The 144,179-nt window shown below is 41.2% G+C and overlaps 1 protein-coding gene across 2 annotated transcripts; it reads left to right on the top strand.

The window, feature by feature from the left end:
• Positions 1–7,090: 7,090 nt before the first annotated feature.
• On the top strand, positions 7,091–103,426 carry LOC128700115 (zinc finger protein 84-like). 2 transcript variants are annotated; one of them, XM_070100824.1, is made up of 3 exons: positions 7,101–7,225; positions 44,668–44,727; positions 97,688–103,426. In XM_070100824.1, exon 3 carries the CDS (start codon positions 99,151–99,153, stop codon positions 100,636–100,638), a length of 1,488 nt encoding a protein of 495 aa, XP_069956925.1. In that variant the 5' UTR covers positions 7,101–7,225; positions 44,668–44,727; positions 97,688–99,150; the 3' UTR covers positions 100,639–103,426. The 2 variants fall into 2 exon arrangements, with proteins under 2 accessions (XP_069956926.1, XP_069956925.1); XM_070100825.1 differs by lacking the exon at positions 44,668–44,727 and having other exon boundaries at positions 7,091–7,225.
• The last annotated feature ends 40,753 nt before the right edge of the window (positions 103,427–144,179 follow it).

A 144,179-nucleotide genomic window follows, 5' to 3' on the forward strand; every position in this document is an offset into this window, starting at 1 on the left:
CCACTTTTCTTGATCTAAAATCTGCATTTGATATTGCAAACAGAACCGTTATACTACATGAACTAGCCAAAATGAATATTGGTGGTAGCTTACTCTGCTGGATAATAGGATACCTGTCAAATAGAGTATCCTCTGTCCTTTACCAAGGCTTCAGAAGTGATTCTAAAGAAATGTCTTTAGGTACACCGCAGGGAGGAGTTCTTAGTCCCATGCTATTTAATATTCTGATTAATGCTCTCCTAAATGCTCTACCTGCCTCACCTAAACATATAGCTATAAGCTATGCTGATGATATCATGATCCATACAACAGGGCATAAGAAGATGAATACCATTCTTAATGAAGTTCAAGCAATTTGTAATCGACTAGGCCTCATAATATCTTCCTCTAAAACAAAGATATTAACAAGCAAACGACATCCCCCACCCATCTATTTGCAGGGTGAAATCATTAGCTACGTTAAAACTTACAGATATCTTGGTGTAGGTGTACCCTTTAACAAATCCACTATACCACAACTAAACAAGAAATGTAAGAGGCCATGCGCTTGCTTATTTCAAATCTTACATTACTAATAGGTATCAGTAAGTCACCATTAAAGACACAGCATCAGCAACACGGCCACTTGATACTGGAGTTCCGAAGGGAAGTGTCCTTGGTCCCCTGCTCTTCCTCATATACATCAATGACCTTCCAAACATATCCCAACACCTGAAACCCATTCTCTTTGCTGATGACACGACTTATGTCATCTCTCACCCTAATCTTGCCACCCTCAACACCATTATGAATGAGGAGCTGATTAAAATATCGACTTGGATGACAGCCAATAAACTTACGCTTAACACTGACAAAACCTACTATATTATGTTTGGTAGCAGAGCAGGAGATGCACAAATTAACATTAAGATTGACAACACTCTAATTACCAGAAATAATGGGGGAAAATTCCTAGGCTTATACCTTGACAACAACCTGAATTTCAGCACCCATATCCAGCATATAGCCAAAAAAGTATCCAAAACGGTTGGGATCCTCTCCAAGATACGATACTACGTGCCGCAAAATGCCCTTCTCACACTATACCACTCACTTATTTATCCATACCTCACCTATGCTATTTGTGCTTGGGGATCAACTGCAGCAACACACCTAAAGCCAATAATAACCCAACAAAAAGCTGCAGTAAGAATAATCACTAAATCCCATCCCTGGCAACACACCCCCCACTCTTCATAGATCTAAACTTACTCCCTGTTCAGTACATCCACACTTACTACTGTGCAATCTACATCTACAGGGCCTTAAACTCTAATATCAACCTTGACCTAAAACGCTTTCTTGATAGTTGTGACAGAACCCACAGGCATAACACCAGACACAAACATCTCTACGACATTCCCCGTGTCCGACTAAACCTTTACAAAAATTCAATGTATGTCAAAGGCCCTAAAATCTGGAATACCCTACCTGAGAACTCTAGAACTGCAGACACATTCATCACCTTCAAAACTACCATTAGAAAACATCTTATCTCCCTGATACACCCCGTCAACTAACTACACGAATACCACCTGGTGGTTCACACTTACACTCACTCACTCATTTGACCATAAACAGAAATATTAATCTCAGTCTTAAAATAATGAATCCTGTAATACTCCAATACTGAAACTATGTACTGTGCCAAAACAAAAGCATTCATATTGCTAAACTCACAAACTAGTATTTAGTCACTTAGCCATAATTTATTTATTTATTTATTTATTTATTTATTTCCAATTTGTGCACACATACAGAGGTACAAAAAAAATACAGATAAGAGCAGTATGCCAAAGCCACTTATACTATGCATAGCATTACGGGCTGGCTTAAAATTAACTTACCTCATAATTTGTAATATTTTACAATTAAGAATAAAACTAAGTATGCCCGAAATGCCTAGCCATGTTAAGCGTTCTAGTGGTACACTCTGTAATCACAATTTTACTACATGTAAACCAAACAATAACCGAATTTCTGTAAACTCAGCATTGTAATCCTTATAGAGAATAAACTTTGAATTGAATTGAATTGAATTGAAAAAAAAAAAGCTAGGCTAAATGCTCTCAAAGCTGTTGCTGGCTACAATCCCAACTATGGTGCTAATGTGAGAATCGTGAGAATGATGTACATAGCCTATGTTAGGTCCTTAATTGATTATGCTGCTCCCATGTTGATATTAGCTAGAGAAAGTTCCCTCCGACCCTTGGAGTTAATGCAAAATGAAGCTCTCAGGACTATTCTTGGCTGTCCCAGATCTACAAAAGTTCTTAACATGAGGAAGGAGCTTGGTATTTCTAGTATCAGTGATAGGATTGTTGAAATTAACACTGTACTCGGTATTAGAATGTTGAGAAACGAACCAGACACTGTCACAGTGAATCTTACCAAGTGTCTAGAGGTAAATACTCACAGATCTAAATGGATTGTGAAAACGTGCAATTGCATTAAGTTTTATAACCTGCATGAACTGTATCACTGTAGGCAACAAGAGCATTTCACTCCTCCATGGAAGATGTGTTCATTTAATATCACATACCTACAAGTCCCTCCCAAGAAGCTCATTGCTAGTAATCCCTTCCTCAAATCTCTTGTTAGAGCAACTGCTCAAGAAGAAAATTTTCGCCTAGCTGGTAGTAATAAGTTATCACAAGTTATATACACTGATGGATCTAAACAGGAGTCTTCTGGCAGGGCTGCATCTGCTCTTGTTGCCACCTCCCTAGTTAAGAAAGATAATAAATTTGTTGAGTTAGGCATAAGAATTAACAACTGGGCGTCAACACTGCAAACTGAATTGTTTGCAATCCTAATGCGCTAAAGCTAACCTATGACACTGAGCTTGACTCTATCATCATTACTGATTCTATGTCATCATTGAAGGCTCTTGGCTCATATAATGACTCCGACAACATGCTCATTGGGGAAGCCAGGTATAGTTACTCAAAAATTAGGGACAAAGGAATTAATGTACAATTGCTATGGATCCCATCACACATTGGATTACTCCTTCATGATAAAGTTGATATGTTAGCCGAGAAGAGTATCCAGAAGGAGAACGTAGAATATAACTTTGGTATAACTGTGTCTAGCATTAGGAATAATATTAGGAGAGAAGTAAATAATGAAGATGATTGTTATAGGAATGCAGTTAGAAGCCTGAGTAGATCTATAACCCACTATGATAACATGAACGTAGATAAGTATGTTTATGGAGCAACTTGCAATGTGAACACTGACTGATGTTGTAGTGGCCAGGCTTAGGCTTGGTTACAAGTACTTCTGGCAGTTTGGGAGACACACAGATGATGATCAAACTAAATGTAAATTATGTGATCAGACATATGGTCACTCTCTTGAACACTATGTGCTTAATTGTCCACTTATTGAGGAATACAGAGAGAGACAGTATAATAACCTATGTGACATGTCAAGATATCTTATTAATGAAAATAAGATACCAGATATACTAAGCAAATTTCCTAAATTTGCTTGTAACAGATAGGTGAACTATAGATATGTAGATATAAATCCATATGTATTCCTGTTAACCCTTTGGGGCCTAGTTCCTAGGCCGTTTGTGTATCCACATGCTCTCGCGCTACCGTCCACAGGATGGATATGGGGTGCACAATAAACTAGCCACTTCGGTGGCAAAATCTAATCTAATCTCTATAACCAACAATTTCAACCAGAACAACGGCTTCTATAACATAGCTGAACCACTCGCCAAGAAACTTCTTCATCGCTATCCCACATAAGAACATAGAACACTGCAGAAGGTCTACTCACAACATGTCCAATACCCCTGCCAAGATAAGCAGACTCTTGGATGTCACTACTGCCCGGCTCCGGCTGGGTTACAAGTATCTTTGGCAGGTTAAATCACCACCACCAGATGTAGACCAAACGAAATGTAAACTTTGCCAGATGGACTATTGTCACACATTGCGTCATTATGTACTGGAGTGTGATCAAATTAATGAATTTAGAAACAACTCACTCAGAAATGTTTAAGAAATGGCAAAGTATTTTATCCACAGTGGTATATTGCAGACCATTCTGGAGAAATACCCTGACTTTGCTAGCTGTAAATAAAGCATTACCACATGTGTGCATGTGTGTGTGTGTGTGTGTGTGTGTGTGTGTGTGTGTGTGTGTGTGTGTGTGTGTGTGTGTGTGTGTACTCACCTATTTGTACTCACCTATTTGTGGTTGCAGGGGTCGAGTCCTAGCTCCTGGCCCCGCCTCTTCACCGGTTGCTACTAGACCCTCTCTCTCCCCGCTCCATGAGCTTTATCAAACCTCGTCTTAAAACTGTGTATGGTTCCTGCTTTTTGTGTGTGTGTGTATGTGTGGGTGTGTGTGAGTGTGTGTGTGTGTGTGTGTGTACTCACCTATTTGTGGTTGCAGGGGTCGAGTCCTAGCTCCTGGCCCCGCCTGTGTACTCACCTATTTGTACTCACCTATTTGTGGTTGCAGGGGTCGAGTCCTAGCTCCTGGCCCCGCCTCTTCACCGGTTGCTACTGGGCCCTCTCTCTCCCCGCTCCATGAGCTTTATCAAACCTCGTCTTAAAACTGTGTATGGTTCCTGGCTCCACTACGTCATTTTCTAGGCTATTCCACTGCCTTACAACTCTATGACTGAAGAAATACTTCCTACTATCTCTCTGACTCATTTGTGTCTTCAACTTCCAATTGTGGCCTCTTGTTTCTGTGTCCCCTCCCTGGAACATCCTGTCTTTGTCCACCTTGTCTATTCCACGCAGTATTTTATATGTCGTTATCATGTCTCCCCTGACCCTCCTGTCCTCCAGTGTGGTCAGGCCGATTTCCCTTAATCTTTCCTCATAGGACATTCCCCTTAGCTCTGGAACTAACCTTGTCGCAAACCTTTGTACTTTCTCTAGTTTCTTGACGTGCTTTATCAAGTGCGGGTTCCAAACAGGTGCTGCATACTCCAGTATGGGCCTGACATACAAGGTGTACAGTGTCTTGAATGATTCCTTACTAAGGTATCGGAATGCTGTTCTCAGGTTTGCCAGGCGCCCATATGCTGCAGTAGTTATCTGATTGATGTGTGCTTCCGGAGACATGCTCGGTGTTATACTCACCCCAAGATCTTTCTCCTTGAGTGAGGTTTGCAGTCTTTGGCCACCTAGCCTATACTCTGTCTGTGGTCTTCTGTGCCCCTTCCCCATCTTCATGACTTTGCATTTGGCAGGATTAAATTCGAGAAGCCATTTGCTGGACCAGGTGTCCAGTCTGTCCAGGTCTCTTTGAAGTCCTGCCTGGTCCTCATCAGATTTAATTCTCCTCATTAACTTCACATCATCTGCAAACAGGGACACTTCTGAGTCTAACCCTTCCGTCATGTCGTTCACATATACCAAAAATAGCACTGGTCCTAGGACCGACCCCTGTGGGACCCCGCTCGTCACAGGTGCCCACTGTGATACATCATTACGTACCATGACTCGTTGTTGCCTCCCTGTCAGGTATTCTCTGATCCATTGCAGTGCCCTTCCTGTTATATGCGCCTGATGCTCTAGCTTCTGCACTAATCTCTTGTGAGGAACTGTGTCAAAGGCCTTCTTGCAGTCCAAGAAGATGCAATCAACCCACCCCTCTCTCTCTTGTCTTACTTCTGTTATTTTATCATAAAACTCCAGAAGGTTTGTGACACAGGATTTGCCTTCCGTGAATCCGTGCTGGTTGGCATTTATACTCCTGTTCCGTTCCAGGTGCTCCACCACTCTCCTCCTGATAATCTTCTCCATAATTTTGCATACTATACACGTCAATGACACAGGTCTATAGTTTAGTGCCTCTTTTCTGTCTCCTTTTTTAAAAATGGGAACTACATTTGCCGTCTTCCATACCTCAGGTAGTTGCCCAGTTTCCAGGGATGTGTTGAAGATTGTGGTAAGTGGCACGCACAACATATCTGCTCCCTCTCTAAGGACCCACGGGGAGATGTTGTCTGGTCCCATTGCCTTTGAGGTATCGATGTCCCTTAGCAGTTTCTTCACCTCCTCCTCATCTGTATGTATGTCGTCCAACACTTGTTGGTGTATTCCTTGCTGGTGTCCCCATCTGGTCTGTCCCCCCAGAGTCCTTCCTGTCTCTACTGTAAATACTTCCTTAAATCTCGTGTTCGTTCGTGTGTGTGGGTGCGTGTGAGGGTGTGTGTGCGGGTGTGTGTGAGGGTGTGTGTGTGTGTGTGTGTGTGTGTGTGTGTGTGTGTGTGTGTGTGTGTGTGTGTGTGTGTGTGTGTGTGTGTGTGTGTGTGTGGTGTGTGTGACTCAACAATCAATATTTGCACCAATAACTCATTCCAGTTGTGACCGGGTGTGGAAGTGTGAATTGCTCATTACTCTATAATTTGTTCATGATTGTAGCCATGTATAAACGTAAGTAACCATTCTACAGAATTCATTACCTTTGTAACTTGTGAGCTCATTACCCTTGTACCTAGTTCAGCTATCAAAACTTTGGGGGCCCAGTCCCTGGACCCATTACGTACCTCTGTAATCTGTAAATACCTTTGTAACTTGTCATGATTGTGACCAGACTTACCTGGAGTTCATTACCTTGTAAATTGTGAGTTCATTACCTTTGTAAATTGTGAGTTCATTACCTTTGTAAATTGTGAGTTCATTACCTCTGTAACTTGCTCAGCTATCAAAACTTTGGAGTTCAGTCCCTGGACCAATTATGTACCTCTGTAATCTTTTGACTACCTCCCACAGGATGGGTATGGGGTGCATAATAAACATATTAAACTAACTAACTACCCCTGCCAAGCTACCCAAGACTCTATAACCCCACCCAGTAGATCAGATGCAGCATTCTCCACCTGACCTCAACATTCTGAACATGACTATAAATACTCCCGTACCTTCCACCCAAGGTAGATCTGTGTGTGACTTGAAAAAGCCCACTGTGTGGGTGAAACGTTGTCAATAAAGGATCACATTATACTGCATATGTGTTTATATATCCACTGTGTCGGTATTTGATACCATTTATTTCCACAGGGTTCAATAAGGCGTAATCTGTGGTGGCCTCAATACCCTCAACAACAGCGGCGGCGTCACTGACGAATTATTACAAATTCTTGTAAATTCTCCTGAGTTAATATAGTGGAGGAATAATTTGGAGTTGAGGATTGATTTGCGAGGTAAGTAAGAAGACTAAGATGTTAATATATAGTGAGATAATGTAATAAAGAAGTGGGGAGGAAGGAAAGTAATTATGTCTCACCACCGCCTCTTAATTACTTTATATTTTAACCTCCATTTTAAAAGTTAACAAATAATTAAACGAGAAAATGTAACTAGTAAGTCTCTAATTAACCAAGAACATTATTATATGATAATTTATGTTTAAATTTTATTGATAGCACTGATATTATTATTATTATTATTATTATTATTATTATTATTTTTGTTACTATTATTATTATTATTGTCAGGCAGGTCACAAGCAGATAACAGTGTCAGGCAGGTCACAAGCAGATAACAGTGTCAGGCAGGTCACAAGCAGATAACAGTGTCAGGCAGGTCACAAGCAGATAACAGTGTCAGGCAGGTCACAAGCAGATAACAGTGTCAGGCAGGTCACAAGCAGATAACAGTGTCAGGCAGGTCACAAGCAGATAACAGTGTCAGGCAGGTCACAAGCAGATAACAGTGTCAGGCAGGTCACAAGCAGAAAACAGTGTCAGGCAGGTCACAAGCAGATAACAGTGTCAGGCAGGTCACAAGCAGAAAACAGTGTCAGGCAGGTCACAAGCAGATAACAGTGTCAGGCAGGTCACAAGCAGAAAACAGTGTCAGGCAGGTCACAAGCAGATAACAGTGTCAGGCAGGTCACAAGCAGATAACAGTGTCAGGCAGGTCACAAGCAGATAACAGTGTCAGGCAGGTCACAAGCAGATAACAGTGTCAGGCAGGTCACAAGCAGAAAACAGTGTCAGGCAGGTCACAAGCAGATAACAGTGTCAGGCAGGTCACAAGCAGATAACAGTGTCAGGCAGGTCACAAGCAGATAACAGTGTCAGGCAGGTCACAAGCAGATAACAGTGTCAGGCAGGTCACAAGCAGAAAACAGTGTCAGGCAGGTCACAAGCAGATAACAGTGTCAGGCAGGTCACAAGCAGATAACAGTGTCAGGCAGGTCACAAGCAGAAAACAGTGTCAGGCAGGTCACAAGCAGATAACAGTGTCAGGCAGGTCACAAGCAGAAAACAGTGTCAGGCAGGTCACAAGCAGAAAACAGTGTCAGGCAGGTCACAGGCAGATAACAGTGTCAAGAAGGTCACAAGCAGATAACAGTGTCAGGCTGGTCACAAGCAGATAAGTGTCAAGAAGGTCACAAGCAGATAACAGTGTCAGGCAGGTCACAAGCAGATAACAGTGTCATGCAGGTCACAAGCAGATAACAGTGTCAGGCAGGTCACAACCAGATAACAGTGTCAAGGTCACAAGCAGATAACAGTGTCAGGCAGGTCACAAGCAGATAACAGTGTCAGGCTGGTCACAAGCAGATAACAGTGTCAGGCAGGTCACAAGCAGAAAACAGTGTCAGGCAGGTCACAAGCAGATAACAGTGTCAGGCTGGTCACAAGCAGATAACAGTGTCAGGCAGGTCACAAGCAGAAAACAGTGTCAGGCAGGTCACAAGCAGAAAACAGTGTCAGGCAGGTCACAGGCAGATAACAGTGTCAAGAAGGTCACAAGCAGATAACAGTGTCAGGCAGGTCACAAGCAGATAACAGTGTCAAGAAGGTCACAAGCAGATAACAGTGTCAGGCAGGTCACAAGCAGATAACAGTGTCATGCAGGTCACAAGCAGATAACAGTGTCAGGCAGGTCACAACCAGATAACAGTGTCAAGGTCACAAGCAGATAACAGTGTCAGGCAGGTCACAAGCAGATAACAGTGTCAGGCTGGTCACAAGCAGATAACAGTGTCAGGCAGGTCACAAGCAGAAAACAGTGTCAGGCAGGTCACAAGCAGATAACAGTGTCAGGCTGGTCACAAGCAGATAACAGTGTCAGGCAGGTCACAAGCAGAAAACAGTGTCAGGCAGGTCACAAGCAGAAAACAGTGTCAGGCAGGTCACAGGCAGATAACAGTGTCAAGAAGGTCACAAGCAGATAACAGTGTCAGGCAGGTCACAATCAGATAACAGTGTCAAGAAGGTCACAAGCAGATAACAGTGTCAGGCAGGTCACAAGCAGATAACAGTGTCATGCAGGTCACAAGCAGATAACAGTGTCAGGCAGGTCACAAGCAGATAACAGTGTCAAGAAGGTCACAAGCAGATAACAATGTCAGGCAGGTCACAAGCAGATAACAGTGTCAAGAAGGTCACAAGCAGATAACAAGTGTCAGGCAGGTCACAAGCAGAAAACAGTGTCAGGCAGGTCACAAGCAGATAACAGTGTCATGCAGGTCACAAGCAGATAACAGTGTCAGGCAGGTCACAAGCAGATAACAGTGTCAAGAAGGTCACAAGCAGATAACAGTGTCAGGCAGGTCACAAGCAGATAACAGTGTCAGGCAGGTCACAAGCAGATAACAGTGTAAGGCTGGTCACAAGCAGATACATGTCAGGCAGGTCACAAGCAGATAACAGTGTCAGACTAGTCACAAGCAGATAACAGTGTCAGGCAGGTCACAAGCAGATAACAGTGTCAGGCTGGTCACAAGCAGATAACAGTGTGAGGCAGGTCACAAGCAGATAACAGTGTCAGGCTAGTCACAAGCAGATAACAGTGTCAGGTTGGTCGCAAGCAGATAACAGTGTCAGGCAGGTCACAAGCAGATAACAGTGTCAGGCTGGTCACAAGCAGATAACAGTGTGAGGCAGGTCACAAGCAGATAACAGTGTCAGGCTGGTCACAAGCAGATAACAGTGTCAGGCTGGTCACAAGCAGATAACAGTGTCAGGCAGGTCACAAGCAGATAACAGTGTGAAACAGTGTGAGGCAGGTCACAAGCAGATAACAGTGTCAGGCAGGCCACAAGCAGATAACAGTGTCAGGCTGGTCAGAAGCAGATAACAGTGTCAGGCAGGTTACAAGCAGAAAACAGTGTCAAGCAGATCACAAGCAGATAACAGTGTCAGGCAGGTCACAAGCAGATAACAGTGTCAGGCTGGTCACAAGCAGATAACAGTGTGAGGCAGGTCACAAGCAGATAACAGTGTCAGGCTGGTCACAAGCAGATAACAGTGTGAGGCAGGTCACAAGCAGATAACAGTGTGAGGCAGGTCACAAGCAGATAACAGTGTCAGGCAGGTCACAAGCAGATAACAGTGTCAGGCAGGCCACAAGCAGATAACAGTGTCAGGCTGGTCACAAGCAGATAACAGTGTCAGGCAGGTTACAAGCAGAAAACAGTGTCAAGCAGATAACAGTGTCAGGCAGGTCACAAGCAGATAACAGTGTCAGGCAGGTCACAAGCAGATAACAGTGTTAGGCAGGTCACAAGCAGATAACAGTGTCAGGCAGGTCACAAGCAGATAACAGTGTCAGGCTGGTCACAAGCAGATAACAGTGTCAGGCAGGTCACAAGCAGATAACAGTGTCAGGCTAGTCACAAGCAGATAACAGTGTTAGGTTGGTCACAAGCAGATAACAGTGTCAGGCAGGTCACAAGCAGATAAGTGTCAGGCAGGTCACAGGCAGATAACAGTGTCAGGCTGATCACAAGCAGATAACAGTGTCATGCAGGTGACAAGCAGATAAGTGTCAGGCAGGTCACAAGCAGATAACAGTGTCAGGCAGGTCACAAGCAGATAACAGTGTCATGCAGGTCACAAGCAGATAACAGTGTCAAGAAGGTCACAAGCAGATAACAGTGTCAGGCAGGTCACAAGCAGATAACAGTGTCATGCAGGTCACAAGCAGATAACAGTGTCAGGCAGGTCACAACCAGATAACAGTGTCAAGGTCACAAGCAGATAACAGTGTCAGGCAGGTCACAAGCAGATAACAGTGTCAGGCTGGTCACAAGCAGATAACAGTGTCAGGCAGGTCACAAGCAGAAAACAGTGTCAGGCAGGTCACAAGCAGATAACAGTGTCAGGCTGGTCACAAGCAGATAACAGTGTCAGGCAGGTCACAAGCAGAAAACAGTGTCAGGCAGGTCACAAGCAGAAAACAGTGTCAGGCAGGTCACAGGCAGATAACAGTGTCAAGAAGGTCACAAGCAGATAACAGTGTCAGGCAGGTCACAATCAGATAACAGTGTCAAGAAGGTCACAAGCAGATAACAGTGTCAGGCAGGTCACAAGCAGATAACAGTGTCATGCAGGTCACAAGCAGATAACAGTGTCAGGCAGGTCACAAGCAGATAACAGTGTCAAGAAGGTCACAAGCAGATAACAGTGTCAGGCAGGTCACAAGCAGATAACAGTGTCAAGAAGGTCACAAGCAGATAACAAGTGTCAGGCAGGTCACAAGCAGAAAACAGTGTCAGGCAGGTCACAAGCAGATAACAGTGTCATGCAGGTCACAAGCAGATAACAGTGTCAGGCAGGTCACAAGCAGATAACAGTGTCAAGAAGGTCACAAGCAGATAACAGTGTCAGGCAGGTCACAAGCAGATAACAGTGTCAGGCAGGTCACAAGCAGATAACAGTGTAAGGCTGGTCACAAGCAGATACATGTCAGGCAGGTCACAAGCAGATAACAGTGTCAGGCTAGTCACAAGCAGATAACAGTGTCAGGCAGGTCACAAGCAGATAACAGTGTCAGGCTGGTCACAAGCAGATAACAGTGTGAGGCAGGTCACAAGCAGATAACAGTGTCAGGCTAGTCACAAGCAGATAACAGTGTCAGGTTGGTCGCAAGCAGATAACAGTGTCAGGCAGGTCACAAGCAGATAACACTGTCAGGCTGGTCACAAGCAGATAACAGTGTGAGGCAGGTCACAAGCAGATAACAGTGTCAGGCTGGTCACAAGCAGATAACAGTGTCAGGCTGGTCACAAGCAGATAACAGTGTCAGGCAGGTCACAAGCAGATAACAGTGTGAAACAGTGTGAGGCAGGTCACAAGCAGATAACAGTGTCAGGCAGGCCACAAGCAGATAACAGTGTCAGGCTGGTCACAAGCAGATAACAGTGTCAGGCAGGTTACAAGCAGAAAACAGTGTCAAGCAGATCACAAGCAGATAACAGTGTCAGGCAGGTCACAAGCAGATAACAGTGTCAGGCTGGTCACAAGCAGATAACAGTGTGAGGCAGGTCACAAGCAGATAACAGTGTCAGGCTGGTCACAAGCAGATAACAGTGTGAGGCAGGTCACAAGCAGATAACAGTGTGAGGCAGGTCACAAGCAGATAACAGTGTCAGGCAGGTCACAAGCAGATAACAGTGTCAGGCAGGCCACAAGCAGATAACAGTGTCAGGCTGGTCACAAGCAGATAACAGTGTCAGGCAGGTTACAAGCAGAAAACAGTGTCAAGCAGATAACAGTGTCAGGCAGGTCACAAGCAGATAACAGTGTCAGGCAGGTCACAAGCAGATAACAGTGTTAGGCAGGTCACAAGCAGATAGTGTCAGGCAGGTCACAAGCAGATAACAGTGTCAGGCTGGTCACAAGCAGATAACAGTGTCAGGCAGGTCACAAGCAGATAACAGTGTCAGGTTAGTCACAAGCAGATAACAGTGTTAGGTTGGTCACAAGCAGATAACAGTGTCAGGCAGGTCACAAGCAGATAAGTGTCAGGCAGGTCACAGGCAGATAACAGTGTCAGGCTGATCACAAGCAGATAACAGTGTCATGCAGGTGACAAGCAGATAAGTGTCAGGCAGGTCACAAGCAGATAACAGTGTCAGGCAGGTCACAAGCAGATAACAGTGTCATGCAGGTCACAAGCAGATAACAGTATCAGGCTGGTCACAAGCAGGTAACAGTGTCAGGCTGGTCACAAGCAGGTAACAATGTCAGGCAGGTCACAAGCAGATAACAGTGTCAGGCAGGTCACAAGCAGATAAGTGTCAGGCAGGTCACAAGCAGATAACAGTGTCAGGCAGGTCACAAGCAGATAACAGTGTCATGCAGGTCACAAGCAGATAAGTGTCAGTCAGGTCACAAGCAGATAACAGTTTCAGGCTGGTCACAAGCAGATAAGGGTGTCAGGCTGGTCACAAGCAGATAACAGTGTCAGGCTGGCCACAAGCAGATAACAGTGTCAGGCAGGTCACAAGCAGATAATGTCAGGAAGGTCACAAGCAGATAAGTGTTAGGCAGGTCACAAGCAGATAACAGTGTCAGGTTGTCACAAGCAAATAACAGTGTCAGGCTGGTCACAAGCAGATAAGGGTGTCAGGCTGGCCACAAGCAGATAACAATGTCAGGCAGGTCACAAGCAGATAACAGTGTCAGGCAGGTCACAAGCAGATAACAGTGTCAGGCTGTCACTAGCAGATAACAGTGTCAGGCAGGTCACAAGCAGATAAGTGTCAGGCAGGTCACAAGGAGATAACAGTGTCAGGCAGGTCACAAGCAGATAGTGTCAGGCTGGTCACAAGCAGATAACAGTGTCAGGCAGGTCACAAGCAGGTAATAGTGTCAGGCAGGTCACAAGCAGATAACAATGTCAGGCAGGTCACAAGCAAATAACAGTTTCAGGCTGTCACTAGCAGATAACAATGTCAGGCTGGTCACAGGCAGATAATATCAGGCTGGTCACAAGCAGATAATGTCAGGCTGTTCACTATCAGTTAACAGTGTCAGGCTGGTCACAAGCAGATAACAGTGTCAGGCTGGTCACAAGCACATAACAGTGTCAGGCTGGTCACAAACACATAACAGTGTCAGACTGGTCATTAGCAGATAACAGTGTCAGGCTAGTCACAAGCAGATAACAATGTCAGGCTAGTCACTAGCACATAGCAGTGTCAGGCTAGTCACTAGCAGATAACAGTGTCAGGCTGGTCACAGGCAGATAACAGTGTCATGCTGGTCACAAGCAGATAACAGTGTCAGGCTTGTCACAAGCAGATAACAGTGTCAGGCTGGTCAGAAGCAGATAACAGTGTCAAGCTGTTTCCTAGCATATAACAGTGTCAGGCTGTTCACAAGCAGATAACAGTATTAGGCTGGTCACTAACAGATAACAGTGTCAGGCTGGTCACTAACAGATGACAGTGTCAGGCTGGTCACTAGCAGATAACAGTGCCAGGCTAGTCACTAGCAGATAACAGTGTCAATCTGGTCACAAGCAGATAACAGTGTCAGTCTGGTCACAAACAGATAACAGTGTCTGGCTGGTCACAAGTAGATAACACTGTTAAGCTGGTCACTTGCAGATTACAGTGTCAGGCTGGTCACTAGCAGATAACAGTGTCAGGATGGTTACAAGCAGATAACAGTATCAGGCTTTTCACTAGCAGAGAACAGTGTCATGCTGGTCACTAGCAGATGACAGTGTCAGGCAGGTCACAAGCAGATAACAGTGTCAGGCTGGTCACTAGCAGATAACAGTGTCAGGGTAGTCACTAGCAGATAACAGTGTCGTTCTGTTCACAAGCAGATAACAGTGTCAGGCTGGTCAGAAGCAGATAACAGTGTCAGGCTAGTCTTTAGCTGATAACACTGATTGTTAGGCTGGTCACAAGCAGATAGGAGTGTGAGGCTGGGCACTACCAGATAACAGTGTCAGGCTGGTCACTAGCAGATGACTGTCAGGCTCATCACTAGCAGATAACAGTGTCAGGCTGGTCACTGGCAGAGAACAGTGTCAGGCTGGTTACAAGCAGATAACAGTGTCAGGCTTGTCACTAGCAGAGAACAGTGTCATGCTGGTCACTAGCAGATGACAGTGTCAGGCTGGTCACTGGCAGAGAACAATGTCAGGCTGGTCACAAGTGGATAACAGTGTTATGCTGGTCACTAGCAGATAACAGTGTCAGGCTGGTTACAAGCAGATAACAGTGTCAGGCTTGTCACTAGCAGAGAACAGTGTCATGCTGGTCACTAGCAGATGACAGTGTCAGGCTGGTCACAAGGAGATAAGTGTCAGGCTGGTCACTAGCAGATAACAGTGTCAGGCTGGTCACTAGCAGATAGCAGTGTCAGGCTAATCACTAGCAGATAACAGTGTCATTCTGTTCACAAGCAGATAACAGTGTCAGGCTGGTCAGAAGCAGATAGCAATGTCAGGCTCGTCACTAGCAGATAACAGTGTCAGGCTAGTCACTAGCAGATAACAGTGTCAAGCTGGTCACTGGCAGAGAACAGTGTCAGGCTGGTCACAAGTGGATAACAGTGTCATGCTGGTCACTAGTTGAGAGCAGTGTCAGGGTGGTCACAAGCAGATAACAGGGCCAGGCTGGTCACTAGCAGATACCAGTGTCAGGCTGGTCACAAGCAGATAACAGGGCCAGGCTGGTCACTAGCAGATACCAGTGTCAGGCTGGTCACAAGCACTTAACAGTGTCAGGCTTTTCACAAGCATATAACAGTGTCATGCTGGTTACAAGCAGATAACTGGAGTTTACCTGGAGAGAGTTTCGGAGGTCAACGCCCCCAGCAGTCCGGTCTGTGACCAGGCGTCATGGTGGATCAGGGCCTGATCAACCAGGCTGTTACTGCTGGTTGCATGCAATCCAACATACGAACCACAGCCCGGCTGGTCAGGTACCGACCTTAGGTGCTTGTCCATTGCCTGCTTGAAGACAGCCAGGGGTCTATTGGTATTCCCCCTTATGTATGCTGGGAGGCAGTTGAACAGTCTTTGGCCCGACATTTATTGTGTTGTCTCTTAACGTGCTAGTGGCACCCCTGCTTTTCATTGGGTGTATGTTGCATCGTCTGCTGAGTCTTTTGCTTTCATAGGGAGTGATTTTCGTGTGCAAGTTTTTTACTAGTTCCTCTAGGATTTTCCAGGTGTATATAATCATGTATCTCTCACACCTGCATTTCAGGGAGTACAGGTTCAGGAACTTCAAGCACTCCCAGTAATTGAGGTGTTTTATCTCAGTTATGTGTGCCATGAACGTTCTCTGTGCATTTTCTAGGTCAGCAGTTTCACCTGCCTTGAAAGGTGCTGTTAGTGTGCAGCAATATTCCTGCCTAGATATACCAAGTGACCTGAAGAGTGTCATCATGGGCTTGGCATCCCTAGTTTTGAAGGTTCTCATTATCCATCCTGTCATTTTTCTAGCAGATGCGATTGGTACAATGTTATGGTCCTTGAAGGTGAGATCCTCCGACATGATCACTCCCAGGTCTTTGACGTTAGTTTTTCGCTTTATTGTGTGGTTGGAATTTGTTTTATACTCTGACGAAGTTTTAATTTCCTCATGTTTACCATATCTGAATACAGTGGACCCCCGCATAACGATTTTAATCCGTGCAAGAGGGGTAATTGTTATGCGAAATAATCGGTATGTGAATGAATTTTCCCCGTAAGAAATAATGGAAATAAAATTAATCCGTGCAAGACACCCAAAAGTATGAAAAAAAATTTTTTACCACATGAAATATACATTTTCCTACACACAAAGAGAAGGATACATGCACAATAGTAGAGTAGTACATGCACAGTATATATTGTGCATGTACTAGTCTACTAAATGAAGAATAAATGACACTTACCTTTATTGAAGATGCAGCAATGACTGATGAGACACTGTGTCCTGGGAGTGCCTTTTCCTCCCGAGTACTGTAGGTCCTGTTTGGTATTTTCTTCCAGAACAGGCCTTATCACACTGTGTATGCCACTACGATTCTTAAATCTCTCAAACCAACCTTTGCTGGCTTTAAATTCACCAATATGAGCACTAGTTCCAGGCATTTTTCCCTGTTCACCTGGGTGTTAGTCGACTTGTGTGGGTTGCATCCTGGGAGAGAAGATTAAGGACCCCAATGGAAATAAGTTAGACAGTCTTCGATGACACTGACTTTTTTGGGTTATCCTGGGTGGCAAATCCTCTGGGGTTAATTGTTTCTTGGTATTCTCAATAAGCCACACCAACAACGGTGCTACAGCAGCAGCAGCAGCTGACGGTGGTACAGCAGCAACAGACGATGCTACAGCAGCAGCAGACGATGCTACAGCAGCAGCAGACGATGCTACAGCAGCAGCAGACGATGCTACAGCAGCAGCAGCAGCTGACGGTGGTACAGCAGCAACAGACGATGCTACAGCAGCAGCAGACGATGCTACAGCAGCAACAGACGATGTTACAGCAGCAGCAGCTGACGGTGGTACAGCAGCAGCAGCTGACAGTGCAGCAGCAGCTGACAGTGCAGCAGCAGCTGACAGTGGTACAGCAGCAGCTGTACCACCAATAGTAGCGATGGTTGATTGGGGTTTATTATACAACCTGGCCAGCTCGGAGACACGCACTCCACTTTCATACTTATCAATGATCTTTTTCTTCATCTCTATTGTAATTCTCACCCTTATTGCTGTAGGGTTGGCACTAGAAGCTTTCTTGGGGCCCATGGTCACTTATTTTCCAGAAAAAGCACCGAAAACACTGTAATAATACGAAATATTCCGATTGTATGCTTGGATGTTACCGCGGAGGCTGGCTGGTAAACAATGCCACCGGCGGAACATGTGAGCGTGGCTCAGGCCGCACATTGGACGCGTCTCGGACGAAAATCGGTGAGCGGGTTTTTAAGCGGTATGTGAGGCAAAATTTTTGCGATTAAAGCAAGCAGTATGCGGATTAATCGCTATGTGATGCCATCGTTATGCGGGGGTCCACTGTAATTGAAATTTCTCATCGTTGAATTTCATATTGTTTTCTGCAGCCCATTGAAAGATTTGGTTGATGTCCGCCTGGAGCCTTGCAGTGTCTTCAATGGAAGACACTGTCATGCAGATTCGGCTTTTGTGATTAATTCATTCCAGAAAGTCTGACAGAAACCGACTTGTATTAAAACTGAAGCAATATTTCCCATAAGAAATAATGTAAATCCAATTAATCTGTTCCAGTCACCCAAATATATTAACAAAAAATACATTTTATAGAGAATAACTATTGTTTTACATACAGAAAACAATGAGAAATAAATATAAATGACTAATAAAATGGATAAATGAATATTTAACATCACTTTTACCTTTATTGAAGACTCTTGTTAGAGTATGGAAGATGGCGAGGAGGGGAGAGGGAGGAGGAGAGGTTATTGTTTGGAAGGGAAATCCCCCTCCATAAGGACTTCAGGTATCAAGGCCCTATCTGGGCTTACTTCCCTTTTTTTGTCTGTTACTGGCACTTGGACCAGCTTGAGAATCACTGGACCCCTGTCGCACAAAAATCCATTCAGAGTGGTCTGTTTCTGGTGTCTCTTTAAGATTTGCCTAAAATGGGACAAGACATTGTCATTGAACATTGATGCGGACTTCCTGTACATCCTGGTGAGATCGGCAGCCACGTGTACACCATTTTCATACTTTGCTATGAGTTCTTTCTTGAATCCTATCGTGTTTCTCGCCTTCTTTATCAAAGGGCTGGCATTCAGAACTTTCTTTGGCCCCATGGTGGCTTATTTAGTAGTTGGACTCAATAAACAAGCACAAAAAACAATGGATTACAGTGGACCCCCGCATAGCGAACGCCTTGCATAGCGAACAATCCGCATAGCGGACGCTTTGTTCGCTAAAATTTTGCCCCGCATAGTGGACAAAAACCCGCTCAGCGGCCTTCGTCCGAGACGCGTCCAATGTGCGCCCTCAGCCAGCCTCACATGTGCCGCCCGTGCCATTGTTTACCAGCCAGCCTCCGCGGTAACATTCAAGCATACACTCGGAATATTTCGTATTATTACAGTGTTTTCGGTGCTGTTTCTGGAAAATAAGTGACCATGGGCCCCAAGAAAGCTTCTAGTGCCAACCCTACACCTCAAAGGGTAAGAATACCCATTGAAATGAAGAAAGAGATCATTGATAAGTATGAAAGTGGAGTACGTATCACCGACCTGGTCAGGTTGTACAAGAAACCAAAATCAACCATCTCTTCTATTGTGGGCAAGAAAACGGCAATCAAGGAAGCTGTTGTTGCCAAAGGTTTAACTGTGTTTTCGAAACAAAGATCGCAAGTGATGGAAGATGTTGAGAGACTCTTATTGGTGTGGATAAATGAAAAACAGCTAGCAGGAGATAGCGTCTCTCAAGCGATCATATGTGAAAAGGCTAGGAAGTTGCATGACGATTTAATTAAAAAAATGCCTGCAACTAGTGATGATGTGAGTGAATTTAAGGCCAGCAAAGGTTGGTTTGAGAGATTTAAGAAGCGTAGTGGCATCCATAGTGTGATACGGCATGGTGAGGCTGCCAGTTCGGACCACAAAGCGGCTGAAAAATATGTGCATGAATTCAAGGAGTACATAGAAACTGAAGGACTGGAACCTGAACAAGTGTTTAATTGTGATGAAACAGGCCTGTTCTGGAAGAAAATGCCAAGCAGGACCTACATTACTCAGGAGGAAAAGGCACTCCCAGGACATAAGCCTATGAAAGACAGGCTTACTTTGTTGATGTGTGCCAATGCTAGTGGTGATTGCAAAGTTAAGCCTTTATTAGTGTATCACTCTGAAACTCCCAGAGCGTTCAGGCAAAAGAATGTCCTCAAGGATAATTTGTGTGTGCTGTGGAGGGCAAACAGTAAGGCATGGGTCACTAGGGAATTTTTCTATAACTGGTTACACCATGCATTTGCCCCCAATGTGAAAGATTACCTAACTGAAAAGAAATTAGACCTTAAGTGCCTCCTGGTGTTAGACAATGCCCCTGGTCATCCTACAGACGTGGCAGAGCGACTTTATGGGGACATGAGCTTCATTAAGGTGAAGTTTTTGCCTCCTAATACCACTCCTCTCCTGCAGCCCATGGACCAGCAGGTCATTTCCAACTTCAAGAAACTGTACACAAAAGCTCTGTTTCAAAAGTGCTTTGAAGTGACCACAGACACTCGATTGACTCTAAAAGAGTTTTGGAAGGATCACTTTAATATCCTCAATTGTGTAAACCTTATAGGTAAGGCTTGGGAGGGAGTGACTAAGAGAACCTTGAACTCTGCTTGGAAGAAACTGTGGCCAGAATGTGTAGACAAAAGGGATTTTGAAGGGTTTGAGGCTAACCCTGAGAGGAGTAGTATACCAGTTGAGGAATCAATTGTGGAATTGGGGAAGTCCTTGGGGTTGGAGGTTAGTGGGGAGGATGTGGAAGAGTTGGTGGAGGAGGACAATGAAGAACTAACCACTGATGAGCTGATAGATCAACTTCAAGAGCAAGAGGCCAGACCTGGGGAAACTGGTTCAAAGGAGGGGAGAGAGAAATTGAAGGAATTGCCTACTTCAAAGATTAAGGAAATGTGTGCAAAATGGCTTGAAGTGCAAACCTTTTTTGATGAAAATCACCCTCACACAGCTATTGCAAGCCGTGCTGGTGACTGTTACAATGACACTGTTGTGAACCACTTTAGACAAATCATAAAGGAACGAGAGGTACAGGCCACTATGGACAGATATGTTGTGCGAAAGAAGTCCAGTGACTCTGAAGCTGGTCCTAGTGGCATTAAAAGAAGAAGGGAAGTAACCCCAGAAAAGGACTTGCTACCTCAAGTCCTAATGGAAGGGGATTCCCCTTCTAAACACTAACACTCTCTCTCCCCTCCTCCCATCCCATCAATCATCACCAGATCTTCAATAAAAGTAAGTGTCATGTAATTGTGCATGCCTTTTTCAGTTTGTGTGTACTAAAATTAACATTTTTTTGTGGTAAAAAAATTTTTTTTTCATACTTTTGGGTGTCTTGCACGGATTAATTTTATTTCCATTATTTCTTATGGGGAAAATTAATTCGCATAGCGAACATTTCGCATAACGGCCAGCCCTCTTGCACGGATTAAGTTCGCTATGCGGGGGTCCACTGTATTACGAAATGTTTTGGATGAACATTCAGGGTAATGCTCACTCAATGAGAAACAAAGCCAGACCGAGTCAGAACACGTGGGATGCTTTGTGTGGACGCAGGCAGGCAGACGCGTTTGGTACAGTGGGCCATTATCAACTCTACGAAAACTGATTGAATGTATGAAAACTGGGACAAAATTTTAATGGAAAAAGTCGTTGAAAACCGAATCCTATGAAAACCAGGGTATACAAAAACCAAGGTTCCACTGTAATGTACTTAACCCTTTGAGGGTCGGTCAGGTACATGCATGTCTTAGCAGCCAGTGTCGGTCACGTACATGTACACCAAAATTCTACCGCCTTTAAATCTGGTGGAAGAAACCTGGTAGGCCTACTTAGGAAAGAATGGGTCAGCATGGTCAGTGTATGCAGTATAAAAAATCCTGCAGCACGCAGTGCATAATGAGAAAAAAAACTCTGATCGTGTTTTTGGTTTAAAACAGTGACTGTGCAGTGTATTTTCATGTGGTATTTATGGCTGTATTCTCGTTTTCTTGGTCTCATTTGATAGAATGGAAAATACAGTGGACCCCTGGTTTACGATCAGCTCCCAATGCGACCAATTATGTAAGTGTATTTATGTAAGTGCGTTTCTATGTGTATGTTTGGGGGTCTGAAATGGACTAATCTAATTCACAATATTCCTTATGGGAACAAATTTGGTCAGTACTGGCACCTGAACATACTTATTTATTTATTTTATTTATTTATTTATTTATTTAGTAATTTAAGCATACATACAGAGGTACAAAAAATACAGGTAAGAGCAGCATTCCGAAGCCACTTATATGCACAGCATTACGGGCTGGCTTAAAATTAACTTAAGATTAACTAAGCAATGATGAAATCAGTGATAAAACATTATTGTAAACAGATAACTATAAAGCACAAATGAGTATTACAAAGACAGGTCATATGGTTGCTTGCATTGCTGTACATTCAGTCGAATGGAGTATTCTGTTAGGTAGTGTATTTAAAAAAATAATAAAGTTAGATTGGGTCCTAGGTTTAACATTTGTGTGATATAATTGTGAGTAACATATAGGATATACAATTTATAAGGTTCAGTTATTCAGTATTTATTTGGTTTTGAGTGAGTAAGTGGTCTTTGAGAAGAGACTTGAATTTATAAACAGGTAGTGTTTCTTTTATATTTACAGGTAATGAATTCCAGATTTTAGGGCCTTTTATGTGCATTGAGTTTTTGGCATAGCGTGAGATGGACACCAGGAACATCAAAGAGTGATCTGTGCCTTGTGTTATGGTCATGTGTTCTGTTGAGGTTGGCAAGGAGATGTTTGAGGGGAGGGTTAATATCAGAGTTAAGTGTTCTATGTATGTAATAGGTGCAATAATAAGTATGGATGTTTTGTATGGTGAGTAGGTTGAGTGTTTTGAATATTGGTGGAGTGTGTTGCCTGTAGTGAGAATTTGTTATTATTCTAACTGTAGCCTTTTGTTGGATAATTAGTGGTCTGAGATGGTTAATTGTTGTTGAGCCCCATGCACAAATTCCATAAGTGAGATAGGGGTAAATAAGAGAGTGATAAAGGGCCAGGAGGGCTGACTGTGGAACATAGTACCGTATCTTCGATAGTATGCCTACAGTCTTGGAAATTTTCTTAGAAATTTGTTGTATATGTGTATGAAATTTGAGTCTATTATCGAGGTGGATTCCTAAGAATTTTCCCTCTGTTAGCTTTGTGATAGGTGATCTGTTTATTGTTATGTTAAGAGGTACATTTGTAGCTCTGTTACCAAACTGAATGAAGTAGGTTTTGTCAATGTTTAGTGTAAGTTTGTTAGTCCTCATCCAGGTAGATATTTTCTGTAATTCGGTGTTTACAGTATTGGCTAGCGTGACTGGGCTCGGGTGAAAGAAGACGTATGTAGTGTCATCTGCAAAAAGTGTGGGTTTGAGTAATTGCGAAGCATTTGGTAGGTCATTTATGTATAGGAGAAAGAGAAGAGGGCCAAGGACACTTCCCTGTGGGACACCAACTGTAATTGGTTGTGCGGAAGAGAGTACATTTGCGTACACATATTGGCTTCTGTTGCTGAGGTAAGACTTGAGGTAGTTGAGGGAGTGCCCTCTAATACCATAGTGTGACAATTTTACGTGGAGCAAGTCATGGTCAACTGTATCAAAAGCTTTACGTAAGTCAATGAAGATCCCCAGTGGGACTTCTTTTTTCTCTATTGCAGTGTATATATGTTCTAGCATGTGTATAATAGCATCATTAGTATTTTTATTAGGCCTGAATCCAAATTGGCAGGGGTTGAGAATGTTTTGGGAGATGAGGTAGGAGTAGATTCGTTTATGAATTAATTTTTCTAAGATTTTTGAGAGAGGGTGTAAATTGGATATTGGCCTGTAGTTATTCAACTCTGTTTGGTCTCCTCCTTTATGGATCGGGGTGACCCTTGCTATTTTGAGAACTGTAGGGAAGGTGGAGGTTTCAATGGATTTGTTAGTGTTGCAATGATTGGTGATAGTACTTGTGACGCTTTTTTGTATAAAGGGTGGTAAGGTATTTAAACTCCTGCCTTGTTTTTCAGTGTGTTGATAATAAGGGAGACTTCGTATGGGTTAGTCGGAGCTAGGAACAGTGTGTTCGGGTAGTTGCCAGTGAGGTAGTCATTTGGTGGGGTATCTGAGCTTGGGATTTTATTGGCAAGGTTTTGACCTATAGTGGAGAAGAAATCATTGAGTCTGTTTGCTGTTTCTGTTGGTGGGAGTTGGGGTTCATCTGATTTTGCTAATTTTATTTCGCTATGTCATGATATCTTTTTTGTTCCCAGAATTTCTGATAGGGTCTTCCAGGTCTTTTTTATATCACCTCGTAAGTTGGATAATCTGTTCTCATAATACAACTTTTTTGCCCTTCTTATCAGGCTGGTTAGGATTGACGAGTAACGTTTTGTTTGGTCTCTGGTTATGTGACCCATTCTGTACTGTTTTTCATATCGGTGTTTTGTATTTATGGATTTGAGAATGCTGGGTGTTAGCCAGGGACTGTTCAGTCTCTTAGCTGTCATCTGTTTAGTTTTTTTAGGGCAGTGCTTGTTATAAAGGTATTGGGTCTTTTTTAGAAAATTATTAAAACATTCGTCAATATCTGTATAGATTTCTAGCTCAGTGTGCCAGTCAATGTTTGTTACTGCTGTTGTGAAGTTATTAATGGCTGCCTCATTGTGAAGTCTGAAGGTGACTTTAGTAGTGTCTTGGGGTATTTTACCAAGAGTTGTTATGAGGAAAGTAGGGTAGTGGTCTGTGGTATTATCTGTAATTATGCCTGATTTTAAAGGGGATATGGTGTTGGTCCAGATGTGGTCAAGTAGGGAGACACTAGTCTCCGTAACTCTTTGTAGGTTTTGTTACTGTTGGTAGCAACATGCAGTTACTCATTGTGTTTGTGAATTCAGTAACGTGTGGGTCCTGGTCTTGCAGGAGATTTATATTGAAGTCACCTGAGAGTAGTAAGTGATCTTTGTTCATGCGTGCATCAGTTATCATACTTCCTAGGTTTTGACTAAATTGGCTAATGTTTGATTGTGGAACTCTGTAGATGTTTATCACTGTGAGAGGTTTTTGTAGGTATTTGGATTTGAATTTAGCTATTATATATTCCCCATGTTCATCCCTTGTGCAAGTATTAGTGATACATTCTAGTTGGTCTGAGTAGTATATAGCAGTGCCACCCCCTTGTTAGTCTGGCCTACAGTTGTGTATGGCTGTGTAACCAGGAATGGCATAGACATCTGTAGTATCAGGCTTTAGCCAGGTTTCAGTTAGTGTAATGATGGACATACTGGCATGCAAGGAGTTTAGTAATGCTAGGAGGTCATCATAATGCTTGCTTAAAGATCTGATATTGTAGTTAAAGATAGTTATGTTGTTGTTGGCTCTGAGAAGTGCCTTTGATTGTTCTGCTGTGTAGTAATTACAGTAACTGTTTGAATCATTTAAGTCATTAAATAAGAGGTTGGTATCAGGCTCAAAGCTTGTAATCATAAGATTTGTAGTGAATCTATAGTTAGAATTAAGTAAAAAATAAAGTAAATATTCTAAAGCTAAAAAAAATAGCACCTGAATTATTTAACAAATGTAAAAATAATGAGCTAAGGTAGTTTTTTAAAGCTAAAATAAAGGAGACAATATAAAAGGGACTAAAATAATTTGTGGTGAACAAATAAAGTGATGATCAAATAATGGAGCTTGGGAATATGATAGTAGGTAGTACTTTAAAGGTAATTCTTTAAAGTTAGAATTATAATATAAAATTATAATATAAAAGGGACTAATATAAGTTGTGGTGAACAATAAAGTGGTAATCAAATAATTGCACTAAGGTCTAATATAATGACTTTTGTGGAGTCTATGTTTTGAGCTAGAATGAGCTATAGTACAACTAGATTTAATCTAATAATATAACAATACAAATTAAAAATAGCACCAGTCTCTCACTAGTAATTGCAATATGGTCTAATATAATGAATTTGGTATTGACTATAGTACAACTGAGTTTAATCTAATAATATAGAAAAGGCACAAGACTCTCAATTGTAATTGCACTAAGGTGTTATATAAGTTGTTTACAAGAATTAGAGTATAACTAGATTTAAATTGACAAGATAAAATATGCAAGTTAAGGTAGCAAAAGAATAAATGAAATAATATCGTAAACCGGGGGTCCACTGTATACAGTAGGGCCCCACTTTATGGCGTTTTGCCTTATGGCATTCCACCAATACGGCGATTTCAAATTATGATTAAAATTTGCTCTACGGCAAGCAGTCTTTCAAATATGGCACGCCCCACCTGGTTTGTTTACATTCTCCGTGAGAACAACTCTATTATGTCTGGAAATTTTCAAAAATTTCAAGTGTTTTAAAGTTATTGCATATTTTATTTGTACTCTGATAATTATACTTACGTGTACCTGTACCTAAATATACTAACACACTGTGCTGGCGTGCAGGGACACCTTAAAATCACTAAGAGTCTCTCCACTCTATGCCATATAATCTCTTCGGCTCATTAAATGTTGTATATTATGTTAATATAGACATTTCCATTAATCCGGTTAGGCAGCGGCAGCGGCAGCAGCGACTTCCAAGCTCCGTACTTTTCTCCAACTACCAGAGCTACCAATGCTCCTATGATGACCTAGTTACAAGCAAAACTGCACTACCCAACGTAGCACCCAGAATGACCAAAGATTACCAACAGTGAAACCTACAAATCGAAAAAATAGAGATCAAAGGAAGACTGCAAACTAACCGTAAGCAACACCCCGCTGCCAGCCGAACAACGTAACCCTAAGCTTTGTATACTACAACTTCTTCTTAACTACAACAATTCCTGTAGTATTATGAGGCGCAATCTAAGAGGAAACAGCACCAAGGCCAGCAAGAAAATACCGAAAAATCAACTATTCAACAAGTGTAGTCAGGAGGACGCCGGCCCAGCAACCACCCCACTCACCACCACTCGAGGCCACACCACAACAATAACAACAAACATGGCTGCCACCAGCCCATCCTCCCCTCTCTTCCCCGGATTCAACCTACCAAGTAGTCTCTCAGGTATGACCAACGATCCAGATACCCTAAAGTCATGCATCTCCAACTTAGTTATTGAAAATATGAATCTTCGAGAGACGCTAGCAAAACAAGACACCAGGATGACACAACTCGAAAACAAAATCCTCAGTCTTGAACAAAAGTTTTCAACACCAGGAACGACTAACTGTGACAAGACCATCCAGACAGTCATAGATAGCCATACCCAACAAATAATATCTCTTAATACAAAGGTTGAAGAAGCAGTAAAAGAATGGAAGAGCAACTTAGATAACCAGTTCAGTGACTACTTTGCTCTCCAAGAAGATAAAACTGAACAAGATAAACTATCGGACGCAGTAATAGTTAACAGTCCACTTTTTCCTAGTGATATGAACCAAACAAACAGTAAAGAAATTACTCTGCAGATCATAAAGGACCAAACAAGTGTTATTGTACCAGAGTCAGAAATAAAAGAAGCCAGGTTACTAGGATCCCATGGTAGAAAAAGTGTTATGCTTAGATTCCACTCACATGACAGAAAAAAAGACTTAATTATTGCATCTATTAAAGTAAAGAAAGAGGTATATATAAACGAGTGTCTTACCAAAAAACGTCAAAACCTCCTGTATAGAGTCAGAAAACTTAAGCGAGAGAATAATGACACAATACACCAATGCTTCACACGGGATGGGAAAATTCTAGTTAGGAAAACAAATGTAGGTCAACTGTACACAATCACGAACGAGAATGATCTATCACGATTTCTCAGGGATACCAATCTTACAGAGAATAACTAAACAATGTCCAACTAAAAAGCCTACGTAGTGTAGTGTACGTTTTGCTCCATTATTGTTCAAATTTCATTGTACAATCTCTTAGTAATTAAGTAATCAACTACCTCATTTTGTGATTTTACTAGTAAGCATAGGTCACCTTATGTGATTTTGTTATTTACTATTGTTCGCTTAAACATTAGCTGAATTGATACTTTCTCTGTCCATATTACTACCTCATATTTTTTTTTTTTTAAATACTATCAATTGATATTACTTACTAAAATTAATAAATATAATTTTTACTAAAATTTCAATTTACTCTTAACAATTTTGACATTTAATAACCATTACTTGTCTAATTACCTTTATCTGTTTTAATACCACATTTACTATCCTAGATTACTCTTAATTACCTTGTACTGCCATATAACCTCAAGTATTTATTTATTTATTTATTTATTTATTTATAATTTGAGCACACTTACAGAGGTACAAAAAAAAATACAGATAAGAGCAGCATGCCAAAGCCACTTATACTATGCATAGCATTACGGGCTGGCTTAAAATTAACTTAAGATTAACTAAGCAATGATGAAATCAGTGAAAAATATTAATGTAAACTGATTACTATAAAGCACAAGTGAGTATTACAAAGACAGGTCATATGGTTGCATGCATTGTTGTAAATTCAGTAGAATGGAGTATTCTGTTAGGTAGTGAATTTAAAAAATAATAAAGTTAGATTGGGTTTTAGGTTTAACATTTATGTGATATAATTGTGAGAAACATTTAAGATATACAATTTATAAGGTTCAGTTATTCAGTATTTATTTGGTTTTGGGTGAGTAAGTGATCTTTGAGAAGAGACTTGAATTTATAAACAGGTAGTGTTTCTTTTATATTAACAGGTAATGAATTCCAGATTTTAGGGCCTTTTATGTGCATTGAGTTTTTGCATAGCGTGAGATGGACACGAGGAATATCAAAGAGTGATCTGTGCCTTGTGTTATGGTCATGTGTTCTGTTGAGGTTGGCAAGGAGATGTTTGAGGGGAGGGTTAATATCAGAGTTGAGTGTTCTATGTATGTAATAGGTGCAGTAATAAGTATGGATGTTTTGTATGGTGAGTAGGTTGAGTGTATTGAATATTGGTGGAGTGTGCTGCCTGTAGTGAGAATTTGTTATCATTCTAACTGCAGCCTTTTGTTGGGTAATTAGTGGTCTGAGATGGTTACTTGTTGTTGAGCCCCATGCACAAATTCCATAGGTGAGATAGGGGTAAATAAGAGAGTGATATAGGGCCAGGAGGGCTGACTGTGGAGCATAGTACCGTATCTTCGATAGTATGCCTACAGTCTTGGAAATTTTCTTAGAAATTTGTTGTATATGTGTATGAAATTTGAGTCTATTATCAAGGTGGATTCCTAAGAATTTTCCCTCTGTTAGCTTTGTGATAGGTGATCCGTTTATCATTATGTTAAGAGGGACATCTGTAGCTCTGTTACCAAACTGAATGAAGTAGGTTTTGTCAATGTTTAGTGTAAGTTTGTTAGTACTCATCCAGGTAGATATTTTCTGTAATTCGGTATTTACAGTATTGGCTAGCGTGACTGGGCTCGGGTGGGAGAAGACGTATGTTGTGTCATCAGCAAATAGTGTGGGTTTGAGTAATTGAGAAGCATTTGGTAGGTCATTTATGTATAGGAGAAAGAGAAGAGGGCCAAGGACACTTCCCTGTGGGACACCAACTGTAATTGGTTGTGCAGAAGAGTTTGCCCCATTTGCGTACACATATTGGCTTCTGTTGCTGAGGTATGACTTGAGGTAGTTGAGGGAGTGCCCTCTTATACCATAGTGTGATAATTTTACGTGGAGCAAGTCATGGTCAACTGTATCAAAAGCTTTACGTAAGTCAATGAAGATCCCCAGTGGGACTTCTTTTTTCTCTATTGCAGTGTATATATGTTCTAGCATGTGTATAATAGCATCATTAGTATTTTTATTAGGCCTGAATCCAAATTGGCAGGGGTTGAGTATGTTTTGGGAGATAAGGTAGGAGTAGATTCGTTTATGAATTAATTTTTCGAAGATTTTTGAGAGAGGGTGTAAGTTGGATATTGGCCTATAGTTATTCAACTCTGTTTGGTCTCCTCCTTTGTGGATCGGGGTGACCCTTGCTATTTTGAGTACTGTAGGGAAGGTGGAGGATTCAATGGATTTGTTAAAGAGTGTTGCAATGATTGGTGATAGCACTTGTGACACTTTTTTGTATATAAAGGGTGGTAAGGTATTTAAATCTCCTGCCTTGTTTTTTAGTGCGTTGATAATAAGGGAGACTTCGTATGGGTTAGTCGGAGCTAGGAACAGTGTGTTCGGGTAGTTGCCGGTGAGGTAGTCATTTGGTGGAGTATAACTACCAGTGCAATATTGAATGAAATAAACATTACTTTTTCACTTTTTTGTATTCATTATTACTTACTAAAATTTTATTAAACACCATATTTACTACCAGTCAATTTTAATTTTGTACATTAAACATTATTTTATACTTCTCATAACATTTTGTAGCCAAATTTTCAAGTTTTTATATTCAACCCCAACCTTTATATTATCCCTTGTACCTGTGTACCTGTCTACCCTCTTACTATCATATTATAATCAAGACATTACCATTGTTATTTTTTTACTATTATTCTTTTGGTACTTTAATTGTGAATTTTATTTTGTCAATTTAAATCTAGGTATAATCTTGATCTTGTCAACAACCTATACCAGACTCTAGTGCAATTGCAAGTACCATTTCAAATTGTATTTTTATATTATAAGTTTATATTATAATTCCTACCATCTGCCCATTTAACTTTGCTTACCATTACTTAATTTTAGTCCCTTATATGTTTTCTCCTTTATTTTAGCTTTATATAACTATCCTAGTTTATATATTCACAATTGTTAAAATAATCAAGGTGCTATTCTTAGGTGCTAAAGTAGAATAAGTTCACAATTTTGCCATTATATTCCAAAGCTCATTTTTTTGATTACCACTTTATTGGTCACCACAACCTATATTAGTCCCTTTTATATTATAATTTTATACTATAATTCTAACTTTAAAAAATTACCTTTATAGTACTACCTACTATCATATTCCCAAGCTCCACTATTTGATCATCACTTTATTTGTATTAGTCCCTTAGCTCATTATTTTACATTTGTTAAATAATCCAGGTGCTATTTTTTAGCTTAAGACTATTTACTTTGTTTTATACTTAATTCAAACTATAGATTCACTACAAATCTTATGATTACAAGCATTGATCCTGATACCAACCTCTTATTTAATGACTTAAATGAATCAAACAGTAACTGTAATTACTACACTGCAGAACAATCAAAGGCACTTCTCAGTGCCAACAACAACATAACTATATTTAACTACAATATCAGATCTTTAAGCAAGCATTACGATGACCTCATAGCATTACTAAATTCCTTACATGCCAATATGTCCATCATTACACTAACTGAAACCTGGCTAAAGCCTGATAGTACAGATGTCTATGCCATTCCTGGTTACACAGCCATACACAACTGTAGGCCAGATCAACAAGGGGGTGGCACAGCCATATACTACTCAGACCAACTAGAATGTATCACTAATACTTGCACAAGGGATGAACATGGGGAATATATAATAGCTAAATTCAAATCAAAGTACCTACAAAAACCTCTCACATTGATAAACATCTACAGAGTTCCACAGTCAAACATTAGCCAATTTAGTCAAAATCTAGGAAGTATGATAACTGATGCACGCATGAACAAAGATCACTTACTACTCTCAGGTGACTTCAATATAAATCTCCTGCAAGACCAGGACCCACACGTTACTGAATTCACAAACACAATGAGTAACTGTATGTTACTACCAACAGTAACAAAACCTACAAGAGTTACAGAGACTAGTGTTTCCCTACTTGACCACATCTGGACCAACACCATATCCCCTTTAAAATCAGGCATAATTACAGATAATACCACAGACCACTACCCTACTTTCCTCATAACAACTCTTGGTAAACTACCCCAAGACACTACTAAAGTCACCTTCAGACTTCACAATGAGGCAGCCATTAATAACTTCACAACAGCAATAGCAAACATTGATTGGCACACTGAGCTAGAAACCTATACAGATATTGACGAATGTATTAATAATTTTCTAAAAAAAACCCAATACCTCTATAACAAGCACTGCCCTAAAAAAACTAAACAGATGACAGCAAAGAGACTGAACAGTCCCTGGCTAACACCCAGCATTCTCAAATCCATAAATACAAAACACCAATATGAAAAACAGTACAGAATGGGTCACATAACCAGAGACCAAACAAAACGTTACTCGTCAATCCTAACCAGCCTGATAAGAAGGGCAAAAAAATTGTATTATGAGAACAGATTATCCAACTTACGAGGTGATATAAAAAAGACCTGGAAAACCCTATCAGAAATTCTGGGAACAAAAAAGATATCACGAAATAGCGAAATAAAATTAGCAAAAACAGATGAACCCCAACTCCCACCAACAGAAACAGCAAACAGACTCAATGATTTCTTCTCCACTATAGGACAAAACCTTGCCAATAAAATCCCAAGCTCAGATACCCCACCAAATGACTACCTCACCGGCAACTACCCGAACACACTGTTCCTAGCTCCGACTAACCCATACGAAGTCTCCCTTATTATCAACGCACTAAAAAACAAGGCAGGAGATTTAAATACCTTACCACCCCTTATATACAAAAAAGTGTCACAAGTGCTATCACCAATCATTGCAACACTCTTTAACAAATCCATTGAATCCTCCACCTTCCCTACAGTACTCAAAATAGCAAGGGTCACCCCGATCCACAAAGGAGGAGACCAAACAGAGTTGAATAACTATAGGCCAATATCCAACTTACACCCTCTCTCAAAAATCTTCGAAAAATTAATTCATAAACGAATCTACTCCTACCTTATCTCCCAAAACATACTCAACCCCTGCCAATTTGGATTCAGGCCTAATAAAAATACTAATGATGCTATTATACACATGCTAGAACATATATACACTGCAATAGAGAAAAAAGAAGTCCCACTGGGGATCTTCATTGACTTACGTAAAGCTTTTGATACAGTTGACCATGACTTGCTCCACGTAAAATTGTCACACTATGGTATAAGAGGGCACTCCCTCAACTACCTCAAGTCTTACCTCAGCAACAGAAGCCAATATGTGTACGCAAATGGGGCAAACTCTTCTGCACAACCAATTACAGTTGGTGTCCCACAGGGAAGTGTCCTTGGCCCTCTTCTCTTTCTCCTATACATAAATGACCTTCCAAATGCTTCGCAATTACTCAAACCCACACTATTTGCAGATGACACTACATACGTCTTCTCTCACCCGAGCCCAGTCACGCTAGCCAATACTGTAAATACCGAATTACAGAAAATATCTACCTGGATGAGGACTAACAAACTTACACTAAACATTGACAAAACCTACTTCATTCAGTTTGGTAACAGAGCTACAGATGTCCCTCTTAACATAATGATAAATGGATCACCTATCACAAAACTAACAGAGGGAAAATTCTTAGGAATCCACCTTGATAATAGACTCAAATTTCATACACATATACATCAAATTTCTAAGAAAATTTCCAAGACTGTAGGCATACTATCGAAGATACGGTACTATGTTCCACAGTCAGCCCTCCTGGCCCTATATCACTCTCTTATTTACCCCTATCTCACCTATGGAATTTGTGCATGGGGCTCAACAACAATTAACCATCTCAGACCACTAATTACCCAACAAAAGGCTGCAGTTAGAATGATAACAAATTCTCACTACAGGCAGCACACTCCACCAATATTCAATACACTAAACCTACTCACCATACAAAACATCCATACTTATTACTGCACCTATTACATACATAGAACACTTAACTCTGATATTAACCCTCCCCTCAAACATCTCCTTGCCAACCTCAACAGAACACATGACCATAACACAAGGCACAGATCACTCTTTGATGTTCCTCGTGTCCATCTCACACTATGCAAAAACTCAATGCACATAAAAGGCCCTAAAATCTGGAATTCATTACCTGTAAATATAAAAGAAACACAACCTGTTTATAAATTCAAGTCTCTTCTCAAAGATTACTTACTCACCCAAAACCAAATAAATACTGAATAACTGAACATTATAAATTGTATATCTTAAATGTTTCTCACAATTATATCACATAAATGTTAAACCTAAAACCCAATCTAACTTTATTATTTTTTAAATACACTACCTAACAGAATCACTACCTAACTGAATGCAACCATATGACCTGTCTTTGTAATACTCACTTGTGCTTTATAGTTATCTGTTTACATTAATGTTTTATCACTGATTTCATCATTGCTTAGTAGCAGCGCTGTATAGTCCTTGTGGCTTAGCGCTTCTTTTTGATTATAATAATAATAATAATCATTGCTTAGTTAATCTTAAGTTAATTTTAAGCCAGCCCGTAATGCTATGCATAGTATAAGTGGCTTTGGCATACTGCTCTTATCTGTATTTTTTTTGTACCTCTGTATGTGTGCACAAATTGGAAATAAATAAAATAAATAAATAAATAAAAATATTTTTTCAGAATTGCATATGACTCTTGAACACAGCAAACAATCAAACATTTCTGCCAATAATAACAATAGTAGTAATGGTTCGCCTGGTTTGTTTACATTACGTGAGGGTGGGGTGGGGCAGGGAGCACTGCCTTGGCTGGCTACCATACTTCCCAAACCTGCTGACTTTTATTTATTTATTTATTTATTTATTTAATGTCTTTGCAAACAGTACATTGAGATTATGTATATACAATAGTGGGTTGCAATGCAAAGAGAGTCTCTATTATGCCTTGGCATTATGGGCCAACTTAACATTATTGGCTTACGTTCTGTACATAGTTGTACAGTAGGAAAGTAATTATTTCATAGTTGTACAGTAGAATATTAATTATAAATGAATCAAAATTTGTATAATACAAAAATATACACATTTTTATTTATTTTTTATTTATTATCACACTGGCCGATTCCCACCAAGGCAGGGTGGCCCGAAAAAGAAAAACTTTCACCATCATTCACTCCATCACTGTCTTGCCAGAAGGGTGCTTTACACTACAGTTTTTAAACTGCAACATTAACACCCCTCCTTCAGACTGCAGGCACTGTACTTCCCATCTCCAGGACTCAAGTCCGGCCTGCCGGTTTCCCTGAATCCCTTCATGAATGTTACTTTGCTCACACTTCAACAGGACGTCAAGTATTAAAAACCATTTGTCTCCATTCACTCCTATCAAACACGCTCACGCATGCCTGCTGGAAGTCCAAGCCCCTCGCACACAAAACCTCCTTTACCCCCTCCCTCCAACCTTTCCTAGGCCGACCCCTACCCCGCCTTCCTTCCACTACAGACTGATACACTCTTGAAGTTATTCTGTTTCGCTCCCTTCTCTCCACATGTCCGAACCACCTCAACAACCCTTCCTCAGCCCTCTGGACAACAGTTTTGGTAATCCCGCACCTCCTCCTAACTTCCAAACTACGAATTCTCTGCATTACATTCACACCACACATTGCTCTCAGACATGACATCTCCACTGCCTCCAGCCTTCTCCTCGCTGCAACATTCATCACCCATGCTTCACACCCATATAAGAGTGTTGGTAAAACTATACTCTCATACATTCCCCTCTTTGCCTCCAAGGACAAAGTTCTTTGTCTCCACAGACTCCTAAGTGCACCACTCACCCTTTTCCCCTCATCAATTCTATGATTCACCTCATCTTTCATAGACCCATCCGCTGACACGTCCACTCCCAAATACCTGAATACATTCACCTCCTCCATACTCTCTCCCTCCAATCTGATATCCAATCTTTCATCACCTAATCTTTTTGTTATCCTCATAACCTTACTCTTTCCTGTATTCACTTTCAATTTTCTTCTTTTGCACACCCTACCAAATTCATCCACCAATCTCTGCAACTTCTCTTCAGAATCTCCCAAGAGCACAGTGTCATCAGCAAAGAGCAACTGTGACAACTCCCACTTTATGTGTGATTCTTTATCTTTTAACTCCACGCCTCTTGCCAAGACCCTCGCATTTACTTCTCTTACAACCCCATCTATAAATATATTAAACAACCACGGTGACATCACACATCCTTGTCTAAGGCCTACTTTTACTGGGAAATAATTTCCCTCTTTCCTACATACTCTAACTTGAGCCTCACTATCCTCGTAAAAACTCTTCACTGCTTTCAGTAACCTACCTCCTACACCATACACCTGCAACATCTGCCACATTGCCCCCCTATCCACCCTGTCATACGCCTTTTCCAAATCCATAAATGCCACAAAGACCTCTTTAGCCTTATCTAAATACTCTTCACTTATATGTTTCACTGTAAACACCTGGTCCACACATATACGTATTTATATTCTAAAATGCTTTTGTGAAAAACAATGATTCAATTATATTCCTGTCAACAATGGATAAAAGGTTCAATGTGATTGTTTCAGTTATGATGTGGGAGTACATAGATGAGTAAATGTGTACTGAGTATTTAGCATTTAGTCTAGGGTGATTAAGTGGCTTTTGAGAAGAGTCTTAAATTGATTTTCAGACTGGGTTACTTTAATATCTTCTGGTAATGAATTCCATATTTTGGGGCCCTTTATGTGCATAGAGTTTTTACACAGTGTGATATGGACACGAGGTATATCAAAAAGAGATCTGTGTTCTGTGTTGTGGTCATGTGTCCTGTTTAGGTTGGTGAGGAAAAGTTTGAGTGAAGGGTTTATATTTGTGTGTATTGTTCTGTGTATGTAGTAGGCACATGAATAAGTATGGATGTTCTTAATGGTAAGCAGATTCAGACTTTTGAAAATTGGTGGAGTATGCTGGCGGGAGTAGGAATATGTTAAAATTCTTACTGCTGCCTTTTGCTGGGTTATTAGGGGTTTTAGGTGATTGGATGGTGTTGATCCCCATGCACAAATTCCATATATAAGATAAGGGTATATGAGTGAATGGTACAGTGCCAGGAGAGCTGATTGTGGAACATAGTACCTTATCTTTGATAGTATGCCTACAGTCTTGGAGATTTTCTTGGTGATTTGTTGTGTGTGTGTCCGGAACTTAAGGCTACTGTCAAGGTGGATACCTAGGAATTTTCCCTCTGTGAGTCTTGTGACTGATGATCCATTTAGCATAATGTTAATTGGATCATTTGCAGCTTTGTTTTCAAACTGAATGAAATAGGTTTTATCAGTGTTCAGGGTATGTTTGTTAGTCATCATCCAGGCAGATATTTTCTGTAATTCAGCATTGACTATGTTTGCTAGTATGACTGCATTTGGGTGGGAAAATACATATGTACTGCCATCTGCAAATAATATGGGTTTGAGTAGCTGTGATGCATTCGGTAGATCATTGATGTAGATGAGAAAGAGGAGTGGTCCAAGGATGCTTCCTTGTGGGACTCCTACTGTGATTGGTTGGGTGGAGGAGTTTGCATCATTTGCATACACATATTGAGTTCTGTTACTAAGGTATGACTTTAGGTAGTTGAGGGAGTGGCCTCTGATACCATAGTGCATTAATTTGGAGTACAGTAGTTCATGGTCAACTGTATCGAAAGCTTTACGTAAATCAATGAAAATGCCCAGCAGGACTTCTTTCTTTTCAAGTGCGGTATACATTAGTTCTAGCATGTGTATGATAGCATCATTTGTGCTTTTATTATTTCTGAATCCAAACTGACAAGGGTTTAATATGTTGTGTGAAATGAAGTAGGAATAGATCCGTCTATGAATTAATTTTTCAAAGATTTTAGAGAGCAGTGGTAAGTTAGATATTTGTCTATAGTTATTCAAGTCAGCTTGGTCACCTCCTTTATGGATCGGAGTGACCCTCACTATTTTGAGGATTGTTGGGAATGTAGATGATTCAATGGATTTGTTAAAGAGCGTTGCAATAATTGGTTACAATACTTGAGAAGCTTTTTTGTACATAAAAGCAGGCAAGTTGTTTATGTCTCCTGCCTTGGTTTTAAGGGTGTTTATGATGAGCATAACTTCAGTGGGGTTGGTTGGAGCTAGGAATAGTGTATTTGGGTAGGTTCCTATGAGGTAGTCTGATGGACGGACGTTTGTGCTTTGTATTTTGTTTGCTAGAATTTTTCCTATGGTGGAGAAGAAAACATTAAGTCTGTTTGCTCTTTTGGTTGGAGTGAGTAGGGGTTCATCTGATTTTGTTAGTTTGATTGCTTTGTTTTTGGATAACTTTTTCGTTCCAAGAATTTCAGGCTTTTTCATATCACCTTTGATGTTATGTAATCTATTTTCATAATACAATTTTTTTGACCTTCTTATCAGGCTGGTAAGTGCTGACGAGTAATTTCTGGACTGTTCTCTAGTTATTTGACCCATTCTATACTGTTTTTCATATTTGTGCTTTGTGTTAATGGATTTGAGGATGCTTGGTGTTAGCCAGGGATTATTCAGTCTCTTTGCTGTGATCTGTTTAGTTTTTCTGGGGCAATGTCTGTTGTAGAGGCATTGGGCTTTTTTTAGAAAATTATTTATACATTCATTCATATCTGTATATGTTTCAAGCTCATTTTGCCAATCGATGTTATTCATAGCTGCTATAAAGTTGTTAACTGCTGTCTCGTTATGTAGTCTGAAGGTTACTTTAGTAATGTCTTGTGGTAGTTTGCCCAGATTAGTTATGAGAAAGGTTGGGTAACGGTGTGTAGTGTTGTCCATGATTATACCTGATTTTAAAGGGGATATGGTGTTTGTCCAGATGTGGTCTATTAAGGAGATGTTTGTCTTGGAGATTCTTGTAGGTTTAGATGTTGCGGGTAGCAACAGGCAGTTACTCATTGTGTTTGTGATTTCGGTTACTTGTGGGTCCTGGGCGTGTAGTATGTTTATGTTGAAATCACCTGTTAGTAGTAGGTGGTCTTTATTCATGTGTGCATCAGTAATCATGTTTCCTAGTTTTTCACTAAAGTGATAAATGTTTGACTGTGGTACTCTGTAGATGTTTATAACTGTGAGTGGATTTTGCAAGTCTTTTGATTTAAATTTGGCTATGATATATTGTCCATGTTCATCCTTTGTGCAAGATTTATTGATACATTCAAGTTGATTTGAATAGTATATAGCTGTTCCTCCCCCTTGTTGGTCTGTTCTACAGTTGTGTATGGCCATACACAACTGTAGAATCTGTAATATCAGGCTTAAGCCAGGTTTCTGTGAGTGTGATGATTGATATATTGGAACGAAGGGAACTGAGTAATGCTGTGAGGTCATCATAATGTTTGCTCAAGGATCTGACATTGTAGTTAAAGATGGTTATGTTATTGTTTGCACTGAGTAATGTCTTTGTTTGGTCTGCTGTGTAGTAATTACAGTTACTGGTTGATTCATGTAATTCATTTTGTAAAAAGTTTACATCAGGATCTATGCCTGTAATCATAGGATGAGAGTAATTTTACAAACTAGATTTTCTGAGTAAAATGATATAAGATTTATATTGAATCTACAACTAGACTTATGACTAAGACACTGTGATTAATCTAAAACTTGTAAAAATTTGAAAGAAAAAGGGATTATTACAGAATTGATAATTTAGTTATACACTTAAGTATCTAATAGCACCTTAATTATTTTAACAAGTGAGTTTATGAACTACAGTAGATATTTACAGTTAAAATAAAGGAGCTAATGGATATAATAGTAAAAGAATGTATTAAAAGTAAAATCAGTAGCACCTGAGGTAGTCTATAGCACCTGGAGTATTTTAATGGCAAAATAGTGAACTTATTACACTTTAGCACCTGAGAATAGCACCTTGATTATTTTAAAAATTGTGAATATATGAACTGAGGTAGTTATTTAAAGCTTAAATAAGGGAGAAAATATATAGGGAACTAAATTAAGTAATGGTGAACAAAGTTCAGTGGACAGATAGTCACTATGATTTAATATTGATTTGGGAGTAAGATCTGATTTGTAATGTATAATAAGTTGAGCAATTAATTGCACTACAAAAGTAGAGAAATATGAGGTAGCTGGTACTAGCTAGCAAAAGATAGTTTTGGGACTCACACAATAATGTAATTGGAATATACACTAATTGCTCAGACAATATAAAGGGGATTAAATTAGTAGTGGTAAGCAGAATTAAATGGACAGGTAGCAACCATGAATAACATTAATTTGGAGTAAGATTTGACTTTCAACACAAAATTATGAGCAATAAAAGCAATTAAAAAGTAAAAAGTATTTGAGGTAGCTGGTATTAGCTAGCAAAAGAAAAAAATAATAATGCACAATAATGTAATATTAAATAATAATAATAATGCACAATAATATAATAGTAATATACACTATATGCACCACACATATATATGTGTTAAGGACACTTATCTTATCTGTTACAGAAATGTTAGCTTTTCTAAGGAAGGTAGAGAAATCATGTTCATTTGAGATGGTGTATTGTTGTCCTGTTGAAGTTTTTCTAATTAGTATTTTCCCATCTTGAGTGAAACACTGATGTATTTTGTTTTCCTGTTTAAGTTTTCTCAACCTGAACAGAAGGCTTTGACGTTTTCTCGTTAGACACTCGTTGATGAACACTCCATTTTTCATTGTGATTGCTGATTTAATTAAGTCCTTTCTTTTATCATATGAATGAAGTCTGCTCATAATACTGTGTTTACTACCTTGTTTTCCTAACAAACATGTTTCTTTGATTTCATTGTTTTGCACAATAACATGTAAATGGTCCTGTATTATCCTGATAGCAGTTTCTTTGCACTGTTCTTGGGTTATGTCACTTGGAATGTGCGGACTGTTTAATATAACTGCATCTGACAACTTATCTTGTTCAGTTTTGTCATCTTGGAAATCAAGGTATTCATTCAGTTGAGTGTGCATGTTCTGATTCCAGTCCTTGATTGCTTCTTCAACCTTCATATTTAGAGTTGTTATTTGCTCAGTGTGACTGGCTATAGCTGCTTTCAGAGTATTTTCTGTGTCAGCACTTTCCGAGGTAATCTTCTCTTCAAGGTTTTGGATCTTGTTCTCGAGGTTGGTTATCTTGGATTCTCATCGCGCAAGTGTTGCTTTAATATCTTTGATTTCGTTTTCTAGAGCAACGATGTAGTCCCTGATATTGTCAGGAATAATCATACCTGAGTTATCATCGGTGAATCCTTTGAAGGGAGTGGAGTTGGAGGGGGAGTCAGCCATGTTTGTTGTTGTTGTTCTCTGGGTGGCGGTGGTGAGGGGGGTTGATGATACACCGGCGTCCTGTTGGGTAGACAAGTCAAGTTTTAGGGTCCTTGGTGTTATTCTTTTCTTACTGCTATTGTTTCTTCTCCAATATCCTTTCATAGTATCACTAAAGTAGATACTGTGTAGCTATGGAGGAGAAGGCTTGATTTCCCTGAGCTTGGGTTAAGTGATTGTCTGGCAGCGGAGGCAGTGTTTTGGTTAGCAGGGCTGTCTTCCTTAGATCTTCTATTTTGTCAAGATTTGGGTTACATTCTTAGTATTCTTGGGTCTTTTTGTGGTCTATGTGGGTTCATGTAGTTGCACCTTCAATTAGGCCATCACAGGCTTTGATGAGCGATGGTTTCTTGAAGAATAAGAGTTGCTAGGATGCCGATGCTGCCGCAGAGAAAGCTGGTAGGCCTACTCACCTCTCACCCTACATTAAGGCTACAAATATTTTAAGGTAATTAAAGAATGTACTGTACGTGTATTTTATCGCTCTGGGGTGCTTTAATTAAATGTCATAGCATATTACATGTGGGTGGGGGGGGTCTGCTGACCTGGCTGGCTACCATACCTCCCAAACCTGACTTCATAAAACTCACCTCTCACCCTACATTAAGACAAAAAATATTTTAAGGTAAATAATGGGTACACTGTGCGTATTTTACTTTTTATTGTTTTTAACCCTTTCAGGGTTTCGGCCGTACTAGTACGGCTTATGCACCAGGGTTTTTGACGTACTAGTACACCTAAATTCTAGCGCCCTCAAATCTAGTGAGAGAAAGCTGGTAGGCCTACATATGAAAGAATGGGTCTATGTGATCAGTGTGCGTGGTATAAAAAAATCCTGCAGCACACAGTGCATAATGAGAGAAAAAAAACTTTGACCGTGTTTTTGGAATTAAACAGCGACTTTACACTGTATTTTCATATGGTATTTATTGTTGTATTCTAGATTTCCTGGTCTCATTTTATAGAATGGAAGACATACTACAGAAATTGGGATGATTTTGACTGGTTTTACAAAGAAAATTACCTTGAAATTGCACTCAAAGTAGCAGAAATGTTCGATTTTTACCAAAGTTCAAAAGTAAACAGATCATGCTATGCATCCAATACACGTCAACTGGTGAGTCTAATATTCTTTCACAAGTGCGCTGATAATATTTATACCGTTACCAATGCAGTAGTGTGCATAACAGTAATTCTTCTATTTTTTTGTGAGAATAAAAATTCAAAGTGGAAAGCAAAAGAATGTAAGAGGGGTGTTGGGACGTGACTAATGAACAGAGGAAATGCTATTTTAGTGCCAGGAATGTCTTTCTTGTTTATTCTGGACCCTATTCGGAAATTGGCTTCTTTTGAAATTTGTGTGAAATTGGCAAAATTGCTAAATTCTGACCACTGTATTGGATAGTTGAAATCGGTAAATGGGTGGTTTCTTGTACTCACTCGATAGAAAAAATGGAGTTCTAGCAAAATAGTTATGATTTTTGTCGACAAGTACACTGGAATTGGCCGAAAATAGGGCTCAAATTGGGCAAAAATCGCCGATGCATAAACATCGTCGAGACCGCTAACTTCATGAGAGCATAATTCCGTAAGTTTTCCATCAAATTTCATACTTTTGGTGTCATTATGATCGGGAAAAGATTTTCTATTTTTTCTTAAGAAAAAAATAATTTTTTTTTTTTAAATTTGGCTGACCCTGAGAACAAGTCTCTGAGAGGGCCTGTCAACCTTGAAAGGGTAAATGCCTAGTTCTATTACTAATTTAATATATGTTAGTGTAGACTTGTTATCTGGCATTTATATGCATTTATAAGAGGAAAAAATGGCGTTCTGCTTTCCAGCGATGTTTGCTTTCCAGCAGTAACCTGGAACCTAACCTGCTGTATAAGTGGGGCTCTACTGTATTACAAAAACAGAGACGATTTTGAATATTTTCATGATGAAAAGTACCTTGAAATTCAGGTCAAATTAGTGGAAATGTTCAATTTTTGCCAATGTTCAAGAGTAAACTAATTAGGCCACGCATCCAATACACGTCAACTGGGGAGTCTAATATTCTTTCACAAGTGCGCTGATATTATTTATACCATTTTTACAATAATGCAGCAGTCTGCTTAACAGTAAATTTCAAAATGGAAAGCAAGAATAATATAAGAGGGGCCTGGAGACGTGACTTAAGAACAGTGAAAATGTTATTTTAGTGCCAGGAATGTATGTCTTGTTTATTCTGGACCCTATTTTGAAATTGGCATCTTTTGAATTTTGTGTGAAATTGGGCAAATTGCCAATTTCTGACCACTTTATTGGGTAGTTGAAATCGGCAAATGGGTGGTTGCTTGTACTCAGTCGATAGAACAAGTGGAATTCTAGTGAAATAGCTATGATGTTAGTCGACGGGAACATAGGAATTGGCTGAAAATAAGGCTCAAAGTAGGCTTGTGTCCTGGCAGTGCCGTTTCCTCCTGCGTGATGTAGGTCCTCTGGCATTTTCTTCCAAAAGAGGCATGTTTCGTCACAATTGAACAGTAGTTGGGGACAAATTCTTCTGCCTCTACAGAGACCTTGAATTCTTGTATGAGCTTTCCAGCCGCACTTTTGTCAGAACTTGCAGCCTCGCCATGCCTTACCACACTGTATGCCACTACACTTCTTAAATCTCTCAAACCAGCCTTTGTTGGCCTTAAATTCACTAACATCAGCACTCGGTCCGGCATTTTCTTTACGAGATCGCCATGCAACTGCTTTGCCTTTTCACAAATTATCGACTGCATAACACTATCTCCTGCTAACTGTTTTTGGTTGATCCACACCAACAACAAATTCTCAATATCTTCAAGTATTTGTGATCTCTTTTTTTGTGAGCATATCTACCCCTTTTGCAACAACAGCTTCTTTGATGTCCTTTTTTTTTTTTGCCACGATGGAAGCAATGGTTGTATGGGGCTTCCCATACATCCTGGCAGGATGGGCCACACGCACACCACTTTCATATTTTGCAATGATTTGTTTCTTGAATTCTATTGTGTTTCTCACATTCTTTTCCAAAGGGCTGGCACTAGAAGCTTTCTTTGGGCCCAGGGTGGCTTATTTAGAAGTTTCAAGCACAAAAAAGAATGGAATAGTATTACGAAATGTATCGTATGAACTCGTGGGGCATGGGGTGATGGTCACTCACCAATAAACAATGCCACACAGACTGGAAATGGTGTGTGGGGCGCCTTTGTGTGGCACGGGCGCTGGGAGGCCACTCATATGCGTTCCGGACGAGCGACGAATGGCGAGGCTATATTTTGATGAAATAAGTTGTCGATAGTTGAAATTTATGAAGTGCAAGGCTAACGAAACTCGAGGGTTCACTGTAATAGAACATTATTAATATGCAATATTTTTGCATGTTTTTTGTTGTAAACAAGTTTTGTAAACACTATACACCCTTTCCTCAACAACGGAGTTATGTTCCTAAGACCACACCAGTAAATGAATTCGTTGGTAAATGAGGAGCATACTATAATGGTAGTGAGTTTGTGTCATCCATCTTTGATATTGTTTTAATGTCACCTTTGCACCATTCATAACATTCTTAGTAAATTTTTAAATGTTTATACAGTAGTGTACTGTATATTGGAATAAACAAATTAGAGGAAATTAGTTCCAATATACATTATTTAGGTTTGCATATTGGTCAGAGAGCCCATTGTAGGTCTGAGTCATTGGTAAACGAGTACATCGCTAAGTGAGGAGAGGCTGTAATGATAAAATTATTAGTGCGGTTATTGTGTTGAATTTGAGAGTACATATATACATTATGCATTATATTGGTCTCTTAGGCCACAAACATTACTGGAAAAAAATATTAGAAAAGAAAAAAACTAACAAAAAAGTAAAATAAAAAATGCGACTTTACAGAAGTCGTTGATGTTGCTGCCACCCGGTCACTGAGGGTCAACTTCATGCCTCTATATCTTGGTAAGTACTGATCAGAAATTTCTTGTTTTTGTTTTATTACCTGTAGAAGACATCTTTAATTCTATAAGAATTTTTTTTTTTTCGAAAATTCTTGGACCCTGGCTGTCTCTCTGAGGTTTGACCTCTGGACCCTCAAAAGGTTAAAACGCCGACTTTGTGGTGTATTTTCATATGGTATTTATGGATGTATTCTCGCTTTCTTGGTCTCATTTGATAGAATTGAAGATATATTACAGAAATAGAAATCATTTTGAATGGTTTATTGACTAAAAGTACAGTGGTCACTCAATAATCATCCGGCTTGATAGTCGTCCTTTTTGGAAATCGTCTCGTTATTTCGTCCAAACATTGGCTCGCAAATGGTCCGCTTACTCGCTAACCGTCCTTCGTCCGAGATGCGTACTCACGGCTCTGAGCCGCCTCGGCCTCCCTTCCCAGCCAGTGTACCATTGTTTACCAGTGAGCGATGGTCCCCTCACTTGTTCATATGAAATATTTCATAATATTCCATTCATTTTAGTGCTTGCAAGTGCTAAATAAGCTACCATGGCTCCAAAGAAAGCTCCTAGTGCCAAGCCTTTGGTAAAGAAAGTGAGAAATATGATTGAATTTAAGAAAAACATCTTTGAACAATATGAAAGTGGCGTACGTGTGGGCAAACTGGCCAGGATGTATAACAAATCCCGTACAACCATATCGTCCATCGTGGCCAAGAAAAAGGAAATCAAGGAAGCTGTTGTTGCAAAGGGAGTAAATATGCTGACAAAAATGAGATCACCAGTACTCGAAGATGTTGAGAAGTTATTATTGGTGTGGATAAACAAGGAACAATTAGCAGGAGATAGTTTTATGGCATCGATTATTTGTGAAAAGGCTAGGCAGTTGCATGACAATTTGGTAAAGAAATTGCCTGCAACTAGTGGTGATGTGAGTGAATTTAACCCTTTCAGGGTCCGTCCCGTAGATCTACGGCTTCACGTTGAGTGTCCAAACCGTAGATCTACACCAAAATTCTAGCACCGTCAGATTTAGCGCGAAAGCGCTCATAGGCCTACATGTGAGAGAATGGGTCTGCGTGGTGGGTGTGCGTCATAAACAAAAAATCTAGGTGCCCGCATAGCATTGTGGGAACGCTGGCTCAGTTACCCTTGTTCACCATGCCTCGTCGCAAGTCAGCTCTCACTCCTTGGAAAATTTGGACTCTCCTCTTCGTATCTGATAGTTCTGACACTGATGGAAGTGGAAATGAAGACGAATTCTACGGCTTTGATCAGTTAATGACCGAAAGGAATGACCAGGATATCGATAATAGTGCAGAAAACCCTGACGATCCTCAACCTTCTACCTCTGGTGTGGGCGCTCGTGACTCACGGTCGGTTGTGCCTCAATGCAAGAGAAAACTAATATTTTCGCGTGGCCAGGCCTCTGACTCAGTAATGATGATGATAGTGACGTGGATTGTGATTTTATTGCGCTCGACGATCATTCAAGTAGTGATAGGAATCATATTCACCAGTGAAGCGTCGGTATGTTCGCCGCCGCATGCACTCGGGTAGTGTACCCTATGCTGTGCCCAGGGGATGGAGTACATCCCGGAGTACATCCCGTGGCCCTACACCAGTTTTAGGTAGTGATAGTGAGGATGATGTGGCTACACTTGGCATGGATAAACCACAGCCATCAGTGGATGGTGGTAGTGGTGATGGTAGTGGCACCGCCATGCGTGACTCACCAGCCCACGCTGGGACCCACTCTGCTGACTCATCAGTTCAAGGACAAAGCGGAGCATCAGCCACCAGCCCAGCACAACCACAACCACCCGCACAACCAGCCTATGATGTCCAGTATCCACCAGCAAACCATATGTGGGATTGGCAGCAAAATCCTAATTTTGTTCCCAAGCCTCACTACTTTGATGACTCTCAAAGTGGAATTCTACCTACTTGTCCCCTTGGAACCATGGCCAGTGAACTGGAATTCTTTGAATTATTCTTTGACCAGCCATTGATGGAAATTATTGTCAGGGAAAGTAATAAGTATTTTCAGTACACCATGGCAAATACGATCATATCACCACAGTCAAGACTACACAGGTGGAAAGAGACGACTGTTGCAGAAATGTATTTGCTTTTTGCAACAATAATGCTTATGCCTCATGTCTACAAGCATAATATAAAAGCATACTGGTCCACAGATCGGCTAATTTCTACCCCAGTCTTCAGTGAAATCATCCCAGTGAACAGGTTTATCTTACTCTTATGTATGTTGCACTTCTCTGACAAAACCAGGCCTGACAGAAGTGACAGGTTATATAAGATTAGAAATGTTTTCATGTATCTCAAACAAAAGTTCAGCATATACTTTCATCCATTCAAGAATGTTGTAATTGACGAGTCTTTGATTTTGTTCAAAGGTAGACTGTCATTCAAGCAGTATATACCGAGCAAGAGGAAACGCTTTGGTATAAAACTGTTTGTACTCTGTGACTGTGACAGTGGCCTGATGTTGGATATTGTTGTATACACGGGAAGTAAAACATTGAAAGATACCAAGATGTTATTGGGTATCTCAGGTGACCTAGTGAGAAACATGATGGCACCTTATCTTGGTAAGGGGCATACATTATACAGTGGACCCTCGCATACTGTTGGCATCACATAACGTTAAACCCGCATACCGATACATTTTATCACTAAAATTTTGCCTCGCATACCGCTAAAAAACTCGCTCAATGCTATTCGTCCGAGAGGAGTCTAATGTGCGGCCTGAGCCAGCCTCACATGTTCCTCCAGTGGCATTGTTTACAAGCCAGCCTCCGCGGTAACATCCAAGCATACAATCGGAACATTTCGTATTATTACAGCTTTTTTGGTGATTTCATCTGCAAAATAAGTGACCATGGGCCCCAAGAAAGCTTCTAGTGCTAACCCTGTGGTAAAAAGGGTGAGAAATACTATCATACCACAGTCAGCTGCTGCTGCACCACGGTCAGCTGTTGCTGGACCAGTCAGCTGTTGCTGGATCAGTCAGCTGCTGTTGCACCACGATCAGCTGTTGCTGGACCAGTCAGCTGTTGCTGGATCAGTCAGCTGCTGCTGCACCACGATCAGCTGTTGCTGGACCAGTCAGCTGTTGCTGGATCAGTCAGCTGCTGCTGCACCATGATCAGCTGTTGCTGGGCTAGTCAGCTGTTGCTGGATCAGTTAGCTGCTGCTGCACCACAATCAGCTGTTGCTGCACCACAATCAGCTGTTGCTGGATCAGTCAGCTGCTGCTGCACCACGATCAGCTGTTGCTGGATCAGTCAGCTGCTGCTGCACCACGATCAGCTGTTGCTGGACCAGTCAGCTGTTGCTGGATCAGTCAGCTGCTGCTGCACCACGATCAGCTGTTGCTGGACCAGTCAGCTGCTGCTGCACCACGTTCAGCTGTTGCTGGACCAGTCAGCTGTTGCTGGACCAGTCAGCTGCTGCTACACCATGATCAGCTGTTGCTGGACCAGTCAGCTGTTGCTGGATCAGTCAGTTGCTGCTGCACCACGATCAGCTGTTGCTGGACCAGTCAGCTGTTGCTGGATCAGTCAGCTGCTGCTGCACCATGATCAGCTGTTGCTGAACCAGTCAGCTGTTGCTGGATCAGTCAGCTGCTGCTGCACCATGTTCAGCTGTTGCTGGACCAGTCAGCTGTTGCTGGACCAGTCAGCTGTTGCTGGACCAGTCAGCTGTTGCTGGACCAGTCAGCTGTTGCTGGACCAGTCGGCTGTTGCTGGACCAGTCAGCTGTTGCTGGACCAGTCAGCTGTTGCTGGACCAGTCAGCTGTTGCTGGACCAGTCGGCTGTTGCTGGACCAGTCAGCTGTTGCTGGATCAGTCAGCTGTTGCTGGACCAGTCAGCTGTTGCTGGACCAGTCAGTTGTTGCTGGATCACGGTCAGCTGCTGCTGGATCATGGTTAGCTGCTGCTGCACCACGGTCAGCTGCTGTTGCACAACTATCAGCTGTTTCTGAATATGACTCGTCCCGAATCTGTCCCGAACCTGTCCGTCCAGCCTGAACGCCTGCCTTGCTGTCATTGTTTACAAGCCAGGGTGGCCGGTTGCATGCATACATTCGATACATTTTTTTATTATTCTATTATTTATAGTGCTTGTAACTGCTAAATAAGCCACCATGGGCCCAAAGAAAGCTTCTAGTGCCAACCCTGTGGTAAAAAGGGGCAATAAATACTATCGTACCACAGTCAGCTGCTGCTGCACCACGGTCAGCTGTTATTCGACCAGTCAGCTGTTATTGGACCAGTCAGCTGTTGCTGCACCATGGTCAGCTGTTATTGGACCAGTCAGCTGTTGCTGCACCACAGCTGCTGCTGCTGCACCATGGTCAGCTGTTGCTGCACCACAGCTGCTGCTGCACCATGGTCAGCTGTTGCTGCACAGCTGCTGCTGCACCATGGTCAGCTGTTGCTGCTCCATAGCTGCTGCTGCACCATGGTCAGCTGTTGCTGCACCACAGCTGCTGCTGCACCATGGTCAGCTGTTGCTGCACCACAGTCAGCTGTTGTTGTTGCTGCACCACCATCAGCTGTATTACTCGAAGATGTGGAGAGAGTGTTGTTGGTGTGGCTTAACGTGAAACAATTACCGAGAAACGATTAACCCCGGAGGGTTTGCCCCCCAGGATATCCCAAGAAAGTCGGTGCATCATCGAGGACTGTCTAACTTATTTCCATTGTGGTCCTTAATCTTGTCCCCCAGGATGCGACCCACAACAGTCAACTAACACCCAGGTGAACAGGAAAAAATGCCTGGAACTATTGCTCATATTGGTGAGGTTAGTGGGGAGGATGTGGAAGAGTTGGTGGAGGAGGACAGTGAAGAACTAACCACTGATGAGCTGCTAGATAATTTTCAACAGCAAGAGGCCAGACCTGAGGAAACTGCTCCAGAGGAGGGGAGAGAGAAATTGAGGAAGTTGCCTACTTCAAAGATTAAGGAAATGTGTGCAGTGTGGCTTAAAGTGCAAACCTTTATGGATGAAAATCACCCTCACACAGCTATTGCAAGCCGTGCTGGCGACTATTACACTAACAATGTTGTGAAACACTTTAGGAAAGTCATAAAGGAACGAGAGGTACAGGCCTCTCTGGACAGATATGTTGTGCGACAGAGGTCCAGTGACTCTCAAGCTGGTCCTAGTGGCATTAAAAGAAGAAAGGAAGTAACCCCGGAAAAGGACTTGACACCTCAAGTCCTAATGGAAGGGGATTTCCCTTCTAAACACTAAGACCATCCACACTCTCCCCTCCTCCCATCCCATCAGTCATCACCAGATCTTCAATAAAGGTAAGTGTCATGTAACTGTGCATGTCTTCTTCAGTTTGTGTGTATTAAAATTAATATTTCATGTGGTAATTTTTTTTTTTCATACTTTTGGGTGTCATGCACGGATTAATTTGATTTCCATTATTTCTTATGGGGAAAATTAATTCGCATAACGATAATTTCGCATAACATTGAGCTCTCAGGAACGGATTAATAGCGCTATGCGAAGGTCCACTGTATACCGATAACTGGTACACAAGCCCATTACTCAGTGATTTCATGCGAGTGAACAAGACAGATGTGTGTGACACAGTGCGTTCTAATTATAAACATATGCCCAGGCTCAACGCAGGTGCTCGTGGTAATGACGTGCAGGTGTTTACTGCCAGTGACATCATGGCATTACGGTGGCATGACAAACGAGATGTCACATTGTTGACAACCATTCACCGTAATGAAATGCAAGACAGTGGCAAAGTTGATCGAGTGACTAATGAACGTATTCGAAAACCAGTGACAGTGATTGATTATACACAAAACATGCGCTTGGTTGACAAATGTGACATGCAGATTGGTTTTGTTGACTGTGTTCATAAGAGTTACAAGTGGTACATGAAACTTTTCTTCCATCTCATTGACATTTCAATGCTCAATGCATATAATATGTACCAAATAAAGACTGGCAACAGACCACCGTATGGTGAATTTTGTTTGTCTGTTGCCAGACAACTCATAATGAAGTACCAGGTAAGAACACCTGCTATACAACAAGGTCCTCGAATTACTCAGGATATACCCAAGCGTTTGAGGAGGGAAAGTGATCATTTCATAATACAGTTTCCTTCAACTCAGAAGAAATTTGCTCAGAAGAGATGCACCGTCTGTGCACAAACAAAACGATGGCAACAAAGACGCAAAGACACTCGGTTTATGTGTGAGGAATGTAAGGTGCCTCTGTGCATGGTGCCTTGTTTCAAGGAGTTCCACAAGCTCCAGCAGTTCTAAAACCATGTCCAGTGATTGTAAATATGTAAATATATGATAGAACATTAGTATTATACAAGATTTGTGCATGTTTATTGTAATAAACAACAGTGGTAAACAATAATATGATAATAACTTTAGTGCAGTTATTGTGTTCAATACAGTGAGTTTGTATATATACATTATATATAGTATTGGTCTCTCAGGCCCCAAATGTTAGTAGGAAAAGAAAAAATTGGAAAAGAAAAAAAACTATAAAAACCGCTAAATAATGTAATGCGCGTATGTGGAATTCGTCGATGTTGCCGCCACCACATCATTTTGGACAAACTTCTTGGCACTGTATCTCGGTAAGTACTGATCAGAATTTTTTTTTTTGTCTTATTACCTTCACAAAAATATGCTCTTTAATTCTGTAAGAAAAATTTTTTTTTTTTTTTTTCAAAATTTCTTGGACACTGGAGCACCACTTCAGATTTTGGAATTGGACAATGAAGGGGTTAAGGCCAGCAAAGGCTGGTTTGAGAGATTTAAGAAGCTTACTGGCATACACAGTGTGATAAGGCATGGTGAGGCTGCCGGTTCGTACCAAAAATTGTCTAAAAAATATGTGCATGAATTCACGGAGTACATAGAGGCCGAAGGACTGCAACCTGAACAAGTGTTCAGTTGTGACGAAACAGGCCTCTTTTGGAAGAAAATGCCAAAGAGGACCTACATTACTCAGGAGGAAAAGGCACTGCCAGGACACAAGATTATGAAAGACAGGCTGACGCTCATGTTCTGTGCTAATGCTAGTGGGGATTTCAAAGTGAAGCCATTACTAGTGTACCATTCTGAAAATTCCAGAGCGTTCAAGAGAAACAATGTTATGAAGAGTAAATTGTGTGTGTTTTGGAGATCTAATAATAATGCATTGGTCATGAGGGAAATTTTTGTCGAGTGGTTTAATGAAGTGTTTGGCCCTAGTGTGAAGAATTACCTCCTGGAAAAGAAATTGGATCTCAAGTGCCTCCTAGTAATGGACAGTGCACCTGCTCATCCTCCAAACATGGATGACCTAATTCTGAAGGAGTCTGGGTTCATCACAGTAAAGTTCTTGCCCCCAAATACCACTCCTCTCCTCCAGCCCATGGACCAGCAGGTCATTTCAAACTTTAAAAAACTCTACACCAAAGCAATGTTTGAAAGGTGCTTTAATGTGACCTCAGACACTCACTTGACCCTAAGAGATTTTTGGAAAGAACACTTCAGTATTCCCCATTGCTTATGCCTTTAAGGTAAGGCTTGGGAGGGAGTGACTACCAGGACTTTGAACTCTGCTTGGAGAAACTTGTGGCCAGATTGTGTCCGCAAGGGGGATTTTGAAGGGTTTGAGGTGGCCCCTGATGAGACTATGTCAGTTGTGAACTCCATTGTGGCATTGGGGAGTTCCATGGGGTTGGATGTGTGTTTGGAGGATGTGGAAAAGTTGGTGGAGGACCACAACTAAGAGCTAACCACTGAGGAGCTGCAAGAGCTTCAGCAGGAACAGCAACAGATCACAGCATAGAATCTTGCTGCAGAGGAGGAGGAAGAGAGATGGAAGAAGGTGCCTTCTTCAGAAATTAAGGAGTTTTTTGAAATGTGAGGTAGGATGGAAATATTTAACCCTTTGACTGTTTCAGGCCCCTTTCTGAAACTGTCATTCTATGTCGCCAAATTTTCGAAAAAAAAAATTATTTTTTCTTATGAAATGATAGAGAATCTTTTCCCGATGGTAATGACGCCAAAAGTTCGAAATTTGGTCGAAAACTCACGGAATTATGCTCCCACAAAGTTAGCGGAATTGGAGACGTATGTGTATCAGTGATTTCGCCGACTTTGAGCCCTGTTTTCAGCCAATTGCGTTGTTCCAGTTGACCAAATTCATAGCTATTTCTTTAGAACTCCATTTTATCTATCAGCTGAGTAAAAGAAACCGCCCATTTACCAATTTCAACTACCTAATATAATGGTCAGATATTGGCAATTTGGCCAATTTCACGCAAATTAAAAAAGATGCCAATTTCAAAATAGGGTCCAGAATAAACAAGGTAGACATTCTTGGCACTAAAATAGCATATCCTCTGTTCATTAGTCACATCTCTAGGCCCCTCTTATATTATTATTGCTTTCTATTTTGATTTTTTATTCATACAAAAAAATACAAAATTTACTGTTATGCAGACTACTGCATTATTGTAAAAATGGTATAAATAATATCAGTGCACTAGTGAAAGAATATTAGACTCCCCAGTTGACGTGTACGTATTGGAAGTGTGGTGTGATTTGTTTACTCCTGAACATTGGTAAAAATCGAACATTTCTGCTAATTTGAGCTCAGTTTCAAGGTCGTTTTCATCATCAAAGTAATGAAAATCATCTCTATTTCTGTAATATGTTTTCCATTTTATCACCTAAGACCATGAAAACGCGAATACAACGATACATACTATATGAAAATACACCTCAAAGTCGGCGTTTTATTCCAAAAAAACGATCAGAGTTTTTTTTTTCTTATTACGCAATGTGTGCTGCAGGATTTTTTTTATGTGGTGCACACTGGCCACACAGATCCATTCTCTCACATGTGGGCCTACAAGCTTTCTCCAGCTTGATTTGAAGCCGCTAGAATTGTTGAGTATATATACGTCAGAAACATTGGCTCGTAAGACGTATTTATACGGTGAAAACAGTCAAAGGGTTAAGGAGAAACATCACCCTGAGAAGGATGTTGCAAGCCTTATTGGCAACTTGTACATTGACAGAGTCTTGGCACATTTTAGGGAAGTTTTAAAGAGACTCCATAAACAGAGCTCTCCGGACGTTTTTTTTGCGAGACAGGATTCCAATGACTCAAGGTGGTTCTAGTGGCATTGTTACGCTGACATGCGATTTCTCTAAATATCTTAAAATTTTGTTCATCCTTCTAATATTACATTGCGATTATCATCGTTATTAGCTAAATCGATGAAAATCAGCTTTATAATATTAAATACAGTGGACCCCCGGTATTCGATAGCATCGGTATTCAATAAATCTGGTATTTGATGCATTATATCACAAAAATTTTGCCTTGGTATCTGATCAAAAACCCAGTATTCGATACGATTCGTACGAGACGTGTCCACGTGTGGCCTGAACTGCCCTGTGTGTGCCAGTGTTTACAAGCCAGCCAGTGTGTGCGCATCTAAGGATATATTCGGTACATTCCATATTATCCATATTATCACGGTTTTTGGTGCTTCCTTCTGCAAAATAAGTCACCATGGGCCCCAAGAAAGCTTCTAGTGCCAACCCTTCGAGAAAAAAGGCGCTAATGACTATTGAAATGAAGAAAGAGCTAATTGCAAAGTATGAAAGCGGAGTACGTGTGACGGAGCTGATCAGGTTGTATAATAAACCCCAGTCAACCATCTCTACTATAGTGACCAGGAAAACGGCAATCAAGGAAGCTGTTCTTGCAAAAGGTGCAATTGTGATTAGGAAACAGCGACCACAAGTGTTAGAAAATGTTGAGAGACTGTTATTGGTGTGGATAAATGAAAAACAGATAGCAGGAGATAGCATCTCTCAAGCGATCATTTGTGAAAAAGCTAGGCAGTTGCGTGACGATTTGGTAAAGAAATTGCCTGCAACTAGTGCTGATGTGAGTGAATTTAAGGCCAGCAAAGGTTGGTTTGAAAGATTTAAGAATCGTAGTGGCATACACAGTGTGGTAAGGCATTGTGAGGCTGCCAGTTCAGACCAAAAAGCAGCTGAAAAATATGTGAAGGAATTCAAGGATTACATAGACAGTGAACACTTGAAACCTGAACAAGTGTTTAATTGTGACGAAACAGGCCTGTTTTGGAAGAAAATGCCGAGCAGGACCTACATTACTCAGGAGGAAAAGGCACTCCCAGGACATAAGCCTATGAAAGACAGGCTTACTCTGTTAATGTGTGCCAATGCTAGTGGTGATTGCAAAGTGAAACCTTTATTAGTGTATCACTCTGAAACTCCCAGAGTGTTCAAGAAAAACAATGTCCTCAAGGCTAATTTGTGTGTGATGTGGAGGGCAAACAGTAAGGCATGGGTCACTAGGGACTTTTTCTATGACTGGTTACACCATGCATTTGCCCCCACTGTGAAAAATTACCTAGTTGAAAAGAAATTAGACCTTAAGTGCCTCCTGGTATTAGACAATGCCCCTGGTCATCCTACAGACTTGGCAGAGTGACTTTGTGGGGACATGAGCTTCATTAATGTGAAGTTTTTGCCTCCTAATATCACTCCTCTCCTGCAGCCCATGGACCAGCAGGTCATTGCAAACTTCAAGAAACTGTACACAAAAGCTATGTTTGAAAGGTGCTTTGTAGTGACCTCAGAAACTCAACTGACTCTAAAAGAGTTTTGGAAGGATCACTTTAATATCCTCAATTGTATAAACCTTATAGGTACGGCTTGGGAGGGAGTGACTAAGAGGACCTTGAACTCTGCTTGGAAAAAAAACTGTGGCCAGAATGTGTAGACAAAAGGGATTTTGAAGGATTTGAGGCTAACTCTGAGAATCCTATGCCAGTTGAGGAATCCATTGTTGCATTGGGGAAGTCCTTGGGGTTGGAGGTTAATGGGGAGGATGTGGAAGAGTTGGTGAAGGAGGACAATGAAGAACTAACCACTGATGAGCTGCTAGATCATCTTCAACAGTAAGAGGCCAGACCTGAGGAAACTGCTCCAGAGGAGGGGAGAGAGAAATTGAAGAAGTTGCCTACTTCAAAGATTAAGGAAATGTGTGCAATGTGGCTTAAAATGCAAACCTTTTTTGATGACAATCACCCTAACACAGCTATTGCAAGCCGTGCTGGCGACTATTACACTGACAATGTTGTGAAACACTTTAGGAATGTCATAAAGGAACGGCAGGTACAGGCCACTATGGACAAATATGTTGTGCGACAGAAATCCAGTGACTCTCAAGCTGGTCCTAGTGGCATTAAAAGAAGAAGGGAAGTAACCCCGGAAAAGGACTTGATACCTCAAGTCCTAATGGAAGGGGATTCCCCTTCTAAACACTAACACCTCTCCCCTCCTCCCATCCCATCATTCATCACCAGATCTTCATTAAAGGTAAGTGTCAATTATTTTATTGTTATTGTAATTATTCTATTGCATTAAACTTAATATTTCATGTAGTAAAATTTTTTTTTTCATACTTTTGGGTGTCTTGCACGGATTAATTTGATTTCCATTATTTCTTATGAGGAAAATTGATTCGCTTTTCGATATTTTCGGTATTCGATGAGCTCTCAGGAACGGATTAATATCGAATACCGGGGGTCCACTGTATTCATTTTGATCTTTCTCAGTTTTCATTTTATGTATACGGTGGTCCCTCAATTATCGTCCATAATCCGTTCCTGGAAGTGGGACTATTTATTTATTTATTTATTTATTTACAATTTGAGCACACATACAGAGGTACAAAAAATACAGATAAGAGCAGCATGCCAAAGCCACTTATACTATGCATAGCATTACGGGGTGGCTTAAAATTAACTTAAGATTAACTAAGCAATGATGAAATCAGTGATAAAACATTAATGTAAACAGATTACTATAAAGCACAAGTGAGTATTACAAAGACAGGTCATATGGTTGCATGCATTGTTGTATATTCAGTCCTATGGAGTATTCTGTTAGGTAGTGTATTTAAAAAATAATAAAGTTAGACTGGGTTTTAGGTTTAACATTTATGTGATATAATTGTGAGAAACATTTAAGATATACAATTTATAAGGTTCAGTTATTCAGTATTTATTTGGTTTTGGGTGAGTAGGTGATCTTTGAGAAGAGACTTGAATTTATAAACAGGTAGTGTTTCTTTTATATTTACAGGTAATGAATTCAAGATTTTAGGGCCTTTTATGTGCATTGAGTTTTTGCATAGTGTGAGATGGACACGAGGAACATCAAAGAGTGATTTATGCCTTGTGTTATGGTCATGTGTTCTGTTGAGGTTGGCAAGGAGATGTTTGAGGGGAGGGTTAATATCAGAGTTAAGTGTTCTATGTATGTAATAGGTGCAGTAATAAGTATGGATGTTTTGTATGGTGAGTAGGTTTAGTGTATTGAATATTGGTGGAGTGTGCTGCCTGTAGTGAGAATTTGTTATCATTCTAACTGCAGCCTTTTGTTGGGTAATTAGTGGTCTGAGATGGTTAATTGTTGTTGAGCCCCATGCACAAATTCCATAGGTGAGATAGGGGTAAATAAGAGAGTGATATAGGGCCAGGAGGGCTGACTGTGGAACATAGTACCGTATCTTCGATAGTATGCCTACAGTCTTGGAAATTTTCTTAGAAATTTGTTATATATGTGTATGAAATTTGAGTCTATTATCGAGGTGGATTCCTAAGAATTTTCCCTCTGTTAGCTTTGTGATAGGTGATCCGTTTATCATTATGTTAAGAGGGACATCTGTAGCTCTGTTACCAAACTGAATGAAGTAGGTTTTGTCAATGTTTAGTGTAAGTTTGTTAGTCCTCATCCAGGCAGATATTTTCTGTAATTCGGTATTTACAGTATTGGCTAGCGTGACTGGGCTCGGGTGGGAGAAGACGTATGTAGTGTCATCTGCAAAAAGTGTGGGTTTGAGCAATTGCGAAGCATTTGGTAGGTCATTTATGTATAGGAGAAAGAGAAGAGGGCCAAGGACACTTCCCTGTGGGACACCAACTGTAATTGGTTGTGCAGAAGAGTTTGCCCCAATTGCGTACACATATTGGCTTCTGTTGCTGAGGTATGACTTGAGGTAGTTGAGGGAGTGCCCTCTTATACCATAGTGCGACTATTTACGTGGAGCAAGTCATGGTCAACTGTATCAAAAGCTTTACGTAAGTCAATGAAGATCCCCAGTGGGACTTCTTTTTTCTCTATTGCAGTGTATATATGTTCTAGCATGTGTATAATAGCATCATTAGTATTTTTATTTGGCCTGAATCCAAATTGGCAGGGGTTGAGTATGTTTTGGGAGATAAGGTAGGAGTAGATTCGTTTATGAATTAATTTTTCGAAGATTTTTGAGAGAGGGTGTAAGTTGGATATTGGCCTCTAGTTATTCAACTCTGTTTGGTCTCCTCCTTTGTGGATCGGGGTGACCCTTGCTATTTTGAGTACTGTAGGGAAGGTGGAGGATTCAATGGATTTGTTAAAGAGTGTTGCAATGATTGGTGATAGCACTTGTGACACTTTTTTGTATATAAGGGGTGGTAAGGTATTTAAGTCTCCTGCCTTGTTTTTTAGTGCGTTGATAATAAGGGAGACTTCGTATGGGTTAGTCGGAGCTAGGAACAGTGTGTTCGGGTAGTTGCCGGTGAGGTAGTCATTTGGTGGGGTATCTGAGCTTGGGATTTTATTGGCAAGGTTTTGTCCTATAGTGGAGAAGAAATCATTGAGTCTGTTTGCTGTTTCTGTTGGTGGGAGTTGGGGTTCATCTGATTTTGCTAATTTTATTGCGCTATTTCGTGATATCTTTTTTGTTCCCAGAATTTCTGATAGGGTTTTCCAGGTCTTTTTTATATCACCTCGTAAGTTGGATAATCTGTTCTCATAATACAATTTTTTTGCCTTTCTTATCAGGCTGGTTAGGATTGACGAGTAACGTTTTGTTTGGTCTCTGGTTATGTGACCCATTCTGTACTGTTTTTCATATTGGTGTTTTGTATTTATGGATTTGAGAATGCTGGGTGTTAGCCAGGGACTGTTCAGTCTCTTAGCTGTCATCTGTTTAGTTTTTTTAGGGCAGTGCTTGTTATAGAGGTATTGGGTCTTTTTTAGAAAATTATTAATACATTCGTCAATATCTGTATAGATTTCTAGCTCAGTGTGCCAGTCAATGTTTGCTACTGCTGTTGTGAAGTTATTAATGGCTGCCTCATTGTGAAGTCTGAAGGTGACTTTAGTAGTGTCTTGGGGTAGTTTACCAAGAGTTGTTATGAGGAAAGTAGGGTAGTGGTCTGTGGTATTATCTGTAATTATGCCTGATTTTAAAGGGGTTATGGTGTTGGTCCAGATGTGGTCAAGTAGGGAAACACTAGTCTCTGTAACTCTTGTAGGTTTTGTTACTGTTGGTAGCAACATGCAGTTACTCATTGTGTTTGTGAATTCAGTAACGTGTGGGTCCTGGTCTTGCAGGAGATTTATATTGAAGTCACCTGAGAGTAGTAAGTGATCTTTGTTCATGCGTGCATCAGTTATCATACTTCCTAGGTTTTGACTAAATTGGCTAATGTTTGACTGTGGAACTCTGTAGATGTTTATCAATGTGAGAGTTTTTTTTAGGTATTTGGATTTGAATTTGGCTATTATATATTCCCCATGTTCATCCCTTGTGCAAGTATTAGTGATACATTCTAGTTGGTCTGAGTAGTATATGGCTGTGCCACCTCCTTGTTGGTCTGGCCTACAGTTGTGTATGGCTGTGTAACCAGGAATGGCACAGACATCTGTACTATCAGTCTTTAGCCAGGTTTCAGTTAGTGTAATGATGGACATATTGGCATGTATGGAATTTAGTAATGCTATGAGGTCATCGTAATGCTTGCTTAAAGATCTGATATTGTAGTTAAAGATAGTTATGTTGTTGGCACCGAGAAGTGCCTTTGATTGTTCTGCAGTGTAGTAATTACAGTAACTGTTTGATTCATTTAAGTCATTAAATAAGAGGTTGGTATCAGGATCAATGCTTGTAATCATAAGATTTGTAGTGAATCTATAGTTAGAATTAAGTATAAAACAAAGTAAATAGTCTTAAGCTAAAAAATAGCACCTGAATTATTTAACAAATGTAAAATAATGAGCTAAGGTAGTTTTTTTTTTTTTTTAGCTAAAATAAAGGAGACAATATAAAAGGGACTAATACAAATAAAGTGATGATAAAATAATGGAGCTTGGGAATATGATAGTAGGTGGTACTATAAAGGTACTATTATCGAAATGAATGATTTACGAATCAATTTTCCCCATAAGAAATAATGTAAATTCAATTAATCCATTCCTGACACCCAGAAGTATTAAAACAAAAAATTTTTTTACATGAAATATGCATGTAGTACATAAACAATACAGTGGCACATGATTAATTAAACTAACAGAATAACACTTACCTTTATTGGCGATTCTTCTTTGTGTATAGAAGACTGGAGAAGGAGACAGATTGGATGATTTACTGTTTGGAAGGGGAATCCCCTTCCATCAACACCTCGGGTACCAATTGCTTTTCTGGGGTTACTTCTCTTCTCTGTTTCTTAATGCCACTAGGACCACCTTGAGAGTCACTATCTCACAAAAAATCTGTCCAGAGAGCTCTGTTTCTGGTGTCTCTTTAAAACTTCCCTAAAATGGGCCGAGACTCTGTCACTGTACAAGTTGTCGATACGGCTTGCAACATCCTTCTCTGGGTGATGTTTCTCCATAAATCTTTCCATCCTACCCCACATTTCAAAAATCTCCTAAATTTCTGAAGAAGGCACCTTCCTCCATCTTTCTTCCTCCTCCTCTGCAGCAAGATTCTGAGCTGCGATCTGTTGCTGTTCCTGATGAAGCTCTTGCAGCTCCTCAGTGGTTAGCTCTTCGTTGTGGTCCTCCACCAACTCTTCCACATCTTCCAAACTCACATCCAACCCCATGGAACTCCCCAGTGCGACAATAGAGTTTACAACTGACATAGGCTCATCAGAGGCTGCCTCAAACCCTTCAAAATCCCTCTTGTGGACACAATCTGGCCACAATTTTGTCCAAGCAGAGTTCAAAGTCCTGGTAGTCACTCCCTCCCAAGCCTTACCTATAAACCATACGCAATGGAGAATACTGAAGTGTTCTTTCCAAAAATCTCGTATGGTCAAGTGAGTGTCTGTGGTCACATTCAAGCACCTTTCAAACGTTGCTTTGGTGTAGAGTTTTTTAAAGTTTGAAATGACTTGCTGGTCCATGGGCTGGAGGAGAGGAGTGGTATGCAGGGGCAAGAACTTTACTGTGATGAACCCAAACTCCTTCAGAATTAGGTCATCCATGTTTGGAGGATGAGCAGGTGCATCGTCCATTACTAGGAGGCACTTGAGATCCAATTTCTTTTCCAAGAGGTAGTTCTTCACACTAGGGCCAAACACTCATTGAACCACTCGACGAAAATGTCCCTTGTGGCCCATGCCTTACTATTAAATCTCCAAAACACACACAATTTACTCTTCATAACATTGTTTTTCTTTAACACTCTGGGATTTTCAGAATGGTACACTAGTAACGGCTTCACTTTGAAATCCCCACTAGCATTAGCACAGAACATTAGCGTCAGCCTGTCTTTCATAGGCTTGTGTCCTGGCAGCGCCTTTTCTTCCAGAGTAATGTAGGTCCTCTTTGGCATTTTCTTCCAAAAGAGGCCTGTTTCATCACAATTGAACACTTGTTCAGGTTTCAGTCCTTCACTGTTTATGTACTCCTTGAATTCATGCACATATTTTTCAGCCGCCTTGTGGTCCGAACTGGCAGCCTCACCATGCCTTACCACACTGTGTATGCCAGTACGCTTCTTAAATCTCTCAAACCAGGCTTTGCTGGCTTTAAATTCACTCACATCACCACTAGTTGCAGGCAATTTCTTTACCAAATCGTCATGCAACTGCCTAGCCTTTTCACAAATAAGCGACGTCATAAGACTATCTCCTGCTAATTGTTTCTCATTTATCCACACCAATAATAACTTCTCAACATCTTCGAGTACTGGTGATGTCATTTTTGTCAGCATATTTACCCCCTTTGCAACAACAGCGTCCTTGATTTCCTTTTTCTTGGCTATGATGGAAGATATGGTTGTACGGGGTTTGTTATACATCCTGGCCAGTTAGCCCACATGTATGCCACTATCATATTGTTCAATGATGTTTTTCTTAAATTCAATCGTATTTCTCACCTTCTTTACCAAAGGCTTGGCACTAGGAGCTTTCTTTGGAGCCATGGTAGCTTATTTAGCACTTAAATAACTTGCAAGCACTAAAATAAATGGAACATTATGAAATATTTCGTTGGAGCATGTGAGGGGACCGTTGCTTACTGGTAAACAATGGCACACTGGCTGGGAAGGATAGGCCCAGGCGGCTCAGAGCGTGAGTACATGTCCGGGACGAAGGACTATTAGCGAGTTACCGGACCATTTCCGAGCCAGTACAGTGGACCCCCGCATAACGATATTAATCCGTTCATGAGAGCTCATTGTTATGCGAAATTATCGTTATGCGAATGAATTTTCCCCATAAGAAATAATGGAAATCAAATTAATCCATGCAAGACACCCAAAAGTACGAAAAAAAAATTTTTACCACATGAAATATACATTTTCCTACACACAAAGAGAAGGATACATGCACAATAGTAGAGTAGTACATGCACAGTATATATTGTGCATGTACTACTCTCCTAAATGAAGAATAAATGACACTTACCTTTATTGAAGATGCAGCAATGACTGATGAGACAGTGTGTCCTGGGAGTGCCTTTTCCTCCTGAGTACTGTAGGTCCTGTTTGGCATTTTCTTCCAGAACAGGCCTTATCACACTGTGTATGCCACTACGATTCTTAAATCTCTCAAACCAACCTTTGCTGGCTTTAAATTCACCAATATGAGCACTAGTTCCAGGCGTTTTTCCCTGTTCACCTGGGTGTTAGTCGACTGGTGTGGGTTGCATCCTGGGAGACAAGATTATGGACCAGAATGGAAATAAGTTAGAGAGTCCTCGATGATGCACTGACTTTCTTGGGTTATCCTGGGTGGCTAACCCTCCGGGGTTAATTGTTTCTCGGTAATTGTTTCACGTTAAGCCACACCAACAACACTCTCTCCACATCTTCGAGTAATACAGCTGATGGTGGTGCAGCAACAACAACAGCTGTGGTGCAGCTGACCATGGTGCAGCAGCAGCTGTGGTGCAGCAACAGCTGACCAGGGTGCAGCTGTGGTGCAGCAACAGCTGACTGGTCCAATTTATCAGCTGACCGTGGTGCAGCAGCAGCTGACTGTGGTACGATAGTATTTATCACCCTTTTTACCACAGGGTTGGCACTAGAAGCTTTCTTTGGGCCCTTGGTGGCTTATTTAGCAGTTACAAGCACTATAAATAATGGAATAATACAAAATGTATCGAATGTATGCATGCAACCGGCCACCCTGGCTTGTAAACAATGACGGCAAGGCAGGCGCTCAGGCTGGACGGACAGGTTCGGGATGAGTCATGTTCAGAAACAGCTGATGGTGCAACAGCAGCTGACCGTGGTGCAGCAGCAGCTGACTGATCCAGCAATAGCTGACTGGTCCAGCAACAGCTGACTGATCCAGTAACAGCTGACTGATCCAGCAACAGCTGACTGATCCAGCAACAGCTGACTGATCCAGCAACAGCTGACTGGTCCAGCAACAGATGACTGATCCAGCAACAGCTGACTGATCCAGCAACAGCTGACTGATCCAGCAACAGCTGACTGGTCCAGCAACAGCTGACTGGTCCAGCAACAGCTGACTGATCCAGCAACAGCTGACTGATCCAGCAACAGCTGACTGATCCAACAACAGCTGACTGGTCCAGCAACAGCTGACTGATCCAACAACAGCTGACTGATCCAGCAACAGCTGACTGATCCAGCAACAGCTGACTGATCCAGCAACAGCTGACTGATCCAGCAACAGCTGACTGATCCAGCAACAGCTGACTGATCCAGCAACAGCTGACTGGTCCAGCAACAGTTGACTGATCCAGCAACAGCTGACTGATCCAGCAACAGCTGACTGGTCCAGCAACAGCTGACTGATCCAGCAACAGCTGATCGTGGTGCAGCAGCAGCTAACTGATCCAGCAACAGCTGACTGGTCCAGCAACAGCTGATCGTGGTGCAGCAGCAGCTGACTAATGCAGCAACAGCTGACTGGTCCAGCAACAGCTGATCATGGTGCAGCAGCAGCTGACTGATTCAGCAACAGCTGACTGGTCCAACAACAGCTGATCATGGTGCAGAAGCAGCTGACTGATCCAGCAACAGCTGACTGGTTCAGCAACAGCTGATCGAGGTGCAACAGCAGCTGACTGATCCAGCAACAGCTGACTGGTCAAGCAACAGCTGACCGTGGTGCAGCAGCAGCTGACTGTGGTATGATAGTATTTCTCACCCTTTTTACCACTGGGTTAGCACTAGAGGCTTTCTTGGGGCCCATGGTCACTTATTTTACAGATGAAATCACCAAAAACGCTGTAATAATACGAAATGTTCCGATTGTATGCTTGGATTTTACCACAGAGGCTGGCTTGTAAACAATGCCACCGGCGGAACATGTGAAGCTGGCTCAGGCCGCACATTAGAAGAGTCTCAGACAGATAGCGTTGAGCGAGTTTTTTAGCGGTATGCGAGGCAAAATTTTAGTGATAAAATGTATCGGTATGTGGATTTAACGTTATGTGATGCCAACAGTATGCGAGGGTCCACTGTATATAGACGAAAAAACAGGACTATTTCCGAAATGGACGACTTTCAGGCTGGACGATTATTGAGGGACCACTGTATAGTGGACCCTCGACTAACGCTATTAATCCATTCCTGAGAGCTCATCGTTAGTCAAAATAATCGTTAGTCAAGTTAATTTTCCTAATAAGAAATAATGGAAATCAAATTAATCCGTGCAAGACACCCAAAAGTATTGCAAAAAAAAAAATTTTAACACATGAAATAATAATTTTAATACAAACTGAAGAAGACATGCACAGTTACATGACACTTACCTTTATTGAAGATCTGGTGATGATTGATGGGATGGGAAGAGGGGAGTGTGTTGATGGTCTTAGTGTTTAGAAGGGGAATCCCCTTCCATTAGGACTTGAGGTGGCAAGTCCTTTATCGGGGTTACTTCCCTTCTTCTTTTAATGCCACTAGGACCAGCTTGAGAGTCACTGGACCTCTGTCGCACAACATATCTCCTCATAGAGGCCTGTACCTCCCGTTCCTTTATGACATTCCTAAAGTGTTTCACAACATTGTCAGTGTCACCATTAAACACTTGTTCAGGTTTCAGTCCTTCACTGTCTATGTACTCCTTGAATTCCTGCACATATTTTTCAGCTGCTTTTTGGTCCAAACTGGCAGCCTCACCATGCCTTATCACACTATGTATGCCACTACGATTCTTAAATCTCTCAAACCAACCTTTGCTGGCCTTAAATTCACTCACATCACCACTAGTTGCTGGCATTTTTCTAATTAAATAGTCATGCAACTTCCTAGCCTTTTCACATATGATCGCTTGAGAGATGCTATCTCCTGCTATCTGTTTTTCGTTTATCCATACCAATAACAGTCTCTCAACATCTTCTATCACTTGCGATCTCAGTTTCGAAAACATAGTTGCACCTTTGGCAAGAACAGCTTCCTTGATTGCCGTTTTCTTGGCCACAATAGTAGCGATGGTTGATTTGGGTTTTGTGTACAGCCTGGCCAGCTCAGAGACACGCACTCCACTTTCATACTTAGCAATGATCTCTTTCTTCATATCCATAGTAATTCTCACCCTTTTTGCTGTAGGGTTGGCACTAGAAGCTTTCTTGGGGCCCATGGTGACTTATTTTGCAGGTGCAATCACTAAAAAGACTGTGATAATATGAAATGTTCCGATTGTATGCTTGGAAGCGACCGCAGTGCAGTGGCTGGCTGGCTTGTAAACACTGGCCAGAAGTGGACGCGTCTCAGACGGAACGAATAGTGTTGGTCGAGTTTTTTAGCGCTAATAGAGGCAAAATTTTTGTGATAAAATGTATCGCTAGTCAGATTTATCGTTAATCGATGCCATCGCTGGTCGAGGGTCCACTGTATATGTATTTTGTGCTGGTGCATCATTTATCAATGATAACAACCATTTGGAAGTTAGGAGGAGGTGCGGGATTACCAAAACATTGTCATTGTAATAGTCACCAGCACGGCTTGCAATAGCTGTCTTAGGGTGATTTTCATCCATAAAGGTTTGCAGTTCAACCCACTTTGCACACATTTCCTTAATTTTTGAAGTAGGTGTTATGTTGGTTGTCCCTTATTACTTTGATAGTAAGGTTCTCACTACATGTTCTAGTGTGGGGTAGCTTTTACTTAATGGCCTTATCTGTCTAGGGGTAATACTTACATTATGGCTGATCATCCTGAGTGTCTCTGATATCCTTTCACCAGCCCTCTTCACAGGTTATTTAAACTACTACTATAAAAATATAACTGTATTCTCAATAGATATGTACAGAAGATACAATCACAGCCTCACATTTTCAAAACAAAGATCTACACACTCCTTAGCTGTTCTCCCACATGGTGTATCCCAACAACTTTTGTCCTTCTCTCTTCTTGACATAACTCTGGGCTAACCAGTGTTTTGACACACTTTAGTCACCCTGGGTATGGTGGCCACAACTTAAATTATAAAAACTCACCCCTGGAGCACCCATAATGCCCCAAAAGATAGAAAGAAGGACCCAGAGATCTTGCCACCTCCATGTCAACAAGGGAAGAGAGAGAGAAAGGGAGAGGGAGAGAGAGGAGCCTAGCTAAGCTCCTCCCACCAAAACAAAAGACTGTTGCCAAGCACAATTCTCCAGTTACCACAATTCTACCACACCTTAATTTTACTTTTACAAAAGGAAATACAACTTTATAAACTACTTATTTAAATTGTGTGTGTGTCTATAGTATAACTTATTATATTGAGAAAAAGGCTTGACCCAGCTGCCTCTCAGTCATAAGGTTGATCAGACCTTCTGACATTTAGAACTGAGTCCCCATCAATTCAATATAATTAGGTATTCCAGAGTAACTGTTACTTATAAATACATGTTGGGTCCTATAGCCCTATAACAGTAGGCACAATGGATTCCACAACTGGCATAGGCTTCTCAGGGTTAGCCCCAAACCCTTCAAAATCTTTCTTAATTTCCATACTAATTCTCACCCTTTTTACCACAGGGTTAGCACTAAAAGCTTTCTTGGGGCTCATGGTGACTTATTTTGCAGAAACAAGCACCAAAAACACTGTGATAATGTGGAATGTACTGAATGTATGCTTAGATGTGAGCACACTGGCTGGCTTGTAAACACTGGCACTCAAGTGGATGCGTCCCGGACGAATCGCGTGTGGCGGGTTTTTTAACGAGTGGCGAGGCAAAATTTTTGTGTTAAAATGTATCGAATACTGGATTTAACGTACAGTGGACCCCCGGTTAACGAACTTTTTTCATTCCAGTAGTATGTTCAGGTGCCAGTACTGACCGAATTTTTTCCCATAAGGAATATTGTGAAGTAGATTAGTCCATTTCAGACCCCGAAACATACATGTACAAATGCACTTACATAAATACACTTACATAATTGGTTGCATTTGGAGGTGATCATTAAGCGGGGGTCCACTGTATACCGATGCCATCGAATGCCGGGGTCCACTGTAATTTTAAATGAAGACTTCTTCAATTATTTGACTGATGACCTACATACTTACCTTATTGGACGTTCCACCACAACGCTAATAGAAACTGCTTCAATAGCCGACCATTATGATATAGCTCACCAGATGACGGATAAGAGTAAACGTCAAGAGACTTTTCGGAAAAATCCCAAGAAAGAACCTAGGTTTGAAAGAAGAGCATATACGGCGCGTTCTCCAAACTGGGATAGTAATTCCAGTTATGGAAAATATTCGAGTCTTAAAAAGGAAGATGTTCCCCAACGGTTTTTGTAATTACTGTCACAAATCGGGACATTTGGAAAACCAATGTAGAAAGAAAATTGAACGGAACTATGAAAACTACAGGAGATACCCTACTCAAGTGATCTCCTCCAGGTCCAAGCTAAAGCTCGGCCTGTAGGAATGAACTTGGAATCATCCCGTCCAGAGACCCAGCAGACGAGATGACTACATTCTGAAACTGAGGTACGCGAGGCCATGGAACCTTATCTTGCTACAGGAAAAGTCGGTCTCAATGAAAAAAGGTTAGGTAATGTCAATATGTTTTGAGGACAGACGTATTGCCCCTTGATCATCACTCTGACACCAAGATAGAAGTCTTGTTAGAGGCTTATGGTGGCACCTTAATTAAAGTACCATTGCATAAAGTGTTTTTGGAAATCCCCGACTATGTGGGTTGGATAACTGTTGGCATATCTAGTAAAGAATTCCCTATTCAGGGTGTTGGACTATTGATCGGAAATGATGTATACCACCAAGGGATTTGTAAAGAACCGATGGTGATAAATAACCTTTCTGAAACCCACTATGCTTTAGAAGCATCAAACGAAGGTCCAGAATTATTTCCCTTAAACATTATTACTCGTGCTGTCTCGCTCCGTAGATAGTGAAGGACCATCTGAAAATAAAGACCTGGGCTTGGATTTACTATTTAGTAATGCAATCCAAACCGGATCCTTTAAACCTAGCCAAGCTCTGATTAACCCCAAGTGTTCCGATGGAAAAGGTCTCAGAAGAAATGATCTGTTTCAGGCTCAAACTTTAGATCCAGACTTGAATCATTGTAGAAGTATAGCAGTTTCTGAGGAACAGGCCAAAGTACTAGAAAACTGTTATTGTTACAAGGATGGTATCCTTATGAAAAAGGAGACAAGTACAGTGGACCCCCGCTTAACGATCACCTCCCAATGCGACCAATTTTTAAGAAGAGACTGGACAAATATATGAGTGGGAGAGGCTGGGTTTGATTGGTGTCATTGGGTACGGGAGTAATTTCTTGGGTAGCTTTAGGTAGAGGTCATTTTGATAAGGACCTGCCTCGCATGGGCCAGTAGGCCTTCTGCAGTGTTCCTCTATTCTTATGTTCTTAGGTAATATCGCCGACACATAAAAATTCGCGAGAGCATAATTTTGTAAGTTTTCCATCAAATTTTGTACTTTTTTGTTTTATTACCTTCAGAAAAAGATTCTCTACCATTTCATGAGAAAAAATAACAAAATTATTTTTTTAAAATTCTTGGTCTCTGAACCCTGAAAGGGTTAAGGTAAGTAATGAGTGTACTGTATAAGCATTTTATTGCTCTAGGGTGCTTTAAATGTACAGTGGTCCCTCGTTTTTTGTAATTAATCCGTTCCTGGAGGTGCTACTATTATTGAAATCTACAATTTTCGAATCAATTTTCCCCATAAGAAATAATGTAAATACAATTAATCCGTTCCTGACACCCAGAAGTATCAACAACATTTTTTTTTACTTTAAAGATTGATTTACATGCACAAAAGAATGAACATTCAACATGACAGTTACCTTTATTGAAGGCTGTTGTTGATGAATGGAAGACAGGGAGGAGGAGAGAGGGAAGAGAGGTTATTGTTTGGAAGGGGAATCCCCCTCCATAGGTTGGATAAATGCATGAGTGAGAGGGGTTGGATTTGAGTGGGACTTGCATATCAGGGCTTATTACTTGGTTGTGCAAGAATGGTATATAATACTGACAATTTCTTGGGTAGCATTGAAAATTGGGTTGGGCAAATGTTTTGTTAGTGGGATGAATTGTAAAGGACTTGCCTAGTATGGGCCAACAGGCCTGCTGCAGTGTTCCTCCTTTCTTATGTTCTTATGACTCTAGGTCACTTCAGGGGCCACTTACCTAGCTTAAATATAGATTTACATGCAGAAAAGAATGCCAAATAAATGTAGAGCACTAATGAAATGTATAAATGAACATTGGTAATAGGGGTAGTTGATGAGTGGAACGGTCTGCCTAGTAGAGTGATCAAAGCTAAAACATTGGTTAGTTTCAAATTTAGGTTGGATAAATACATTAGTGAGAGGGGTTGGCTTTGACTTGGTCTTGCACATGAGTAAATAGGTTTATCAAACCATTCATCACAGGTTTATCAAAGCTTATTGCTTGGGTATAGCAGTTATGCTGTTAGTTGGTTGGATTTGTGAAGGACCGACCTAGTATGGGCCAACAGGCCTATTGCAGTGTTCCTTCTTTCTTATGTTCTAAAAGCTATGGCTTGGGTAGTTTCAAATTTAGGCTGGATAAATACGTACATGAGTGAGAGGGGCTGGATTTGAGTCGGACTTGCACCTGAGCTTATTGCTTGGGTAGCATTTGTTCTGTTAGTGGGTTGGTGACGTGTACTTAGCTCTGTGAAGACCTGTTTGTGCGCTCTCTACGGATTGAAGCAAGTTACCTTCCATCGAGCAACTTTATCAACAGCTTAAGGAAGAATTGAGGATGGCGAAGATGGAGATTCGGTGACTGACCGAGGAAAACAAGAAGATTCGTAGTAGTCCTCCTGTTTTGAGTCCTCAGGCCAAGAAGGGAAACTGGTCAGTGGCTGGACAGCAGGGAACGAAGTTGACGATCAAGAAGACGAATGGAAAGGTAGAAACGATGAAGAAGAAAGAGACTTCCGTGGAAACTGTTGTGGAAACATCTAATACATTCTCAGTGATACCCGACGAATGTGAGTCGACTACTGGGAATGTCACGACAAACGACACCAAGGAAGGTAAGAATATTGTTGTTGTTGGGGATAGCCAAGTTAGGTATATGGATAGGGCGTTCTGCTTGAAGGACAGGAGTAGGAGACAGAGGGTTTGCTTTCCTGGGGCTGGGATGGAGGATATTGTTAGCCGTCTGGATGACATGAGAGGTAATGGGAGCAATCCTATTATCTGTCTCAGTGCTGGAGGCAACGATGTTGGCAGATGTAGGAGTGAAGACCTGATTAGCAGGTATAGGTCAGCAATAGAAATAATTAGGAGGAAGGGTGGGAAACCTGTCATATGTGGTATTTTGCCAAAGAGAGGAGTTGGAAATGAATGGTTGTCCAGGGCAATTGGTGCCAATTGCTGGCTGGACAAATACTGTAAGGAAAATGTGGTAACATTCATTGACAACTGGGACCTCTTCTATGGCAGAAATGACATGTATGCCAGGGATGGGGTTCACTTATCTAGGTCTGGGGTGGAGGCACTGGCAACTGCAGTGGAAGGAGCTGTTAGGACTTTAAACTAGGAATAGTTAGTGGTATGGGTTTTGGCAGGAAAACAGTGAAGTCCCAGTGTAGTAATATTGTGAGTTCTAGGGGAACTAGTAATAAGCAGAATGGGGTAGATATTGAAAAACCAGTGACACTAGGTGATAAGGACAGTAATAGGTTTAGTAGAAAAACAGAAATTAGCAGGAAATGTAAAGAGAAAGGAGAGTCTTTCAATGTTTATTATGCTAATAGCCGTAGTGCTAGGAATAAGATGGACGAGTTGAGATTAGTTGCTAGTGCAGGTAACATTGATGTATTTGCCTTAAATGAGACGTGGTTTAATTCAAAAAGTCGGGACATGCCTGCGGAATGTCACATTCAGGGTTTTAAATTGTTCCAAGTAGATAGAAGTATCGGGAAGGGGGGTGGGAATTTTCAAAGGGGCATGAAAAACTGATTTTAGGAGTGATAAACAGTCCCAAAACTTAGATAGGGACCAAGGGAAACTACTATGGGAGGAAATTGTTAAGGCCACAAGGCACGATAATGTAGTAATTCTAGGAGACTTTAACTTTAGTCATATTGATTGGAATTTCTTGACTGGGAATTTAGAATCATACGACTTCTTAGAAGTAGTTCAGGATTGTTTTTTGAAGCAGTTTGTGACAGAACCTACAAGGGGAAATAACCTGCTTGACTTAGTTCTGGCAAACAATGAATCCCTTGTTAATAATTTAGAAATTTCAGAGGAACTGGGTGCTAGCGACCACAAATCAATTACATTTAGCATTGAATGGAAGTATGATAGTAGGGATAACTCAGTAACAGTCCCAGATTTTCGCTTAGCAGATTACGATGGGCTTAGAGAACACTTATCATCTGTTGACTGGGGTAACGAAAAGAGCTATCAATATGACAGTTTTCTGAACACTATACATGCTGCTCGAACGTTTATCCCGTATAAAGAAAGTAGATCAAATAGAAATGACCCAAAAGGGATGAATAATAGGCTGAAATATCTACTAGGGCATAAGAAAGGAATTTATAGGCATATCAAAAGAGGTGAGGGTCATCTTATGAATCAGTATAATGACATTAAGAGGGACATTAAAAAGGGGATAAGAAAAGCTGAAAGGGACTATGAAAATAAGGTTGCTAGGGATTCGAAAACTAACCCAAAAAGTTTTTTCCAGGTCTATAGAACACAAGTTAGAGATAAGATAGGTCCCCTTAAAAATAGCTATGGGCATCTTACTGAGTAACAAGGAGAATGAAATGTGCTCGATTTTAAATAATTATTTTCTCTCTGTTTTTACACAGGATGACACTAACAATATCCCAGTAATTAATTTTTATAATGGGCCTGAAAAAGATAAATTATGTAACATTACAGTCACTAGTGAAATGGTTATGAAACAAATAGACCGACTGAAGCAAAATAAATCGCTGGGTCCTGATGAGGTTTTTTCAAGGGTTCTTAAGGAATGCAAAATGGAACTCTGTGAACCATTAACTAATATTTTTAATTTATCTCTTCAGACATGTGTAGTGTCTGATATGTGGAAGATGGCTAATGTAATTCCTATTTTTAAAACAGGGGACAAGTCATTACCATCAAATTACTGCCCAATAGGCCTGACCTCAATTGTAGGCAAATTACTAGAGTCAATTATAGCTGAGATTATAAGAAGCCATCTCGATAAGCATAGCTTGATTAATGATACTCAGCATGGATTCACAAGAGGCCGGTCTTGTCTAACTAATTTATTAACTTTCTTCAGTAAAGCTTTTGAGGCTGTTGACCACGATAAAGAATTTGATATTATTTACTTAGTTTTTAGAAAGGCTTTTGATAGAGTTCCGCACCAAAGACTGTTAAAGAAAGTGGCAGCTCATGGCATTGGGGGAAAAGTGCTCTCGTGGATCGAGTCATTGCTCACTGACTGGAAGCAGAGAGTGTCCATAAATGGGGTTAAATCTGAGTGGGGATCTGTAACAAGTGGCGTTCCACAGGGATCAGTCTTGGGCCCGTTGTTGTTTATAATATATATCAATGATCTTGATGAGGGAATTACTAGTGATATGAGCAAATTCGCCGATGACACAAAGATAGGTAGGATAATTGATTCAAACGTAGATGTTAGGGAACTTCAGGAGGATTTAAATAAACTCTATTCTTGGTCAGAAAAGTGGCAGATGCAGTTCAATATAGGTAAATGCAAGGTTCTGAAGCTTGGGAGTGTCCATAACCCTAGCACTTATAAATTAAATGATGTAGAACTTAGCCATACAGATTGTGAAAAGGACTTGGGGGTTATGGTGAGCAGCAACCTTAAACCAAGACAGCAATGCCTAAGCGTACGTAATAAGGCAAATAGATTACTGGGATTTATATCAAGAAGTGTAAGCAACAGAAGTCCAGAGGTCATACTGCAGCTTTATACATCATTAGTAAGGTCTCACCTAGATTATGCAGCTCAATTCTGGTCTCCATATTACAGAATGGACATAAATTCGTTAGAAAACATTCAACGTAGGATGACTAAATTAATACCTAGGATTAGAAATCTTCCTTATGAAGAAAGATTGAAGACTCTTAAGTTACATTCACTTGTTAGACGAAGAATGACGGGAGACCTGATCGAAGTGTATAATTGGAAGATAGGTATTAAAGGGGATATTAATAAGGTCTTGAGGATATCTCTCTAAGAGAGAACCCCCAGTAATGGATTTAAATTAGATAAGTTTAGATTTAGAAATGACATAGGAAAGTATTGGTTTGGAAATAGGGTAGTTGATGAGTGGAACAGTCTACCTAGTTGGTTTATTGAGGCTAGGACCTTGGGTAGTTTCAAATTTAGGTTGGATAAGTACATGAGTGGGAGGGGTTGGATTTGAGTGGGACTTGCACATCAGAGCTTATTTCTTGGGTAGCATTGAAAATTGGGTTGGGCAAATGTTTTGTTAGTGGGATGAATTGTAAAGGACCTTCCTAGTATGGGCCAACAGGCCTGCTGCAGTGTTCCTCCTTTCTTATGTTCTTATGTATCCAAGTCACATAGAACCCAAATGTTTCGCCCACATCTTGCCATGCTGGACCTGCTACTCCTATCACCACTCAACACCTGACTGTCCTCTGAAAGGGAAGAAGTACTGCTCAAGCTGCGATAAAGACAGCCATGACTTCAAGGAATGTTTTACTACCACTACCTCCTACCTGCCTCAACTGCAAGGGTACTCACCACACCGCTGCAGCAAAATGCCCTCTACATAAAGAAGTCCTGTCTAAGAAAATCATTGAGGAAACCAAGAACAACAACCCTAAATCGCTAACATACACCGCCATGCAAAAATTCAATCAGATACCACCGAACTCCTTCAAGCTACACAAGAATCGTCTCCACCCAGCCAGTCCCTCTCTGCTCTTCCTGACGCTGCTCCATCCAAGGTGCTATACTGTATGATGTATACACACCTCACTAATGCTGCAAACCCTGGCTCATTCAACACCACAATCAATGAACTGTTTCGCCTTAACAACATGCCAAACCTCAACTTTCCAGACTCGCCACCATCACAAGACCTCCTCAAGCTAATTCCAGACATTGTTAACTTCACCTCATCCCCTGGTCCTACTCTTATCTCTGACCAAGACTCTACTCCAGAACCAACACCACCGTCTACTGCCACCTTTCACCACCCACCACCAGCCCAACAAACCACAACCGACCAACACTCCCTGCTTCCTCTCAACACAGTCACATATGATGAAATAGAACGAGAACATTATGAACAACCCTCGGACGACGACGAAGTAGTAGTTGAAGAAGTAACCGAAGGCAACCGTTACATAAGCCAATCCTTTAATGGGTCTCTAACCTTCTACACCACCCCCAACCTCCCAACCAAAATGAGCGCAGCTGATATGCTCCACTTAATGAAAGAAGGAGCTGTTAAGTACACCTGCACCAAACCTCACCAAATTCCTTTTGAAAACGCACTATCTTACCTCCTGACGAATCTGAACTGCTCCTATCTCAGAATGCAACTATTCCACATGTCCAAGAGAGACTTCAAAAGACTCAAGAGTGGCTCCATCACCAGCGAAGTGTAGCCAAACACACAACACACTTCCGCAACACATAACATGAGCCTCCCGACACCTGACGTCCAAACCAGCTCTTCACCTCAGCCTGAAGCATATCAGCCAGCGAGCTGACGTGTACTTAACTCTGTGAAGACCTGTTTGCACGCTCTCTACGAATTGAAGCAAGATGCCCTCCATCGAGCAACTTTACCAACAGCTTAAGGAAGAATTGAGGATGGCGAAGATGGAGATTTGGTGACTGACCGAGGAAAACAAGAAGATTCGTAGTAGTCCTCCTGTTTTGAGTCCTCAGGTCAAGAAGGGAAACTGGTCAGTGGCTGGACAGCAGGGGACGAAGTTGACGATCAAGAAGACGAATGGAAAGGTAGAAACGATGAAGAAGAAAGAGACTGCCGTGGAAACTGTTGTGGAAACATCTAATACATTCTCAGTGCTACCCGACGAATGTGAGTCGACTACTGGGAACATCATGACGAACGACACCAAGGAAGGTAAGAATATTGTTGTTGTTGGGGATAGCCAAGTTAGGTATATGGATAGGGCGTTCTACTTGAAGGACAGGAGTAGGAGACAGAGAGTTTGCCTTCCTGGGGCTGGGATTGAGGATATTGTTAGCCGTCTGGATGACATCATGAGAGGTAATGGGAGCAATCCTATTATCTGTCTCAGTGCTGGAGGCAACGATTTTGGCAGACATTGGAGTGAAGACCTGATTAGCAGGTATAGGTCAGCAATAGAAATAATTAGGAGTAAGGGTGGGAACCCTGTCATATGTGGTATTTTGCCAAGGAGAGGAGTTGGAAATGAATGGTTGTCCAGGGCAATTGGTGTCAATTGCTGGCTGGACAAATACTGTAAGGAAAATGCGGTAACATTCATTGACAACTGGGACCTCTTCTATGGCAGTAATGACATGTATGCCAGGGATGGGGTTCACTTATCTAGGTCTGGGGTGGTAGCACTGGCAACTGCAGTGGAGGGAGCAGTTAGGACTTTAAACTAGGAATAGTTAGTGGTATGGGTTTTGGCAGGAAAACAGTGAAGTCCCAGTGTAGTAATATTACAAGTTCTAGGGGAACTAGTAATAAGCAGAACGAGGTAGATGTTGAAAAGCCAGGGACTTTGGGTGATAAGGACAGTAATAGGTTTAGTAGAAAAACAGAAAATAGCAGGAAGGGTAAAGAGAAAGGAGAGTCTTTCAATGTTTATTATGCTAATTGCCGTAGTGCTAGGAATAAGATGGACGAGTTGAGATTAGTTGCTAGTGCAGGTAACATTGATGTATTTGCCTTAACTGAGATGTGGTTTAATTCAAAAGTCAGGACATGCCTGCGGAATGTCATATTCAGAGTTTTAAATTGTTCCAAATAGATAGAAGTATCGGGAAGGGGGGTGGGGTGGCTTTGCATGTCCGAGATCGCTTGAACTGTTGCATAAAAACGGGTATTAAGTCTGAAGTAACACATACAGAGTCTGTTTGGATAGAATTTTCAGAGGGGCATGAATAACTGATTTTAGGAGTGATATACCATCCCCCAAACTTAGATACGGACCAGGGGAGACTACTATGGGAGGAAATTGTTAGGGCCACAAGGCACGATAATGTAGTAATTCTAGGAGACTTTAACTTTAGTCATATTGATTGGAATTTCTTGACTAGGAATTTAGAATCATACAACTTCTTAGAAGTAGTTCAGGATTGTTTTTTGAAGCAGTTTGTGACAGAACCTACAAGGGGTAATAACCTGCTTGACTTAGTTCTGGCAAACAATGAATCCCTTGTTAATAATTTAGAAGTTTCAGAGGAACTGGGTGCTAGCGACCACAAATCAATTACATTTAGCATTGAATGGAAGTATGATAGTAGGGATAACTCAGTAACAGTCCCAGATTTTCGCTTAGCAGATTACGATGGGCTTAGAGAACACTTATCATCTGTTGACTGGGGTAACGAAGAGAGCTATCAATATGACAGTTTTCTGAACAATATACATGACGCTCAAAGAATTTTTATTCCGTTTGGTGGCCCGGTGGTCTGGTGGCTAAAGCTCCCGCTTCACACACGGAGGGCCCGGGTTCGATTCCCGGCGGGTGGAAATTCCGACACGTTTCCTTACACCTATTGTCCTGTTCACCTAGCAGCAAATAGGTACCTGGGTGTTAGTCGACTGGTGTGGGTCGCATCCTGGGGGACAAGATTAAGGACCCCAATGGAAATAAGTTAGACAGTCCTCGATGATGCACTGACTTTCTTGGGTTATCCTGGGTGGCTAACCCTCCGGGGTTAAAAATCCGAACGAAATCTTATTCTTATTCTTATGAAGAAATTAGATCAAATAGAAATGACCCAAAATGGATGAATAATAGGCTGAAATATCTACTAGGGCATAAGAAAGGAATTTATAGGCGTATCAAAAGAGGTGAGTGTCATCTTATGAATCAGTATATTGACATTAAGAGGGACATTAAAAAGGGGATAAGAAAAGCTAAAAGGGACTATGAAATTAAAGTTGCTAGGGATTCTAAAACTAACCCAGAAAGTTTTTTCCAGGTATATAGAACAAAAGTCAGAGATAAGATAGGTCCCCTGAAAAATAACTATGGGCATCTTATCTTAGTGACAAAGAGAATGAAATGTGCTCGATTTTAAATAATTATTTTCTCACGGTTTTTACGCAGGAAGACACTAATAACATTCCAGTAATTAATTTCTATAGTGGGCCAGAAGAAGATAAATTATGTAACATCACAGTCACTAGTGAAATGGTTGTGAAGCACATAGACCGACTGAAGCAAAATAAGTCGCCGGGTCCTGATGAGGTTTTTTCAAGGGTTCTTAAGGAATGCAAAATGGAAGTCTGTGAACCATTAACTAATATTTTTAATTTATCTCTTCAAACAGGTGTAGTGTCTGATATGTGGAAGATGGCTAATGTAATTCCTATTTTTAAAACGGGACAAGTCGTTACCGTCAAATTACTGCCCAATAAGCCTGACCTCAATTGTAGGCAAATTACTAGTCAATTATAGCTGAGATTATAAGAAACCATCTCGATAAGCATAGCTTGATTAATGATACTCATTCTTCGTCTAACAAGTGAATGTAACTTAAGAATCTTCAATCTTTCTTCAAAAGGAAGATTTCTAATGCTATGTATTAATTTAGTCATCCTATGCTGAATGTTTTCTAACGAATTTATGTCCATTCTGTAGTATGGAGACCAGAATTGAGCTGCATAATCTAGGTGAGGCCTTACTGATGATGTAAAAAGCTGCAGTATGACCTCTGGACTTCTGTTGCTTACACTTCTTGATATAAATCCCAGTAATCTATTTGCCTTATTACGTACGCTTAGGCATTGCTGTCTTGGTTTAAGGTTGCTGCTCACCATAACCCCCAAGTCCTTTTCGCAATCTGTATGGCTAAGTTCTACATCATTTAACTTATAAGTGCTAGGGTTATGGGCACTCCCAAGCTTTAGAACCTTGCATTTATCTACATTGAACTGCATCTGCCACTTTTCTGACCAAGAATAGAGTTTGTCTAAATCCTCCTGAAGTTCCATAACATCTATGTTTGAATCAATTATCCTACCTATCTTTGTGTCATTGGTGAGTTTGCTCATATCACTAGTAACACCCTCATCAAGATCATTGATATATATTATAAACAACAACGGGCCCAAGACTGATCTCTGTGGAACGCCACTTGTTACAGATCCCCACTCGGATTTAACCCCATTTATGGACACACTCTGCTTCCTGTCAGTGAGCCATGACTCGATCCACGAGAGCACTTTTTCCCCAATGTCATGAGCTGCCACTTTCTTTAACAGTCTTTGGTGCGGAACTCTATCAAAAGCCTTACTAAAATCTAAGTAAATAACATCAAATTCTTTATCGTGGTCAACAGCCTCAAGAGCTTTACTGAAGAAAGTTAATAAATTAGTTAGACAAGACCGGCCTCTTGTGAATCCATGCTGAGTATCATTAATCAAGCTATGCTTATCGAGATGGCTTCTTATAATCTCAGCTATAATTGACTCTAGTAATTTGCCTACGATTGAGGTCAGGCTTATTGGACAGTAATTTGATGGTAACGACTTGTCCCCTGTTTTAAAAATACGAATTACATTAGCCATCTTCCACATATCAGACACTACATCTGTTTGAAGAGATAAATTAAAAATATTAGTTAATGGTTCACAGAGTTCCATTTTGCATTCCTTAAGAACCCTTGAAAAAAGCTCATCAGGTCCTGGTGACTTATTTTACTTCAGTCTATCTGCTTCACAACCATTTCACTAGTGACTGTGATGTTACATAATTTATCTTCTTCAGGCCTACTATAAATATTAATTACTGGGATGTTGTTAGTGTCTTCCTGTGTAAAAACCGAGAGAAAATAATTATTTAAAATCGAGCAGATTTCATTCTCCTTGTTACTCAGTAAGATGCCCATAGTTATTTTTAAGGGGACCTATCTTATCTCTAACTTTTGCTCTATATACCTGGAAAAAACTTTTTGGGTTAGTTTTCGAATCCTTAGCAACTTTAATTTCATAGTCCCTTTTAGCTTTTCTTATCCTCTTTTTAACGTCCCTCTTAATGTCAATATACTGATTCATAAGATGACCCTCACCTCTTTAGATACACCTATAAATTCCCTTCTTATGCTCTAATAGATATTTCAGCCTATTATTCATCCATTTTGGGTCATTTCTATTTGATCTAATTTCTTTATACAGGATAAACGTTCTTTGAGCAGCATGTACAGTGGACCCCCGGTTAACGATTTTAATCCGTGCAAGAGGGGTAATTGTTATGCCAAATAATCGTTATGTGAATGAATTTTCCCCATAAGAAATAATGGAAATAAAATTAATCCGTGCAAGACACCCAAAAGTATGAAAAAAAAAATTTTTACCACATGAAATGTTAATTTTAATACACACAAACTGAAAAAGGCATGCACACTTACATGACACTTACTTTTATTGAAGATCTGGTGATGATTGATGGGATGGGAGGAGGGGAGAGCATTATCTTCTTACTGTTTAGAAGGGGAATCCCCTTCCATTAGGACTTGAGGTAGCAAGTCCTTTTCCGGGGTTACTTCCCTTCTTCTTTTAATGCCACTAGGACCAGCTTGAGAGTCACTGGACCTCTGTCGCACAACAAATCTGTCCATAGAGCTCTGTACCTCCCGTTCCTTTACGATTTGTCTAAAATGGGCCACAACATTGTCATTGAAATAGTCACCAGCACGGCTTGCAACAGCTGTGTCAGGGTGATTTTCATCCATAAAGGTTTGCAGTTCAACCCACTGTGCACACATTTCCTTAATCTTTGAAGTAGGCACAATGGATTCCACAACTGGCATAGGCTTCTCAGGGTTAGCCCCAAACCCTTCAAAATCTTTCTTAATTTCCATACTAATTCTCACCCTTTTTACCACAGGGTTGGCACTAGAAGCTTTCTTGGGGCCCATGGTCACTTATTTTCCAGAAACACCACCGAAAACACTGTAATAATACGAAATATTCCGAGTGTATGCTTGGATGTTAGCGCTGGCTGCCTGGTAAACAATGGCACGGGCGGCACATGTGAGGCTGGGTGAGGGCGCACATTGGACGCGTCTCGGACGAAAATCGGTGAGCGGGTTTTTAATCGGTATGCGCGGCAAAAATTTTGCGATTAAAGTAAGCGGTATGCGAAATAATCGCTATGTGATGCCATCGTTATGCGGGGGTCCACTGTATAGTGTTCAGAAAACTGTCATATTGTTAGCTTTCTTCGTTACCCCAGTCAACAGATGATAAATGTTCTCTTAGCCCATCGTAATCTGCTAAGTGAAAATCTGGGACTGTTACTGAGTTATCCCTACTATCATAATTCCATTCAATGCTAAAAGTAATTGATTTGTGGTCGCTAGCACCCAGTTCCTCTGAAATTTCTAAGTTATTAACAAGGGATTCATTGTTTGCCAGAACTAAATCAAGCAGTCTATTTCCCCTTGTAGGTTCTGTCACAAACTGCTTCAAAAAACAATCCTGAACTACTTCTAAGAAGTCGTATGATTTTAAATTCCCAGTAAAGAAATTCCAATCAATATGACTAAAGTTAAAGTCTAGAATTACTACATTATCGTGCCTTGTAGCCTTAACAATTTCCTCCCATAGTAGTCTCCCTTGGTCCCTATCTAAGTTTGAGGGACGGTATATCACACCTAAATTCAGTTTTTCATGCCCCTCTGAAAATTTTATCCAAACAGACTCTGTTTGTGTTACTTTAGACTTAATGTCCGTTTTTTGCAACAGTTCAAGCGATCTCGGACATACAATGCCACCCCACCCCCCTTCCCGATTCTTCTATCTACTTGGAACAATTTAAAACCCTGAATGTGACATTCCGCAGGCATGTCCCGACTTTTTGAATTAAACCACGTCTCATTTAAGGCAAATACATCAATGTTACCTGCACTAGCAATTAATCTCAACTCGTCCATCTTATTCCTAGCACTACGGCATTTAGCATAATAAACATTGAAAGACTCCTTTCTCTTTACCCTTCCTGCTCATTTCTGTTTTTCTACTAAACCTATTACTGTCCTTTTCACCTAGTGTCACTGGTTTTTCAATATCTACCTCATTCTGCTTATTACTAGTTCCCCTAGAACTCACAATATTACTACACTTGGACTTTACTGTTTTCCTGCCAAAACCCATACCACTAACTATTCCTAGTTTAAAGTCCTAACAGCTCCCTCCACTGCAGTTGCCAGTGCCCCCACCCCAGACCTAGATAAGTGAACCCCATCCCTAGCATACATGTCATTTCTGCCATAGAAGTGGTCCCAGTTGTTAATGAATGTTACCGCATTTTCCTTATAGTATTTGTCCAGCCAGCAATTGACACCAATTGCCCTGGACAACCATTCATTTCCAACTCCTCTCCTTGGCAAAATACCACATATGACAGGGTTCCCACCCTTCCTCCTAATTATTTCTATTGCTGACCTATACCTGCTAATCAGGTCTTCACTCCTACATCTGCCAACATCGTTGCCTCCAGCACTGAGACAGATAACAGGATTGCTCCCATTACCTCTCATGATGTCATCCAGACGTATTCATTGTTTGCCAGAACTAAGTCAAGCAGGCTGTATCCCCTTGTAGGTTCTGTCGCAAACTGTTTCAAAAAACAATGCTGAACTACTTCTAAGAAGTCGTATGATTTTAAATTCCCACTCAAGAAATTCCAATCAATATGACTAAAGTTAAAGTCTCCTAGAATTACAACATTATCGTGCCTTGTGGCCTTAACAATTTCCTCCCATAGTAGTCTCCCTTGGTCCCTATCTAAGTTTGAGGGATGGTATATCATACCTGAAATCTGTTTTTCATGCCCCTCTGAAAATTCTATCCAAACAGACTCTGCATATGTTACTTCAGACTTAATACCCGTTTTTATGCAACAGTTCAAGTGATCTCGGACATGCAATGCCACCCCACCCCCCTTCCCGATTCTTCTATCTACTTGGAACAATTTAAAACACTGATTGTGACATTCCGCAGGCATGTCCCGACTTTTTGAATTAAACCACGTCTCAGTTAAGGCAAATACATCAATGTTACCTGCACTAGCAACTAATCTCAACTCGTCCATCTTATTCCTAGCACTACGGCTATTAGCATAATAAACAATGAAAGACTCTTCTTTCTCTTTACTCTTCCTGCTCATTTCTGTTTTTCTACTAAACCTATTACTGTCCTTATCACCTAGTGTCACTGGCTTTTCAATATCTACCTCGTTCTGCTTATTACTAGTTCCCCTAGAACTCACAATATTACTACACTAGGACTTTACTGTTTTCCTGCCAAAACCCATACCTCTAACTATTCCTAATTTAAAGTCCTAACAGCTCCCTCCACTGTAGTTGCCAGTGCCCCCACCCCAGACCTAGATAAGTGAACCCCGTCCCTGGCATACATGTCATTTCTGCCATAGAAGAGGTCCCAGTTGTTAATGAATGTTACCGCATTTTCCTTACAGTATTTGTCCAGCCAGCAGTTGACACCAATTGCCCTGGACAACCATTCATTTCTAACTCCTCTCCTTGGCAAAATACCACATAGGACAGGGTTCCCACCCTTCCTCCTAATTATTTCTATTGCTGACCTATACCTGCTAATCAGGTCTTCACTCCTACGTCTGCCAAGATCGTTGCCTCCAGCACTTGAGACAGATAATAGGATTGCTCCCATTACCTCTCATGATGTCATCCAGACGGCTAACAATATCCTCCATCCCAGCCCCAGGAAAGCAAACCCTCTGTCTCCTACTCCTGTCCTTCAAGCAGAACGCCCTATCCATATACCTAATTTGGCTCTCCCCAACAACAACAATATTCTTACCTTCCTTGGTGTCGGTCGTCGTGACGTTTCCAGTAGTCGACTCACATTCGTCGGGTAGCACTGAGAATGTGTTAGATATTTCCACAACAGTCTCTTTCTTCTTCATCGTTTCTACCTTTCCATTGATCTTCTTGATCGTCAACTCGTTCCCTGCTGTCCAGCCACTGACCAGTTTTCCTTCTTGACCTGAGGACTCTACCACCATCAACCACTATCACAACTGCTTCCACTCTACCACCACCACCTTCATATTTTTCTACAAACTTTTTCTTAAATTATATGTGTTTTTCACATTCTTTACCAAAGGGCTGGCACTAGAAGCTTTCCTTGGAGCCATGGTGACTTATTTAGCAGTTGCAAACACTAAAACGAATGGAATATTATGAAATATATTGCATGAACTCGTGGGATCATCCTCACTTACTGATAAACAATGGCACACTGGCTAGGAATGGAGTGTGAGGTGGCTCGGGGCTGTGTATACCTGTCCTGGACGAACTACTATTTGCGAGTCAATCTACAATTAGCGAGCCCATGTTTATACGAAAATATCCCTATGATTTCCGAAATCTGCGATTCTCGAGAACTACGATTATCGAGGGACCACTGTATATTACCTTCCATACCTGACTGCCATACCTACCACACCTGAACTCTTTTAATAAATACTCCTCACCTTTCATCCTACATTAACCCTTTCAGGGTCTGTCCCGTAGATTTACGGCTTTACGTTCAGGGTCCAAACTGTAGATGTACGCCAAAATTCTAGCGGCGTCAAATTTAGCGCGAGAAGGCTGGTAGGCCTACATCTGAGAGAATGAGTCTGGGTGGTCAGTGTGCATACCATAGAAAAAATCTGGACGCCCGCATGGCATTGTGGGAACGCCGGCAAAGTAGCTTTGTTCATTGTGCCTGGCGGCAAGGAAGCTCTCACTCCCCTCTCACTCTCCAGGCGAATTCTGACTCTCCTCTTGACAACTTACAGTTCTAAGACTGATGGAAGTGGAGATGAAGACGAATTCTATGGTTTTGAACCATATGGTACCATTGTGCCATATGGTACAATGGTGCCATGTCATACAATGGTATAATATGGTCCAATGGTATTGTATGGTAGAGTGGTACCATATGGTACAATGTACCATAAAGTACATTGTACCATATGGTACATTATACCATATGGTACAGGGACCCTAATGGAAATAAGTCTGTCTGACTTTTTTGGGTTATCCTAGGTTCTCCAAACATATGCTGCTAAGTATGATATTCTATGTAACTTTATTTTTGTATAACTAAATAAACTTAATTATGATGCCACATGCACTTGAGTAAGTTTATTCAGGTGTACAGAAATACAATTACATAGATTATCATACATAGCAGCATATGTATAAAATCCTAGTATAACCCAAAAAAGTCAGGGTGACTTATTTCCATAGTTATCCCTGTATCTGTACCATATGGTGTCCTGTACTGTATGATGCCCTGTACCATATGGTACCCCATGCCATATGGTACCCTGTGCCATATGTTATCCTGTACTGCATGGTACCCTATACCATATAGCACAATGTACCATATGGTACCCTGTAACATATGATACCATGTACCATAAGGTCAATAGGTGTTGGTGGCCTGAGACACCAGCCAAGACTGAGTGAGTGGCGACACAAGCTAGCTACTGACTCTGCAGTTTCCGAGACAAAGTGCTTTGTCATCCACCTCAAGGAACACGTCAAGTTCCTGTACACTTGTAAATATATAATAGAACATTACTAATATACAACATTTTTGCATATTTTTGTTGTAAACAATTATTGTAAACAAAATAATGAAAATATTAGTGTTTATTGTGTTGAATACAATAGTACCATATGGTACAATGTACCATATGGTATCATTGCATCTTATGGTACCATTACACCATATGGTACCATTACACCAATATGGTACTATAAGGTACCATTGCACCATATGGTACCATTGTATCATATGGTACCATTGTACCAAATGGTGCCATTGTACCATATGGTACCATTGTATCATATGGTACCATATTGTACCATATGGTATCATTGTATCATATGGTTCCATTGTACCATATGGTACAATTGCACCCTATGGCACCATTGTACCATATGGTACAATTTCTCCCTATGGCACCATTGTACCATATGGTACTATATGGTACTGTTGTATTCAACACAATAACCGCACTAATATTTTCATCATTTTGTTTACAATAAACTTGTAAACAAGTTTTGTAAGCAATATAATGATAAACTAGTGCAGTTATTGTGTTGAATACAATGAGTGTACACTTATACAATATACATTATACTGGTCTCACAGGCCACAAATGTTATTAGAAAAAGAAAAAAATTAGAAAAGAAAAGAAAAAAGTATAGAAAAACGTAAAATAAAAAAATGGGATTTTGCGAAAGTCACTGATGTTGCCGCCACCCGGTCATTTTGGGTCAACTTGCCGCCGCTGTATCTCAGTAAGTACTGATCAGAAAATTATTTTTTTTGTCTTATTACCTTCACAAAAATATACTCTTTAATTCTGTAAGAATTTTTTTTTTTTTTTATTTTTTTATTTTTTTTTTTTTTTTTTTTTTTTTTTTTTTTTTTTTTTTTTTTTTTTTTTCAAAATTTCTTGGACACTGGAGCACCACTTCAGATTTTGGCCTTGGACCCTGAAGGGGTTAAGACTACAAATATTTTAAGGTAAGTAATGAGTGTACTGTGTGTGTATTTTACTTTTTATTATTTTTTAATGCCAAGGTTTATTTCTACCTTAAAGGTAAGTGTCAATTATTCTATTGTTATTGTTGTTATTGTAATTATTCTATTGCATTAAACATAATATTTCATGTGGTAAAAGTTTTTTGTTCATACTTTTGGGTGTCTTGCACGGATTAATTTGATTTCCATTATTTCTTATGGTGAAAATTGATTCGCTTTCCGATAATTTTGGTTTACGATGAGCTCTCAGGAACGGATTAATATCGCGAACTGGGGGTCCACTGTATAGGCATTTTCATTAATCCATCTATGATATTTTCCTCTAAATTATATATGAAACCCATTACATAGCATATAAACATGATACATACACTCACAGAATAAAAATTGGTGTAAATATGAGATTTGTTTACAAAGCAGCTGTGTAGGTAGTGTCGGAAGAATTATGTTTTCTCTAGTCAAACTGGGGGATAACTGTAGAAAAATATTCTTTTCGTATGCCTTTACTCTATATATAGCAATTCATGACCCTTGTGGGTTTAGTGCTTTCTATAATAATAATAATAATAATAATATTGTGCATGATACTGTGCTTATGGGAGATTCTAAAGAAAAATTGCAAAGGTTAGTGGATGAGTTTGGGAATGTGTGTAAAGGTAGAAAGTTGAAAGTGAACATAGAAAAGAGTAAGGTGATGAGGGTGTCAAATGATTTAGATAAAGAAAAATTGGATATCAAATTGGGGAGGAGGAGTATGGAAGAAGTGAATGTTTTCAGATACTTGGGAGTTGACGTGTCGGCGGATGGATTTATGAAGGATGAGGTTAATCATAGAATTGATGAGGGAAAAAAGGTGAGTGGTGCGTTGAGGTATATGTGGAGTCAAAAAACGTTATCTATGGAGGCAAAGAAGGGAATGTATGAAAGTATAGTAGTACCAACACTCTTATATGGGTGTGAAGCTTGGGTGGTAAATGCAGCAGCGAGGAGACGGTTGGAGGCAGCGGAGATGTCCTGTTTAAGGGCAATGTGTGGTGTAAATATTATGCAGAAAATTCGGAGTGTGGAAATTAGGAGAAGGTGTGGAGTTAATAAAAGTATTAGTCAGAGGGCAGAAGAGGGGTTGTTGAGGTGGTTTGGTCATTTAGAGAGAATGGATCACAGTAGAATGACATGGAAAGCATATAAATCTATAGGGGAAGGAAGGCGGGGTAGGGGTCGTCCTCGAAAGGGTTGGAGAGAGGGGGTAAAGGAGGTTTTGTGGGTAAGGGGCTTGGACTTCCAGCAAGCGTGCGTGAGCGTGTTAGATAGGAGTGAATGGAGACGAATGGTACTTGGGACCTGACGATCTGTTGGAGTGTGAGCAGGGTAATATTTAGTGAAGGGATTCAGGGAAACCGGTTATTTTCATATAGTCGGACTTGAGTCCTGGAAATGGGAAGTACAATGCCTGCACTTTAAAGGAGGGGTTTGGGATATTGGCAGTTTGGAGGGATATGTTGTGTATCTTTATATGTTTATGCTTCTAGACTGTTGTATTCTGAGCACCTCTGCAAAAACAGTGATAATGTGCGAGTGTGGTGAAAGTGTTGAATGATGATGAAAGTATTTTCTTTTTGGGGATTTTCTTTCTTTTTTGGGTCACCCTGCCTCGGTGGGAGACGGCCGACTTGTTGAAAAAAAAAAAAAAAAAAAAAAAATAATAATATTATTATTATTATTATTAATACTAATAATAATATTATTATTAACCCTTTCAGGGTCCGTCCCGTAGATCTACGGCTTTACGTTCAGGGTCCAAACCGTAGATCTACGCCATGAGCTCAGCTCACTCTGATAAACTGTGAGTGGTACATTTGGGCCTAGATATGAGAGAATACATCTATGTGGTATGTGTGCACCACATAAAACAGATCCTGCAGCACACTGTGTATAATGAGAGAAAAAAAATGAAATCATGATTTTTTGATTAAAACAGCAACTTTGCAGTGTTTTTTCGTATGTTTTTTATAGTTGTATTTGCGATTTCTTGGTCTCATTTGATAGAATGGAAGACATATTACAGAAATAGAGATGATTTTGATTGGTTTTTGCATAGGAAATGGCTTGAAACTGAGCTCAAAGTAGCGGAAATGTTAAATTTTTGCCGATATTCAAGAGTAAACAAACGACCTCACACATCTAATACACGTCAGCTGGTGGGTCTAATATACATTCACAAATATGGTGATGATATTTATACAATTATTACAGTATTGCATAACAGTAAATCTTCTATTTTTTGGTGTGAATAAAAATTCATTATGTGAATAAAAAATCAAAATGGAATTTATTTGTAAAGCCTCAAAACATAACTAATGAACAGAGGAAATGTTAGTTTAGTGCCAGGAATGCCTACATTGTTCATTCTGGACCCTATTTTGAAATTGGAATATTTTGAACTTTGTGTTAAATTGGCCAAATTAACAATTTCCGATCACTTTATTTTGTAGTTGAAACAGTTGACTTGGCGATTTCTTGTGCTCAATCGATAGAATAGAAGTAATACTAGTGAAATAGCTAAGAATTTGGTTGATTGGAATAATGTAATTGGCCTAAAATGGGAGTCAAAGTCGGCAAAATCGCCGATTCATAAACATCGCTGACACATCAAAATTCGCGAGAGCATAATTTCGTCAATTTTCCACCAAATTTCGTACTTTTTGTTTTATTACCTTCACAAAAAGATTCTCTACGATTTCATAAGAAAAAATAACAAATTTTTTTTTTGAAAATTCTTGGACACTGGTGCGTGACTCCAGATTTGGGCCTTGGACCCTGAAAGGGTTAATATTATTATTAATACTAATAATAATAATAATAATAATAATATTATTATTATTATTATTATTAATATTATTATCTTCATTCACTCTAAAAATGGTGTGTTGTTGTTTGTTTATTCTGAACAAAGTTAGAGGATGATGGTGTCCCATTCTGGTTTTATTCAATAAACACCCTGCCACTCACCTCTCACACATTAATATTAATATTTTAAGGTAAGTAATAAGTGTACTCTGTGTGTTTCTTTCATTTTATTGTGTTTTTAATGCCTATTTCTATTGCTAACTTAATATAAGTTAGTGTAAACTTGTTGTCTGGCATTTATTGCATATTTTATGTGTGCTCTGATAATAATACTTGTGGACCTGTGTGGTAGCCGAGTGGAGGGACAACATTACGTTTTCTCTGCTCAGCCATCAGAGAAAACGTGTATGAATCTGCGTTTGGCCCAGCCACTCCCTCACTCTGCTTTTGTTTACAATTTTCGTCATGAATTATTCATTACTTCTACCTTCGTTTATGATGGCATCTAAAGGTAGTTGTTAGAAATGATTATATTCAGTGAACAAGGATGTCGATGTTAATATATACTACTCACCTCTCTTCCTATATTAACCCTTTCAGGGTCCAAGGCCAAAATCTGAAGTGGTGCCCCAGTGTCCAAGAATTTAAAAAAAAAAATTTTTTATTTTTTCTTATGAAATGGTAGAGAATCTTTTTGTGAATGTAATAAAACAAAAAGTACGAAATTTGATGGAAAACTGACGAAATTATGCTCTCGTGAATTTTGATGTGTCAGCGATATTTACGAATCGGCGATTTTGCCGACTTTGACTCCCATTTTAGGCCAATTACATTATTCCAGTCGACCAAATTCTTAGCTATTTCACTAGTATTACTTCCATTCTATCGATTGAGCACAAGAAATCGCCAAGTCAACTGTTTCAACTACAAAATAAAGTGACCGGAAATTGGTAATTTGGCCAATTTAACACAAAGTTCAAAATATTCCAATTTCAAAATAGGGTCCAGAATAAACAATGTAGGTATTCCTGGCACTAAACTAACATTAACTCTGTTCATTAGTTATGTTTTGAGGCTTTACAAATAAATTCCATTTTGATTTTTTATTCACATAATGAATTTTTATTCACACCAAAAAATAGAAGATTTACTGTTATGCAATATTGTAATAATTGTATAAATGTCATCACCACATTTGTGAATGTATATTGGACCCACCAGCTGGCGTGTATTAGACGTGTGAGGTCGTTTGTTTACTCCTGAACATCGGCAAAAATTTAACATTTCCGCCACTTTGAGCTCAGTTTCAAGCCATTTCCAGTGCTAACACCAATCAAAATTATCTCTATTTCTGTAATATGTCTTCCATTCTATCAAATGAGACCAAGAAATCACAAATACAACTATAAAAAACATACGAAAAAACACTGCAAAGTCGCTATTTTAATCGAAAATCATGGTCTCAGTTTTTTTTTCTCTCATTATACAGAGTGTGCTGCAGGATTTGTTTTATGTGGTGCACACATACCACATAGATGTATTCTCTCATATCTAGGCCCAAATTTACCACTCACAGTTTATCAGAGTGAGCTGAGCTCATGACGTAGATCTACGGTTTGGACCCTGAACGTAAAGCCGTAGATCTACGGGACGGACCCTGAAAGGGTTAAGACTCATTATTTACCTTAAAATATGTGTAGTGTACTGTATGTGTATTTTACCTCTCTGGGATGTTTTAAATATCGTATATTAAGTATGAGACGGGGAGCCAGGGCTACCTACACCTGACTTCCTACAAATAAGTGCTACTCACCTCTCTCCCTACATTAGGGTTGCAAATACTTTAAGATAAGTATTGAAATTACTGTGAATGTATTTTACTTTGTGTGTTTTTAATGCCTTGTTCTATTACCAACTTAATATAATTTAGTGTAAACTTGTTGTCTGGCATTTATATGCATTTATAAATAGAAAAAAATGGCGTTCTGCCTTCCGGCGACGTCTGCTTTCCAGCGACAGCCTGGAACCTAACCCGCCGTATAAGTGGAGCCCTACTGTACTTGTATTTATGTGTACCTGTAAGACAGAGACAGACAGACAGAGACAGATAGAGACAGATAGACAGAGACAGGCAGATATAGACAGAAATCGACAGACCCTAAACTTGGGGTTAACATCACTTTCCTCTTAACCCTTTGACTGTCGCGGCCGTATATATACGTTTACGAGGTACCGTGTTTGACATATATACAGTGGACCCCCGCATAACGTTGGCATTGCATAGTGTTAAATCCGCATAGCGATACATTTTATCGCCCAAATTTTGCCTCGCATAGTGTTAAAAAATTCGGTCAACGCGATTCGTTCGAGACAATTTGTTCGAGACACGTCCTTGCAGCCTGAGCCACCCTCACTTGTTCTGCCAGTGGCATTGTTTACAAGCCAGCCTCCATGGTAACATTCAAGCATACAATTGGAACATTTCGTATTACAGCCTTTTTATAGTGATTTCACCTGAAAAATAAGTGACCATGGGCCCCAAGAAAGCTTCTAGTGCCAACCCTACAGGAATAAGGGTGAGAATTACTATGGAGATGAAGAAAGAGATCATTGCTAAGTATGAAAGTGGAGTGCGTGTCTCAGAGCTGGCCAGGTTGTATAGTAAACCCCAATCAACCATCGCTTGTATCGTGTCCAAGAGAACGGCAATCAAGGAAGCTGTTCTTGCCAAAGGTTTAACTCTGCTTTTGAAACAGAGATCGCAAGTGATAGAAGATGTTGAGAGACTGTTATTGGTGTGGATAAACGAAAAACAGATAGCAGGCGATAGCATCTCTCAAGTGATCATAAGTGAAAAGGCTAGGAAGTTGCATGAGGATTTAATTAGAAAAATGCCTGCAGCTAGTGGTGATGCCAGTGAATTTAAGGCCAGCGAAGGTTGGTTGGGGAAAATTAATTCGCATAACGATAATTTTGCATAACATTGAGCTCTCAGGAATGGATTAATAGCGTTATGCGGGGGTCCACTGTATACTCATAAATTCTAGCGGCTTCAAATCAGGCAGGAGAAAGCTGGTAGGCCCACATGTGAGAGAATGGATCTGTGTGGTCAGTGTGCACCATATAAAAAAAGTCCTGGAGCACACAGTACATAATGAGAAAAAAAAAAACTCCGATCATTTTTTTAATTAAAATGCCGACTTTGTGGTCTATTTTCGTATAGTATTTGTGGTTGTATTCTCGTTTTCTTGGTCTCATTTGATAAATTGGAAACTATATTATAGAAACAGAGGTGATTTTGATTAATTTTACTATAAAAAGAACCTGGAAATGGAGCACAAAGTACGGGAAATGTTTGATTTTTGCCGATGTTCAAAAGTAAACAAATGATGTCATTGTCCAATAAATGTCCAAATAGCCATTCTAATATGCAGTCATGAATGGGTTGATGTAATTTTTACAATTATTACAGTATTGCAGTAGTCTGCATAACAGTAAATCTTCTATTTTTTGTTTGAATAAAATTTCAAAATAAAAAGCAAGAGTAATATCACAGGGGCCTGGAGACATGACTGATGAACAAGGAAAATGTTATTTTAGAGCCAGGAATGTCTGCATTGTTCATTCTGGTCCTTATTTTGAAATTGTCATATTTTTTAATTTTCGTGAAATTGGCCAAATTGCAAATTTCTGACCATGTTATTGGGTAGTTGAAATCGGTAAATGGGCAGTTTCTTGTACTCATTCGATGGAAAAAATGGAGTTCTGAAGAAATAGCTATGAGTTTGGTTGACTGGAATAATGGAATTAGCCGACAATAGGGCTCAAAGTGGGCAAAATCGCCGATTTGTAAATATCGCCTAGGTTGCTAACTTCGCGAGAGCGTAATTCCGTCAGTTTTCTATCAAATTTCGTTTTTTTGGTGTCTTTACAATCAGGAAAAGATTCTCTATCATTTCATAAGAAAAAATAATTTTTTTTTTTTTTGAAATTTTGCGACAGTCAAAGGATTAACCCTTTCAGGGTCCAAGGCCCAAATCTGGAGTCACACACCAGTGTCCAAGAATTTTCAAAAAAAAAATTTGTTATTTTTTCTTATGAAATCGTAGAGAATCTTTTTGTGAAGGTAATAAAACAAAAAGTACGAAATTTGGTGGAAAATTGACGAAATTATGCTCTCGCGAATTTTGATGTGTCAGCGATATTTACGAATCGGCGATTTTGCCGACTTTGACTCCCATTTTAGGCCAATTACATTATTCCAATCAACCAAATTCTTAGCTATTTCACTAGCATTACTTCTATTCTATCGATTGAGCACAAGAAATCGCCAAGTCAACTGTTTCAACTACAAAATAAAGTGATCGGAAATTGTTAATTTGGCCAATTTAACACAAAGTTCAAAATATTCCAATTTCAAAATAGGGTCCAGAATGAACAATGTAGGCATTCCTGGCTCTAAACTAACATTTCCTCTGTTCATTAGTTATGTTTTGAGGCTTTACAAATAAATTCCATTTTGATTTTTTATTCACATAATGAATTTTTATTCACACAAAAAATAGAAGATTTACTGTTATGCAATACTGTAATAATTGTATAAATATCATCACCATATTTGTGAATGTATATTAGACAGACCAGCTGACGTGTATTAGACGTGTGAGGTCGTTTGTTTACTCTTGAACATCGGTAAAAATTTAACATTTCCGCTACTTTGAGCTCAGTTTCAAGCCATTTCCAATGCTAAAACCAATCAAAATCATCTCTATTTCTGTAATATGTCTTCCATTCTATCAAATGAGACCAAGAAATCGCAAATACAACTATAAAAAACATACGAAAAAACACTGCAAAGTTGCTGTTTTAATCGAAAAATCATGATTTCATTTTTTTTCTCTCATTATACACAGTGTGCTGCAGGATCTGTTTTATGTGGTGCACACATACCACATAGATGCATTCTCTCATATCTAGGCCCAAATGTACCACTCACAGTTTATCAGAGTGAGCTGAGCTCATGGCGTAGATCTATGGTTTGGACCCTGAATGTAAAGCCGTAGATCTACGGGACGGACCCTGAAAGGGTTAAAAGAGGAGTGTTAATATGACATTACATCAGTGAATCATTGGTGTTTGCTGCACTGTTTGTTCTAGCTGGGGCTTAATTTAACTGGCTCTCCCACAAGGTACTAAGTGGTTCCAAATTTTTTTAATACTGAGCACACCGAGTGTTAAGACCCATTCTATACTGACCAGGCATCTCAGGCCAATCGTGCCAAATTTGGAGACAGGAAAATTAAAACGTATATATATGTTCGGGGTGCTATGCGTAAGAACGTATATATACGTTTGGACCATTTAGGGGGTAAATCAGTCAAGCTAGTCAGTCAGTAAGTCAGTCAGTAAGTCAGCCAGTCAGTAAGTCAGTCAAGTAAGTCAGCCAAGTAAGTCAGTCGGTAAGTGAATAAGTAAGGACGTCAGTCAGTCAGCCAGAAAGTATGTCAGTCAGTCAATACATCAGTCAGTAAGTCAGTAAATCAGTCAGTCAGTCAGTAAGTCACTTGCCACTTTCAGCAACACTGGTATGCCTACTGGGTGTCATGATTGCTTGGCAGATACAAGATATTGTAATTAAAATATCAAAACACATTTCACAAACACAGCTAGCTTGTAGAGGAGAATGGAAGGCTGGGATGGCGGTGGCGGGAGTGTTGGGGGATGGCAAGGGATGGTGGGAGGTCTCCGCCGCTGACCCACAACAAGGCAGCAGCTTGAGCTAGGGAAATTTTTTCCACGCCCGCAAACAGAACCATTTAAAGTTAATTTTATGAAGTGTTGTATAAAATTGTGCTGCAGTTTTTCAGTAGTGCAGTAACTAAAATGTGCCAAATAAAACCATGTAATATATCAGTCATTCTGTGCTGAAATAGTACTCAAATAGTCACAAACACAGTGACAGGTGAACATTTTCACCTACCTTTGTTACATATTATTGTTTAGAAATATGTACATAGTATTTATAGGTGCCAGCAACGTTTTGGACACACGGGAGCATATATGAAAGTCCTCGAAGCATGGTGTAAGATGAGTGTCGCTCCAATGCTGACCGTGCAGCAGTGGAGTGACATTTAATGATCATACACTGCCTTGGCTTTATTTGTTTTCACTGTTACACATAAACATGTCTGTCTGTCCTTCTGTCTGTCTAGCTCTCTATTTGTCTCTACTTATCTGTCTTTCTGTCTCTCTGTTTGCTTGTCTCTTTCTGTCTCAGAGTGACTTATGAACCAACAGGTATTACACATGATGCAGAGTAGTCATGTCGGATTCCTGAACAAGTGAAAATGCGTATTAATTGCCAGTCATGCTTATTATGCAGTATATCTACAAGCACAGTATAGCACGTTGTCTGGATTTTTTGGGTTTTCCTAGGTAATTTACACTATGTATAATTGTATTCATACAGTGGAACCCCGGTTAACGATATTTTTTCACTCCAGAAGTATGTTCAGGTGCCAGTACTGACCGAATTTGTTCCCATAAGAAATATTGTGAAGTAGATTAGTCCATTTCAGACCCCCAAACATACACGTACAAACGCACTTACATAAATACACTTACATAATTTGTCACATTCGGAGGTAATCGTTATGCGGGGGTCCACTGTATGTGCCTGTGAGATAAAGACAGAGATAGTTACAGACAGACAGAGATAGATACAGACAGACAGACAGACAGAGACAGCCAATCAGCCAGCCTGTCATCCAGCTAGCCAGCAGGCCAGCCAGCAGGCCAACCAGCCTGCTGAACACACATTACACATTCCAGAATTACTTCTCTTTACTTACGGCATAGGTTATATGACATTCTGGCAGGATGACACTACCAGTGGTATCAAAATTGAAAGGATGTTGCACAAATGTTGCACATGGGTTATTATCGAGGTTTTTGATATTTCCCTGACACTTGTGGCCAAATCCACTTCAAAGCCACTAAATTCAGAGTCAACATCACTTTCCTCTTAACCCTTTGAGGGTTCAGAGGCCAAATCTCAGAGTGACAGTCAGGATCCAAGAAGTTTTTGAAAAAAAAAAATGTTCATATAGAATTAAAGATAATATTTTTCTAGTTGTAATAAAACAAAACAAAAAAATTCCGATCAGTACTTTCCAAAATATAGAGGCGTGAAGTTGATCCTCAATGACCATGTGGCAGCAACATTGGCGACTTCCGTAAAGTCGCATTTTAAAAATTTTATTTTACCTTTTTTTTCCCAGTAATATTTGTGGCCTGTAATGTTCTTTTATATATTTACATATGTACAGTCACTGGACATGTTCCTAGAACTGCTGCAGTCTATGAAAGTCTTTGAAAGGTGTCATGCACAGTGGTGTCTTACTCATCTGTGGACCAGTAAGATTTTATATTATGCTTATAGACATGAGGCATAAGCATTATTGTTGCATAAAACAAATACTTTTCAGCCACAGTTGTTTCCTTTTACCGGTGCATAACAGTGAGCTGTCCTGGACTTGCTGAGTCAGCGGTTTGGGTCCCAGCCTGGGCTGGTGCCGTATGCTCGTGGCACTACCATCACCGCATGTGGTCTATCCATCCCAGTTTTAGCCAGACCATGGTCACTTTCACTGTCTATTCCAGGTGTAGGGCCATGGGATGTACTTTGTCCCTTTGGAATTGCATATGTTACATGGTATCATATGATACAGGTACAGGGGCCCCAATGAAAATAAGTCACTCTGACTTTTTTGGGTTATCCTAGGATCTCTCTATATATGCTTCTATGTATGTTAACCTATGTAACTATTTGTGTATACCAGAATAAACTTACTTCCCTGAATGCATGTGGCATAATAAGTTTATTCAGTATGTAAAGTAAAAGGACACAAGTGCAACTAATGTGACATTTTATTGTGGCAACGTTTCACTCTCCAGGAGCTTTATCAAGCTTGATAAAGCTCCTGGAGAGCAAAACGTTGCCACAATAAAATGTCACATTAGTTGCACTTGTGTCCTTTTACTATACATATTGTCGGTAATTCTACCAACTTTATTACAAGTTTATTCAGGTATACACAAATACAGTTACATAGATTATGATACATAGCAGCATATGTGTGGAGAACCTAGGACAACCTAAAAAAGTCAGAAAGACTGACTTATTTCCATTGGGGTCCCTGTACCATATAGTACCATTGTACCATATGGCATTATTGTACCATATGGTTCAAAACCATAGGACTCCTCTTCACATCCACTCGCCGGGGAGTGAGAGCTTTCTTGCAATGAGGCCTGATGAACAAAGTGTACTGAGATGGCGTTCCCACAATGCAATATAGGTGCCCAGATTTTTTGTTTACTGTGCACACTGACCACACAGACCCATTCTGTTAGATGTAGGCCTACCAGCCTTTTTGCTCTAAATTTGAAGCTGCAAGAATTTACAGATGTTGATTAATTTTGTATTCTTTCCTGTTGCAGTTCATCTCAACAAAAGAATTCTACTAAGTGCCATCATCCAGTACAATGAAATTGTTGTAAGTGGCAGATATACTGCAGAAACTGTGAAAGCAATGTGGTAATGATGACTACATTGTGGTTAATTCATCATGAATGTCCAGACTTGAAGCTCACCTCAATATTTGACAATTACAACTACATCCTCAAGAACCAGTGAATATTACTTTATTTACTATAATACTGTACATATATTAATATAGTATTGTACATGTATTATCAACATTTGGTTAGTGTCTTTATAAGAAGCAAGTATAAAGTCTTAATAAAATATCAAGTTATTTTGTAATATTCTTGTATACTTAAATAATCAGTTAAGTTTTTTAACCATTATGCAAAAGTAATAAAGTAATAAAGCCTTCATAGAGCTGTAAGGCTTTGGAAAATTATTGTAATGTATTATTTCCATTACTTTCTCTTCAGGTAATGATTGTGAGCAGAATATTGTAATATATAATATATATTACTCTCTCTACTTCAAATATTTTATCTTCACACATTCCTTCCATGTCTTTAATATTTGGTAGATGTCATTATTAACTTACTGGCATCAAACAAAATATTTTTTTAATAATCTTTTATTTTCCTGCTTATATTTCAGTACTGTCTTTTAGTATCATACCATTATCTTACTACGTGGTTACAGAAATGTTCTGTTCTTAACACTTAATCAACAAACAGCTAAAAAAAACATGGCCCAAAATTTTTAACGTAAACACAGGGTAAAAAGTTAGTTCTTCCTATCATGCCCTGTATGGCGGAATTCTCTTCATACCACACACACTGTGCTGATCCATTCTCTTATGTCTAGCACAAAATTTGATGCTATATTGATGATATACTAATATATTATGCAGTGTTTATGAATGAGTGTTGTTGTTTATTAATTTGTTGTTGTGTATTTATTTTTATATAAGGTCTTTGCATACTAAAACACTTTCTGTGCTTTCATACACAGTGTAAGTGCAGAAATAATATTTAATGTATAATTAAATTATATTCTTTGAGATTTTTTAAATGTTTTTTCCTTAAATATTAGGTAGTTTCTACAATAAACAACAGGTAATAATTAGATATTATATGATTACAATATGTTTAAACTATTTCCACAATACAGTGGTACCTCAGGATACGAACAGCTCAAAAGTCAAATTATTATGTAAGTGTATTTATGTAAGTGCTTTTGTAAGTGTATTTTTGGGGGTCTGAAACGGATTAGTCTAATTTACATTATTCCTTATGGGAACAAATTCATTCGGTATTGGCACTCGAACAGCCTTCTGGAACGAATTAAGTTCGTAACTCAAGATACCACTGTATTCTCTTATAGAAATTTCAAGAGATGTAATGTGCAGTAGTTCAGAGACCAAAAAAAAAAAATGATATCAATACTCATTATCTTCGTGATTTCTTAGATAAGTAACAAGATGCGGTGCAAGAAAGGTCCTTTAAAAAAAACACATCAGTGTTCAGAATGTTTAAAACAGTTTTCACAAAAACCATATTTAATAATTCACATGAGAGTTCATACGGGAGAAAAACCTTATCAGTGTTCACAGTGCCCAAAAAATTTTTCACAAAATTCACATCTAATCCAACACACAAAAACTCATACAGGAGAAAAACCATATCATTGTTCAGAATGTTTGAAAGAGTTTTCACAAAAATCTAATTTAGTAACACACATGAGAATACATTCACAGGAAAAGCCATATCAGTGTTCAGAATGTCAAAAAAACTTTTCACAAAAATCAAATCTAGCACAACACATGAGTGTTCATTCACATGAAAAACCATATCAGTGTTCAGAATGTTTCAAAGATTTATCATGTAAATCAAGTTTAATAAAACACATGAGAATTCATTCACAAGAAAAACCATTTCAGTGTTCAGAATGTTTAAAAGATTTTTCATTTAAATCAAGTTTAATAAAACACATGAGAGTTCATTCAAAAGAAAAACCATTTCGGTGTTCAGAATGTTCAAAAGATTTTTCATGTAAATCAAATCTAATAAAACACATAAGAGTTCATTCACAAGAAAAACCATTTCAGTGTTCAGTGTGTTTAAAAAACTTTTCACAAAAATCAGGTCTAATACAACACACGAGAACTCATTCGCAAGAAAAACCATATCAGTGTTCCGAGTGTTCAAAAGATTTTTCATATCAATCAGCTCTTATTCAACACGTGAGAATTCATTCACATGTAAAACCATATAGGTGTTCAGAATGTCTAAAAGAATTTAGACAAAAATCACATCTAACAAAACACATGAAGGTTCATTCTCAAGAAAAACTATATCAGTATTCAGAGTGTTTAGAAGACATTTTATGTAAACCAGATCTAATGAACCACATGACAGTTCATTCATTAGAAAAACCACATCAGTGTTCGGAGTGTTCAAGAAACTTTTCACAGAAATCAAGTCTGATACGACACAAGAGAGTTCATTCACAAGAAAAACCATTTCATTGTTCAGAGTGTTTAAAAACCTTTCGACATAAATCAACTCTAGTACATCACATGAGACTTCATTCACAAGAAAAACCGTTTCAGTGTTCGGAGTGCTTAAAAGACTTTAGAGCAAAATCAGGTCTTCAACTTCACATGAGGGTTCATTCACAAGAAAAACCATATCAGTGTTCGGAATGTTTAAAAACCTTTGGACATAAATCAAATCTAAAACAACACATGATAGTTCATTCACAAGAAAAACCATATCAGTGTTCAGAGTGTTTAAAAAACTTTAAGCAAAAACCAACTCTCATGCAACACATGATAATTCATTCACAAGAAAAACCGTATAAATGTTCAGAGTGCTTAAAAAAGTATAAACTAAAAAAATATCTAGCACGACACATGAAAGTTCATTCAGTAAAGAATCTCCTTCATGAAGGGTCACCTTTATGTTGATAATACAGTCAAGAGGCTCTTGATGTGAGGAATTAGACCTTTTGGTCTCCTTGCTCAGGCCAAACCTAATTACCCCCCAATGCCCCCTTCCCTATTTCATCCTCCTCATCCCCTCTTTTCCTTTCCTCCTCCCCTCCAAACTCTCCCTTTTCCCCATCCTCTTTGTAGCCTCTGGGGTCCTTCCATCTGGCATTACGGTTTCTAGGTAGGGGGAAGTGTGCCGGTGTTCATCCCACTCCATGGGGTTCCTCAGGAGTGATGTAGTTTGCCATGGAATCTGGATTGTATCTGGAGGCACCCTGCTCCCTTCTCGGATTTCCAGTAGGTGGGATAAGGTGTCCTGCAGGTTACGGGTGTATCTCCAGGGGCTGCTTGTCATTTCTGGGAGGTGGCAGCCAAAGGAGGTATGCTTTGTGGTGGGTATCCGACCACCCTCTCTTTTGTCCACCAAGGTGGCTTGGTGGATGTGAGGTGCTATCCAGGAGTGCTGGTTTACTGGCACGAAGGGTAGGATATGGCATGGGTTCCACACTGCAATCTGCACTGCTGGCATTGTTAAAGTCCTCTTGGATGAGAGGGGGAACTTATGGCCCTTTCATGCCTTCTAGTAACTGTCCCTCCGACCCTCTTCCTTTTTTTTTTCTTTAAAATAATAATAAGAAAGAAGTACCTCCATCATGGAGTCTTTGTTCCATACTCCCTTCCTTCTCCAAGGCCCTTTTTCATTACCGCACCCTGTACTGACCCGGCTTCATTATTGGACTATTCTCCAGACTTTTCCCATACCCCTGTACCGGGACAAAGGAATTAATGTACAATTGCTGTGGATCCAGTCACACATTGGATTACTCCTTCATGATAAAGTTGATATGTTAGCCAAGAAGACCTCTTCAAGGGGGGCTCCTTGGTGTGGTGAAGAGGCTCTTAGTCTGAGGAATTAGACCTGTCGGTCTCCTTCCTCAGACCGAACTTAATTACCCCCCAATCCCCCCTTCCCTATCCCATCCTCCCAATCCTTCCCTTTTTCCTTTCCTCCTCCTCCTCCCCACCCCTCCCTTTTGCCCTTCCTTTTTTGGCCTTTGGAATTTTCCCACAGGCGCACTAGTTCCTAGGTAGGGGAAAGGGTACCAGGGTCCATCCCATTCCATTGAGGTTCTTGGGGGTGGCATAGTTTGCCGTGGAATCTGGACCGCCTGGGGATGTCTCGATCCCTCTCCGGTATCCCGGAGGGTGGCTTTGGGTGTCTTTCGGGTGATGGGTGTATCTCTGGAAGCCACATTTCAGATTCCGGGAGTGGTGGCCGAAGGAGGTAAGCTTTGTGGCGGATATCTGGCTGCCCTCTCTTTTGTCGACCGAGGTAGCTCGGCAGATGTGAGATTGCTATTCCTGATTGATGGTTTACTGGCATGAAGGGTAGGGTATGGCACGGGTTCCATGTTGCATCTGCACTACTTGCGGTGCTGAGGTCCTCTTGGGTGTGGAGGGATATTTCTGGCCCTTTCATTCCTCCTAGGAACTATCCCTCCACGGTCTCCCCTTTTTTAATTCTTTTTTTTTTCTTTTCTTTTCTTCTTTATTTTTTTTCTTATAAACAAAAAGAAAGAAGTAACCTAACCATGGAGTCCCCAATCCATGACCCTGCTACCCCTGGGCCCCTTATTGTTACCGCACCCCGTTCTGACCTCGCCTCGTCTTTTGGCCACTTTTCAGACACTCCTAAGACCCATGTACCTCTTGCTGGTGCTGTTTCATCACCTGCTTCAGGTGCCGGGGTTTCGACTGACTCCTTCAGTTTGTCTGACCTCCGCTCTCCTTTGACTATGCTTCCGGCCTCTCCCTCTATGGTGCGGCAATTTTCGAATCGCTAGCCCGTCCCATGTCGGACCAACTCTGGTCCCACTTCTAAACGCCAATGGCTATCTCCTGATGACGTTACTTTGTTACCATTCTACTCGGAAAAGACCGACACGTCATGCACTCCCTCTCAGTTTTGGACCACACAATAGGCTAAATTCTTTACATTAAGACCAACTTCTTCTACTACCTATCTTTCTGACCATAGTATTGGCAAAGCGCTCCTACGCCATGTTGGTAGAGATATTTCCTTTCATGCTCTTAAGAGTGGTATGCGTATCATCACAGTCTAGAATGCTACCCAAGCTCATGATTTTTCTATTCTTTCACATATCGATACTATTCCTATCACTATCAAAAATCATCATTCCCTCAATTCTTGTAGTGGTACTGTCATTCTGCCCCATACCATAGTCCAACAGAATTTCCAGACAAGTGGCAATGACATTCTTGAACAGCTGGAACTCCAAGATCTCCCAATTCTCAAGGTAGACATTTATGTTCTTCCTGCCCACGGGTGGAGACGATACCCTTGCAATGTGGCTCGTTTAACTTTTGACAGCCGTGAACTCCCATCCTCTGTTTATGTAGCAGGACATCAGTTACAAGTTCGAAAGGTGATCCCTACACCACAACAGTGTAGAAATTGCTGGTGATTTGGCCACATAAGCAAAATATTGCAGAGCTATAGCCAAATGCCCAGCCTGTGGTGCTGATGACCATTCTAATACGTCTTGCAGCCGACCTCCCTCTTGCCTTAATTGTCATGAGGCTCACCCTTCGTACTCTCGCCGTTGCCAGGTCTACTTAAATGAGCGGGAAATTTGTTGCCTCAAAGAGGCAGAGAGTCTCCCTTATGCTATGGCAGTTTCTCATCTCCGCCTCCAAGGGAGACTGCCCAGTGTTTCTTATTCTCGTGTTTCAAAGCATCCCTCCACTTATTGGGTCACATCTTCTGCAGCCTCCTCTGCGGTTGCCAGTTCCATAGTCACTCCTGTGTCTAATTCTTTTGCTGTCCTGGGCTCAGACATCCCTACTTCAACTCCTCAGTCTGTCCTCACTTCTTCGTGTTCTCCCTCACAAACCCTGGTATCGACAAGACCTCGTACAACACCTCCTCCCAATCGTCCCTCTACTTCTCTGAGGTCCAAAAAATCTCCTTTAACCCCTCCTTCCCTTCATCCACCTCCACATTTTACCTTCCCGGTCTCTGTACCTGGGTCTTCCCCTTTCACTGGCTCTGTTACAAGTGTGGAGGTTCATCCTCCTCCTCGTACTGTGCCTTCCTCCCCTGTCCCCTCCAAAGTTTCTTCCTCTTCTGCCACCTCCCAGGTTTCTGCCTCTTCTGTCCCCTCCCACACTTCTCCAGTTCCCTCCACCCTTCTTTTGCCCCCCCCCACCTTGGTACAGTCCATTACAGTTCCGATCTTTACTCAAACTCCTCTTCCTTCCATCTCCAATATTGTCTCCCATACAATGTCTCTGAACTCCGAAACACTTGAAGCAATCTCTGAAAATATTGCAGAGACCAAACCATCAATGGACACTGATCCACCCTCTGTTCCTTCTCTTTCCTCTTCTCCATCTGCACAACTCCTTTCTTCACAGCCCACCGTTCCTTCGCTGCTTGAACGTTTTCCTTTGGCACCGCATGTGGACTTTTCTAACCCCTCTAGTCTGTAGGTACCCTAACCTGCGGATTTCAGGTATCTTTATCGTTGCCAATCATGGCCTATTTACAGTTGAATATTCGCGGCCTCAGGGGTAATCGGGGTGAGCTTCAGATGTTGCTCTCCCAGTTTTCCCCTGTTGGTGTTTGCTTACAGGAACCAAAATTACACACTGCTGTTATCTATTCCATCTCAGGCTATAATTTATTGTATTCTTCAGATCCTTTTCCTGATGGAACCTTTAATGAAAGTGCCCTTCTTCTACGCACTGATATTCCGTACCATCAGCTATTTGTTCATACTTCGCTGCATTACACAGCAGCCCGTATCCACTTGCATAGGTGGTATACACTGTTCTTTGTATCTCTCTCCCTCTCGGGCATTATCTATCCCGGATATTGCCTTTCTTGTTTCATCGTTACTGCCACCACTTCTGTTACTTGGCGATTTTAATGCCCATCATTTCCTCTGGGGAGGGTCTCACTGATTCCCATGGCATTCAGTTAGAGGCTTTTCCTGCTACCCACCCCCTCCATGTTTTAAATACAGGTACTCGCACCCATTTTGATCCTCGGACTCACACTCTCTCTTGCATCGATCTCTCAGTCTGCTCTTCCTCTGCCGCATTAGACTTCACCTGGTCTGTTCTCCCTGATTTATGTGACAGCGATCATTTCCCAATCATTCTTATTTCCCCTTCATATTCACCACCTCTTCGTAACCCACGCTGGCAATTTGATCAGGCAAATTGGAACCTTTACTCACAACTAACTGTTTTTAGTGAGGTTCCTTCTTCGTCCTCCATTGATGAGCTTTTACACCTCTTCTCATCCTCCATTTTAACCACAGCTTCTCATTCTATACCCCAAACTTTGGGCAGGCATTCTCAGAAATGCGTGCCTTGGTCTGCTTATCGTGCAGTTGGTTTGAAACTCGCTGCGTGGGGCAGGTACCGGTACAATAGAATCACGGAGAGACTTGTTGATTTTAAACAGAAGTGTGCGATTGCTCACCGTGCCATCCATGATGCTAAATGCACTTGCTGGCGAGATTATGTCTCCACCATCACCTCTGCTTCCTCTATGAGTGCAGTCTGGAAAAAAGTACAAAAACTGAGTGGTAAATATTCTCCTGACCCGGCTCCTGTTCTGCAGGTTGCCGGTGTTGAATTAGCAAACCCACTAGATGTTGTCAATGAAATTGGCAATCATCTGGTTCGTATTTCTCAGGGGCTCCATCTATGCCCCTCGTTTCTTTCCTCAAAGTCTGCCAGAGAGTTAGCACCCTTGGACTTTTCTTCTCTTAGAGAAGAACAATATAAGGTGCCTTTTACACTTCAGGAACTGGAGGCAACACTCTCAGCTTGCCGATCATCGGCAGCTGGGCCCGACAACATTCATATTCGTATGTTACAACATTTACATCAGTCTGCCCTTGCAGTCCTCTTACGTCTTTTCAATCTTATTTGGTCACAAGGAGTTCTTCCACAGCAGTGGAAATCTTCCATTGTTCTCCCTTTCTGCAAAGCGGGCACTACTGGACATGAAGCCTCCCAGTATCGTCCCATTGCTCTTACCAATGCAGTTTGCAAAGTGATGGAATGTTTGGTAAATAGACGTTTAATGTGGTATTTAGAGACACACAACAGTCTCTCCACTCATCAATATGGCTTTCGTAAGGGCCGTTCTACCATAGACCCCTTACTACGTTTGGATACGTATGTTTGTAATGCCTTTGCAAATAATCACTCAGTTATTGCCATATTTTTTGATCTTGAGAAGGCATGTGACACAACTTGGAGGTATAATATTTTGGCCCAAGTCCACTCCTTAGGCCTCCGAGGCAATCTACCATCTTTCCTTAAGAACTTTTTAACTGACAGACATTTCCATGTTCGAGTCAATAATGTGCTCTCCCCGGACTTTGTCCAAGCTGAAGGTGTCCCGCAGGGATGTGTTCTGAGCACAACACTTTTTCTCCTTGCTATAAATGATTTGGCCTCTGTTCTTCCATCCAATATTTGGTCATCACTGTATGTAGATGACTTCGCTATTGCTTGTGCAGGCGCTGACTGTCACCTCATTACAGTTTCTCTCCAGCATGCGGTCGACCGTGTTTCCATTTGGGCCACCACGACGCATGGGTTTAAATTTTCCAGTACCAAAACTCGCCAAATTACTTTTACTGGACGCTCTGTCATCTCCAATCATCCTTTGTACTTCTATGGCTCCCGTATCCCTGAACGTGATACAGTCAGGTTTCTAGGCCTTCTCTTTGACTGTAGGTTATCCTGGAAACCCCAAATTACCTCTCTAAGGGCAACTTGTCACAGCCGGCTGAACCTTCTTAAAATCTTTGCTCATCTTTCATGGGGAGCTGATCGTCGAACTCTCCTTCGCCTACATTCAGCCCTCATTTTATCAAAACTCGATTATGGTGACCAGATCTATTCAGCGGCCTCTCCTGCTACTCTCTCTAGCCTTAACCCTGTCCATCACCAAGGTTTATGTTTATGCCTTGGTGCTTTTTGCTCTTCTCCTGTTGAGAGCCTCTATGCAGAAGCGAATGTTCCATCCTTGTCTGATCGCCGTGATGCCCATTGCCTTCGCTACTATGTCCGCAATCCTTCCATTTATAAAATGGTCACTGATATTCGTAGACATTCTTTATTTGTTCGCTGCCCCTGTTTGCTCCATCCCTTCTCTCTTCACCTACATTCGCTCTTGTCTTCCTTTCAATTACCGCCTTTATATGTTCATGTAGCATCTCACTTTTCCCTACCCCCGTGGGAAGTTCCAGCTGTTCGGGTCTGTTCTTTCTCACTCCCTGCTCTCCTTTTCTTGACCACTCCACTCTCATTCTCATGCCATCGCCGTGTACACAGATGGCTCTAAATCTTCTGACAGCGTCGGATTTGCAGCATTGTTTCTGGACAGCATTGTGCGAGGGCATTTACTATCTTTGGCTAGCATTTTTACTGCTGAATTGTATGCCATTCTTGCAGCACTTATTCGTATCGCATCTATGCCTGTCATTTGTGGTTGTCTCAGACTCAGTGCTCTACAGGCTATACTTAAATTTGATACACCTCACCCTCTAGTTCTCCATATCCAACTTTGGCTATGCCGTATCTCTACCAAGCATAAAGATATTATTTTTTGTTGGGCCCCTGGTCATGTTGACGTACAGGGCAATGAACAGGCAGACACTGCTGCGCAGTCAGCAGTACATGACCTACCAATTTCATATAGAGGTGTTCCATTTCCGGACTATTTTGCTGTAATAGCTACCCACCTTCACACCCGTTGGCAACAACGTTGGTCTGCTCTGCTCAATAACAAACTGTTCTATTAAACCGAGTACAGGTCTCCCTCAACATTCACGTTTTCAACTTTCACAGGCTTCACACATTCGCGAATTCCCAACCGCCAAATTCCCAGCCACCAAATTCCCAGCTGCCAAATCATATTTAAGTTTCCCGCCACCTGCGAGTCCCTACTACCCTCCCTCCGACCCCCGCAACTGGCAGCCAGCCCTCCCACCACTCAGTGTGGTGAGTGTTTTGTTTGTTCATTATTTGCTATTAAACTTCAGTATAAATAATGTAAACCCTTTCATGACTGCATATTGTAATGGCTATTTGGACAGGTATTAGACAGTGACATCATGTGTTTACTCTTGAACACGGCAAAGAATCAAACATTTCAGCTACAGCTAATAATAACAATAGTAATAATAATAATAATAATAAATACGATATAATTGAAGAAGGAAATTGTACAAAAATACGAGGGAGTGGTTGACATATCGTCAGTATGGCTTTGTTTATGCTGGAGTGAGCATTAGTCTCCGTGCTCTTCCAAACATTTATTTATTTATTTATTTATTTATAATTTGAGCACACTTACAGAGGTACAAAAAAAAATACAGATAAGAGCAGCATGCCAAAGCCACTTATACTATGCATAGCATTACGGGCTGGCTTAAAATTAACTTAAGATTAACTAAGCAATGATGAAATCAGTGAAAAACATTAATGTAAACTGATTACTATAAAGCACAAGTGAGTATTACAAAGACAGGTCATATGGTTGCATGCATTGTTGTAAATTCAGTAGAATGGAGTATTCTGTTAGGTAGTGAATTTAAAAAATAATAAAGTTAGATTGGGTTTTAGGTTTAACATTTATGTGATATAATTGTGAGAAACATTTAAGATATACAATTTATAAGGTTCAGTTATTCAGTATTTATTTGGTTTTGGGTGAGTAAGTGATCTTTGAGAAGAGACTTGAATTTATAAACAGGTAGTGTTTCTTTTATATTAACAGGTAATGAATTCACAATAATTCATTGTGTTTGGTGCTTGTAAATTGAGTGTGACTGGAATGGTAGAGGCAGTGGTTGAGGCAGCGATTGAGGCAGTGGTTGAAGCAATGGTATTTAATAACATACATGTTAATAATAATAATAATAATAATAATAATAATAATAATAATACATGTTATTAATAATAACATGTACTATTATTATTTATAACATATATATTATTAAATACCACTGCCTCAGCCGCTGAATTGTTGTGAAATGTTTGGAAGAGCACGGAGACTAATGCTCACTCAATCATAAACAAAGTCACACTGACAATGTGTCAAGCACTCCCTCGTATTTTTGTCCAATTTCCTTCTTCAATTATATCGTATTTATTATTATTATTATTATTATCATTATTATTTTTATTATTATTTCCTCGGACTTTGTACAAACCGAGGGAGTCCCACAAGGTTGTGTCCTTAACACTACCCTTGTTCTCTTAGCTATAAATGACCTACCTTCCGTTCTTCAATCTCATATTTGGTCGTTACTTTATGTGGATGTCTTCACTATATCTTACTCAGACGCTTACTGTCACCTGGTAGCAGCCTCCCTTCAGGATGCAATTGACCGAGTTTTCCATTGGACTACTTCTCATGGCTTTAAATTTTCTAGTATGGAAACCCGTTTCATTACCTTCACTAGACATCCTCTTATCCCAGGTATTCCATTGTATTTACATGGCTCACATATTCCAGAATGTGATACAGTAAAGTTTCTTGGTCTTCTCTTTAATTGTTGGTTGACATGGAAATCTCACATTTCTTCTTTGAAATCAACTTGCCATGGTTGGCTGAATCTCGTTAAAATTCTCGTGCATCGTTCATGGGGAGCAGATCACCAAACTCTCCTCTGTTTGCATTCCAACCTAGTTTTGTCCAAGCTGGATTATGGAAACCAAGTGTTTTCTGCAGCTTCTCCTACTACTCTCTCTAAGTTAGATCCCCTTCATCATCAAGGCCTATGTTTATGCCTTGGTGCCTTTTGCTCATCCCCAGTTGAAAGCCTCTATGCTGAGGCGAATGTCCCGTCCTTAGCTGATTGTCGTGGTGCTAATTGCCTTCATTACATTGTTCACTTTCATGACCTTTGTGTTCCATCTACATATAGGTTAGTCTTAGATATTAGTAAAAGCCCATTGTTTGTTTGACGTCCCTGCTTTGACCATTTTCTCTTTGTCTTCACTCACTCTGGTCTTCTCTCCACTTACTTCCCTTGTATGTTCATTTAGCGTCTGCCTTTTCTCTTCCCCCTTGGGAGGTTCCAACAGTTCATGTCTGTTCTCCCCTACTGCCCTGCACCAAAGCTCTCCTACCTACGACTGCTTCTCACTCTCTTTTTTTTTATTATTTCAGATTGCATGCTCATGCTGTTGCTGTTTATATGGATGGTTCCAAATCTTTTGATGGCGTTGGGTTCGTGGAAGTGTTCCCTGACGATGTTGTCCGAGGACATTTGTTAGACTCAGCTAGTATTTTTACTGCCAAGTTGTATGCCATCCTCATTGCACTTCTCCATATTACATATATGTCTCTTTCGACGTCTGTGATCATTTCAGATTGCCTCAGTGCCTTACAAGTCATTAAACAATTTGATTCTCCTCATCCATTAATCCTTCATATTCAACTATGGTTGCACTGTGTGGCTAGCAAGAACAAAGAAGTAGTTTTCTGTTGTGTTCCTGGACCCATTGATGTGCAGGGCTGTGAACAAGTGGATGCTGCTGCACAGATGGCAGTGTATGATCTTCCGGTTTCCTATAGAGGTATTCGTTCAGAGATTATTTTCCAGTCATCTCGTCCCATCTTCACAGCTGTTAGCAACAACGGTGGTCGGGCATGCACCATAATAAATTACACTCTTTTAAACCGCTTTTAGTTTTGTGGCCATCTTCTTACCACCATTGCCATTCTTGGGAGGCTGCACTCTCCCAGCTCTGCATTGGCCATACGTGCCTTTCCCATGGGTATCTCATGGAATGACACCCTATTCCTCTCTCTGAAGTTTGTCGGGTCCCTATTTTGGTTCTTCATCTTCTTGCCAATTGCCCATTTACCAATGACTTTGCAGGATTTACCTCCAATGATGCCTCTGCCCTACCACTCTTAATTTATCTTCCCTTCTTGCAAACTACCCTGCCTTGGACTTACAATCGCTTTTTGACTTTATGTTAGTAACTGCTTTATTGTACGAACTTTGACACATAACCCTTAGCATACCTTCCAACCCTTTTCTCCCATCACCTCTGATCACCTCTCTACCTAGCTGTTTATAGCCTCAGCACTCTTTTATGATCTGCAGCGCTATATGACCCTTGTTTGTTTAGCCCTTTCTTTGATTATAATAATAATAATAATACATGACAATGATCACTTTCCTATTCTTCTTACTTCTACTATGTATTCCTGACCACCTTGTAGCTTTTGTTGGCAACTTGGACTAGTGAATTGGGACTTATACTCTCATCTTACTTATACTCATGTAACTCACTTAACTTTTGACTTCCATGAGCTTCTGTCCTGTTTATATTGTGAGACACCATTTACAAATTCAAAAGGTGATCACTGAACTGCAACAGTGTAGAAATTGCTGGCATTTTAGTCATCCAGCAAAATATTGAAGGTCCATGGCCAAATGCCCAGTCTGTTGTGCTGGCGACCATACCAATACATCATGTAGTCTGCCTCCCTCTTGCCTTAATTGTCATGAAACCCACCCATCTTGCTCTTGTGGTTTCCAAGTGTACTTAAATGAGCGAAAAATCCATTGTCTCAAGGAGGCAGAAGGTTTTCCATATGCTATGGCAGTCTCTCATCTGTGCCTCCAAGGGAGACTTCCCCGTATTTCTTATTCTTGAGTTACTAAACATCCCATCACTTCTACAGCCTCCTCATTGGTCACCCCTTCCACAGTCACCTGTCTCTAATTCTTTTGCTGTCCTGGACTCGGAGGTCCCTACCTCGACACCTCATTCTGTTCTCACCTCTTCCTCTTCTCAGTGACAAGTTAGTGTCGACAAGACCTTGTACAACAACTCCTCCCCATCACCCATCTCCTTCTCTTAAGTCCAAAATTCCCCATTGTTAAAAATCTCCTTTCACCCCTCCTTCCCTTCTTGTGCCTGCACATTTTTCCTTTCCAGTTTCTGTACACGGTTCTTCACCTCTAACTGGCTCTGTTATGAGTGTGGAGGTTCATCCTCCTCCTCGTATACAGTACCTTCTTCCCCTGTCCCCTCCCAAGTTTCTTTCTCTTCTGCCCCCTCCCAGGTCGTTTCTTCTCCTGTCCCCTCCCTGGCTGCTTCTCCAGTTCCCTCTACCCTTTCGCTTCCTTCCCCTTACTTTGGTACATTCCATCATTGCCCCAATCTTTCCTCACCCTCCTTCCATCTCCAGTATTTTACCACATAGAATGCCCTTGTCCTCAGAAACACTTGAAGCTATCTCAGAAATATTGAGGAGACTAGACTATTGATGGTCACTGATCCACCTCCTGTTCCTCCTCTTCACTCTTCTCTGTCTGCACAACTCGTTTCTTCATAGCATCCCAATCCTTGGCTGCTCATGCCTTTTCCACTGCCTCCACATGTGGACTCTTCTAATCCTTCTAGTCCTTAGATACCTCTACCTTCAGATTTCTTGTATGTTTGCTTTCGCAAATCACGGCTTATTTACAGTAAAATATTCGTGGCCTCAGAGGTAACTGGGGCTAGCTTCAGGTGTTGCTGTTCCAGTTTTCCCTGTTTATGTTTGTTTACAAGAGCCCAAATTATGCTACGCTGTTATCCATCCCATCTCGGGCTGTTTTATTATATTCATCAGATCCTTTTCCAGATGAAGCCTTTAATGAAAGTGCACTTACATGCACCAGTATTCCATACCATCAGCTCTTTGATTTTACTTTACTGCATTACACTGTAGCCCACATCCACTTGAATAAGTGGTATACAATCTGCTCTTTGTATCTCCTCCTTGAGCATTATCTGTCCCAGATGTTGCATTTCTGATTTCTTTCTCACATCTCTCCCCCTATGTGTTTTAAATACGGGTACTCCCACCCATTTTGATCCTCATACTCATTGTCTCTCTTGCATCGATCTCTCGGTCTGCTCTTCCTCAACTGTACTAGACTTTACCTGGTCTGTCCTACCAGATTGCATGACAGCAATCATTTTCCAGTCATCCTTACTTTTCCTGCATATTCACCACCTCCTCATAGTACTAGACTTTACCTGGTCTGTCCTACCAGATTGCATGACAGCAATAATTTTCCAGTCATCCTTACTTTTCCTGCATATTCACCACCTCCTCATAGTACTAGACTTTACCTGGTTTGTCCTCCAGGACTTGCATGACATTGATCATTTTCCAATCATCCTTACTTCTCCTTTTATTCAGATCCTTCTTCATCCTCCAGTGATGAGCTTTTACACCTCTTCTTGACCTCTGTTTAACTGCAGCTTCATGTTCTATGCCTCATACCTTGGGCAGGGTTGGTGGTCTTCTGCTTGTGCTCAGGCAGTACGTTTGAAATGCGCTGCTTTGGGCAGGTACTGGTGCAGTAGAACCACAGAGCAACTCCTTGAGTTTCAGCAGAAGAGAGTGATCGCCCACCATGTCATCCGTGATGCTAAATGCACTTGCTGGCGGGATTATGTTTCTGCCGTCACTTTGGCTTTCTCTATGACTGCAGTCTGGAAAAAACATATGGAAAGTGAGTGGTAAATACTCTCCTGACACGGCTCCCATTCCTCTTGTTGGTGGTGTCGCTATAGCAAACCCTCTTCACGTTGCCACCAAAATAGATAATCATCTTGTCTGTATCTCTCAAGTGGTCCATCTATATCCCTCGTTTCTTTGCTCCAAGTCTGCCTGAGAGTTAGAGCCCTTAAACTTTTCTTCTATCAGAGAAAAATTTTATAATGTGCCTTTTGCACTTCTGGAACCAATGGCAAAACGCTCTGCTTGCTGATCATTGGCAGCTGGGCCTGACAGCATTCATATTCATATGCTACAGCATTTACATTAGCCAGCCTTTGTTGTCCTCTTATGACTCTTTAATCTTATTTGGTCACAAGTAATTCTTCCCCAGCTGTGGAAATCTGCCGTTGTTCTCCCTTTCCACAAATTGGGTATTATGGGAGATGATGAGTCTCCCTATCATCCCATTGCTCTTACCAGTGTAGTTTGCAAAGTGATGGAACATCTGGTAAATAGACATTTGATGTAGTATTTAGAGACACACAATAGTCTTTCCACTAGTCACTGTGGCTTTTGTAAGGCCATTCTACCATTGACCCCTTACTATGGTTGGATACATATGTTCTTAATGCCTTTGTGAATAACCACTCTGTTATCACCATCTTTTTTGACCTTGAGAAGTCATATGACGCAACTTGGGGTATGACATTGGCCCAGGCTGACTCCTTAGGGGAGATCTCATGCTAATTTTTTGTTTTTCGTCTGATTTCTTTCATTTTTGGCGTACGTTAAGATGTCTATATTCTCCTTATTGTGTGTAAGTTTCAATACAATAGCCCAAAAAAAAGAAAAAGAAAAGATTTACTGAAAATGACATTTGGCATGAAGGCCGGCCTAAATGGCACTACAAAAGGTTGTTTTGGGACTTTCTACTGATAAAACAATGCTAATGCGATATTTCATCTAAAGGAAACTCTATAAATATCTTATATTTATTCTAAAAAAAAAAGTAAAGTTGCTAAGTTTTTGACATTTGGAAACTATCTGCCCTTTACCCTCACACATATCCCAAAATATTTGGAATATTTCCAATTTCCCATAGACAAATTGTAGAACAATCATTGTTTTATGATTCCTGTACAAATCATTTCATTTAATTCAGTAGTTAATGATGGGCTTCATGAAATAAGTCAATAACTAACGAGATATTTAGCGAAAATGCATGCGCAGCTATGACTTGAAAAAAAAAAAAAAAAAAGAGAAAATTGCTTTTTTTCAGTGTTTCCATATGTAACTAGTGATCTAGTGCAGTTAGCTTCACAAACACTCCATTTTCTCTTATCCCAGCCCTCAGAAGGCCAGGAGAAGACGATATGATCAGAGCAACAATTATTATATCTTAGATCTGACAACAACCACTCGTCACATTGTATCCTATTTTATTCATTCTAGAGTATCTGTCATGTTTCTAAGACTACATATTGTATTATGTCATATTAGATCAATTGTGATAGATAAATAAGCTGTATTGATGATGATATTAGAGTAATAAAATAGCATATTCCCCCACATCACAAGACTCGGGAATTCCTGCTGACGTAAGTAAATGTTCCCAGACAGTTCCTGATTGGCTCCCAGACTGTGTATTAGCTCCACCCACTCTCTTATGTTACCAAATCATCAATTATTATATTAGAAAGAATAAGACAAGAAATAACATGCTACGTGTGGTGGTGTCACCATAAATGTGAGCAGGAATGCTATGTGTGGTGGCGTCACCATACATATGAGTAGGCATGCTACGTGTGGCGGCGTCACCATACATATGAGTAGGTATGCTACGTGTGGTGGCGTCACCATACATGTGAGCAGGCATGCTACGTGTGGTGGTGTCACCATACATGTGATCAGGCATGCTACATGTGGTGGCATCACCATACATATGAGCAGGCATGCTACGTGTGGTGGCGTCACCATACATATGAGCAGGCATGCTGCGTGTGTTGGCGTCACCATACATGTGAACAGGAATGCTACATGTGGTGGCGTCACCATACATGTGGGCAGGCATGCTACATGTGGTGGCATCACCATACATGTTATAAATGACTATAATTCCTTGTAGGAACATTGTAGAGCAGACTTATAACAGAGCATTGCCAAAGTGTTAAAGTATTTTTCTATATGATTAACTCAATTTCCACAATTTTTTATATATATTTTTTTTAAGCACGAAGCGCATGTGAGATTCCCCTTTGGTCTCCGAGGCAATCTACCATTTTTCCTTAAAAACTTAACTGAGAGACATTTCTGTGTTTGGGTTAATAATATACTTTCCCTGGATTTTGTCCAAGCTTAAGGTGTCCTCCATTCTATAAATGATTGGCATCTATTCTTATATCTAACATTTGGTCATCACTCTATGTTGATGACTTTGTTATAGCAGGTGCAGGTGCTGACTGTCACCTAATTGCAGTTTCTCTCCAGCATGGAGTCAACTGTGTTTCCAATTGAGCCACCACTTGTGGGTTTAAATTTTCTAGTACTAAAACTCGCCTAATTACTTTCACTAGATATTCTGTTGTCTCTGATCATCCGTTGTACCTATATGGTTTGCATTTCCCAGAACATGATACGGTCAGTTTTTTCTGGCTTCTGTTTGACCGTTGGTTATCCTGGAAACCTCTCATTACCTCTCTGAAGGCAACTTGCCATAGCCAGCTGAACCTCCTTAAAATCCTCACTCATCTTTCATTGGAGGCTGATCATAGAACTCTCCTTCGACTTCATTCAGCCCTTATTTTATTGAAACTTGATTATGGCGACCAGATATAATCAGTGGCCTCTCATGCAACTCTTTAGCCTTAATCCAATCCATCATCAGGAATTGCATTTATGCCTCAGTGCTTTTACTCTTCTACAGTTGAGAGCCTCTGTGTAGAGGTGAATATTCCATCCTTGACTAATCGCCGTGATGCTCATTGCCTTTCCTATTATGTTCGATCTCATGACCTCTGTAATCCTTCCATAAATAGGATAATCACTGATGTTAGTAGACCTTTTCTATTTGTTCACCGCCTCTGTTTACTCCATCTCTGTTCTCTTCACCTACATTCACTCTTGTCTTCTCTTCAGTTACCACCTTATATGTTCATGTAGCATCTCACTTTTCCCTACCCCCTTGGGAAGTTCTAACAGTTTGTGTTTGTTCTTTCTCACTGCCATGTGTGAAAGCCCAAGTGCCTACAGTGGCTTCTGTCTCTCATTTTTTCTTAACCAATTCTGAACTCATTCTCATGCTATTGCAGAGTACGCCAGTGGTTTCAAGTCTTCTGACTGCCTCGGATTCGCAGCAGTGTTTCTGAACAGCATTGTTCAAGAGCATTTATTATCCTTGGCTAGCATTTTTAAGGCTGAATTTATGCCATTCTTGTAGCACTTATCTGTATTGCATCTATACCTGTGTCACCATTTGTGGTCATTTCAGACTCCATTAGTGCTTTACAGGCTATAAGAAAATTTGATACACCTTATCCCCTGGTTTTTCGTATCCAACTTTGGTTATGCTGTATCTCTAGTTGGTTCCCTGGTCATGTTGATGTACAGAGCAATGATTAGGCAGACCCTGCTGCTCGTCCAGCAGTACATGACCTCCCAGTTTCATATTGAGGTGTTCCATTGACAGACTATTTTGCTGTAATTGCTACCCACCTTCACACCCACTGGCAACAACGTTGGTCTGATCTGCTACTTAAAAAATTACACTCTATTAAGTAAAGTACAGGTTTCTGGCTGTCTTCTTGTCATCAGTGTCGTGGCTGGGAGACTACTCTCTCCCGACTTCACATCAGCCACACTCATCTTACTCATGGGTCTCTCATGGAGAGGTGTCCTGTTCCACTCTGTGAGAATTGTCAGGTTCCAGTTTCTGTTAACTACAGTGGACCCCCGGTTAACGATATTTTTTCACTCCAGAAGTATGTTCAGGTGCCAGTACTGACCGAATTTGTTCCCATAAGGAATATTGTGAAGTAGATTAGTCCATTTCAGACCCCGAAACATACACGTACAAACGCACTTACATAAATACACTTACATAATTGGTCGCATTCGGAGGTGATAGTTATGCGGGGGTCCACTGTATATTCTGTTAGACTGCCCCCACTATCACCGTGGATGTGAGGTTGCTATCCCAGAGCACTGGTTTACTGATGTGAAGGGTAGAGTATGGCATGGGTTCCACGCTGCATCTGCACTGCTGGCAGTTTCGAGGTCCTCTTGGATGAAAGGTGGAACTTACAACCCTTTCATGCCTTCTAGTAACTGTCCCTCTGCTGCTCTTTTCTTTTTCTTTCTTTATTTTCTTAAAATAATAATAAGAAAGAAATGCCACCATCATGGAGTCTTCGTTCCATGACCCCCCTCTTCATCCTAAGCCCCTTTTTGTTACTGCACCCTGGTCTGACCTGGCTTCATTATTAGACTATTCTCCAGATTTTTTCCATACCCCTGTACCTTCTGCTGGTGATGCTTCGTCACATGCTCCAGGTGCTGAGGCTCCTCCCATTTCTTCTAGTGCCTCTGCCCTTGCACATCTTGAACTATGTGTCTCGCTTCCCCATATGTGGTGAGACAGTTTTCGGATCACCCACCTGCTTCACGTCGGGCCACCCACAGTCCTACACCTAAATGTTCCAGACTCTTTGCTGACAACAGTCCTTTGAGTTATACTCATTCCACCCAGAAACGATCTACACACCACCCACTTCCTTTATGCACCATATCTAAAAGTACAGAGTGCACCAAATTCTTTTTCTTGCAATCAACATCTCTAACTGATTATCTTTCAGACCACAGTATCGGTAAAGCTCTTTTTCAAGACATTGGCCAAAATACAGTGGACCCTCGACCAACGATGGCATCGATTAATGATAAATCCGACCAGCAATACATTTTAACGCAAAAATTTTGCCTCGACTAGCGCTAAAAAACTCGACCAACACTATTCGTTCCGTCTGAGATGCGTCCACTTCTGGCAGGTCTGCGGCGGAGTGCCTGGTCTGTGGTGTTGTGGATCTTGCCAATACATCTTGCAGTCTTCCCTCCACTTGTCTTAATTGCAATGAAACTCACCCTTCTTTTTCCCACCAATGTCAGGTCTATCTTAATGAATGTGAAATCCATTGCCTTAAAGAAAACAAAGGCCTTATTTATGCTGTGGCTGTTGCTTGGCTCTACCTTCAGGAGAATTCTCCCTGTGTTCCTTATTCTCAAGTAGCTAGGAGACCTCCAACCTTGGTGGTTCCCTACCTACCAGTTCCTCCAGTGTCGTGTCTTCTGGGGTCACCCCATCTCTAATTCTTTTGCAGTTTTACCCTCAAACCTCCACCTCCTTACCTATTTCTACATCTATTTCTTCTTTCCCACTCAGTCTGCGAGGCCTCGCACGACTGCATATTCATCCCACCTATCACCTGCAAAGCTGAACCTGTCTCCTTGTGGTTTAGCACTTGTTTTTTATTATAATAATAATGGACCTGTATTACAAAAAAAGTAATTTTTAAGAGAAGATGGTATTAAGATTTACTCCTTTTGTAATAAAGAGTTCGGGATACATAAATACACACATTAATAAATTAATCTTTAATCAACTATCTTTGGTCTAGAGGTATTTGAACTATGATATAATAATAATAATATGTACATGTTACTATAATAAATTATAATCAGCATTTTACTAAAATATAATTAATAACCCTACACAGGGTACAACTCTTGACACTACTGTCACTATATATATATATCTCTAGGTAGTAGGTTGGTAGACAGCAACCACCCAGGGAAGTACTACCGTCCTGCCAGATGACTGTGAAACAAAAACCTGTAACTGTTTTGCATGATGGTAGGATTGCTGGTTTCTTTTTCTGTCTCATAAACACGCTAAGATAACAGGGATATCTTGCTACTCCTACTTACACTTTGGTCACACTTCACAGACACGCACATGCATATATATATATACATACATCTAGGTTTTTCTCCTTTTTCTAAATAGCTCTTGTTCTTTTTTATTTCTTCTATTGTCCATGGGGAAGTGGAAAAGAATCTTTCCTCCGTAAGCCATGCGTGTCGTATGAGGCGACTAAAATGCCGGGAGCAATGGGCTAGTAACCCCTTCTCCTGTATACAATTACTAAAAAAGAGAAGAAGAAAAACTTTATAAAACTGGGTTGCTTAAATGTGCGTGGATGTAGTGCGGATGACAAGAAACAGATGATTGCTGATGTTATGAATGAAAAGAAGTTGGATGTCCTGGCCCTAAGCGAAACAAAGCTGAAGGGGGTAGGAGAGTTTCAGTGGGGGGAAATAAATGGGATTAAATCTGGAGTATCTGAGAGAGTTAGAGCAAAGGAAGGGGTAGCAGTAATGTTAAATGATCAGTTATGGAAGGAGAAAAGAGAATATGAATGTGTAAATTCAAGAATTATGTGGATTAAAGTCAAGGTTGGATGCGAGAAGTGGGTCATAATAAGCGTGTATGCACCTGGAGAAGAGAGGAATGCAGAGGAGAGAGAGAGATTTTGGGAGATGTTAAGTGAATGTATAGGAGCCTTTGAACCAAGTGAGAGAGTAATTGTGGTAGGGGACTTGAATGCTAAAGTAGGAGAAACTTTTAGAGAGGGTGTGGTAGGTAAGTTTGGGGTGCCAGGTGTAAATGATAATGGGAGCCCTTTGATTGAACTTTGTATAGAAAGGGGTTTAGTTATAGGTAATACATATTTTAAGAAAAAGAGGATAAATAAGTATACACGATATGATGTAGGGCGAAATGACAGTAGTTTGTTGGATTATGTATTGGTAGATAAAAGACTGTTGAGTAGACTTCAGGATGTACATGTTTATAGAGGGGCCACAGATATATCAGATCACTTTCTAGTTGTAGCTACACTGAGAGTAAAAGGTAGATGGGATACAAGGAGAATAGAAGCATCAGGGAAGAGAGAGGTGAAGGTTTATAAACTAAAAGAGGAGGCAGTTAGGGTAAGATATAAACAGCTATTGGAGGATAGATGGGCTAATGAGAGCATAGGCAATGGGGTCGAAGAGGTATGGGGTAGGTTTAAAAATGTAGTGTTAGAGTGTTCAGCAGAAGTTTGTGGTTACAGGAAAGTGGGTGCAGGAGGGAAGAGGAGCGATTGGTGGAATGATGATGTAAAGAGAGTAGTAAGGGAGAAAAAGTTAGCATATGAGAAGTTTTTACAAAGTAGAAGTGATGCAAGGAGGGAAGAGTATATGGAGAAAAAGAGAGAAGTTAAGAGAGTGGTGAAGCAATGTAAAAAGAGAGCAAATGAGAGAGTGGGTGAGATGTTATCAACAAATTTTGTGGAAAATAAGAAAAAGTTTTGGAGTGAGATTAACAAGTTAAGAAAGCCTAGAGAACAAATGGATTTGTCAGTTAAAAATAGGAGAGGAGAGTTATTAAATGGAGAGTTAGAGGTATTGGGAAGATGGAAGGAATATTTTGAGGAATTGTTAAATGTTGATGAAGATAGGGAAGCTGTGATTTCGTGTATAGGGCAAGGAGGAATAACATCTTGTAGGAGTGAGGAAGAGCCAGTTGTGAGTGTGGGGGAAGTTCGTGAGGCAGTAGGCAAAATGAAAGGGGGTAAGGCAGCCGGGATTGATGGGATAAAGATAGAAATGTTAAAAGCAGGTGGGGATATAGTTTTGGAGTGGTTGGTGCAATTATTTAATAAATGTATGGAAGAGGGTAAGGTACCTAGGGATTGGCAGAGAGCATGCATAGTTCCTTTGTATAAAGGCAAAGGGGATAAAAGAGAGTGCAAAAATTATAGGGGGATAAGTCTGTTGAGTGTACCTGGTAAAGTGTATGGTAGAGTTATAATTGAAAGAATTAAGAGTAAGACGGAGAATAGGATAGCAGATGAACAAGGAGGCTTTAGGAAAGGTAGGGGGTGTGTGGACCAGGTGTTTACAGTGAAACATATAAGTGAACAGTATTTAGATAAGGCTAAAGAGGTCTTTGTGGCATTTATGGATTTGGAAAAGGCATATGACAGGGTGGATAGGGGGGCAATGTGGCAGATGTTGCAAGTGTATGGTGTAGGAGGTAGGTTACTGAAAGCAGTGAAGAGTTTTTACGAGGATAGTGAGGCTCAAGTTAGAGTATGTAGGAAAGAAGGAAATTTTTTCCCAGTAAAAGTAGGCCTTAGACAAGGATGTGTGATGTCACCGTGGTTGTTTAATATATTTATAGATGGGGTTGTAAGAGAAGTAAATGCGAGGGTCTTGGCAAGAGGCGTGGAGTTAAAAGATAAAGAATCACACACAAAGTGGGAGTTGTCACAGCTGCTCTTTGCTGATGACACTGTGCTCTTGGGAGATTCTGAAGAGAAGTTGCAGAGATTGGTGGATGAATTTGGTAGGGTGTGCAAAAGAAGAAAATTAAAGGTGAATACAGGAAAGAGTAAGGTTATGAGGATAACAAAAAGATTAGGTGATGAAAGATTGAATATCAGATTGGAGGGAGAGAGTATGGAGGAGGTGAATGTATTCAGATATTTGGGAGTGGACGTGTCAGCGGATGGGTCTATGAAAGATGAGGTGAATCATAGAATTGATGAGGGAAAAAGAGTGAGTGGTGCACTTAGGAGTCTGTGGAGACAAAGAACTTTGTCCTTGGAGGCAAAGAGGGGAATGTATGAGAGTATAGTTTTACCAACGCTCTTATATGGGTGTGAAGCGTGGGTGATGAATGTTGCAGCGAGGAGAAGGCTGGAGGCAGTGGAGATGTCATGTCTGAGGGCAATGTGTGGTGTGAATATAATGCAGAGAAGTCGTAGTTTGGAAGTTAGGAGGAGGTGCGGGATTACCAAAACTGTTGTCCAGAGGGCTGAGGAAGGGTTGTTGAGGTGGTTCGGACATGTAGAGAGAATGGAGCGAAACAGAATGACTTCAAGAGTGTATCAGTCTGTAGTGGAAGGAAGGCGGGGTAGGGGTCGGCCTAGGAAGGGTTGGAGGGAGGGGGTAAAGGAGGTTTTGTGTGCGAGGGGCTTGGACTTCCAGCAGGCATGCGTGAGCGTGTTTGATAGGAGTGAATGGAGACAAATGGTTTTTAATACTTGACGTGCTGTTGGAGTGTGAGCAAAGTAACATTTATGAAGGGATTCAGGGAAACCGGCAGGCCGGACTTGAGTCCTGGAGATGGGAAGTACAGTGCCTGCACTCTGAAGGAGGGGTGTTAATGTTGCAGTTTAAAAACTGTAGTGTAAAGCACCCTTCTGGCAAGACAGTGATGGAGTGAATGATGGTGAAAGTTTTTCTTTTTCGGGCCACCCTGCCTTGGTGGGAATCGGCCGGTGTGATAATAAAAAATAAATAAATTTTATAATAATAAATTACAATCAACTGCCTCTCACGACACGAAGTCAGTCACACGACACTGTTCAGTGTACACTACAACCAGGCCATCTTCAGTGTCCCACGACACCCTTTTCATCTCAGTGTTCCACTACGGTCCTGTGCATATCTCAGTGTTCCACTCCATCGTACGTCCCTCAGTGTCACACTACGGTCCTGGCCCAGTTCAGTGTAACACTCCAACCTTTTCTTCATGTAATGTCCCACTAAACAGCATCTGACGACTCCGGCCCACAGTTGATCAACGTAGACGGTGAGTCCACAGACATCACCGGTAGTCCAGTAAATCCTCTCCAAAGGCGGTTGACACACCGCTAGCCGAACACCATGCTGCAAGCTCACTGAATGCGGCCGTCAAGTAACTGAGGCCAACAGACTCAGTGAGCTGCGGTGAGCGGTTCTTCTAACGCCAGTAGATAGGTACGATTCGGTGGTCAGGTACCTACTGCATAGACGTGTACCCTGAGGAGTTCAGGTACTTAATGTTGAAGCCAGTAGACGTGTACCCTTCGGTGGTCAGGTACCTACTGCTTAGGTGTGTACAGCGAGGCGCTCTGGTACATACTGTTACTAAAGCCAGTAGACGTGTACCCTTCGGTGGTCAGGTACCTACTGCTTAGGTGTGTACAGCGAGGCGCTCAGGTACATAATATTTCTAAAGCCAGTAGACGTGTACCCTTCGGTGGTCAGGTACCTACTGCTTAGGTGTGTACAGCGAGGCGCTCTGGTACATACTGTTACTAAAGCCAGTAGACGTGTACCCTTCGGTGGTCAGGTACCTACTGCTTAGGTGTGTACCGTGAGGCACTCAGGCTCTTACTGCTCTAAGGCCGGCTCAGCAGCCCCCACATTGGGTTTGATGACGCACCCAGTGGTACTGCCGGCCGGCAGGTTAACTATTTAACCGCTAGTTTGGCAGGGGCCGCAACACCCCCACCACAAAAGGACCGACACACAAAGATCAATGTAATATGTATCCCGAACCGTCATCCCGGATATGATCGTCCAGAAATCATTCTAGATAATCATTATCATCCCGGACAGGCCCCCATATATTACAAAAAAAGTAATTTTTAAGAGAAGATGGTATTAAGATTTACTCCTTTTGTAATAAAGAGTTCGGGATACATAAATACACACATTAATAAATTAATCTTTAATCAACTATCTTTGGTCTAGAGGTATTTGAACTATGATATAATAATAATAATATGTACATGTTACTATAATAAATTATAATCAGCATTTTACTAAAATATAATTAATAACCCTACACAGGGTACAACTCTTGACACTACTGTCACTATATATATATATCTCTATGCTAAAACAATAAATTATAAATAACATTTTTATAATAATAAATTACAATCAACTGCCTCTCACGACACGAAGTCAGTCACACGACACTGTTCAGTGTACACTACAACCAGGCCATCTTCAGTGTCCCACGACACCCTTTTCATCTCAGTGTTCCACTACGGTCCTGTGCATATCTCAGTGTTCCACTCCATCGTACGTCCCTCAGTGTCACACTACAGTCCTGGCCCAGTTCAGTGTAACACTCCAACCTTTTCTTCATGTAATGTCCCACTAAACAGCATCTGACGACTCCGGCCCACAGTTGATCAACGTAGACGGTGAGTCCACAGACATCACCGGTAGTCCAGTAAATCCTCTCCAAAGGCGGTTGACACACCGCTAGCCGAACACCATGCTGCAAGCTCACTGAATGCGGCCGTCAAGTAACTGAGGCCAACAGACTCAGTGAGCTGCGGTGAGCGGTTCTTCTAACGCCAGTAGATAGGTACGATTCGGTGGTCAGGTACCTACTGCATAGACGTGTACCCTGAGGAGTTCAGGTACTTAATGTTGAAGCCAGTAGACGTGTACCCTTCGGTGGTCAGGTACCTACTGCTTAGGTGTGTACAGCGAGGCGCTCTGGTACATACTGTTACTAAAGCCAGTAGACGTGTACCCTTCGGTGGTCAGGTACCTACTGCTTAGGTGTGTACAGCGAGGCGCTCAGGTACATAATATTTCTAAAGCCAGTAGACGTGTACCCTTCGGTGGTCAGGTACCTACTGCTTAGGTGTGTACAGCGAGGCGCTCTGGTACATACTGTTACTAAAGCCAGTAGACGTGTACCCTTCGGTGGTCAGGTACCTACTGCTTAGGTGTGTACCGTGAGGCACTCAGGCTCTTACTGCTCTAAGGCCGGCTCAGCAGCCCCCACATTGGGTTTGATGACGCACCCAGTGGTACTGCCGGCCGGCAGGTTAACTATTTAACCGCTAGTTTGGCAGGGGCCGCAACAACCTGTCTCCTAAGCCTAAGTTTCTTTGCGCTCCTCTGGTGTTTACAACTGTTGGTACAACTTTCCAACAGTTTTCTTTTTTGGCCTCTGTGCCTAGTTCTTACCCCCCTTCTAACTCTCACATGAAGGTGGAGGTTCTTCCCCCTCTTGTGGTCCCCACTTCTCTTGTTCTTCCCCCAGACTTCTTCCTCAGTCACCTTCCAGCCTCCTTTATCTCCTGTTCCACTGCAGGACTCTTCTGTCCTCACCGGTACATCTCTTTAGGTTCATACTCCCCTCCCCTCTCAGACCTCTTTGGTTCTCTCCATAGTCTCCTCAATCTCTATTTGTTCTACCTCACCTGTCTCTGAAGTCATGGTATCAGCATCTTCCTTGTCCGCCTAGACAATTGCTATCAACGACTATATTGCAGAAACAAAACCCTCGATGGACTCTGGTGTGCCACCTCCTACCCCTTCTTTTTATCACACCCTCGCAGCAGTCTTTTACTTAACAGCATTCTGATTTCTCCTTGCTTACATGCTTTCCGATGCCTCCACACATTAACTTTACTGACCTTACTAAATTTTATCACTTCTTGTTGTTGGCATACCTGTTTTTGTGAATAATGACTTATTTACAATGGAATATTCGTGGCCTCATAGGTAATCGGTGTTGCTCTCTCAGTTTTCCCCAGTATGTGTTGGGTTAGAAGAGCCCAAAATTCGTTCAGCTGTTATCCATCCTGTTTTGGGCTATATGCTGTTGCATTCTTCTGATCCCTTTCCTGATGAATCATTTAATGAGCATGTGCTTCTTGTGCAAGTTGGTATCCCCTGTCAATAGGTCTTTGTTCATTCTCTGCTGCATTATCCTCTTCAAGGGGGGCTCCTTGGCGTGGTGAAGAGGCTCTTGGTCTGAGGAATTAGCCCTGTCGGTCTTCTTCCTCAGACCGAACCTAATTACCCCCCATTCTCCCCTCCCCTATCCCATCCTCCCCATCCTCCCCCTTTTCCATTCCTCCTCCTCCTCCCCACCCCTCCCTTTTGCCCTTCCTCTTTTTGGCCTTTGGGATTTCTCCCACAGGCGCGCTAGTTCCTCAGCAGGGGAAAGGACACCGGGGTCCATCCCATTCCGTTGAGGTTCTTGGCGGTGGCGTAGTTTGCCGTGGAATCTGGATTGCCTGGGGATGTCCCGATCCCTCTCCGGTATCCCGGAGTAGCTTTGGGTGTCTTTTGGGCGACGGGTGTATCTCTGGAAGCCACCTTTCGGATTCCGGGGGTGGTGGCCGAAGGAGGTATGCTTTGTGGCAGATATCCGGCCGCCCTCTCTTTTGTCCACCGAGGTAGCTCGGCAGATGTGAGGTTGCTATCCCGGATTGCTGGTTTACTGGCATGAAGGGTAGGGTATGGCACGGGTTCCATGCTGCATCTGCGCTACTAGCGGTGTCGAGTCCTCTTGGGCGCGGAGGGAGATTTCTGGCCCTTTCATTCCTCCTGGGAACTATTCCTCCCCGGTCCCCCCTTTTTTTATTCTTTTTTTTATTTTTCTTTTCTTTTCTTCTTTCTTTTTTTTTCTTAAAAACAAAAAGCAAAGGAGTAACCTAACCATGGCAGCCCTAGTCCATGAAAACACTACCCCCGGGCCCCTTCTTGATACCGCACCCCATTCTGACCCTGCCTTGAGTTTAGACCACTCTTCGGACACTCCTGATGCCCCTGTACCTCTTGCTGGTGCTGTTTCCTTACCCGCTTCAGGTACCGGGGCTTCGACTGACTCCTTCGATTTGTCTGAACTCCGCTCTCCTTTGACTATGCTTCCGGCTTCTCCCTCTACGGTACGGCAATTTTCGAATCACCCGCCCATTTCACACCGGACCAACTCCGGTCCTACTCCTAAACGCCAACGTCAATCTCCTGATGATGCTCCTTCGTTACCTTCCCATTCTACTCGGAAAAGACCGACACGTCAAGCACTCCCTCTCCACGCTCAGTTTCGGACCACACAATGGACTAAATTCTTTACTTTAAGACCAACTTCTTCTTCTGCCTACCTTTCTGACCATAGTATTGGCAAAGCGCTCCTGCGTCATGTTGGCAGAGATATTTCATTTCACGCTCTCAAGAGCGGTACGCGCATCGTCACTGTCCAGAATGCTACCCAAGCTCATGATCTTTCTCTCCTTTCGAATATCGATACTACTCCTATCACTATTGAAAAACATCTTTCTCTCAATTCTTGTAGTGGTACTGTCATTCTGCCCCATACCATAGTCCAACAGAATTTCCAGTCATGTGGCAATGACATTTTTGAACAGCTGGAACTCCAGGATCTCCCAATCCTCAAAGTAGACACTTATGTCCTTCCTGCCCGGGGGCGGAGACGTTACCCTTGCAATGTGGCTCGTTTAACTTTTGACAGCCGAGAACTCCCGTCCTCTGTATATGTCGCGGGACATCGGTTACAAGTTCGAAAAGTGATACCTACACCGCAACAATGTAGAAATTGCTGGCGTTTTGGTCACCCAGCGAAATATTGCAGATCTATGGCCGAATGCCCAGTCTGTGGTGCAGACGACCATTCTAATACATCTTGCAGTCAACCTCCATCTTGCCTTAATTGTAATGAAGCTCACCCTTCGTACTCCCGCCGTTGCCAGGTCTACTTAAATGAACGTGAAATCCGTTGCCTCAAAGAGGCAGAAGGTCTCCCTTATGCTATGGCAGTTACTCATCTCCGCCTTCAAGGGAGACTACCCCGTGTTTCTTATTCTCGTGTTTCCAAACATCCCCCCACTTCTGGGGTCCCATCTTCTGCAGCCTCCTCTGTTGTTACCCCTCCCATAGCCACTACGGCATCTAATCCTTTTGCTGTCCTTGGCTCTGACGTCCCGACTACAACTCAGTCTGTTCTCACATCTTCGCGTCCTTCCTCACAAGCCCCAGTATCGACAAGACCTCGTACGACACCTAATACCAATCGCCCCTCTACTCAGAAGTCCAAAAAATCCACATTGCTCAAATCTTCTTTGCCCCCTCCTTCCCTTCTTCCACCTCCACACTTTACCTTTCCAGTCTCTGTACCTAGTTCTTCCCCTCTCTCTGGCTCTATTACAAGTGTGGAGATTCACCCTCCTCCTCGTACTATGCCTTCCACCCCCGTCCCCTCCCAAGTTTCTCCCTCTTCTGCCACCTCCCAGGTTTCTGCCTCCTCTGCCCCCCCCCCACACTTCATCTCCAGTCCCTTACACTCTTCCCTCCCCCTCTACTTTGGTACAGTCCATTACTGTCCCAATCTTTACTCACCCTCCTCCTTCTCTCTCCAATATGGTCTCCCATACATCTTTGAATTCAGAAACACTTGAAGCCATCTCAGAATATATTGCAGAGACTAAACCTTCAATGGACATTGATTCACTTCCTGTTCCTTCTCTTCCCTCTCCTCCATCTTCACAACCCCATTCTTCGCAACGCTCCGTTCCTTCGCTACTTGAACGTCTTCCAATGCCACCACACGTTGACTTTTCTAACCCCTCTAGTCCGTAGGTGCCTTTACCTACAGATTCCTGATATTTTCTTCATCGCCAATCATGGCCTATTTACAGTGGAATATCCGCGGCCTCAGGGGTAATCGGGGTGAGCTTCAGATGTTGCTTTCCAGGTTTTCCCCTGTTGGTGCTTGCTTACAAGAACCAAAATTACACTCGGCTGTTTTCCAACCTATCTCAGGCTATAATTTATTGTATTCTTCGGATCCTTTCTCAGATGGGACCTTTAATGAAAGTGCCCTTCTTCTACGCAATGATATTCCGTACTGTCAGCTATTTGTCCATACCTCGCTGCATTACACTGCAGCCCGTATCCACTTGAATAAGTGGTTTACAATATGTTCTTTATATCTCTCTCCTTCTCGAGCATTTTCTATCCCAGACTTTGCCTTTCTTGTTTCATCCTTACCACCACCACTTCTGTTACTTGGTGATTTTAATGCCCACCATTTCCTCTGGGGGGGGTCTCATTGTGACTCACGTGGCATTCAGTTGGAGGCTTTTCTCGCCTCTCACCCCCTCCATGTTTTAAATACAGGTACTCCCACCCATTTTGATCCTCGTACTCATACTCTCTCTTGCATCGATCTATCAGTCTGCTCTTCCTCCACTGCACTAGACTTCACCTGGTCTGTTCTACCAGACTTACATGACAGCGATCATTTTCCGATCATTCTTACTTCTCCTTCCTATTCACCACCTTTCCGTAGCCCTCGCTGGCAATTTGATCGGGCAAATTGGGATCTTTACTCACACCTCACTGCTTTTAGTGAGGTTCCTTCTTCATCCTCCATTGATGAGCTCCTACACATCTTCTCGACGTCAGTTTATACCGCAGCTTCTCATTCTATACCCCAAACCTCAGGCAGGCATTCTCAGAAGTGCGTGCCTTGGTGGTCTCCCGCTTGTGCTCGTGCAGTACGTTTGAAGCGTGCTGCATGGGGCAGGTACCGGTACAATAGAACCGCTGAGAGACTTCTTGATTTTAAGCAGAAGCGTGCGATCGCTCGCCGTGTCATCCGTGAAGCTAAACGCACTTGTTGGCGAGACTATGTTTCCACCATCACCTCTGCTTCTTCTATGAGTGCAGTCTGGAAAAAAGTGAGGAAATTGAGTGGTAAATACTCTCCTGACCCAGCTCCTGTTCTACGGGTCGCTGGTGTTGATGTAGCAAACCCTCTCGACGTTGCCATTGAACTTGGCACACATCTGGTCCGTATTTCCCGAGGGCTCCATCTATGCCCCTCGTTTCTTTCCTCAAAGTCTGCCAGAGAGTTAGTGCCCTTGGACTTTTCTTCTCTCAGAGAAGAACAGTATAATGTGCCTTTTACACTTCAAGAACTGGAGGCAACGCTCTCAGCTTGCCGATCATCGGCAGCTGGGCCTGACGACATTCATATTCGTATGTTACAACATTTACATCGGTCAGCCCTTGTAGTCCTCTTACACCTCTTCAATCTTATTTGGGCACAAGGAGTTCTTCCCCAGCTGTGGAAATCTGCCATTGTTCTTCCTTTCCGCAAACCGGGTACTACTGGACATGATGCCTCCCACTATCGCCCCATCGCTCTTACTAGTGCAGTTTGCAAAGTGATGGAACGTCTCGTAAATCGACGTTTAATGTGGTATTTAGAGACACACAACAGTCTCTCCGCTAGTCAATATGGCTTTCGTAAGGGTCGTTCTACCATAGACCCCTTACTTCGCTTGGATACGTATGTTCGTAATGCCTTTGCGAATAATCACTCAGTTATTGCCATATTTTTTGACCTTGAGAAGGCATATGACACAACTTGGAGGTATAATATTTTGGCCCAGGCCCATTCCTTAGGCCTCCGAGGCAATCTACCATCCTTCCTTAAGAACTTTTTAACTGACAGACATTTCCGTGTTCGAGTCAATAATGTTCTTTCCCCGGACTTCGTCCAAGCTGAAGGTGTCCCTCAGGGATGTGTTCTAAGCACAACACTTTTTCTCCTTGCTATAAATGATTTGGCCTCTGTTCTTCCACCCAATGTTTGGTCATCACTCTATGTTGATGACTTCGCTATTGCTTGTGCAGGCGCTGACTGTCATCTTATTGCAGTTTCTCTCCAGCATGCGGTCGACCGTGTTTCCACTTGGGCCACCACGCATGGGTTTAAATTTTCAAGTACCAAAACTCCAAATTACTTTCACTAGACGCTCTGTTATCTCCGATCATCCCTCTATGGCTCCCGTATCCCCGAACGTGATACAGTCAGGTTTCTAGGCCTTCTCTTTGACCGTCGGTTATCCTGGAAACCTCACATAACCTCTCTGAAGGCAATTTGTCACAGCCGGCTAAACCTTCTTAAAACCCTTGCTCATCTTTCCTGGGGAGCTGATCGTCGAACTCTGCTTCGCCTACATTCAGCCCTCGTTTTATCGAAACTCGATTATGGTGACCAGATTTATTCCGCGGCCTCTCCTGCTACTCTCTCTAGCCTTAACTCTATCCATCACCAAGGTTTACGTTTGTGCCTTGGTGCTTTTCGCTCTTCCCCTGTTGAGAGCCTCTATGCAGAAGCGAATGTTCCATCCTTGTCTGATCGCCGTGATGCCCATTGCCTTCGCTACTATGTACGCTCTCACGATCTACACAATCCTTCCATTTATAGAATCGTCACCGATATTAGTAGACATTCTTTATTCGTTCGCCGCCCCTGTTTGCTCCGTCCCTTTTCTCTTCGCCTACATTCACTCTTGTCTTCCCTTCAGTTACCACCTTTATATGTTCATGTAGCATCTCACTTTTCCCTACCCCCCTGGGAAGTTCCAGCTGTTCGGGTCTGTTCTTTCTCACTCCCTTGCTCGAAAGCTCAACTGCCTACGGTGGCTTCCCGCTCTCTTTTTCTTGATCACTTCCATTCCCATTCTCATGCCACTGCTGTGTACACAGATGGCTCTAAGTCTTCAGACGGCGTCGGATTCGCAGCAGTGTTTCCGGACAGCGTCGTGCGGGGACATTTACTATCTTCAGCTAGCATTTTTACTGCTGAACTGTATGCCATTCTTGCAGCACTTATTCGTATCGCATCTATGCCTATGTCATCATTTGTAGTAGTCTCAGACTCCCTTAGTGCTCTACAGGCTATACGAAAATTTGATACATCTCATCCCCTAGTTCTCCGTATCCAACTTTGGCTACGCCGTATCTCTACCAAACATAAAGATATTGTTTTTTGTTGGGTCCCTGGTCATGTCGACATACAGGGCAATGAACAGGCAGACACTGCTGCGCGGTCAGCAGTACATGACCTACCAATTTCCTATCGAGGTGTCCCATTTCTTGACTATTTTGCTACAATAGCTACCCACCTTCGCACCCGTTGGCAACAACGTTGGTCAACTCTGCTCGGTAACAAACTTCATTCTATTAAACCGAGCATAGGTTACTGGCCGTCTTCTTGTCATCAGTGCCGAGGTTGGGAGACCACTCTCTCCCGCCTTCGCATTGGCCACACTCGTCTTACTCATGGGTATCTCATGGAGAGGCACCCTGCTCCTCTCTGTGAGCAGTGTCAAGTTCCAGTATCGATTAGCCACATTCTGTTAGACTGCCCTCTCTATCAACGAGCACGCAGAATTTACCTCCAACGTCGTCTTCGTTCTACTACTCTCTCTTTACCTTCCCTTCTTGCTGATGGACCCTCCTTTAATCCTGACTCTCTCATTGACTTCTTGACAACGACTGATTTACTCCACAAACTCTGATGATACTTTTCGCACTCCCCTCAGCCCTTTCTAGTTCAGTCTCTTGCTGCCCTTTACCCTTTCACCATCCACTGCCCCGCTGTTATCCGTAACCTATTACTCATTCATCTCCCTTTTGCCACCTGATGCCCTCGCTTCCTTCCTGCCCTGCAGCGCTGTATAGTCCTTGTGGCTTAGCGCTTCTTTTTGATTATAATAATAATAATCCCATCATCTTAAGGGAGGGTCCCACTGTGACTCTCATGGTGATCATTTGGAGAGACTTCTCATTTCTCATCCTCTTCATGTTTTAAATACGAGAGCTCCCACCCTTTTGAGTCTTGGACTAAGTCTCTCTTGCATTGATCTTTCTATCTGCTCCTCATCAATCACACTTGATTACATTTGGTCTGTTCTCCCAGATTTGCATTACAGTAATCACTTTCCTATTTTTCTTACTTCTAATATGTATTCCCTACTGCCTCATAGCCCCAGTTGGCAATTTGGATGAGCAAATTGGGACTTTATTCTCTCATCTTACTGCTTTTTGTGGGGACCCTTCTTCATCCTCTATTGATGAGATGATGCACCAATTTTCGACCTTAGTGTTAACTGAAGCGTCATGTTCAATTCCTCAAACCTCAGGCAGGTATTCTCAGACATGCGTGCCTTGGTGGTCTCCTGTGTGTGCCTGTGCAGTGCATTTGAAGCATGCTGCATGGGGCTGTTATTGATATAATTAGACCTCAGATCATCTTTTGGATTTTAAGCGGGCAAGGGCAGTTGCTCACCACGTCATACACAATGCTAAATTCACTTGTTGGCAAGACTATGTTACTATTGTTACCTTGACTTCCCCTATGTGTGCATTTTGGAAGAAGGTATGGAAGTTGTTTGGCAAGTACACTCCAGACTCAGCTCCAGTGTTGCAGGTTGCTGGTGTTAGTGTTGTGGAACCTCTTGAAGTTTCCATGGAAATCAAAAACTATCATGTCCATGTCTTCCAAGGGCTTCACCTGTCCCTTGTTTCTCATGTCTAAAGTCTACTAGGAAGCAGTTGCCTTTGGATTTCTCTTCTAATGGAATGGAGCCATATAACATACGTTTCACTCTCCTAGAGCTAGAGTCTACGCTTTCTGCTTGCCAGTCATCCTCAGCTGGACTTGATGATATTCATATCCATATGCTACAGCATCTGCATTCTACAGCCTTTACAGTCCTTTTGCATCTTTTAAATCTTATTTGAATGTGAGGAGTTCTCCCTCAAATATGTAAATTTGCCATTGTACACTTCCGTTTTGCAAACCAAGCACCTGAGGGCTTGATACTCTCACTATTTTTCCTTTGCTCTGATCAGTGTAGTCTGCAAGGTCATGGAATGATTAGTGAAAAGACATCTGATATGGTATTTAGAGACTCACAATAGTCTTTCTCGTTGCCAATATGGCTTTCACAAGGGCCACTCTACTTTGGAACCCTTGCTCCACTTAGATACATGTCTGTAAAATGCCTTTGCTACTAAACACTTCATCCTAGCAGTCTTTTTTTTTTTTATCTTGAGAAGGCATATGACACCAGTTGACAGTGTAACATCTTAGCCCAGGCCCACTCCTTAGGCCTCCTCGGTAATCTACGAGCCTTCCTTTCTGCTTTCTTATCTGACAGACATTTTCGTGTCTGTGTTGGCGCCTCGCTTTTCTCAGACTTTGTTTAGGCTGAGGGAATCCCAGAAGGTTGTATCCTTAGCACTATAAATAACCTATCTTCCATTCTTCCATCACATATTTGGTCACTTTATGTCAATGACTTCACTATAGCTTACACAGGTGCTGACTGTCGCCTGGTAGCGTCCTCCCTTCAGGATGCAGTTGACCGAGTTTCCCATTGGGCCATTTCTCATGGATTTAAATTTTCTAGTATGAAAACCCACTTCATTATGTTCACTAGACATCTTCTTGTCCCAGATATTCCAATGTACCTACACTGCTGATGTATTTTCAGAATGTGATATGGTCAAGTTTCTTGGCCTTCTCTTCAATTGCCAGTTGACATGGAAACCTCACATTTCCTCTTTGAAGGCAGCTTGCCATGGTCAGCTGAATCCTCTTAAAATTCTTGCACATCGTTCATGGGGAACAGATCTCTGGACTCTCCTCCATTTGCATTCCACCTAGTCTTGTCCAATTTGGATTATGGCGAGCAGGTCTATTCTGCGGCTTCTCCTACAGCTCTTTCCAAGTTAGATCCTCTTCATCATCAAGGTCTACATTTATGCCTTGGTGTCTTTCATCCCCTGTTGAAAGCCTTTATGCTGTGGTGAATGTTCCTTCCTTAGCTGTTCGTCATGATGCTCATTGCCTTCATTACTTTGTCTGCTCTCATGATCTTCGTGTGCATAATAAAGACATTAAGCTAAATTTCGTGCTCCTTTTATGAAGAGGTTGGTTTCAGATATTAGTAGAAGCCCATTATTTGCTCGGCACCCCTGCTTACTTGGATGGGTTTCATCTTCATTCACTCTGGTCTTCTCTCCAGTTGCCTCCCTTGTATGTTCATTTAGCATCTGACTTTTCCCTTCCCCCTTGGGAGGTTCTGATGGTTTGTGTCAGTTCTCCCCTATTGCCGTGCGCCAAACTCTCCTACTTGCGACTGCTTCTTGCTCTCTTTTTCTTGATCACTTCCAGTCGCATGCTCATGCCATTGCTTTTTATACAGATGGTTCTGAATCTTCTGATGGTATTTTGTTCACGGTGGTGTTCTCTGACAGTGTTGTCTGAGGTCATTTGTTAGACTCAGCTAGTAATTTTACCGCTGAGTTGTATGCTACCCTCATAGCGCTTCTCCGTATTGGTTATATATATCTCTTTCGACATTTGTGATAATTTCAGAATCCCTCAGCACTTTATAGGCCATTAAACAGTTTGATTCCCCGCATCCATTGGTCCTTCATATTCAACTATGGTTGCACCTTGTGGCTAGCAGAAACAAAGACGTCATTTTCTCTTGGGTCCTTGGACGTGTTGATGTGCAGGGCATTGAACAGGCAGATGCTGCTGCATGGTCAGCAGTACGTGATCTTCCTGTTTCCTATAGAAGTATTCTGTTCAGGGATTATTTTACAGTCATCTTTGCCCATCTTCATGGCCGTTGGTAACAACGTTTGTCAGACTTGCACCATAACAAATTGCACTTTATTAAACTGATTTTAGGTTTGTGGCAATCTTACCACCACTGCCATACTCAAGAGACTGTGTTCTGCCGTCTCATCGGCTATACTCACTTTACCCATGGGTATCTCATGGAACACATCCTGTTCCTCTCTGTGAGGTTTGTCGGGTCCTTCACTTTCTTGTGGATTCTTCACTTTCTTGTGGATTGTTCAGTTTACCAGCAAGCTCATAGGATTTAACTCCAATGACGCTGTTGCCCTACCACTCTTACCTTACCTTCTCTGATCCCCTCTCCATCTAGCTGTTTATAGCCCTGGCACTATTTTCTGTCCCGCAGCACTGCATTACCCTTATCGCTTTAGCACTTTCTTTGATTATAATAATGACACATTCACTATAAGCAACTGCTCAATATGCCAATTTTGAAGCATCGCAAAAAATGTGTAATATATTATCACCAACTTGGCTTACTACATTGTGTGGGAATTCTAACAGTGGTATCTTTACATAATCACCTGTTAATTCTTCCCACTTTTTAATAAATTCCTTAGGCTGGGCTTCATCCCAAGCACATGTAAGTTTCCATGCTTCTTGTATTAACAATTTCCCTCTTATTGTAAGGGGTGACACTAAGTATTTGGTAGCTTCAGCAAGCAAGATTCTTAATCCATTTATTAGACATAGCACAATTATTAGATTATAACAGTAACAAACATTTATTTTTTATTTATTTATTAATTATCAGAGTGAGGAAGCTCACCATATATTACATGGCCTCCTGCTGTTTTTAGAAGAGTGACACTACATTTCCTTACCGTACCTTTTACAAATAACGAATAATAATCACTCCTTATTAGAAGATTTATTGACCCTACTGAGTCATTACACAAGAGGGAGCTAATTCTACACCATTTTGTGAAAGCCTTTCAGTAGCGTCACTTAGCCCAACTGTAGATATTTTCTGTGGGAGCCTATCTACTATAACTGCTTTGATACATTCTTTTGTCATTGTCCAGGCCGACATTTACAAAGACATTAGCTGCAATTTTTACATTAGTAACAGCTGTGCCAGGGCTAACATCATTATTATCATCATTATATAAACCCTTACACATTGCTACATGATGCCTGCCTTTGTGGCATTGATAGCAATTATTCAGTTTGGCATAATCCTTTACATTATGACTGCCTAAACATCTGATAGATCTGTCAAGTTCCTGCAGTCTTTCCATCCTAATATGCCATGAATCATAAGTATTACAATTCTTGGAGAAATGAGTACCCCTGCAATAAAGATAATGCCTGTTTTGCTTGACTTGCCCATTATTAGCTAGGCCACTCCTATTAACCCTTTGACTGTCGCAACCCCCAATCCTTAGGTGTCTCCTGGTGTCGCAAAATTTAAAAAAAAAAATTATTTTTTATTATGAAATGATAGAGAATCTTTTCCCGATTGTAACGACACTAAAAAAGCAAAATTTGATGGAAAACTGACGGAATTACGCTCTCGCGAAGTTAGCGACCTCGGCGATATTTACAAATCAGCGATTTCGCCCACTTTGAGCCCTATTTTCGGCTAATTCCATTATTCCAGTCAACCAAACTCATAGCTATTTCTTCAGAACTCCATTTTTTCCATCGATTGAGTACAAGAAACTGCCCATTTACCGATTTCAACTACCCAATAACATGGTCAGAAATTTGCAATTTGGCCAATTTCACGAAAATTAAAAAATATGACAATTTCAAAATAAGGACCAGAATGAACAATGCAGACATTCCTGGCTCTAAAATAACATTTTCTTTGTTCATCAGTCATGTCTCCAGGCCCCTCTGATATTACTCTTGCTTTTTATTTTGAATTTTTATTCAAACAAAAAATAGAAGATTTACTGTTATGCAGACTACTGCAATACTGTAATAATTGTAAAAATTACATCAACCCGTTCATGACTGCATATTAGAATGGCTATTTGGACATTTATTGGACAATGACATCATTTGTTTACTTTTGAATATCGGCAAAAATCAAACATTTCCCGTACTTTGTGCTCCATTTCCAGGTTCTTTTTATAGTAAAATTAATCAAAATCACCTCTATTTCTATAATATAGTTTCCATTCTATCAAATGAGACCAAGAAAACGAGAATACAACCACAAATACTATACAAAAATAGACCACAAAGTCGGCATTTTAATTAAAAAAACGGTCGGAGTTTTTTTTTTCTCATTATGCACTGCGTGCTCCAGGATTTTTTTTATATGGTGCACACTGACCACACAGACCCATTCTCTCACATGTGGGCCTACCAGCTTTCTCCTGCCTGATTTGAAGCTGTATATACGTCAAACACGGTACCTCGTAAACGTATATATACGGCCGCGACAGTCAAAGGGTTAAGGTACTTATTCCTCTTGATTTGATGGGGGAGAACCTTTATTTTTGGTTCCTGTCACTTGATATGTGCATATTCTGCCCTTTTTATGGGATGAATTATGATGATTATTAACATTAGGATAATTTTTCCGTTTGTGAGATTTAACAGATACATTAGAGTCATCATGTGTTACATTCTTAGAATTGTTTGGCTGGCTGGTCTGTAATTGAACAATTCTTTTGAACGTAATCTTATTTCCTCCAGAGAAAAATAACCTTTGTGGTATTTATTAGATATCCACTCTATAGTCTTGCAGCTCAATTTATTCTGTAAGACAGCACTTAACCCTTAAACAGTCCAAACAGATCGACATTCAAATTCGTATTGCTACAAAAGTAAATCTACTTTTTTTTACGTATTTTCAAATATAACAAAAAAAAATGTAGATAAAAGTTTTTTTACGTGTTTTCAAATGTAAAACAAAAAAGATCTACATTTTTTTACATACTTTCAGATGTTGACCATTTAAGGGTTAATATCCAGTCTGATTCACCCAAATCAAGCCTATTACTCAAGGACTTAAGGGTGCTTTCTAATTTGATCCTAAATTGTTGCAAATTATGATAATTGTGTTCTGGAGTTCTTAAATTAATCACAATGTTTACTAGGTCTAACCTACTCTGCTTCCTGTTACCGTAGGTCACCTCTAACAAGTTAACTACCTCTAGATAACTAGAGTCTATATTCTGAAATCCTTGAATCAGGGCATAAGCCTCACTTCTGACCTGCCCTTTGAGAAAATAATTTTGTGACATCTGCTAGGTCATTCCTAACATGTATAGCAGTCTTAAATACTGACTAGAATTCCTCCCAGTTGTCTCATGAACTAAATGTTGGTAGACTTTACTCTGGGAGTTGGGCAAAGACCTGGTATTTACATTACTAGATTGGTCAACTGCAGTATTTACACATTTTATTTAATACCTCACTTTTATATGATAGTATTTTCTCTTCCAGTTCATGAGCTCTGGTGGTCTGGTGGCTAAAGCTCTTGCTTCACAAAGCGAGGGCCTGGGTTTGATTCCCAGCCAGGGTAGAAACATTGGGCATGTTTCTTTACACCTGTTGTCTATGTTCCCCATTAGTATAATGGGTACCTAGGAGTTAGTCAACTGGTGTGGATTGCATCCTGGAACACTGACCAAATTTGCCCGAAATGTTCAGCATAACAAGGAACTTTCTATTTAGTAGTATGTCATTGATGTTAGCTAAACCTGTATACCTTGTACATGTACTTGTAGTAAATATATATTATTATTATTATTATTATTATTTTATCAATTAATTAATAATTCCCTTTCATTATCATCTGCATAATTCACCAACAGATCACCTTCATATTCTGTGTAATACAGTTTATATGACGTACACCTGTTCTCTAATGATTCCAAATATAATTCTAAATAATATTCACAGTTTCTTCTGAAACCAATTCCAGACATTTATTATAAGCTCTGGTCACATGGCTTTTTTTTTCTGCATTTAATAATGCCTTCATAGCTTTAATACCCATGGATTTTCCATTTGCATTAATTACACTAACTTCATCCATGGCTCTTTTATATATTAGGCTCAATTAATGAACACTGGTTATACAAATTATACAATGAGGCACTGGATATAATTATTACAATATGTGCCATATATGCTAGCCAAATATTTCCTGGCTTAGTAAATTCAGTATATATATTGTTATAATCAGAAGACATCATTCCTAGCCCCAACTGGGCTTAGCAAATTAATTATAGCAATTACAATCCTAGTCTCACTGGGCATAGCAATTAATTTACGTATTTAATAATCACACAAAATCATTAACCCTTTCAGGGTCGGCAGGACCTCTCCTAAACTCATTCTCACGGTTGAAAATTTTTCGAAAAAAAAAAAATTCTTATGAAATGATAGAGAATCTTTTCCCAATCATAATGACACCAAAAGTATGAAATTTGATGGAAAACTATGGAGTTATGCACTTGCGAAGTTAGCGGTCACGACGATGTTTATGCATCGGTGATTTCGCCCAATTTGAACCCTATTTTCGGCCAATCCCAATGTACCAGTTAACAAAAATCATACCTACTTCGCTAGAACTCCATTTTTTGTATCGAATGAGTACAAGAAATCACCCATTTACCGATTTCCATTATCCAATAATGTGGTCAGAAATTGGCAATTTTGCCAATTTCACACAAATTTCAAAAGATGCCAGTTTCCAAATAGGGTCCAGAACAAACAAGACAGACATTTCTGGCACTAAAATAACATTTCCTCTGTTCATTACTCATATCTCCAGGCCTCTGTTGCATTTCTTTTGCTTTCCACTTTGAATTTTTTATTCTCACAAAAAATAGAAGATTTATGTTATGCAGAATACTGCATTAGTGTAGAAATGGTATAAATAATATCAGCGCACTTGTGAAAGAATATTAGACTCACCAGTTGATGTGTATTGGACACGTAGCATGATTTGTTTACCTTTGAACTTTGGTAAAAATCGAACATTTCTGCTACTTTGAGCTCAATTTCAAGGTACTTTTCATTGTGAAACCAATAAAAATCATATCAATTTCCATAATATGTCTTCCATTCTATAAAATGAGACCAGGAAAACTAGAATACAACAGCTAGTATGGCACCAACCCTGGCGTGCAAGCCGTACTAGTACGGCACCAACCCTGAAAGGGTTAATATTACAAATGTATAAGAAATACAATTCCAGCCTCACTGGGCATGCAAACCTCTTCAAGGGGGGCTCCTTGGTGTGGTGAAGAGGCTTTTGGTCTGAGGAATTAGACCTGTCGGTCTCCTTCCTCAGACTGAACCTAATTACCCCCCAATCCCCCCTTCCCTATCCCATCCTCCCTTTTTTCCTTTCCTCCTCCTCCTCCCCACCCCTCCCTTTTGCCCTTCCTCTTTTTGGCCTTTGGTTTTTTTCCCACAGACGTGCTAGATCCTGGGTAGGGGAAGGGGTACCGAGGTCCATCCCATTCCGTTGAGGTTCTTGGCGGTGGCGTAGTTTGCCGTGGAATCTGGATCGCCTGGGGATGTCCCGATCCCTCTCCGGTATCTTAGAGGGTGGCTTTGGGTGTCTTTCGGGCGATAGGTGTATCTCTGGAAGCCACCTTTCGGATTCTGGGGGTGGTGGCCGAAGGAGGTATGCTTTGTGGTGGATATCCAGCCGCCCTCTCTCTCGTCCACCGAGGTAGCTCGGCAGATGTGAGGTTGCTATCCCAGATTGCTGGTTTACTGGCATGAAGGGTAGGGTATGGCATGGGTTCCATGCTGCATCTGCGCTACTTGGGGTGCTGAGGTCCTCTTGGGCGTGGAGGGAGATTTCTGGCCCTTTCATTTCTCCTAGGAACTATCTATCCCTCCCCGGTCCCCCCTTTTTTTCTTTCTTTTTATTTTATTTTCTTCTTTTTTCTTCTTAAAAACAAAAAGAAAGAAGTAACCTAACCATGGAGTCCCATATCCATGACCCCGCTACCCCCAGGCCCCTTATTGTTACCGCACCGTGTTCTGACCTCGTCTCATCTTTTGGCCACTCTTTGGTCACTCCTAAAGTCCCTGTACCACTTGCTGGTGCTGTTTCGTCGTCTGCTTCAGGTGCCGGGGTTTCGACTGACTCCTTCGATTTGTCTGACCTCCGCTCTCCTTTGACTATGCTTCCGGCCTCTCCCTCTAGGGTGTGGCAATTTTCGAATCACCAGCCCGTCCCACATCGGACCGACTCTGGTCCCACTTCTAAACACCAACTACAATCTCCTGAAGATGTTACTTTGTTACCTTCCCATTCTACTCGGAAAAGACCAACACGTCATGCACTCCTTCTCCACGCTCAGTTTCAGACCACATAATGGACTAAATTCTTTACTTTAAGACCAACTTCTTCTACTGCCTATCTTTCCGACCATAGTATTGGGAAAGCGCTCCTATGCCACGTTGGTAGAGATATTTCCTTTCATGCTCTTAAGAGTGGTACGCGCATCATCACATTCCAGAATTCTACCCAAGCTCATGATCTTTCTCTTCTTTCACATATCGATACTATTCCTATCACTATCAAAAAACATCATTCCCTCAATTCTTGTAGTGGTACTGTTATTCTGCCCCACACCATAGTCCAACAGAATTTCCAGACATGTGGCAATGACATTCTCGAACAGCTGGAACTCCAAGATCTCCCAATTATCAAGGTAGACACTTAAATTCTTCCTGCCCGCGGGCAAGGACGATACTTTTGCAATGTGGCTTGTTTAACTTTTGACAGCCGTGAACACCCATCATCTGTTTATGTAGCAGGACATCGGTTACAAGTTCGGAAGGGATACAAGCTCGGAAGGTGATCCCTACACCACAACAGTGTAGGAATTGCTGGCAATTTGGCCATCCAGCAAAATATTGCAGATCTTTAGCCAGATGCCCAGTCTGTGGTGCGGATGACCATTTTAATACGTCTTGCAGTCGAACTCCCTCTTGCCTTAATTGTCATTAGGCTCACCCTTCGTACTCTCACCGTTGCCAGGTCTACTTAAATGAGTGGGAAATTCATTGCCTCAAAGAGGCAGAATGTCTCCCTTATGCTATGGCGGTTTCTCATCTTCGCCTCCAAGGGAGACTGCCTCGTGTTTCTTATTCTTGTGTTTCAAAATGCCCCCCCCCACTTCTGGGGTCCCATCTTCTGCAGCCTCCTCTGCGGTTGCCAGTCCCATAGTCACTCCTGTATCTAATTCTTTTGCTGTCCTGGGCTCAGACGTCCCTGCTTCAACACCTCAGTCTGTGGTAGTAAGACACATAGGCAACAGTTAGGCAACTTTATTCTGAAACGTTTCGCCTACACAGTAGGCTTCTTCAGTCGAATACAGAAAGTAGGCAGGAACAGTAGAGATGTGAAGACGATGTACTGAAGGTGATGGACTGATTACATCGTCTTCACATCTCTACTGTTCCTGCCTACTTTCTGTATTCGACTGAAGAAGCCTACTGTGTAGGCGAAACATTTCAGAATAAAGTTGCCTAACTGTTGCCTATGTGTCTTACTACCAACCTGTCGGTATTGTATACCATTTTGATGTTCACCTCAGTCTGTCCTCACTTCGTGTTCTTCCTCACAAACCCCGATATCGACAAGACCTCGTACGACACCTCCTCCCAATCGTCCCTCTACTTCTCAGAGGCCCAGAAAATCCACTTTAACCCCTCCTTCCCTTCATCCACCTCCACATTTTACCTTCCCAGTCTCTGTACCTGGGTCTTCCCCTTCTACTGGCTCTGTTACAAGTGTGGAGGTTCATCCTCCTCCTCATACTGTGCCTTCCTCCCCAGTCCCCTCCCAAATTTCTTCCTCTTCTGCCACCTCCCAGGTTTCTGCCTCTTCTGTCCCCTCACACACTTCTCCAGTTCCCTCCACCCTTTCGCCCCCCCTACCTTGGTACATTCCATTACAGTTCCAATCTTTACTCAAACTCCTCTTCTTTCCATCTCTAATATTGTCTCCCATACGACGTCTCTGAACTCCGAAACATTTGAAGCAATCTCTGAATATATTGCAGAGACCAAACCATCAATGGACACTGATCCACCCTCTGTTCCTTCTCTTTTCTCTTCTCCATCTGCGCAACTCCTTTCTTCACAGCGCACCGTTCCTTCGCTGCTTGAACGTTTTTTTTTTACCACCGCATGTGGACTTTTCTAACCCCTCTAATCCGTAGGTACCCTTACCTGCAGATTTCTAGTATCTTTATCGTTGCCAATCATGGTCTATTTACAGTGGAATATTCGCGGCCTCATGGGTAATCAGGGTGAGCTTCAGATGTTGCTCTCCCAGTTTTCCCCTGTTGGTGTTTGCGTACAGGAACCAAAATTACACTCTGCTGTTATCTATCCCATCTCAGGCTATAATTTATTGTACAGTGGACCCTCGACTAATGCTATTAATCCGTTCCTGAGAGCTCATCGTTAGTCAAAATTATCGTTAGTCAAGTTAATTTTCCCCATAAGAAATAATGGAAATCAAATTAATCCGTGTAGGACACTCCAAAGTATGAAAAAAAAACTGTTTTTACCACATGAAATATTAATTTTAATACACACAAACTGAAGAAGACATGCACAGTTACATGACACTTACCTGTATTGAAGATCAGGTGGTGATGATGAGGATGGGAGGAGGGGAGTGTGTTGATGGTCTTAGTGTTTAGAAGGGGAATCCCCTTCCATTAGGACTTGAGGTGGCAAGTCCTTTTCCGGGGTTACTTCCCTTCCCTTTAAATCTCTCAAACCAACCTTTGCTGGCCTTAAATTCACTCACATCACCACTAGTTACTGGCATTTTTT

This window comes from Cherax quadricarinatus, chromosome 74 (assembly GCF_038502225.1).
Source record: "Cherax quadricarinatus isolate ZL_2023a chromosome 74, ASM3850222v1, whole genome shotgun sequence".
Taxonomy (NCBI): Eukaryota; Metazoa; Arthropoda; class Malacostraca; order Decapoda; family Parastacidae; genus Cherax; species Cherax quadricarinatus.

Coding starts and splice junctions, on each gene's coding strand:
- LOC128700115 (XM_070100825.1), top strand. CDS start 99,151: ATGCGGTGCAAGAAAGGTCCTTTAAAAAAAACACATCAGTGTTCAGAA.